The sequence below is a fragment of the Eulemur rufifrons genome, chromosome 30 (assembly GCF_041146395.1).
Source record: "Eulemur rufifrons isolate Redbay chromosome 30, OSU_ERuf_1, whole genome shotgun sequence".
In the NCBI taxonomy this organism is placed as follows: domain Eukaryota; kingdom Metazoa; phylum Chordata; class Mammalia; order Primates; family Lemuridae; genus Eulemur; species Eulemur rufifrons.
In genome coordinates this window covers 87,440,998-87,585,176 of record NC_091012.1, presented here as the reverse complement: position 1 = coordinate 87,585,176, position 144,179 = coordinate 87,440,998, and the positions used below count along the sequence as shown (strand labels likewise).

Here is a 144,179-nt window from a genome sequence, read left to right as displayed (position 1 = left end):
CAAACCTCTCTGCTAATGATAATCTGTATTTGCAGCCACCCACTATCTCAGCTCCATTTCATATCATCAGGTATTACATTCTCATAAGGAGCGTGATCCCTAGATCCTTCACGTGAGCAGTTTACAGTAGGGTTTGCACTCCTATGAGAATCTAATGCCACCACTGATCTGACAGGAGGTGGAGCTTATGTGGTGATGCAAGCAATGGGTAGCAGCTGTAAACACATATGAAGCTTTGCTTGCTCACCTCCTGCTGTGCAGCCCGATTCCTAACAGGCCACGGACCAGTACTAGTTTGCGGCCCAGGGATTGGGGACCACAACTCTAGTGCATGTCTTTTCATTAACTTTTGCATGCACTTCTGTTGGGTACCTAGGAACACAATTTCTGGATCACAGGTTATGCATATTTCTAGCTATTATCAAAGAGTTTCCAGAAGTGGTTATACCAATTTATACTCTCATAAGTAGAGAATGAGTGTTCTGGTTTCTTTGCATCTTAACGAACACTTGGTATTTTCTTTCTTTCATTATAACTATTTTAGTGGGTGGTATAGTATTGCATTTTCACTATCTTAATATTATCTTTCAATCAACAGCAGTTCTTTTTTTTAATTTCAAAATATTACAGAAGTTCAAATGTTTTGGTTTCATGGATTCCTTTTGCACTGCTTTAGTCAAAATTATAAATGTGCCCATCACCCAGATGGTGTACATTGTACCTGATAGGTATGATTTCACCCAACTCCCCTCCCCCTCCCACCTGCATGATTTCCATTGAGTTTTACTTCCATTTGTGCACATGAGTGCTCATCGGTTATTTCCAATTTAATAGGGAGTACATGTGGTGTTTGTTTTTCCATTCTTGAGTTACTTCACTTAGGAGGATGGACTCCAGTTCCATCCAGATTGTTGCAAAAGGTATTAATTCATTTTTTATGGCAGAGTAGTTCTCCATGGTGTACATATACCACATTTTATTAATCCCCTCATGAATTGATGGGCCCTTGAGTTGATTCCACATCTTTACAGTTGTGAATTGTGCTGCAATAAACATTCTAGTGCAAGTGTATTTTTGATAAAATGACTTTTGTTCCTTTGGGTAAATACCCAGTAGTGGGATTGCTGGATTAAATGGTAGGTCTACTTTGAGTTCTTTGAGGAATCTCCATACTATTTTCCATAGAGGTTGCACTAATTTGCAGTCCCACCAACAGTGTATAAGTGTTCCTTTCTTTCTGCATCCATGCCAGCATCTATTGTTTTGGGACTTTTTGATAAAAGTCATTCTCACTGGAGTTAGGTGATATATCATTGTGGTTTCGATTTGCATTTCTCTGATGATTAGTGACATTGGGTTTTTTTTGTATGTTTGTTAGCCATTAGTCTTATTTTGAGGAGCTTCTGTTCATGTCCTTTACCCACTTTTTAATGGAGTTGTTTGATTTTTTTCTTGCTGATTTCCTTGAGTTCTTAGTAGATTCTGGTTATTGGCCCTTTATCGGATGTATAGCATCCAAATATTTTCTCCAATTTTTTAGGTTGTCTATTTGCTCTGTTGATTGTTTCCTTGGTTGTTCAGAAGCTTTTTAATTTAATCAAGTCCCATTTATTTATTTTTGTTATTGCTATGATTGCTTTTGGGGTCTTTTTCATAAATTCTTTGCCTAGGCTGATATCTAGAAGAGTTTTTCCAAATTCTCTTCTAGAATTCTTAGGTTTCATGTCTTAAATTTAAGTCTGTTACCCATCTTGAATTAATTTTTGTGAGTGGTGAGAGATATGGATCCTGTTTCAATATTCTACATGTGGCTATCCAATTTTCCCAGCACCACTTATTGAATAGGGATTCTTTCCCCAGTGTATATTGCTGTCTACTTTGTCAAAGATTGGATGTCAACATGTGGATGGTTTTATATCTGGGTTGTAGGGGATTGGTACCCATATTGCAGAAATTATTTCATAACATTGAGAAGGAAGGAATCCTTCCTGATTCATTCTATGAAACCAGTATCACCTTGATACCAAAGCCAGAAAAGGACACAACAAAAAAAGAAAACTATAGACCAATGTCTGAATTCAGCAGCACATAAAAAAATCATCCACCATGACTAAGTGGGCTTCATCCCAGGGATGCAAGGGTGGTTCAACATACGTAAATCCACAAATGTGATTCACCACATAAACAGAAGCAAAAACAAAGATCATATGATCATCTCAACAGATGTAGAAAAAGCATTAGACAAAATCCAGCACCCTTTTATGATAAGAATGCTTAACAGAATAGGCCTATATGGAGGATACCTCAAAATTATAAAAGTCATATATGACAAACCCATAGACAACATCATACTGAGTGGGGAAAAGTTTAAATCATTCCCACTCAGAACTGGAACAATACAAGGATGCCCACTGTCACCACTTCTATTTCCCATTGTGCTGGAACTCCTAGCCAGTGCAATCGGGCAAGAGCAGGAATTCAAGGGTATCCAAATGGGGAAAGAGGAGGTCAGACTATTGCTCTTTGATGATGATATGATCTTATATCTAGAAAACCCCAAAGATTCTGCCAAGAAACTCCTGGCATTGATAAATAAATTCAGCAAAGTCTCAGGCTACAAAATCAATGTATACACATCAGTAGCATTCCTATACATTAATAACAGTCAAGCTGAGAGTCAAATCCAAGACTCAATACCATTCACAATGGCAACAAAGAAGATAAAATACCTAGGAAAATACTTAACCAAGGAGGTGAAAGATCTCTACAAAGAGAACTATGAATCGCTGAGGAAGGAAATTGCAGATGATGTAAACAAATGGAAAAACATATCATGTCCATGGCTTGGCATAATCAGCATTGTTAAAATGTCCATACTACCCAGCGTGATTTACAGATCCAATGCAATCCCCATCAAAATACCAACGTCATTTTTTGCAGCTCTAGGAATAATAATTCTATGCTTCATTTGGAACCAGAAAAGAGCCAAAATGCCAAAGCAAACTTAAGCAAAAGGAAAAAATCTGGGGGCATCACTTTACCAGACTTTAAGCTATACTACAAGGCTATAGTAACCAAAATAGCACGGTACTGGCACAAAAATAGAGACATAGACCAATGGAACAGAAGAGAAGTTCTATTCATCATATATATATCAATTAATTTTCTTTCTGACGTGCTTTTTGAGTCATGTTTAAGAAATCCTTGTGTCCACCAGGTGACAATGAAGTTTTTCTATGCTTGCTTCTAAAAATGTATATTGTTTTAGCTTTCATTTTGAGATCTAAAAATCATCTGGAACTCATTTTTGAGTATGATGTGAGATCAGAGGTCAAGATTTGTTTCTTTTTTACCATAGGGTAGACAGTAACGTGCCATATCATTTTCAATTGATCAGGCACCATTATTGAAAAAAGAAAAACCTTTCATCATGGTACTATCATATCACATTTGTCATAAATCAAGTGATCAAATATGTGTGGGTTTGTTTCTATATGCTCAATGTTGTTCCATTGGTTGGGTTGTTTATCCTTGTAATAAGACCACACTGTCATAATTGTTTTAATTTTATGATAGGTATTAATATATGGTAATTTTAGTCTTCCAGCTCTGTTCTTCAAGATTGCCTTGACTATTCATGCTCCATTGCATTTCTATATAAATTTTAGAATTCATTCCCAATGTTCACACAAAAGCCTTGGCATTTTGTCAGTTTTCAATTTGGGGAGAATGAATATCTTTAAAATATTGAATCTTCCCATCTATTAATATAGTATACAACTCCATTCATCTTTGTCTTCCCCAATCTTTGTCAATAATGCTTTTGAGTATAAATACCCTCTTGTCATGGCCCACTAAGAACATATCAGTAGTTGAACAAGTTGGGTTTATTACTCATTTCAGGGATAACACACATCATGGAAAGTCATCTTAGTAAGAGGATGTGAGAAAAACTTATAGGATTTGGGCTTCATTTGGAGGAGGATCAAAAGGATGTGGGTATTCACTCTAGATTCGATCCTATGAGAAAATGGGCATAATTCTGTCTTTGGGTATCTTAATAAATCTTATCTAGAAGGATGGAAGCCTAGAATGAGGCTAAGAATATACTTGGTAAAGAAGTGGCTTTCACTTATATTAGCCAGGATAGGGGCAAGTTTGGTAATTTGTGTGGCTTAGACAATCTTCATATTTTTTCAGTGTCCAGATCTGATTATGGAGTAGTCATGTTTTTGTCTTGATCAATCATAGTCACAGAGTGGTCTTATCTGAAGTTGATGATGTATGAAAATTTTCATGTTCAATAGAAGAGCACCAAGGCCTTCCTGATAGTATGCTAGGCCAGCTTGTGTATGTCAGGGGCTATTTTTCGCTTTTCCAGTGTCCCCTTTCAGCCAAGGGCAGACAAAGTAAGGCCACATGTGATGTCCAGGTTTTAATCATTGCTGAGATTTTGCTGATCAGAGGTTACTTAGAGAATACAGTTCGACAGTGGACTCAGGTCACTCTCTACTGCTCTATTTGTTTCAGGGATAGTTGAATCCTTTGATGTGACAGGAGCTGAGCAGTAGCATTTAAGTCTCTAGACAAGATCCATGGACCAACTGTAACACACACAAAAAAAGATTTGTTGATTGACTAGAAAAAAAAAAAGAAATGGTTTTTGGAAAAAAGAAATGGTTGGGACTTTTTTCCCTTGAATAAAAATAATATATAAGAATCTGGTAAAAAAAAAAAAAAAAAAAAGAAAACCCAAATAAAAATCTCTCCTCTGTTCTCAAAAAAAAAAAAAAAAAAAAAAAAAAAGAAATTTTCAAAAAAAATTGATTATTAGTCCTTAATTCTTGAAGTCAGGGATCTATATTATAAAATATAGGCAATGAACCCAGCTGGGTCTATTTAGAGAGCCAGGTAATCATGGGTTTATTTATTTATCTTATAGCATACAGGTGCAGCATGAAGTATTTGCATATTTGCATATATGTATACATATACATATTTCAGCAAGGTCAAGTGAAAGATGTCATATCCAGCAAACAGTTAAATTCAGAGTAGCTATGGTTTGGAAAAAATATACAGGAGAATTTTGTTTTTCTGTAAGTGACAGAAGGAGACTATATGGGGTCAAAGATAACAGGATGAAGATAAGGGAGAGTAAAATTAGTAGTAATGCAAAGATTCAGAAGAGTATTGAAAAATCAATCTTGTTGCATTATCTTGGGTGTAAGCTGCTCATTTTTGAAGGTAAAAGTTTATTCCATTGTCTTGGGTGGAAGCTGTCCACTTCTGTAGTAACAGGCTTCTGGAATATTCCTATGAATCCTCAGTGTAAGGTATTTTGATAGAATGGATATACCAGTAGTTAGGAGGAAGTGATGTATGTCTTTTAGGTTGAGAAACATGAATAAAAGTATCAACACCTTAGAGTTTTATTGTTATGCCACTTGGCAGCAGTACCTGAAAAACGTTGTCCAACTAGGTTCAAACTCAGTTTCTTCTGATATCTATTTAAGAAGACCAAATCTCCAGATTGTAGATTATGCAGAGTTTGTTTAGGTGGGTATTTTGTAAATGTACTTTGTTACCTGTTAATAAAGTTGGAAGTGTTGTATGAATATCTAATCATATAAGTCTGTAATAGGGTAGAATCTGTATTGGAAGTGAAATTTCCAAATGCATGAGACTATCTGCTATTAACTCAATAGGAGATAACCTGTGGGTCCTAGAGAGGTTTGAGCTTATTGTCACAAAGCTAGTAACAGTAGTTTGGGCCTTGGAAGTTTGTGGGTTTCTGACAGCTATGCTAATTTTAGTTTTAGAATTCCAATACTTCTATTTTTACTGAAGACCGTGGATGATAAAGATAGTGAAGTGTTTCACCAAAAGCTAGAACTTCAGAGAACTTGTTAATAACAATGACTGTAAAATAAGTGTTTCTGCTGTTAGAGGAGAAGAAATGGGAATTTCCCAGGCTGGAAACATGAAAACAAACCTTTTTCTTCCTTGCTAAATTTAATAAGGTTGTAGGCCTCCAGTAAGGAAAAGCAAATAATAAAAAGAATATATTCATAGCCCCTTGCAGGAGGTATTGGTGTAAAGTCCATTTGGAAGTATTCAGAACTTTTGGAAATTGTCCACCTTCACAGTTTTACCAGAATTCAGTTGTTGGCAGGTAGGACGTGTTTTGGAAGGGTCCTCAGCAATACCTCTAAAATTAACCCACCAGTGCTAGTTTAATATTGTGGCCAAATTATCTCTGCTATTGTGGGTACTATTATGAGGGTTTTTTTGTTTGTTTGTTTGGCTTTTTTTTTTTTTAACTCCAGTTTAAATATTATGGTGCTACCAGTCAGCCATCCTGAAAGCATACAATATTATCTTTTTTAAAATTTCAGCATATTACGGGGGTACAAATGTTTAGATTCCATATATTGCCTTTGCCCCACCCAAGTCAGAGCTTCAAGCGTGTCCATCCTTCAGATGGTGCGCACCGTACTCATTATGTATGTATATGCCCATCCCCTCCTCCCCCCTCCCCCCTCCCACCTGCCCGACACTCGATGAATGCAATTGCTATATGTGCACTTAAGTGTTGACCAGTTAAAACCAATTTGATGGTGAGTACATGTGGTGCTTGTTTTTCCATTCTTGGAATATTCACTTAGTAGAATGGGTTCCAGCTCTATCCAGGATAATACAAGAGGTGCTATATCACCATTGTTTTCTGTGGCTGAGTAGAACTCCATGGTATACATATATCACATTTTATTGATCCACTCATGTATTGATGGGCATTTGGGTTGTTTCCACATCTTTGCAATTGTGAATTGTGATCCTATAAACATTCTAGTGCAGATGTCTTTTTCATAGAATGTGTTTTGTTCTTTTGGGTAGATGCCCCGTAATGGGATTGCTGGATCAAATGGTAGTTCTACTTGTATCTCTTTGAGGTATCTTCATATTGCTTTTCACAGAGGTTGTACTAGTTTGCAGTCCCAGAGACTTCTTGTTTGACATATGTATTCTTTCAAAGTGTGCTTTTTAAGAAGATTTTTTTAGTACTATTTGTTTCTTTCCAGTTTAATTCGATTATGGTTGGAAAAAACTCTGTATGATTTTGATTATCTTAATTTTGTTGATTTGTTGTATGACCCAAGTTATGGTCTATCATGATGGATTTTACATGAACATTTTAAAAGAATTTGTATTCTGCAGTAAACACTCAAGTGCAGGTGTCTTTTTGATAAAATGACTTCTTTTCCTTTCAGTAAATACCCAGTGGTGGAATTGCTGGATCAAATTGTAGGTCTACTTTTAGTTCTTTAAGGAATCTCCATACTCTTTTCCATAGAGTTTGTACTAATTTTCAGTTCCACCAACAGTGTATAAGCATTCCTTTCTCTCTGCATCCATGCCAGAATCTATTGTTTTTGGACTTTTTAATAAAAGCCAATCTGTTTCTTAAATGTCTCTGCTTAATTTATGAATTGCTTTTCTGTGTTATTTGGGAGATCACTAAGTTTCCTTAAAACTTCTATTTTGCATTTTTATTAGAGAGTTCACATTTTGCTGTCTTCTTAGGATCAGTCACTGATTCCTTGTTTTGTTTGTTTGGGAGGTCATGGTTCCCTTTTTGCTGTTGTTTCTTATTGATGTACATCTATATCTTTCCATTGATGTATTATATATACCATGGAGTATTACTCAGCCATAAAACGGAATGAAATAATGTCTTTTGCAGCAACTCAGATGGAACTGGAGACCATTATCCTAAGTGATGTATCTCTGTAGTGGAAAAATAAACATCACATGTATTCACTAATAATTGGGAGCTAAATGATGAGCACACACAAGCACAAAGATATAAAGGACATTGGAAACCAAGAAGGGGGGTCAGGGATAAAACTTACCTGTCAGGCACAATGAACACTATTCTGGTGATAGGCACACTAAAAGCCTCAACTTAAGTATTATATAAGGTATCCATGTAGCAAAATATTTGTATCCCCTTAGTACTTTGAAATTTAAAAAAATCCTAAAAAAATTGAAAGCACTCCCACTTAGAACTGGAACCAGACAGGGCTGCCCACTGTCCCCATTACTTTTCAACATAGTATTGGAAGTCCTTGCGAGAGCTATCAGGCAAGAGAGCAAAATCAAGGGAGTCCAAATAGGGAAGGAAGAGATCAAACTCTCACTTTTTGCTGATGATATGATGTTATATCTGGAAAACCCCCAGGATTCAACCATGAGACTCCTGGAATTGATTAACGAATATAGCAAAGTCTCAGGCTACAAAATTAATACACACAAATCAGAGGCATTTATATATGCCAATAACAGTCAATCGGAAAACCAAATTAAAGACTCAATACCCTTCACTAAAGAGGTAAAAGACCTCTATAAGGAAAACTATGAAACACTGAGAAAAGAAATAGCAGAACTTGCAAATAGATGGAAAAATATACCATGCTTGTGGCTCGGAAGAATCAACATTGTTAAAATGTCTATACTACCCAAAGTGATCTACAGATTCAATGCAATCCCTATTAAATTACCAACATCATTCTTCACAGACGTAGAGAAAATAATTATACACTTTGTATGGAATCAGAGAAGACCCCGTATAGCAAAAGCAATTTTAAGCAACAAAAACAAAATGGGAGGTATTAATTTGCCAGACCTCAAACTATACTACAAGGCCGTGGTTCTTAAAACAGCCTGGTACTGGCACAAGTACAGGGACACAGACCAGTGGAACACAACAGAAAATCCAAATATAGAACCATCCTCATATAGTCACCTAATTTTTGACAAAGCAGGAAAGAATATACTCTGGGGACAAGAATCCCTATTCAATAAATGGTGCTGGGAGAATTGGTTAGCCACTTGTAGAAGACTGAAACAGGACCCACAGCTTTCACCTCTCACAAAAATCAAATCACGGTGGATAACAGACTTAAACCTTAGGCGTGATACAATCAGAATTCTAGAAGAAAATGTAGGAAAGACTCTTACAGACATTGGCCTAGGCAAAGAATTTATGAAGAAGACCCCCAAGGCAATCACAGCAGCAACAAAAATACATGAATGGGACATGATTAAATTAAAAAGCTTCTGCACAGCCAAAGAAACAGTCACGAGAATAAACAGACCACCTACAGAATGGGAAAAAATTTTTGCATACTACACATCAGATAAAGGACTGATAACAAGAATCTATTTAGAACTCAGGAAAATCAGCAAGAAAAAATCAAACAACCCTATCAAAAAGTGGGCAAATGACATGAATAGAAACTTCTCGAAAGAAGATATAAGAATGGCTAACAAACATATGAAAAAATGCTCAACATCCCTAATCATCAGAGAAATGCAAATCAAAACCACAATGAGATATCACTTAACCCCAGTGAGAATGGCCTTTATCAAAAAAACCCAAAACAACACATGTTGGCGTGGATGTGGAGAGACAGGAACACTAATACACTGCTGGTGGGACTGCAAACTAGTGCAACCCCTGTGGAAAGCATTATGGAGGTATCTTAAACAGATTCAAGTAGACCTGCCTTTTGATCCAGCAATCCCATTACTGGGCATATACCCAAAGGAAAAAAGGTCATTCTGTAACAAAGACACATGTACCCGAATGTTTATAGCAGCACAATTCACAATAGCAAAGATGTGGAAACAACCCAAATGCCCATCAATACATGATTGGATTAGTAAGCTGTGGTATATGTATGCCATGGAATACATATACCTGAGCTATAAGAAATAATGAAGATACGACATCTCTATGGTTCTCCTGGAGAGAGTTGGAACCCATTATATTAAGTGAAGTATCCCAAGAATGGAAAAACAAGCATCACATGTACTCACCAGAAAATTGGTTTCCCTGATCATCACCTAAATACACATCTGGGAACGACACCAATCGGATATCAGACTGAGGTGGGGGGTGGGGGAGGGGATGGGGGTATGCCTACACCATGAGTGCATTGCACCGTTTGGGGAATGATAACGCTTGAAGGTGCTGACTCAGGAAGGGGGGGTGGGGAAGGGAGGGATATATACCTACATGATGGGTGCAACGCGCACTATCTGGGGAACAGACACGCCTGGAGATCTGACTTGGGGGGAAAGGCGGTACATGGGCAACATATATAACCTGCAATTCTATATCCCCCATAACAATAAGATGAAATAAATAAAAAAAAATCCTAAAAAACAAATAAAATAATGATTCTTTAAAATACAATAAAATAAAATCCTTATTAGATCAGTTAGAACCCCCATATAGTGCTGGTGGGAATGTAAATTTGTGCAGCCACTGTAGGAAACATTTTGGAATTTATCAAAAAGTTAAATGTATAGTTACTATCTGATCCATCAATTCCACTTTGAGGTATATACTCAAAGGAAATTAAAGGACACATCCACACAGAAACTTTACACAACTGTTTATAGCACTATTATTTATAATAGCCAAATAGTGGAAATAACCCAAATGTTCATCTACTAATGAATGGACAGAAAAAGTGGTATATCTATACAATGGAATGTCATTATACCCTACAACATGGATGATGCTTGTAAACATTATGCTAAGTGGAAAAAGCTCGTTACAAAAGATGACATATTGTATGATTTCATATATATGAACTGCCCAAATTGGGCAAATTCGTAAAGACACAAGTAGGTTAGTGGTTTCCTAGGCCTGGTGGTTGGGTGAGTAGGTGATTGACTGCTCATAGATATAGATTTCTTTTGGGAGGTGATGAAGTGCTCTAAAATTAGATTGTGCTAATGGTTTCACAACACTATGAATATACTAAAAAACATTGATCTGCACATTTTAATGTGAGAATTTTACCTTATGTGAATTATATCTCAATACACTTGTTTCTAAAAAATCTGACAAGGATTTTTTAGATATAAATTTAATTCCAACATCTGATTCATGTTGCTATTGGCATCAGTTGATTGTCCTTTCTCATTGAAGATGTATATTAGTTTTTTAGGGCTACCATAATGAAGTACCACAAATTGGGTGTCTTAAACAATAGAAATGTATTGTCTCATAGCTCTGGTGGCTAGAAGTACAAGATGTTTGCAGGACTGGTTCCTTCAGGGGCTGTGAGAGATAATTTGTTCCATGACTCTCACGTAGCTTCTAGTAGTTTAATGTGTAGGTTCTGGATACTTTTGTGGGCTGTAGTTACAATGACAATTTAGTTTTCTGATCCCTTGAAATGCTATTATGGTCTGGTTTCATTCTGGTTCTTCTTGATCTCCTGCTTTACCTATGTTGGTGCCACCTGTGGGGATGGAAGATTCTTCCCAGGACTATTGGTGTTGTTAGGTGAGGAGTAGAAGATACCAGTCCCACTAGACAGAAAACATTTCCCCTGGCCTATTTTCCAACCACTAAATTCCAGTAGGCTCTCCACTCTATCTCTTACTAGTATCACCATATAAGGGAAGTACCTATCTGTATCATCTTCTTCAATTGACTGGAGGATCAAGAGTTGCAGGGTCTTGGTAGATGGAGATTCAAGAGACCATTGGCCTTATTCACCTTCTAATGCTGGGTAGAAGGCCAAGATTTGGTGGGCCTGGTTGCCTTCTGTCATTGGATATAGGTCCAGGAGACACCTTTCTTGGGTTTTCTGCCAATTTGTGGAAGGCCAGGAGTTGCTGGGTCTAAGTGGCTATCTGCTAATGGGTAGAGAGCTAGGAGACATTGGGCACCACTAGTGTTTACAGAGAGGCCTGCCTGCTGCTGGCAGGTTTGACATGTGGGTTATTTTTGCTTCCCTGTTGCCCTGTTGCTGCTGATTCAGGCAGATTGACTCACTGCTGCCAGTGGCCACAGGTAGGGAAAGGGCTGTGTTCTACTGTTTCAAATGCCATAGGTGTATTGCCTCACTGCTGCTAACTGAGGGATGGGTTGTACCCTTCCTTTCCTGTTCTGCTGGTAGCACTTCTGTTAACAGATTGGGGTTGATGGGTTGGCCCCCTGAGCTCTGCTAGTGCTAATGGTGTGGGAAGATCCAACTGTCTACATTGGTTTATATTTCAAGTCTAATATACATAAGGAACCCATTTATGAGACTTGTGCTTCTGGCTAAAATGGAGTACAAAGGACCAGATTTACCATTTTACCTGAAACAATCAAAAAGAACAAAATATATGAAGCAACAGTTTTAAAAAAAATTATGCAGTGAAGAACAGTGATAACTTGAGAATCATAAAGGAAAAAAAATGAGCCCTATAATTGCCTGACTTCACTTCCATGAGAGTTTCTAGACCTCAGTGTAGGTAAAGGAAATCCAGAAAGAGCCATAAAAAACTTCCCAGAGTTGAAGAAATGAAGTGGAGAGTTCAAGGAAACCAAGACAACTACAGTGTTCAAGAACGAGTAAAGGAGAAGAAAGCTAACCGTGCTGGTGAGGTATCAACAGTGGGTTCCACTTAGATATGCAGCAGATTACTGATCAATGCTTGAATGTGAAGAAAGTACCCAAATCAGGAGAAACAACCACATGAGAGAAGCTGAGAGAAGAGTTCCCAGCATTCACTCATAAATAGTGCCTCTTCCAACCATTTAGACTAGAAAACCACATAATTTGTGGGATAATGGTACTCAGAAGGGTCTGGTCTCTGTACTGGGGAATAATTATCCCTAGACTAAACACAACTCTAGTCCCCCCTAAAAACCATAATAAAAATGGAAGCTGAAAGGCTCAAACTATTTCTATGCAACTTAATAACATCACAGAATAAAGCTCAAGAATATTTATAGGAATACAAATATAGCTAGCATCTAAGACATCAACAGAATGGTATAATGAAAAACCTTGAACTCTCATTCACTTCATGGACATACCATTTCCACAGCAACACATGTGTCAATTCCCTTTTTAAGAAATCTAGAGGCCAGGCGTGGTGGCTCACGCCTGTAATCCTAGCTCTCTGGGAGGCCGAGGCGGGTGGATCGCTTGAGGTCAGGAGTTCGAGACCAGCCTGAGCAAGAGCGAGACCCCATCTCTACTAAAAATAGAAAGAAATTATATGGACAACTAAAAATCTATATAGAAAAAATTAGCCGGGCATAGTGGCGCATGCCTGTAGTCCCAGCTACTCGGGAGGCTGAGGCAGTAGGATCGCTTAAGCCGAGGAGTCTGAGGTTGCTGTGAGCTAAGCTGTCGCCACGGCACTCACTCTAGCCTGGGCAACAAAGTGAGACTTTGTCTCAACAAAAAAAAAAAAAAAAAAAAAGAAATCTAGAAACTAAGAGATTCCTGCATCGCAGGAGAGTGCAAAATAAGCAACATCAAAACTGGTAGGAAAAGGAGAGAGACCCTCTCATCAAAATCTCCACCCCCCGTTCGGGCGCGGTGGCTCACACCTGCAATCCTAGCACTCTGGGAGGCTGAGGCAGGAGGATCTCTTGTGGTCAGGAGTTTGAGACCAGCCTGAGCAAGAGCGAGACCCCGTCTCTACTAAAAATAGAAAGAAATGATCTGGACAGCTAAAAATATACACAGAAAAAATTAGCCGGGCATGGTGGCACATGCCTGTAGTCCCAGCTACTTGGGAGGCTGAGGCAGAAGGATCGCTTGAGCCCAGGAGTTTGAGGTTGCTGTGAGCTAGGCTGACGCCATGGCACTCTAGCCCGGGCAACAGAGTAAGACTATGCCAAAAAAAAAAAAAAAAAAAAAAAAAAACCTCCACCCCTGACACAGCACCATATGGTAAAGAGGGAACCCCAAGATTCAAACTTCTCTCTGAAGAGCAAAGGAGATAGACTGTACATCTAGTGTCCAAACTTCTCTGGGTGCTACCTGAAAGACTGGCTTCTATATTACCTGTCTCACAAGCTCATAGGGCCTGGCACACTATTGTCCCCTGGGGATTAAGGGAATAAAGAAGTTTGAACTAGCATTTAGGCACCCACCGCAGCTCCTTTCCCTAGCTCACTATAGAGCAAGTGGATGATAAACCTCAGCTCCCATTTTCTCCCTGAGGAGGAAAAGAGTTAGACTGTACCCTCAGAGTTCCAACTTCTCCAGGATCTACCTGAAGGATTGGCTTCTACCCCACCTTTCTTGGAGTGCTGATGGGACCTGGCATATTCTACATGCTTGGCGACCACTAACAAAGATGGTGCTTTGGACTAGTATTGAGGTTTGAGAGGTCCACATGCTATATGTTCAAAAAGTTAAGCAGAGCTAAAGAAAATTATAAAAGGACCCAATTCAAACTTCTAGAGATGAAAACTACAATGAACAAGATGAGAACTACACTATATGGTATTAAGACTAGAGCTGATATTTCAGAAGAAAAGATAAGTGAACTTGATGACATACTACTAGGAACTATCTGAAATAAAACAGAAAAAAAATTAAAGGAGAACAAAGTATCAGTAAGCTGAGGGACAACTTCCAGAGGCCTGATATGTAAGCAATAGAGGAGGAAAGGAAAAAAAAATATTTGAAGAATTATAGCCAAAATTTTTAAAAATTGATGAAAATAGATACAAGAAGTTCAACAAACCCTAAGTGCAGAAAACATGAAGAATAATAAACCAAAATATATCATAATTACATTGTTAAAAACAAGGGAAAAGAAAATCTTGAGGAAAAAATACAAGGATGACAGTACGTTTCTCATTGAAAACAGCATAAACAGGAAGATAGTGAATCAATATCTTTAAAGTATTGTGAGAGTTAATTTTATGTGTCAACTTGGCTGGGCCATGATGCCACGATATTTGGTCAAACATCATTCTGAATGTTTCTATGTGGGTATTTTTTGGAAGAGATTAGCATATAAATTGGTGGACTTTGAGTAAATCAGATTGCTTTCCATAATGTGGTGGATCTCATTCAATCAGTTGAAGGACTTTATAGAACAAAAACTTACCTCCCATAGGCAAGAAGGAATTCTGCCAGCAAACGTCCTTTGCACTTAAACTGCAACATTGGCCCTTCCTTTGGTCTCTAGCCTGATAAACTTCAGACTTAGATTGCAACATCAGATTTTCCCTGGGACTCCAGCCTGCTGGCCTACCCTGTAGATATTAGACTTGCTAGCCTCCCTTGTCATGTGAGACAATTTCTTAAAAATCTCTCTCTCTCTCTCTCTCTAAATATATATATATATATACACACACATACATATATATAAATAATACACACGCACACAACCTATTGGTTCTGTTTCCCTGAAAAACCCTAATACAAATACTGAAAGAGAAAAACTCTCAGCCTAGATTGTATACACAGCAAAATTATCTTTCCCCCAAATATGAAGATGAAATAAAGACTTTTACAGGCATCAGAAGGTAGAAGAATTCATCGTTAGTAGATGTGCATTACAAAAATGTTACGTGAAGTCCTTCAAGTAGAAGGAAAATGATACCAGGTGGAAATACAGATCTACACAAAGAAATGAAGGACTTCATAAATGATAGCTAATTGGGTAAACATATAAGGTAATTTTCAGTATTTTAATCTATTTTGAAGTTCATTAAAATAGTTTCTGATTTCTGCTGTAAGATATAGAAATATGGAAGAAGCATGACTCTGATCTGTATAAGAAAAATGCTAAGCAAAATGGAAATTAACAACTTGAACCTATCAGAGAAGTGATGTCAAAGGGCAAACAACTAACCTGAAACCTGGAGAGAAGTGCCTGTGGAGAAGAACAGGACTGGATCATTGTGTACACAAAATAGGTATCACTGAACACTATAGGTCTAGGAAGCTGTAGGAAGATTAAAGTGTGCTAGAAATAATTACCCAACTGCTAAAGGCTGATTGTGGGCTACTATAAGAGCATAAAGCCAGTTCTCAGGCTTAAGTGGATTCCCACTACTTTGTAAACTTTTCCTCCAGAAATCCCACAGGGAAGACTCAGGAAGAGCCTAAGAAAGTTCTCTCATTTCTGGCTGGAGGAAAAGAATAATAGACACTGCCAAAATCCACCTAGACCAACATACCTCCCACATCTGTGCTACAGAACAAGACTTTTTCTGCAATGGAATGCACTGGTGGAGTACCAAAGCATTGTGTAAGGGAAATGGAGACTATCACCAAAACTGCACCTATATTCATCTCCCTAAAAGCTTCTACATTTGGAGTTAGGGGTAGCAATACTTGTGAAGAATATACACCAAAACCCAAGTTAAAAATACTTGCCTAACACTGAGGTTTAAATAGAACATCAGAGAATGCCCACCTTTGCCCCTCCAATCAGGCTAACAAACCTCGAATAAATATTATAGTGGTGTACAACTGGAAGAATGGCAAGAGACTGATTCTCTATGGGGAGCAAAACAAAAGAAAAATCCAAAGCCAAGTGGAGAAACAAAAACAAGGTATCACTAGAGGATTTTGAAATGTCTGGTGCCCATGGCAACAACAAAATCCAACTCTGATAACCATAGCAACAAATTCCAACTCTGGTAACCATAGCAACTAAGCAAATTTCAAACCTTGTCCAACTCCTGACTAGATCAACAGAAACCCCCATACTAAAGGCTCATCAGAAGGAAAACAACATGATAATCTTCAAGTATAAAAAAAATAATCTCAATATTACTATCCTATCATCATCTTTTAAGAAAATAATTATGTGGCATGCCAAAAAGAAAAAAAAAAACCCACACATGTGAATGTACTTAATGCTACTAAACTATACCATTAAAAATCATTAAACTGGATAATTTTATGTTAAAAAAACCCACACATACACATTATATGAAGAGACAAAGAAATCATCCCAAGCAGACTCAGATGTCTGCTGTTGGAACTATCATAAACAGAATTTAAAACAACTGTGATTAACATGTTTAAGCACTGGTTCTCAAAAGCAGGCAATTTTGCCTACAGGGAACATTTGGAAACATCTGGAGGCATTTATCATTGTCTTAATGGGAAATGTGCTACTGGTATCTAGATGGTAGAATCCAGGATGGTCTAAGCATCCTACAATGCACAGGACAGCATTTTACAACAGAACTATCTGACTGAAAATGTCAATTATGCCAAGGCTGAGAACCCCTGTGTCAAAAATGCTAATGGAAAAAGTAGAAGACATGCAACATCACATCTGTACTTTCAGTGGGAAGATGAAAACTGTGAGAATAAAATGGATATGTTAATATAACTGTACCATCATTTCACAATGTGTATGTATATCAAAACATCATTTTTTTACACCTTAAATATACACAATAAAAAAGAAAGAATAGAGAGAGAGGGGGCAGAACAAAATGGCCAAATAGAAACCTCCAGTGATCGTCCCTCCACATAAACACCAAATTCGACAACTATCCATGCAAGGAAGCACCTCAGAAGAACCAAACATCAGGTAAGTGATTGCAATAGCTGGTTTTAACATTATATCAAGGAAAGAGCTATTAAAGAGGGCAGAAAAGACAGTCTTCCATGGTCTACACCACCCCTCTCCCACCCCCTGGCAGTGCCACTCCAGTGTGTCAAGTGGAGAGAGAATCTATGTGTCTAAAGGAGGGGGCGTGAAGTGATTGTGGGACTTTGCATTGGAACTCAGAGCCACTCTATCACTGCAGAACACAGTACAAGGCAGAATTCTGCTGGCACCCATGGAGGGGGCATTTAGAATAGCCTGGCCAGAAGGAAATTCTAAGCCCTGAAACCTGAGTTCCAACATGCCCTACCACCAGCTGACAAAAAGTGGCCTGGACCTGTAATAAATTGGTAAGGCAATCAGGCAAAAAAGACTGGGCAATTCTTGCAGCTGTGCTGGCTTGGAACCTGTGGACTTGGGGTGCACATGACCCAGTGAGACACCAATGGTGGCATCCAAGCCAGTGCCTGTGTCACTCTTCCTCCAACTCCAGGCAGTGCGGCTCAGGGAGAGTCTCCTTCCATTTGTGGAAAGGAAAGGAAGAGTTCAGAGGACCTTGTTTTGCAACTTGTGTACCAGCTCAACCATAGTAAAATAAAGTACCAGGAAGACTTCTGGAGCCCCTTATTCAAGGCCTTAGTACCTGAATAGCATTTCTAGATCCACCCTGGGCCAGAAGGAAACACACTGCCCTGAAGGGAAGAACCCAGTCCTGGAAGGATTCACCACCTACTGACTAAGGAGCCTTTGGGCTTTGAATAAACATCAGAGATAGCCAGGCAACAGTCACCATGGGCTTTGAGTGAGACTACAGTGGCTTCAGGTGTGACCTGGCACAGTCCTAGTTTTGGTGGCCATGAAGGAGTGCCCATGTCACCCCTCCCACAACTCCATCATCCTAGCACAGAGAGTGAGATAAGAGAATGAGAGACTTTGCCTTGTAATCCTTGGAATTCTCCCATATCTATACAAAGTCCACTAAGGCAATACCACCAGGAGTCTGTAAGAGTCACAGCATTACTGTGCTTGGGGCACCCCAGTGCTAATACAACCGTAGTGACCAAAGAATTGGATCACAACACTCAATTCCCTTTGAATATTTGGAAAGCCTTCTCAAGAAGGACAGGCTCAAACAAGCCCAGACTGTTAAGATTAAAATAAATACATAACTCTTCAATGCCCAGACATTGATGAACATCCACAAGTATCAAGAACATCCAGGAAAACCTGACCTCACTAAATGAACTAAATAAGTTACCAGTGACCAATCTTGGAGTGATGGAGATATGTGACCACTCAGAAAAACAATTGAAAATAGCTGTCCTGAAGAAGCTCAATGAACTTCAAGACAACACAAAGAAGGAATTTAGAAGCCTATCAGAGAAATTCGACAGAGATTGAACTAATAAAAAGCAGAAATTCTGAAACTGAAAAATTCAATTGACAAACAGAAATGCATTGGAGTTTCTAAACAGCAGAATTGACCAAGTAGAAGGAAGAATTAGTGAACTTGAAAAGAGTCTACTTGAAAATACAGAGTCAGAAGAGCAAAAAGTAAAAAGAAGAATGAAGCACACCTTACAAGATTGAGAAAATAGCCTCAAAAGGGCAAATCTAAGAGTGGCCTTAAAGAGGAGGTAGAGAGATTCAGGTAGAAAATTTATTCAAAGAAATAATAACTGAGATTTTCCAAACCTAGAGAAAGATATCAATATTCAGGTACAAGAAGGTCATAGAACACCAAGCAGATTTGACTCAAACAAGATTACCTCCAGGCATTTAATAATCAAGCTCACAAAGGTCTTGGATAAAGAAAAGGTCCTAAGAAAAGCAAGAAAAAAAGTAACATACAAAGGAGCTCCAATATATCTGGCAGCAGATTTCTCAGTGGAAACCTTACAGGCCAGAAGAGAATGGCATGCATGACATGTTCAAAGTGCTAAAGGAAAAAACCTGTAACCCTAGAATATTAATACTGCAAAAATATCCTCTAAACATGCAGGAGAAATAAAGACTCCCAGACAAACAAAGCTGAGGGGAGATTGGGGCCAAGATGGCAGACTAGAAGCAGCCTGTACATGCTGCTGTCTATGCAAGGATCAAAAACTGCAAGTAGATGCTCACCTGTGGATGGATTCTCTTGGAGAGAGCACTGTAAATCATCAGAGAACTGACAGGAGACATTCAGAATGAAGGGAATGGGGACAGGGAGTTCTGCTCACCAAGACTGGAATGTACCTGGGGGAGACCCCTACATGGGGGGAAGTGAGAAAGGAGAGAACCCAGGGTCTCATGCTACCCAGAAGGACATTGTGACTTGAGCTCTGAGGGGCCCCAAACCACCACCAAGGGTCTCCATATCAATCAGAGAACTGCTTGGAGACTATAGGAAAGCTGGATTGGAGAGCAGGCTCAGCAGGGACCCAATGACCTCGGTTCCTGAGTTGCTGCAGCTGACAACACTCTGAGCTCTTGGATCTGGAGCTCCAGGTCTACCCAGGGGATCAGCTTTTCTGCAGCTGCCCCAACACTGCCCCCTGCCAGGCTGAGGAGGGATCAGGGACAGCAGATGCTTTTACACACCCGTGACTGGGAGCAGGGCACTCCCGAACCAGGGAACATGAACACAGCTTGAGAGGTCCCACGGTAACAGCCTCAGTGTGACCTCTGTGAGGAGAGTCCTAGCCATACAACAGCCCAGCCCCTATGGGCCTGTGCACCAACCAGTGGAACAAGCCACCCAGCCCCATGTTCTGCTGCACCAAGGGCCATGCCCCCATGGACTCAGGTGCTGAGCAGAAGTCCACGCCCTTGCAGACCCACGTACTAACTGGCAGGCCACACCCTAATGGTCCTGCCTGCTGACAGGAGGAACAATCCCTCTGGCCCTGCAGACTGTACAGAGGTCCAAGCTCCTGTGGACCCAGGCATTGTGTGTAGGGCCACGCCCCCAGCCTAGTGGACCAATAGGTGGGCCACATCCCTGCAGAACTGCAAGCCCTGCGGTGGGACATGCCCTCTGGTTTTGTGCACTGGCTGGCAAGACATGCCCATGTTGCCCCAAACACTGACCAGTAAAACAAGTTTTCTGGTCCTATGTGCCAGCAGGTGGGCCATGCCCCCCACAACACTGTGTGATGCCATGCCTACAGTCAAGCTCTCCACAGTGGACCTGCTAGCCACAAGGCACCTGCTGCCACATACCACTATTATACCTACACCTAGATGGAGTGAATGCCTGCAGCCCTGACACATGTGACCACCACCTAGATTGCCTCACCAAAGTCACTGTGACCACCATGGGGATACCTGGACAGAGCAATATCCTGCAATGCCTGCCTCAGTGGAGATAGAGCTTTGAACAGCAGCCTAGGGACCAACCCACCACTCCACACGGAAATCTCCCAGCACTTGCCCAACTCCTGAAACCCACCTAGGCACTGGCCAAGGTCCTGTGACACATCCGTGCACCTGCCAAGGTCCTGCAATATACCCTGCCACCAGTTGCAGTCCTGTGATGCACGCAGGTGCCAAACAAAAACCCACAACCCACCCCACGACTGGCTGCAGTTCCATGACACATCTAAGCACCTGCCAAAGTCCTGCAACCTGGCCAGGCACTGGCCAAGGTCATGCCACCCTCTTCCATGGAAAGGGACTTGTGCAGCCCCCTACCCAAGCTTCCAGTAGTGGCCTGGGGATCAATCTACCTATAAAATGAATATCCCCCAGCATTGGCTTGGACTGTGACAAACATAGGGGGTGGAGACAATGCAGGAGAACAGCACAGCTGTGTAACAGGCTCTCAGTGCATCTGCCCCTCTTTTTCCAGGTCGGTCCTCAGAGTAGGACACAAAAGCATTATCTAGGCACTTCTCCTCTTTCTCACTAAGTGGCAGAGTTCCCAGAAAAGGAGAACAGGTGCACTGCAAAACTATCAGCCCTGATTTTACAGAAGAGGTTTCAGATGAGAAGAAACTAGCAAAAAAATATTTGGCAACATGAAAAAACAAGCTAGCGTAACACCTCCAAATAATAACAATAGATCCATGGCAATGGGCCTCGCCCAAAAGGATTGTCAAAATGTCAGAAATTGAATTTAGAATACGGATGGCAAACAAGATGAATAAAATTGAAGAGAAAGTTGAAAATCAATACAAAGAAGCCAAAAAAAGTTTCAGGACATAAATGAAAAACTCATTAAAGAGATAGACAAGATAAGAAAGGATGTAACAGAACATAAAGAAATGAAAGATCATTTAGGGAATTATAAAATACAGCAGAAAGCTTCAACAACAGGCTAGATCTGGCAAAAGAAAGAATCTCAGAGCTTGAAGGTGAGGTTTTTGAACTAACTTTTGAACAAACTAACTAGTAAAAGATGAAGAAATAAAAAAGAAGAATGAGGAATCATTCAGAGAAATATGAGTCTATGTGAAATTTGTACCCTATAAAACTAAGTCTCATAAATGATGGAGAAATAGACTTTTCCACACAAGCAAACACTAAGGGAATTGTCACTATTAGACTTGCTCTACAGGAAATGCTCAAAAGTGCATTATACATACAACATCACAATAGACACCTACAAACATAAAAAACCCAAAAGTTAAAGCTTGCAGCTCTTATAAAATAATAGTATAAGAAGGAAAACAAAACAATTAGGTGTCATCCAACATGATGATCAGAATGCCATCCCACATGTCAATACTAACATTCAACATGAACTGTCTGAATGCCCCACTGAAAAGACATAGACTGGCTGAATGGATTAAAAAAAAAATAGAACCCAAGTGTTTGCTATCTCCACAAAACACATCTAAACTACAAAGACTCCCACAGACTCTGTTAAGGGATGGGGAAAAAATTCCATGCAAATTGAAACCAAAACTGAGCAGGTGTAGCTATTCTCAAATCAGATAAAGTAGACTTTAAATCAACAATGGAAAAAAGACAAAGATGGTCACTATATAATGATAAAGGGAGCAATTCATCAAGAAGATATAATACTCCTAAATATATATGCACACAACACAGGAGCTCCCAGTTTCATAAAACAAATTCTACCATATCAAAAGCTAAAAGAGTCTCACTGGAGTTAAGTGATATCTCATTGTGATTTGATTTGCATTTCCCTGATGATTAGAGATGTTGAGCATTTTTTCAAATGTTTATTGGATTAATAAAATATGGTATATGTATACCATGGAGTAGTACTCAGTTCTAAAAAACAATTGTAATCTAGAACCTCGTGTATTATCCTGGATAGAGCTGGGGCCCATTCTACTAAGTGAAGTATCACAAGAATGGAAAAACAAGCACTACATGTACTCACCATCAAATTGGCATTAACTGATCAACACATATGTGCACATATAGTAATAACATTCATGGGGTGTTGGGCAGGTGGGAGAGAGCAGGAGGGGATGGGTATATTCACATGAGTGTGGTGTAGTGTGCAATATTTTGGGGATGGACATGCTTGTAGCTCTGACTCGGGTGGGGCAAGGCAATATATGTAACCTAAAAATTTGTACCCCTGTAATATTCTGAAATTAAAAAAAAAAAAGCTGAGGGATTTCATCAACACCAGACCTGTCCTACAAGAAATGCTAAAAGGAGTTATTCAATCTGAAAGAAAAGGATGTTAATGAACAATAAGAGATCATCTGAAGGTATATAACTCATTGGTAACAGTAAGTACACAAATATACACAAATATAGAATACACTATTATTGTAATAGGAGTATGTAAACCACTTATATCTTGAGTAGGAAGACTAAAAGACAAACCTATCAAAAATAATTACAACTCCAGTGAAAATGGCCTTTATCAAAAAGTCCCAAAACAACAAATGCTGGCGTGGATGTGGAGCAATTGGAACACTCTTACACTGCTGCTGGGACTGCAAATTAATACAACCCCTGTGGAAAGTAATTTGGAGATACCTCAAAGAGCTAAAAATAGAAATACCATTTGATCCAGCAATCCCACTACTAGGCATCTATCCAAAGGAAAAAAAGACATTCTATAATAAAGACATCTGCACTCGAAAGTTTATAGCAGGACAATTCATAATTGCAAAGATATGGAAACATCCCAAGTGCCCATCAATACATGAGTGGAAAATAAAATGTGGTATATGTATACCATGGGAATACTACTCAACTACAAAAAAACAATGGTGAACTAGCTAGCACCTCTTATATTATACTGGATAGAGACTGAGCCCATCCTTTGAAGTGAGGTATCACAAGGATGGAAAAACATGCACCACATGTACTTGCCATCAAATTGGTACTAACTGATCAACACTAAGGTGCTCACATGGTAGAAATACTCATTGGGTGCCAGTCAGGTGGGGCTGGGGGGATAAACCCACAACTAATGGAAGTGGAGCATACAATATGGGGGAAGGGCACACTTGTAGCCCTGGCTTGGGCGAAGCAAATGCATTACATGCAACCAAAATGTTTGTACCCCCATAATACCCTGAATTAAAAAATAAATAAAAAAAATAACTACAACAACTTTTGGAGAGATAGACAGTATAAAAAGATATAAATGGAAACAACAAAATGTTAAAGAGCAGGGAGGATGGAGTTAAATTGTAGAATATCTTTCATATTTCTCTTTGCATGTTTATTTGTTTGCAAGCAGAGTTAACTTGTCATATGTTTAAAATAATTGGTTACAAAATGCCTTTTTGCAAACCTTATGGTAACCTCAAATCAAAACACCTGCCACAGATCCACAAAAACTAAAAAGAAATTAAAATATGCTAATAGACAAAATCATTTTTAACAAAGGGATACAGAAGAAAGGACAAAAGAGAGGACCACAAAACAACTAGAAAGCAAATAACAACGTGACAGTAGTAAGTTCTTACCTATCAATAACAATACTGAATGTGAATGGACTAAACTCTCCAATCAAAAGACATAGAGTGGCTGAATGGATTAAAAAAACAAGACCCAATTATATGTTAAAAACAAGAAACCAATTTTACCTATAAATATACACATAGATTGAAAATAAAGGGATGGAAAAAAATTCCATGCAAATGGACACCAAAAAAGAGCAGGAATACCTATACTTCTATGAGATAAAATAGACGTTAAGACAAAAAACTGTAAAAAGAGACAGGGTCATTAAGTAATGATAAAGGGGTCAATTCAGCAAGATGATATAACAACTGTAAATATATATGCACCAAAAACTGGAGCACTGAGATATATGAAGCAAATATTATCATAGCCAAACAGCGAGATAGACCCCAATGCAGTAATCACAGGAGACTTCAACACTCCACTTTCAGCATTGGAGAGACCATTCAGACAGAAAACCAATGAAGAAACTTTGAACTTAACCTGTGCTGTAGACCAAATTGACCTAATACATATTTACAGAACAGTTCTTCCAGAATACACATTCTTCTCCTCAGCTCATGGATCAGTCTACACGATAGACCATATGTTAGGCATGAAAAGGTCTAAAAAATAAAGAATAAAGTTTAAAAAAGACCCAAATAAATAAAATCAGATGTTAAACAGGAGACATTACAACTGATACTATAGAAATGCAAAGGATAATTAGAGGCTACTGTTAGCAACTATATTCCCACAAATTGGGGAAAGTAGAATAAATGGATAAATTCCTAGACACATACAACCTCCCAAGATTAACCAGGAAGAAATCCAATACCCAAATAAACCAATAAAAAGTAACAAGATAGAAGCAGTAATAAAAAGTCTCCCATCAAAGAAAAGCCCAGGACTCAATGGCTTCAAGGCTGAATTCTACCAAGCATACAGAGAAGAACAAATATCAATCCTACTTAAACTATTCCAAAAAATTCAAGGAGGAGGAAATACTCCCAAACTCATACTAAAAAGCCTGTCTCACCCTGATACCAAAACCAGACAAAGATACAACAGCAACAAAAAGAAAACTACTGGCCAATATCTCTGATGAACATAGATACAACAATCCTCAAGAAAATACTAGCAAATTGAATTCAATAACACATTAAAGAGATGATTCATCATGTGAAAGTGGGATTCATCCCAGGAATGCAAGGATAGTTCACCTCATGCAAATCTATCAATGTGATTCCTCATGTCAACAGAACAAAGGACAAAAACTATAATATATGATCATTCCAATTGATGCAAAAAAAGCATTTGATCAAATTCCACACCTCTTCGTGATAAAAACTCTCAAAAAACTGAATATATAAGGAATTTATCTCAACGTGATAAAAGCCATATATGACAGACCCACAGCTGTACCCTGCTAAATGGGGAAAAACTGAAAGCCTTTCTTCTAAGATCTAGAACAAAACAAGGATGCCCACTTTCACAACTTTTATTCAACATAGTACTGGAAGTTCTTGCTAGAGAAATCAGACAAGACTGGGCACAGTGGCTCACGCCTGTATTCCTAGCACTCTGGGAGGCTGAGGTAGGAGGTTGCTTGAGTCCAGGAGTTTGAGACAAGCCTCAGCAAGAGTAAGACTCAATCTTTACAAAAAAGAGAAAAATTAGCCAGGCATGGTAGCATACACCTGTAGTCCCATCTACTCAAGAGGCTGAAGCAGGAAGATCACTTGAGGCCAGGAGTTTGAGGTTGCAGTGAACTATGATGACACCACTGCACTCTAGCCTGGGTGACAGAATGAGACTCTATCTGAAAAGAAAAAAAGAAAAGAAAAGAAAAGAAAAGAAGTCAGATAAAAGAGAAAGAAATAAAGGGAAAATGGCATTCAAATTGAAAAGGAAGAAGTCAAATTATCCTCGTTTTGAGACAATATGATCTTATATTGAGAGAAAATAAAGACTCCATTAAAAAAACTATTTGAACTGATAAACAAATTCAGTCAAGTTGCAGGATACAAAATCAACATACAATAATCAGTAGCATATCTATATGCTGGCAGTAAACAATCTTAAGAAGAAACCAAGGAAGTAACCCCATTAACAATAGCTACAAATAAAATAAAATACCTAGAAATAAACTTAACCAAAGAAGTAAAAGATCTCTATAATAGAAACTATAAAACACTGATGGAGGTAATTGAAGAGAACACACAGAATAAATGTAAAGATATTGAATGTTCATGGATTAGAAGAATTAATATTGTTAAAATGTCCATACTACCCAAAACAATCTACAGATTCAATGCAATCCACAACAAAATACCAATGACATTTCTCATAGAAATATTTAAAAAATCCTAAAATTTATATGAAACCACAAAAGACCCAGAATATCCAAAACCATTGTGAGCAAAAAGAACAAAACTGGAAGAATCACATTACCTTGCTTCAAATTATACTACAGAGCTGTAATAACCAAAACAATATGGTACTATCATAAAAGCAGACACATAGACCAATGTAACAGAATAGAAAACCCAGAAATAAATACATACATCTACAGTGAACTTATATTTGACAAAGTTGCCAAGAACATACATTGGGGAAAGGACAGTTTCTTCAATAAATGGTGCTGAGAAAACTGGATATCCATATGCAGAAGAATGAAACTAGACCATCATCTCTTGCCACATACAAAGATAGCCATATACACAATAATATGTATGAATCTTGAAACCATTTGTTGAATGAAAAAAAAACACAAAACAGGACATACTGCATTATACCATTTATATAAGGTTCTAGAAATAGCAAAGCTAATCTACAGAAACACAAAGCCGACCAGTATTTTCCTGTAAGGGATGAGAATAGAGATTAATTGGGAAGAGACATGAGGGAATGTTCTAGGGACATGGGGAGATGACAAAGTTCTCTATACTGATAAAGCTTGGATTCCCAGGTAATGCGATTACCTCAGTATGCGATTGTCAAAACTCAACAAAAGCTAAAGTATGGATTTGTGAATTTGCCAATATAAATTTTACCTCAAAAGGAAAAAAAGGAACCATGAATAAATATTAAATTCTAATTAATCTAGTGTATCATCTAGGGTTTGAATGTACTGTTGACTAGAGCATCCTTTAAATTGCATCTAAAATACAATTTAAATTATGGGCTAAAAAATGGATAGACACATACATATGTGTGTATACATATATAATATTATTATATATATACATGTACATACATATATGTGATGAAGGATAGAAAACTGTTAACACTGTACTCTCTAAGATGATTATATGAATGTTCACTACACAACCCAATCAACCGTTCTGAGTGTTTGACATGTTTCACAATAAAGTCAGAAAAAAATTTAATCATACTGAGCATAAAACTGTACCGTACATTATTCATTTTCAGTATAGCTTGAACATACCTCCTCATCATTTTCTACGCTGCTTCTATCTTCTCAATGGAGCCATATACTCACATTTTCAGGGGATTCTATAATTTCTGCCTTATAACATGTATTAATAATTTTGCAGAACATCATTGATAAACACTATGAGAGTAAAAATGTCATTTCTATGAAGGATTATTACCTTACAATAAATAAGATAATATCTTCAGAGTCAGAAGATACACAAAGTTTTAAGGTGGTAGCATACATTTTATAGAGCAACCTCAAAGTGATGCACATCAATTTGGACTTGTACCAACAGGATTTGAGAGGGCCAATTAGCAATCCAACAGCCAATGCAAAGGAATACAATGATTTATAATTTATTTCTTTGAGTATCTTATTCGTGGAACTCTTGGCTTATACAAATGTTAAATATTTTAAATATTTTTAAAAATGAAAACACTGGTAGAAAATATACCAGAAAGTGCATGTCAACATTAGAAGATGAAAAATAAATATTAACAGTATATACAATCACTATTAATAACTTTTTAAATATATATAATCCCTCTCTTTTCTCTAAGACTGAGGTGTAGAAAAGAATGAATATTGAAGAAAGACACACAGTGTCTGTCTTAGATGACCAAGTGGAAAAAAAGAACATGTAGGCCCTGTGGAGATGATGTAATAGCAGAAATTAGGAGGGCACATTAAGAAACACACACACACACACACACACAACTCTAATGGGAAATAATAAAGATAATACTATGGAAGATACTGCAAAGAACATCTGAGAAGATACTACAAAGATATGGATCTGAAGACGGGGGAATATTAAGTGATAATTTAGTTATTTATAACAATAAAGATAAAGCAAAAGTAGAAAGACACACCTAGAAACCAGAATAGTGATCACATGGAAGATCTATTTGAAAACACAGGGAAAATATACAAAGGAAACGTTGCTCTTGGATTAAGAATGAACTGGGCTCTGAGCCAAGGCCTTCAGGACAGTTGTCTAAAGCAGAGGCTGAGGTAGATTGGGTATCAGGTAGAGTATGGTAGGGAATGGACTTTGAATCTCAATGCCGTTTATAAAATAGGAGTTCTGAATGTGTGCTGTCCCTGGCTTGTGGGATCCGCACAGCACTGCACTGATCAGGAATGGGCCCAGAATGCTCCCTGACTTCTGATTCTTATGGGAGTCAGGGATGGAGGCTAGACTTGGCACTGGGCTATAAATTTCAAAGCACTCTACAAGTCAGGGAATGGAGGCAGCCTAGGTCCTAGGATTGGAAACCCTGCGGACTTGACTGATTAAGGAGTAAAGATGATAGGATTATGTGTTGGGGATTTTAAACCAGTGGGTGTAGCTGGACCGGACTCACGGCTTCAGATGTCAAAACAAGGATTGCAGGTAGACTGGGATCATGCGATCTCAAAGCACTTTGCTGGACAGTGACTGAGAATCAAAGCGTCCTTGGCTAAGGATATTGTCCTGAATATCAGGGTCCATTTTCCCAAAGCTTGGCCCTGATGGTGCCACGCCCCCTGACTTGATCTCTTTTCGAAAATACCCATATTTCCATTGGAAGGTACTGACAAGAAATGTGGGCAAGGGTGGAGAGAAACAGGTGATGAACTTTCTGATGTGATCTTCTCCTTCTAGGTGAATGGCGGCTACTCCCAATAGGCCCTGAGCAGACAGGCTCTTCAGTGCCCCAAGATGAAACTCCAAAATTCCCTAGAAAATTGGCGAAAAGCAAACACTTTCAGTGTAGTTCCACCTTGACAGTTGTTTAGAGGGAGCTGTAACACGATGGAGATCTGGAGGTCCTTTTGTTTGATGTAGTGAGAGCAGTGCTCCTGGCCACATTGCCACAGCAACTCAAGTACTTGAAATGGAAGGCCACAAAGGAATGTCTTTATGCATATACGGGGCTTCAGGACCATTCAACCTTGAGGACCTGCAAATAAAAATTGAAGGGGGAGGAATGGATTAAGATGGAATATTTCGGGCCCCTCCTTAGTGTACTGCTGCTTCTATTTTACTCTCAGAGCTCAGCATGACTATCAATATTATACCCCATCAGACCATCAGGAGGGCAAGGCCACAGGTGAGTCTGCTCACCAGCTCATCCCCAGACCTACAGTGCCTGCCATGTACAAAGTGCTCACCAGTTCATCCTCAGTCTCTTTCACAGTGCCTTCCATGTAGACAGTGCTCCACCAATTACATTTGAGCACATGAACAAATGAATGAAAGTCAAGGAACTGTGCGGTGTTGGACGGTACAGACCCTGCGCTGGTGTTTGAAGTGGGAAACAGTTTACTCATCAGGGATTAGGGACAGGACAGGCCACTGGTTCAAGTTCATAAGGCACTTTAAGATCACAGTGGGTCTGGGCTGAGTCTGGGACTCAAGATCTGAGAGCATTTTCCTACTTTAGGACTGAAAGAGAGGCCCATCTTGGGTTTTGCTAAGGCTCCTATACCCCATCCTGGATATTCCAAAGCCCTCGATGAGGCAGTGAGAATGGACTAGAGGGCTAGGACTCTGGAAGTAGCACTGGCCTTTAGTGATTATTGGTTGTGACTGGGAATAGGCCCTGGCCAGGGGGAGGGAAGCATCCAATGCTCATTTCTTGCAACTCCATGCATTTTTTTCTGATGAGGCCCTGGGGCTAAACAGGATCACAGGCCTGAGGTACTTTACCCATTGTGAATTATGGTTACTGTGGAACCTGACTTCGGGATTCAAACGCCATTACAGCTTAGAGAGTTGACGCAAATGGGTTCTTACCACCTGGATCTCAATTCAAATGTTTCAAATTTGTAATTCTTTGAAACTGTACTTTCTCCCCTCACCAATGTTGTTTTCAAAATTGGGACAACCAGGTATTTATTGTTTCTTTGTTTTTAATGCAGCAACAGAGAAGAAATTAAGAGAATAAAAGAAAATGTTATGCAAATGCATTTGAAAACCTAGATTAAAGAAATGATTATCTACGAAAATGTAAGTCACCAAATCGAACAGTGGATAGTTAAAAATTACTGATAGATAAATTTCTTGAGAAGAATTTGTGGGATTTATCAAAGATCTACCACCTCCTATCCACCAACCCAGTCCACCCCCTTCAGGGTTTTAGCACTTCCCAAACTGGACTCTGTTTCTCTGTCTTTCCCTCTGCCAGACACTGAGCTCCTCCAGGGAGAAGGAAGGAGAGTGAGTAGTGAGAGAATGGTCAGATGCAAATTCAAACCATTACCTTGCACACCTTTATTTTCCACACTGCTATAGTTGAGTCATGCAATGGTCTCACTGACCAGAGGCAGCTCTTGGGGTCTGCCCCAAGCAGAAAGCTGTTAGCCCAGGTCCTGATGCTCTCTTGCTCTGGTAAATTTCTTCAACTATCTATGGAAAGGCCCAAGTGGTTTCAGCTCTGACAGTGACAGTTCTGGGTTACTCAGCAGCTAACATTTTGGCTAGTATATTTTAAGAGAGCTGAAAGTCCAAAGCCCTCTGGGTTTGCCAGGGTTTTTCCCCTCAAGCAATGCTTTACTGGCTCAAAGAATGTTAGACCTGCATAAGACCTTTGGAGATTATACGGTCAAACACTATCTCCCCACAACCCTAGCTCTCTTATTTTGCAAGTGGAGGAACCAAGGCTTCAGGAAGGAAAGTGAAATGCCTGAGGTCAACGGGTATGGAAGTGGCAGCTTTAAGACTCAAATCCAGGATGCCTCATCCCCATTCTATTTTATTTTCCCAAGCCACAGCTTATGACTCTAAAAGCCCAGGTCTGCCGGTCAGTTCCAACTGTATAGTGAAAAGAAGAGGGGGGATTAGGACCCATGTATTGAAAAGAATGGGAAGGCCGGGTACGGTGGCTCACGCCTGTAATCCTAGCACTCTGGGAGGCCGAGGTGGGCGGATCGTTTGAGCTCAGGAGTTCGAGACCAGCCTGAGCAAGAGTGAGACCCCATCTCTTCTAAAAATAGAAAGAAATTACATGGACAGCTAAAAATATATATAGAAAAAATTAGCCGGGCATGGTGGTGCATGCCTGTAGTCCCAGCTACTCAGGAGGCTGAGACAGGAGGATCTCTTGAGCTCAGGAGTTTGAGGTTGCTGTGAGCTAGGCTGACGCCACGGCACTCACTCTAGCCTGGGCAACAGAGTGAGACTCTGTCTCAAAAAAAAAAAAAAAAAAAAAAAAAAAAAAAAAAAAAAAAAAGAAAAGAAAAGAGTGGGAAAAGGGAAGCTAAGAATATATAAGATCAGTTGTTTGGGCTGGCTGGAGCCTTTGCTGTAAAAATACTGTCATCTCTGGTCTGACTCCAGCCTCCTTTGCTTTCATAGGTGGTGGAAAACTCACAACATCATGGCATGACTTGTCTTAAAGATAGGTTTCATTTGTTCTATAAATAATGTTAAAGATTTTGAAAACGAATACCTGTGCAGTTGACTACAGTACTCACCACTAACTAATGTCTCATACCAGGCCAACTCAAAGTGCAAAGAGTGCAAGACCATGCTGGCATGGATCAGCTATATATGCGCTTGTGCTTCCATGTCTGCACATATAGGCCCTCACGTGTGTGCATAAAACCTGCCCTCCAACATCCTATTAGTCCCTGTCATCCACATGCAAGGGTATTGGAACAAAATGGGCCCCCACAAGCTTTCATGTGGTCTTAGGCGAAAACATGTCTCCCCACACACACAGAATCATGCAATCACCTGTGTGTGAGGATATGGGAAGGAAACATGTCTGCACACATATGTAAGTGTGTAGCTTATCTGCTGGCTTGGTTGTTGGGAGAGAATTGGCATGATTCCACGAAAGTTGTTCATACAAGTAACTGTTCAGGGTCGGACTCTCTAACACATGGCTGTCCCAGCCTCTGGAAGCCAGGCCCTTGGGCAGAGGGTCTCAAACAGTCTGATCCTTCCTCACCACATCACTCTCCTGTGGACCCTGGATGCGAGAGGCACTGTCCTGATTCCGAGTGTCAGTGGAGTACAGCTCCCAGCACTGGGGCTGTGTCATTCCTTTTTACTCCTCTGCTTGTTGTGTTCCAGGGACAGCAAGAATGCTGGTATGGCTGGAGTCTTGTGCAGGAGGGATGCCATAACAGGAGATGGGATTAAGGAGTTAAAAGGATAGTATAGTGTTTAGTAGGTCATAGGGTGTGCGCAACAGGAAGCCATTGGAAGGTTCTGAGCAGAGAAGTGGCATAAACTTGCATAAAAGGCCCAGTCTGGTGTGCCCATGAAAGACTGTAAGGGGGCAAGGCAATAATAGAGGGTCCAGTTGGAAGGCCATTGCAATAACAGAGGTGACAGAGGATGGTGTATTGTGCCAGAGTGATACATATGGAGGGGGATGAGAAGCGTGGGGATTTGGAGTCTCTTCTGAAGGTAGAAATGACAGTATCCATGAATACGGGATGAAAGGGATAGGAATCCAAAGATGCCTGGAAGGTTTCCGGCCTGAGCAAGAGGAAGGATGAAGCTGCCCTCCTAGGATGGGGAAAATGATGGCAGGAATAGGTTTGACAGAAAGGTAAACAGGAGCTCAATTCTGTGTATGATGAATTTGAATTTAAGATGAATATTAGAGATCCAAGTGATGATATTTAATAGGCAACTGGACATACAGGACTGGAGTCCCAGGAGAGGACTGGGCTTGAAATATTAATGTGTGATTCTTCTATCTGTGGGTAGGATCAAAGACATGGAACTGTGTTTGATTCTTAGAAAGTAGGCACAGGTAAAGAAAAGATGTCTGAGAGCCAAACCCTAGAGAACCCCAATGCAGAGAGGTCAATGAGGTGAGGAGTAACCAGCCATGACTCTGAAAAGTAGCAGACACTGAGACACAAGGAGTATCAAGGGATAGAAATGTCCTGTAAACCGAGTGAGGAAAGTATTGCAAGGAACAGGAAGTGATCAACAGTGTCAAATTCTACTTATCAGTCAAGTAGGCCCAGCACTGAGAAATGGCCACGAGGTTTAGCAACATGCAGGTTGTTTAGGGACCTTGAGAAGAGCTATTTCAACAGAGTGGTGGGGACAAAAGCTTGGTTGGGGTGGGTTCAAAGAAATGGGAGTAGAGGAAGGGGTGCAATCAAGAATACAAGAAATCAAGAATAAAACAATGATTTTTTTTGAGGAACTTTGGTGTACGTGGCAAATAGAGAGATGATGATGCAGTAGATGAAGTAGGTTCTATAGTTGAGGTACAGTGATTTGTTACTTTCTTGGTTTTTTGTTTTTTTAAGATGGGAGACTTTGCAGAAAGTTTGTGCACGATGGCAATCACCCAGTAAAGAAGGGTAAATTGGTGATGTGGGAAAGAGCACAGGGAGCATTGCTGGGGCCATGCGTTGAACAGTGAAGAAGGGATGGAATCTTGTGGCCAACTGTATGGCTGGGTTTTGATAGCAGTGGGGAGAGTTTCATCCATACTGACAAGAGGGAAGGCAGAACGTCTAGGCACAGATGCAGATAGGTGGAAAGTTTTGCAAGGCCTTTCCTTACTTCCATGATCTCAGTGTCATCAGCTGGCCCTGTGGATACTCCAGTAGTAAATGGAGTTTTGCAGAGAGAGGATACAGTGTGAACTGCAACACCTAAGATGGAGAGAGTAAACAGGAGAAGTGCATGCGGTCACTCCGAAAACACAGTATTTCTGACACTGTTCTGCACGTAGGAGATGCAGCCATGGGAATGCACATGTGCAACACTTATTCATTCCTGTGTGTTTGTTTGGTAAAATGGTGGGGCATGGAGGTACCTGGTGCCCTTGCCCGGCCTTGGGACAAAGGATACATATTTCTGGTCCAAACACAGGCCTTGGACCCCAGGGGAACAAAACCCACTCGGCCCACCCATCACCTGCAGGTACAGGGATGGAGGATGGGGTGGAGACTGTGTTGGAACACTGAAGGGCCTGGTGACCCACTTCTCTCCAGCTGAGTGTTAAGGTATTTTCTTCCCAAAAGGTAGTCTCTCTGCAACAGACAGTCCACTAAGCTTTGGTGTCAAATAATTGCCTCAGCCTCCTGCTCAGCCTGGCTTCTGGTTGCTATGGCAATATGGCCAGGAACACTGCTCTCTCACTGTAAATGAGTAGGAGTCTGTGAATGTAGAGGGGTACGTTGGAGGGAGGGGGAAATTCTAGAAGGTGAGAATAGCCTAATACATTTAGGTCCTTTGGTGATTAACACCTCCCACTCGCCCTCCCCCAGCAGTTACACCACTATTCCCAGGAGGCAGGCTAGTTAGAGTGTAAACAGGGAGCCTGAAAGCAGATAGCAGAGGCTTTTCATTAGAGTCATTTCCCAGAAGTATGCCGTGCATTAGGAAGTCTTCACTTGCTCACATTCCAAGGTGCTCTCGCTGCGCTCTCACTAGTAGTGTTCTTTCTTGTAGGACTGCTGGGCACCAAGCACTCCAAGGGTACCTGCTTAATGCCAGGTAACTTAATAGGAACTGGAGATGCCCAGGGGAAAGGGCATGCATGCAGGTTTGGGTTTGGGACCATGGCAGGAGTTACAGACTAAGGGCAAAAGTTCTGATGTCCAATTCAGACATTCATCCTTAATAGGGGACAGCCCTCCTCATTCCAGCTCTCTCCTTCTTTTGCACACAGGGGGCAAAGATGAAGTTAGAGGTGGGAGGTTTGGCTGAAGTTCTGAGGCACTTAGCTGCCCCTTCTCCCTAGCTAAGAGCCACTTTGTCTTAATTCTAGCAGTCTTGCTTAGCCATCCAAATTTCCAGAGTCATGATTAGCTTTGCATGTCAGTGTCCTGATCCACAATGGCCTAACCTGCCTGGTGACTGGTTGCTATGGCAATCCTGCCAGGAGCTTTCCTCACTAAATGAAATTTAAAGGGCGTAGGAAAGGGGTGGGGTGGGAAGGGTGGCTGGCCATGTGGAGGAATGGGGAGAATTGCAATTTGAATACCCTAATTACACTAATTGATAGACCTTTGTGAACACAAACACAGGCCCAGGCATCAGGGGGCTTGACTGGGAAAAGAGAGCTTCAAACAGTAGGAAAAGGCGTTTTTCATTAGAGAAACTCCTACAGAGTAAAATTCGGAAGATGAGGATTCAGAGTTAACTCAGTAGTTGACTCTGCCTGTTACTCTGCATTTTCTCTAAACATCCAGATCGAAATCCCTGGGCTTGGGGCATATTGGCAGGTAGATGTCTAGAGTTACTTCTCTGAGTGGAGAAGGGGCCTAGAAGCCCTTTCTCTGGACTGGTGGCTGAGAGCACATGCTGTGGTGTGGGCACCCAGGCCCGTGGCTCCCAAGGAGTCCAGGTCGGAATGGTTTGCAGCACTCAGCTACTCTGCTGCCTACTCCTCTGCAGCTGAGACATGCTTTGTTTTCCTTCTTTCAGCCTCCCTCCTTCAACCAATATTCTGGACTCTATAATCAGCTTAGGTGTCTAATGACTCAGTCAGGGCTTAATTGGCCCTAGCTGCTGGTTGCTATGGTGATGCAGCCAGGAGCTCTTTGCTGGCTAAGTTAAAATAAGAGGGAACCTGAGGTGGGAGGGGGATAGCAGAAGGACAGGGCCCAAACTGAAGATGAGAATACTCTAATTACACTAATTGATAGCCTTTGGTGATTAAAAACTGATAAATACAGGTCCCAGGCAAAGGCAGAGGGAGCTGGAGGCTTACCTGGGAAAATAAAGCATCGAACACAAGGAAAGTGCTTTTCAGTAGAGACATATCCAAGAAGTAATCCAGAGGGTAAGAAAAGGCTCTAGCGTGAAGCTCTGACTCGGGTGGGGCAAAGGCAATATATGTAACCTAAACATTTGTACCCCCACAATATGCTGAAATAAAAAAAATTAAAAATTAAAAAAAAAGAAATGGCACTACATGCTCAAGATCACAGGATATGCGTTTTATAAAGACACAGGCATGTTCGGGGATCAAGGTCCTCATTTGCAGGAGTCTAAGACTTCTCAATTGTCAGTCATGACCATTCAGATGGGAAACTGAGGCTCAGAAGTGGGAAAGGACTGGAACTAAATCGCATGCTAGGTTAGTAAGAGAGCTGTGACTGGAGTCCAGGGCTCTGGGTGACCATACCACAGCTCTATCTATGACCCCCATCTGCCTCCAGATAGAGCCTGGGGTGGTCAAACAACTCATTTTACAAAGAGATGAAGCCCAGAGAGGGGAAACCACCTGCCCAGGGCCACAGAGTCCCTTCCTTGAGCCATTTAGAGATTTTAGCCATTTAGCATTTAGAGATTTTTTTTTCCCTGAGGATATCGTGCTAGAGAACCTAGGGGATCATGATGCTAATTTGCAGGCCCCCATCAGTATGTAACTGGGAAAACTAGTATACCAGAGTGAGGAGTGACATCCCCAATATCAGACTCTGGGCTACTGTCAAAGCTGTGATCCCAGTCCTCATAACCACATTGCCAGTGCTCTGTCTAGCAGGAGTGCAGGCAGCAGGAATTGTACTCTCTAGGTGCCCAGCACTTCTCTGGAAATAAACCATGGGCAGAGCATGCTCACACCTGGGCGTCGGGGGACATGGTGGCAGGGAGGCATCCCCCATGCACTTTCCTGAAGTGACCTTGTGCCCCCCCTCTGGCCTATGGGCAAAAGATACATGGCTCCAACCAGGAAGATCTTGAAGTACAGTAGGAGAAAATGATGGCTGTGGTCAGCATTGACACAGAAGCAGTTAAAAGCAAAAGGTAATGAATAATCAGAGGCTCCCTGTGAAGCAGGGGTCCCCAACCTATGGTGAGTTGTGTAATTATTTCCTTATATAGTACAATGTAATAATAATAGAAATAAAGTACACAATAAATGTAATACACTTGAATCATCCTGAAACCATTCCCCCACTCCCTGCTCTGTGGAAAAATTGTCTTCCGTGAAGACGGTCCCTGGTGCCAAAAAGGTTGGAGACTGCTGCTGTAGAGGACTTGGCTGATGTGGGTCGAAAGGACTGGAAGGTTTTGCAAGGATTACTTTAGTAAAAATATTAAATATTAGGAATATTTGGGATTGGAGAAATCTTGGAAGCTGGGTCAGAGTTAGGAGACTTTTAGAGTCAGCTAGGGAAATGAGGACCCCAGGAAAGAGGCGGCACGATTCAGGAGGAACTCTGCAAGGCTTAGCTGAATATCTGGTATCTACAGGGGTGGACAGGGTAAAATGAGGCCCTAGGTACATAGCTGGAAGTGGGCTGGGGCTGCTAACAAAGAATGAAAAGAGCAAAGAAGGGAGGAAGGGAAGAAGGGGAGGGAGCGAGGGACAGAAAAGATAAAGACAAAGATGAAGATGAAGACGGAGGTGCAAAGAGAAAGAAAAAGAGCCATAAGATGAAAGAAGAGGAGGAAAAGTAGGGGGAGGTAGCGGCAAAGGAAAAGAGAAGAGACAGAACCTTGTCAATCATTGTGATATTTGCTTAGAAAATGCCAGACACACAGCACCCCCTGCATTGATCTGCAGTTTTATATGTGTGTGTATGCACGTGTGTACACACACCTCCCAACACACATATTTGTTAACCTCTCAGGTGGATGTAAAATACTGAGGACTTAGAGAGAAGTGGCTGACACCTTGGCTGTTACTTCTGCCCTTGAGAAAAGCCACCATCCCTCCCTCCCTTGAGCCCCTCTCCTGCTCTAGTTTTAGCCTCTTCCTAGTAGCCCTTCCAGGTTTCTGGCCTGTCCTCCTCCTGGTGGGCTGCACTCTTCCCTTCATCTTGAAAGAAAACAAGCCCCTCCTTTGTCACCTGGAGGGAACTTTGCAAACCAGTTTTACATCTATTCCTTTGCTGTGAAATTGCAATTGAAAAACAGCATCTGCTCTGGGTTACAAAGGCACCAGTAGGCATCATTACAGAGAAGCTGAGTGCATGAGTGGAGCTCAGAACCCCAGGACTATCTCTGTATAGGACATAAGGAGCAGTTTGTTAAAGAAAACTCTTGCAGCATCCTGTGACAGAGGAAAATGATAGTATATGAAGGAGAAATCCAGGAAAAGCAATTTCACGTGATTCAGAGACAGAGATAACCACAGAGAAGATTAATATGCAAGCAGCATTCAGTACATTTAGAGACACAGTGGACTATGTGGCTCCAAGGTAATCAAACCGTATCATCTTTCTTACATTAAGTTTTGGATACATTTGAGTTGGCCCTGCGTTTGATAAGAGATCCCCTACTCTCCAAGACAGTTGTTCCTGGTACACTCTTTGCCCTACAAAGAAAACAGATTCTTCACAAATATCCAATAATTTTAACTCACAAAGAAAAGTACAATGAATAAGAAAAAATGCAAAACACAGGTGCAGACCACATGCTGCAGTGAAATTAAATGACAAAACAATAGCTTGCAGCCTTTAAGAGCTTAGATACTATGGAAGCATTTAAAACTACAGTAGGTGTCCCTTCCATATAACATCACTGACAATGAAACCACTCTCTGTGACATATGTAATGAAGATGAAATGGGAATAAATCAATAAGGAAAAGGTGGATGTGCACACACACACACACACACACACATTCAAAGGGTATTTCCACACTAATGACCAAATAAAATTTTTCTGTCTCAGAAATTAAGGAGGTTAAATATAATAAACAGTGAGGTACCAATGTACAAATAACAATTATGTTTTCAAGAAATGTGTCATGATGTAGGGAATTGGAAATCTCTTGATTTTGTGTTGTCATGGGGTGAAGCAGTTTCAGGGAGTACTCACTTCATTGGGATCATGAAATACTTCATCTATAAATATATACTGAACTATCTATGGAAGATATTAAGAAACCTAGTGTCCTCTTCCTTGGAATATCTCACTGTGCTGGTGGAAATGTATCCATAGGCTCAGGGATGAGTAGACATGATGGAATCTAAGGGGACTTGTGCTAAATCATTATGACTAAATGGGGGAATTGTCATCAATCGAGAAGTACAGATATCAAAGGCACAGGGAGGGAAGATTTATGATATTACCATGCTGGAGCTCTCCCCCTTCAAGAAGCAAGAAACACAGCATGAAACCATAGGTCCTTATACAGGGCTGGAAACAATGACATGAATCTTTCCACTGTCCTAGAGATATCTGCCAAGGTCTGACCCTGTTCTTCAGGACCTCTTCCAGACAGCCCTGCATAAGCAGGGCGCAATAACCAGTACGAAAAGAGCTAATTATGAGGCATGCACAGCTTCTGCCTCAGGGGGACATGTAAACCTTGGAGCTTGCGGGATCAAGCTCTATTCCTGGACTGCCTGATGATGAAGTGGAGGGGATGAATGTGCCAGATTCCACATTGAACATCATTGTCAATAATCCAATCATAATCAATAATAAACAATAAGTAATAACTTTTCAAAAAGAAAAGCATTATGCCCAGATGGTTTCCCTGGTAATTTCTATCAAACATTTAAGGAAGAAATGATACCAGTTTTCCACAATAAATTCCATAAAGAGGAAGCTAATGAAATACTTCCTAACTCAGTATATGAAGCCAGTATTACCCTAATACAAAAACCAAATACAAGGCCTATATCACCCCTGATACCAGAACCAGATAAAGACACAGCAAATAAAAGAAACTATAGGTCAAGATCTCTGATCAACATAGATGCAAAAATCCTCAACAAAATACTAGCAAATGGAATTCAACAACACATTAAAAAGATTATTCATCATGATCAAGTGTGATTCATCCCAGGGATGTAAGGATAGTTCAGCATATGCAAATCAATCAACATGATACATCATATAAACAGACTGAAGGACAAAAACCATATGATCATTTCAATTGATGCTGAAAAAGCATTGGATAAAATTCAACATTCTTTCATGATAAAAACTGGATATAGAAGGAACTTACTTCAAAACAATAAAGGCCCTTTATGACAGAACCCACAGCTAACATCATTGTGATTGGGGAAAATCTGAAAGCCTTTCCTCTAAGATCTAGAAGAAGACAAGGATGCCCACTTTTACCACTGCTATTCAACATATTATAGTACTGGTAATTCTAGCTAGAGAAATCAGGCAAGAGAAAGAAATAAGGGCATCCAAAGTGAAAAGAAGTCAAATTATCCTTGTTTGCAGATAATGTGATCTTATATCTAGAGATACCTAAAGAGTCCACAAAAATCTATTAGAACCAATAAACAAATTCAGTCAAGTTGAGAACACAAAAATCATCATACAAAAATCAGTAGCATTTCTATATGCCAATAGCAAACAATCTGAAAAAGAAAGCAAGAATGTAATGCCATTTACAATAGCTACAAATAAAATAAAATACTTAGGAATAAACTTAACCAAAGAAGTGAAAGATCTTTACAATGAAAAGTATAAAACATTGATGAAAGAAATTGAATAGGACACAAAAAAAATGGAAAGATATTCTATGCTCATGGATTGGAAGAATCAATATTGCTAAAATGTCCCTACTACCCAAAAGAATCTACTGATTCAATGCAATACCCAACAAAGTACCAATGATATTCTTCACAGAAATAGAAAAAATAATCATAAAGTGTATATGGAACTGCAAAAGACCTAAAATAGCCAAAGCCATCATGAGTAAAATGGATAAAATTGGAGGAATCACATTACCTGACTTCAAATTATACTACAGAGGTATAGTAATCAGAAGAGCATGGCACTGTCATAAAAGCAGACACATAGACCAATGGAACAGAATAGAGAACCCAGAAATAAATTCACACATCTATAGTGAACTTATCTTCTAAAAAGTTGCCAAGAACGTATGCTGGGGAAAGGACAGTCTCTTCAATAAATGTTATTGGGCAAACTGGATATCCACATGCAGAAGAATGAAACTAAACCCTCATCTCTCACCATATAAAAAAATCAAATCAAAATGTATTTTTTTTTTTTTGAGACAGAGTCTCACTCTCTTGCCCAGGCTAGAGTGCTGTAGCATCAGCCTAGCTCACAGCAACCTCAAACTCCCGGGCTCAAGTGATCCTCCTGCCTCAGCCTCCCGAGGAGCTGGGACTACAGGCATGCACCACCATGCCCGGCTAATTTTTTCTATATATTTTTTAGTTGTCCAGCTAATTTCATTCTATTTTTAGTAGAGACGGGGGTCTCGCTCTTGCTCAGGCTGGTCTCGAACTCCTGACCTCGAGCGATCCTCCCGCCTCGGCCTCCCAGAGTGCTAGGATTACAGGCGTGAGCCACCGTGCCCAGCCTAAAATGTATTAAAGACTTAAATGTAAGACCTGAAACTATGAAACTCCTAAAAGAAAACATTGGGGAAATGCTTAAAGATATTAGTCTGGGCAAGGACTTCGAGTAGAACTGTGTTGATTTGTTTTCTCTCTTCAGCCATTGTGGTATCTGGCCTTTGACCTACAGTGTTCAGATGATTTTACATTCATGAGTGTTTATTGTGCTGATCCGTGTATAATACTGTTCTGCATACTTTCTGGAGGGCAGGTCTTGTCTTGGTGAATTCCCTCAGTCTTTGCTTGCCTGAGGTCTTTATTTCTCCTTTGTATAAAAACCTTAGTTTCGCAGGGTACAAGATTCTAGGGTGGGCACTATTCTGTCTGAGAAGAGTGAGAATGGGGCCCCAGTATCTTCTGAATTGTAAGGTCTCAGTTGAGAAGTCTGCAGTTAGTCTGATGGGTTTTCCTTTGTAGGTTACCTGCTTCTTTCGCCTTACAGTTTGTAGGAGGGCCTCTTTCATGTTTATTTTGGCCAGTCTCATGACTGCGTGTGGTGGTGTCTTTCTGTTTGCAATGAATCTCCCAGGAGTCCTTTGAGCTTCTTGTACTTGGATATCTAGATTTCTAGCAATGCCAGGGACATTTTCCTCCATTATATCCTCAAATAGTTTATCCAACCCTTCTGTATTTTCTTCTTCACTTTCAGGGATACCTATAAATTCTCATGTTAGGCCTCTTCACATAATCCCACATTTCTTGTAGGCTTTGCTCTTTTCTCCTATTTCTCTGCTCTATCTCTACGACTGACTTGTTTAATTGAAAGATGTTACCTTCAGTCTCTGAGATTCTTTCTTCTGTTTCATCTACCATATTTGTTAGGGTTTCTGCTGTGTTTTGTAATTCCTTGAATAAATTCTTCATTTCAAGAAGTTCTGTTTGATTTTCCTTTAATATTTCAATTTCTTTAGTGAATTTTTCTTCCAAGTCTTGGATTTTTTTTGTGTGTGTGTATGGTTTCTTTGTGTTAGGTATCCATTTTCTCTTGCATATATTGAGTTTTCTTACAATCCATGTTTGAAATTCTTCTGTCATTTCATTGTTCTGAATTTGGTTGATATCCATTGCTACAGAGCTGGTGCTCCCCTTTGGGGGTGTGCTTTCTGTTTGATTCTTCATACTTCCAGAGTCCTTTTGCTGATTCCTTCCCATCTGGAGGAGCTGTTGCTTCTTACCTTGGGATTTTCGTTTCGATAATGACACACCCAGTTTAGTCTCTGAGCCAGTAGGTGGTGCTTATGGGTGAGATTCAACCACACCCTGTTTGATGAGTCAGTAAATGTAGCAAAAGGGCATGCAAATTGACCTCCCTGTCAGTAGGTGGCACTTGCCTGGAGGAGCAAACTGCAGTGTTGTTTTTCGGTCCTGTGACCAGCTCTCATTCCTCTGGAGAGGCACTCTAGTGCCTCGGGTGGTGGGTGGGGCCCTGGGACTTCCAGGTGTGTCCTTATTCTCCACCTCAGTGTGGGCAGGTGAAACAACCCAAGTGCCCATCAATACATTAGTGGATTAATAAAATGTGGTATATGTATACCATGGAGTTCTACTCAGCCACAAAACCAATGGTGATCTAGTACCTCTTGTATTATCCTGGATAGAGCTAGAACCTATTCTACTAAGTGAAGTATCATAAGAATGGAAAACCAAGCACCTCATGTACTCACCATCAAATTGGTATTAACTGATCACTTATGTACACATATAATAGTAACATTATATGCACATATATGTGCACATATAGTGGCAACATTCATCAGGTGTTGGGAAGGTGGGGGGGAGGATGGGATGGGTATATTCACACCTAAGGGGTGTGGTGTACACCATGTGGGGGATGGACATGCTTGAAGCTCTGACTCAGGTGGAGCAAAGGCAATATATGTAATCTAAACATTTGTACCCATGTAATATGCTGAAAGAAAAAAAAAAGAAAAAAAAGGACTTCTTGAGTAATACCGCCAAAGCACAGGCAATCAAAACAAAATTGGACAAATGGGATTACATTAACCTAAAAATCTTCTACACAGCAAGGGAAACAATCAACAAAGTGAAGAAACAACCCAAAGAATGGGAGAACCTATTTGCAAACTAGCCAGCTCACAAGAGATTAATAACTAGCATATATAAGGAGCTCAAACAACTCAATAGGATAAAAAAAATCAAATGATCCTATTAAAAAATAGGCAAAGGATCTGAATAGACAGCACTCAAAAGAATACATACAAATGGCCAAGAGGTATATGAAAAATGGTCAACATCATTAGTCATAAGAGAAATGCAAATCAAAACTACAATGAGATATCATCTCACTCCAGTTAAAGTGGTTTTTATCAAAAAGACAGGCAATAACACATGTTGGTGAGGATGCCAAGAAAAAGTAACCCTCATACATTGTTGCTGGGAATGTCAATTAGCACAACCACCATGGAGAATGGTATGGAGGTTCCTCAAAAAACTAAAAATAGAACTATCATATGACCAAGCAATATCAGTGTTGGGCATAAAACCAAAGGAGGGGAATTCAGTATATTGAAAAGATATCTGCACTCTCATGTTTACTGCAGCACTATTCACAATAGCCAAGAGTTGGAATCAACCTAAGTGTCCATAAACAGATGAATGGATAAAGAAATTGTGGTATGTATATACAGCCACAAAAAGAAGAATGAAATCCTGCCATTTGCAACAACATGGATGGAACAGGAGAACGTCATGTTAAATGAAATAAGCCAAGAAAAGAAAGACAGGCCGGGAGCGGTGGCTCACGCCTGTGATCCTAGCACTCTGAGAGGCCGAGGCGGGTGGATTGTTTGAGCTCAGGAGTTCAAGACCAGCCTGAGCAAGAGCGAGACCCCGTCTCTACTAAAAATAGAAAGAAATTATCTGGACAACTAAAAATACATATAGAAAAAATTAGCCGGGCATGGTGGCGCATGCCTGTAGTCCCAGCTACCCGGGAGGCTGAGGCAGGAGGATTGCTTGAGCCCAGGAGTTTGAGGTTGCTGTGAGCTAGGCTGACGCCACAGCACTCTAGCCTGGGCAGCAGTGAGACTCTGTCAAAAAAAAAAAAAAAAAAAAAAAACAAAAAGAAAAAACAAAACAGAAAGACAAATATTTCATGTCCTGACTCATATATGGGTGCTAAATATGAAAAAACCATTGGTCTCATGGAGATAGAGAGTAGAATGATTGTTACTGGAGGTTAGAAAGGGTAGTGGGATAGAGGGAATAAAGAGGGGATTGTTAATGGATACAAAAATATAGTTAAGTAGTTAGACAGAATGAACAATATTTGATAGAAGAACAAAGTCAATATAATCTGCACTCTCATGTTTATTGCAGGACTATATAGCCTAGATTTGGACTCAATCTAAGTGTCCATCAGTAGATGAATGAATAAAGAAATTATGGTACATATACACAAGGGAATATTATAGCCATAAAAAACAACAAAATCCTGCCATTTGCATCAACGTGGATGGAATTGGAGAACATTATGCTAAATGAACAGAAGGACTAATCTCACATGTTCTCACTCATATGTGGCAGCTAAATATTGAAACAATTGATCTCATGGAGACAGAGAGTAGAATGATAGTTACCAGAAGTTGGGAAAGGTAGCAGGGGAGGGGGGGTACAGTGGGGATGATTAATAGTGTAAAAATATAGGCCGGGCGCGGTGGCTCACGCCTGTAATCCTAGCACTCTGGGAGGCCGAGGTGGGCGGATCGTTTGAGCTCAGGAGTTCGAGACCAGCCTGAGCAAGAGCGAGACCCCCATCTCTACTAAAAATAGAAAGAAATTATATGGACAGCTAAAAAAATATATATATAGAAAAAATTAGCCAGGCATGGTGGTGCATGCCTGTAGTCCCAGCTACTCGGGAGGCTGAGACAGTAGGATCTCTTGAGCTCAGGAGTTTGAGGTTGCTGTGAGCTAGGCTGACGCCACGGCACTCACTCTAGCCTGGGCAACAGAGTGAGACTCTGTCTCAAAAAAGAAAAAAAAAAAAAAAAAGATAATAGTGTAAAAATATAGTTAATTAGATAGAATGAACAATATTTGATAGCACAACAAAGTGACTATAATCAACAATAAGTTAGGGTCTACTTTATTATTTATTTATTTATTTATTTTTAGGATAGTCACTCCAACTTTTTAGTCTCCCTTTACACATTATATTAACATTCATATTGCAAGACAGTCCATTCACAAATATTATAGTTTGATACAAACTTCACACACATACCCGAAAAAGCCTATACTAGATTCAGTCACTTTACTAAATAATTAAATTAATAAAAGTAATGAAAATATTATAATTATTTTAAAGCAATAAGGTCTGAGGCACTCTGGGAAAGATGTTCTCTTACAAGTATAATGTCAGTGGTATCAAATTATATTATAAGAAAAGTCATCGGATTTAAGTAATCAAGTACACTGTAATGACAATGGCTTTATGATGTTTTCATCGGACATACTTCTATTTGTACAACTGTTGAAAGGAACACAGATATTGGGCATCTGATTTCTAATAAGGTTCCCAATTATGTAAAGGTGAGGCGTGTTTTCAGCACACCAAAGGACAGCTGTATCCCTACTGCAAGGTTACAGTACAAAGAAGTTCCTTTCTCATCACTATCAGGTTTACTACAGGTTGGAATCTAACAGCCCACTTGACATACTGTGCTTACAGCAGGACACACTGTAGAACTTTCCTCATCATCCTCTACAGTGCTACCTCCACCCTTCTCTAAGCATCTCTAACATATGTCCTTAAAATAAAATAGAGAAAGAAAGAGAGGGGGCTTTTTCCCTTCCATTTCAAAGGTCTGAAATAAATTCTCATGCCCTGCAACAGCCAGCCACTGCTTGGAGCATGGTTATTTTTTGCCAGAAACTAGACTTTAAAAAGCCTGATAACCTCCCAAAGAATGTAAATTTTATCACATTCATTCACTGACACACACACAGAGTGCACACTGGAGAAAGTCTCATTGAGTGACTGTTTCCCTACCCACAATTACAAGTGTAAATAATCAGCATGGGGGAGGGGGAAGCCAATTCCCAACCAGGAATTAAACCACTGTAAACTATGGGTCCACTTATGACAGCACATAACCCTATCAGAGCAGAACCAACACAAACCCCAGGTCACATCGTGTTTGGTAATTTTATGGAATTTAAAATGTATACATGTATCTCCATACATAAAATTTGAAAAATCTGGTGCAACATATATTGCTAAAGTTTCAAGGATTCTCATTTCCAGTGTTCACCTGAAAAGCAGCTGGGCTCTTGATGGCTGGTATGTGGCAGTGACAAAAGTAACTAGAAGCAGGTTTAAGTAAAAGTGCTCAAGGGGCAAATGAGAAAAGAGGTGTGCAGCAAGACAGAGGGAGATGTGGGGAGGGCAGGCACTGACAAGAGTTGAGCAATATTTCCTTTATTATTCTCAGCTTTTTCAGACCCAAGACAAATTCTTGAGGACACACATCAAATGCTGTAGTCCTTTCTTATCTATAGTGAAAACAAAACAAGTGATACAAAAGGTTCCTCTGCCTTTTTGTAGTCTCAATAAAATGCACAATATGGTATCACTGAGATGTGCCATCTTGGGAGAAATTAAAATTGGGACATGAAGTGAGGCTGTGCATTATCTAGTCACTGGGTTAAGATTTCACAGCCAGTATCCATGACCAGCAGTGTGGGCTCGAACTGAGCCAACTGCCTTCCATCTCTAGTCACCGCAGTCCAACCATCTGGCCAGGTTTCATCTTGCCATCGACCTTTACAAATCATTGGCTCAATTGTAAATACATAGCCCAACTTCATCACTCCAACTGCTTTATTTTTGGCATAGTGGAGTACATTGGGGGCTGTATGAAAAAGCTTGTGGATTCCATGCCCACAATAGCTTCAAACAACTAAAACTCCATTTGCTTGGGTATGCTTCTGAAAAATGTTTCCCAATTCTCTGTATCAAAGACCAGGTTTCACTGCTTCGATGGCTTGCACCAGGCACTCATATGTGGTCTGAACAAGTTTCCGTGCTCTCTCATCCACATCTCCAACAAAAAAATGTCTCATTCAGGTCTCCGTGATAACAATTGTGATAAAGAACGATGTTCACATTAACAATATCACCTTCTTGCAAGGGCCATCTGTCTGGAATTCCATGGTAGATGACTTCATTTACTGAGGTACAACAAGACTTTGGGAAATTATAATAATTCTGGGGAGAAGGATAGCAATTTCCTGCAATGCATGCTAAATGTACAGCATGATCTATTTCTTCAGTAGTTACACCTGGTTTAACCATCCCAGCATCAGTATCCAAAACTTCTTTAGCAAGCCTACATACAAGTCTCATCCCTTCTATATCTTTAGATGAGAGTAATTTAATTTGCAAAGTACCTTTAAGAGCCTGTTCAGATTCAGACATTCCTAAGGGATGATCAGCATAATCTGGACTTTGAATATAACTTGGCACTGGCCTTGTTGGCATCAGTGGATAATGTAGTCTGAGTTTACCAGTATACCGATAACCTGCCTATGGGTCAGTGTTAATATCATCTTCTACAGTCCAGGAAAACACTTCTCTCTTTGCCTTTTCATCTTTTGATTTCTCATGTAGTAACTTGTAAGTAGCTTAACTTCCATTAAAACATTCCTGTGAGCAGAAATACGAGCCCTGGATGCCTAGCTTGATGCAGGTGGGACACTAGAGCTTGGCCTCGGTGCTGCAGCTATCTGTTTTGCACATTCGCGTCTCCACGGCCACCATGCTGCCTGTTTACTGGAGTAAAAATAACTACAAGAGTGGAATTGGAATATTCCTAATACAAAGAAATGGTAAATGCCTGAGGTGATGGATACCCCAATTACCCTGATTTGATTAGTATACATCATATGCCTGTATCAAAACATCACATGTATCCTATAAATATATACAACTGTTATGTATTCATAATAATTAAAAATAAAAATAAATTATAAAAGGTATTACAATAAAAGGAAACTGTGGACCAACTCCTCTGATGAATATAGACGCAAAAATCCTCAGTAAAATATTAGCAAATCAAATATAACAATCTATAAAAAGAATTATATACCATGACCAAATCGGATTCATTTTAGTTATATAAGACTGATTCAACATTCAAAAAGCAATAAATGTAATTCAGCACATCAACAGACTAAAGATAAAAAATGAATGATCATATCAATTGAAGCAGAAAAAGCATTTGACAAAATCCAACACCCAATGCTCATTTGTGATAAAAACTGTCAAAAAAATAGGAATAGAAGGGAGCTCCCTCATCTGTGTAAAGAATGTCTACAGAAACCCTGCAGCTAACACCATACTTGTGATTTCCCTTATTGTCTTTTTAATGTCTATAGGGTCTGCACAGTTTACTCATGTTTTATAAATGATATTAGTTGTATTTCCTCTTTTTTCATCATCACTCTTGCTAGGAAATTGCCAACATTAATAATATTGCAAAAAATCCATCTATTGAGTTTGGTTTTGTCTTATTCATTTTTCAAAAATATTTTATTGTGGTAAGAACATGAAACATGAAATTCACCCTCTTAACAAATTTTTCAGTACACAATATGTTATTGTTGACTACAGGTACGATGTTGTACAGCAGATCTCCAGAGCCCTATGAAACCCCATAACCATTGATTTGTAACCTCCTTTTTACTCCCCCTCCATCCATTCCGCTCCATGATACCATGACCTTAACTATTTTAGATATCTCATACAAATGAATCATGAAGTATTTGTCTTTTTGTGACTGGCTTATTTCACTGGGCTTAATATTCTCAAGGTTCATGTATGTTTTCACATATTGTAGATTTTCCTTCTTTTTAAAGGTGGGATAGTATTCCATTTTTTTTTTTGTCTATACCACATTTTATTTATCCATTTTCTGCTGATGGATATTTATGTTGTTTCCACATGTTGGGTATTGTGAATAGTGCTGCAGTGAATATAGGAGTGCTGATATCTCTTCAACATCCTAATTTCAATTCTTTTGAATAAATACCCAGAAGTGGGATTGCTGAATCATGGTAGATCTATTTTTAAGGAGCATCCATATTGTATTCCATGGTGACTGCAGCATTTTGCATTCCCACTAATTGTGTACATGAGTTTCAATTTCTTCACATCCTCTCCCACACTTGTCTTTTGTTTTTTAGATGATAGTCATCCAGACAAATGTGAGTTGATATCTCATTGTAGCTTTGATTTGCATTACCTGGATGCATTTTTTCATATACCTGTTGGCTTTGTATATGTCTTCTTTGGAGAAATGTCTATTCAAGTTCTTAACCCAGCTTTTAATCAGTTTATTATTTTTTTCACTATTGAGTTGTGAGATTTTCTTATGTATTTTGGAGCTTAACCCCTTATCAGGTATATGGTTTCCAAATATTGTCTCTCACTCCAGAAGTTGCCTTTTCACTCTATTGATTGTTTCCTTTGCTGTGCAGAGATTTTGGTTTGATACAGTTCCACTTACTTATTTTTATTTTTTGTTGCCTGTGCTTTTGGTGTCATATCCATGAAATCATTGTCAAGATCAATGTCATGAAGCTTTTCCCCTGTTTATTAATACTTCTAGGAGTTTTACAGTTTTGGATCTTACATTTAAGCCTTTAATCCATTTTCAGTTGATTTTTGTGAATGGTGTAATACAATGGTCCAATTTCATTCTTTTACATGTAAATATCCAGTTTCCCAGGACTATTTATTTATCTTTTCCCCATTGTGTATTCTTGGTGTTCTGGTAAAAAACCAGTTCACAGTATATGTGTGAATTTATTTCTGTGCTCTTATTCTGTTGCATTGGTCTATATGTCTGTTTTTACATCAGTACCATACTGTTTTGCTTACTGTGTCTTTCTAATATATTTTGAGATCAGGAAGTGTGATGTCTCCAGCTTTATTCTTCTTTCTCAAGATTGACTGGGTTATTTGTGGTCTTTTGTGGTTCTGTATGAATTTTAAAATTGTTTTCTCTATTTCTATAAAAATTGCCATTGGAATTTTGATATGGATTTTATTATATTTGTAGAACACTTTGGGTAGTATGGACATTTTAACAACATTAGGTCTTAAAATCCACGAATACAGAATGTTTTTCCATTTGTTTGTATCTTGTTTAATTTCTTTCATCAATGTTTTGTAGTTTGCAGTATACAAGTCCTTCACCTTCTTGGTTAAGTTTATTCCTAAATATTTTTTCTTTTTGCTGCTATCATAAATAGAATTGTTTTCCTAATTTTCTTTTCAGAGGGTTCATTGTTAGTGTATAGAAATATAATTGATTTTTGTATGTTAATATTGTTACCTGCAACTTTAGTGAATTTATTAATTCTAACAGTTTTTTAAAATGGAATCTTTAGTGTTTTGTATATATAAGAACATGTTGTCTGCAAACAGGGACAGTTTTACTTCTCCCATTCCCATGTTCCTGAAATCACTTTGTATTATTTATTTTTAATTTAAGTGATTTTCATTCTTATTCTTTAAACTTTTCATTCTACTACTTTCAGCTAATTTGCTCTTTTTTCCAGATTCTTATAGTAGAGGCTTAGTTTATTAACTTTAAATACTTCTTCTTGGCCGGGCGCGGTGGCTCACGCCTGTAATCCTAGCACTCTGGGAGGCCGAGGTGGGCAGATCGTTTGAGCTCAGGAGTTCGAGACCAGCCTGAGCAAGGGCAAGACCCCATCTCTTCTAAAAATAGAAAGAAATTATATGGACAGCTAAAAATATATATAGAAAAAATTAGCCGGGCATGGTGGTGCATGCCTGTAGTCCCAGCTACTCGGGAGGCTGAGGCAGGAGGATCACTTGAGCCCAGGAGTTTGAGGTTGCTGTGAGCTAGGATGACGCCACGGCACTCACTCTAGCCTGGGCAACAGAGTGAGACTCTGTCTCAAAAAAAAAAAAAAAAAAAAATTTCTTCTTTCCTAATGTAGGCATGAAAGCCATAAATTTCCCTCCAAGAACCCTTACAGCAACATCTATCAAATTTTGATAGGTTGTGTTTTCATTATCATTTAATTTGAAATATTTTCTTATTTCCCTTATCAATTTCTTCCTTAACCCATTGTTATTTCAATGTGTTACTAAATTTCTAAGTATTGAGGAATTTTCTAGATATCTCACTGTTTTTAATCTCTAATTTAATTCCATTATTTTCTGAAAACAAACTCTGTATGACTTAAATACTTTAAAATATATATCATGTGTGTTCTACGCCCAGCATATGGTCTATATTGATGAGTGATCCCTATGCACTTGAAAATAAAGTATAACCTGCATTTTAGGATGGAGTGCTCTATAAATGTGGTTTAGGTCAAGTTTCTTGATAATTGTTTTAGAACATTCTGTATCCTAATCTTGGTCTCAAAATATTTGAAGCCTATGAGGAACAAAATTTAACCAATGCTCCAACAAAGCACAGTTTCAGCTAAAATACAGATCTTAATTTAGCACTTTATACTAGTAGCCCAGCAGAAGAGGAGATATGCCCCTTTCTAGAAGTATTATTTTATTTCCATCTCTACTTTTATTTTACATAAATGTCCAACATACATTTTAAAAATACTAGATGTATGGAAAAGCCAACAGATGTGACTCATGGTCAAGAAAGGAAACAGTTAATATACATAGACAAGAGATGATCCAGATGATAGAATTATAAGACCAATTTTAAAAATACTATGATTAATATGTTAAAGGATCTAGTGGAAAAGGCAGACAACATACATGAACAGATGGGAATTTCATCAGGATAAATACTTGGAAAACAACACAGAGATGCATTATAGTCATATTCCTGAAAACCAAAATAAAGTCTAAATAGCTACAAGAGGATACCTTATATAATATATAGTAGAACAATGGTAAGTTCACCACTAATTCTGCATCAGAAACCATAGAGTTGGAACACAATGGAATGATATCTTTAAACTGCTAGAAGCAAAATCTTATCAACCTAGATTTCCATTTGCGACAAAAATTCCTTCAAAGATAGGCAAAATAAAGATATATTCAGATATAGAAGATGAGATTTTTTTTTCTCTAGCAAGCCTGCCTAAAATAAATGCTTAAAGAAAATTTTCAGGATCGATGAAGAGAAAGATTCTTAGATGGAAGTCTATATATGCAGGAAAGAAAAAGAGCTTTACAAACGATAAATATATGAGTAAATGTTTAAGGGATTTTTAAGTATCTTTATTTCAGATAGAAATCTATTTTAAAATATTTTAAACACTATAGACATTTTAAATGAAAGATAAAACCACTGGATTGTAGAGATTATAGCATGTGTTGAAGTAAAATATCTGACAAGTATGCAAAGGATGGGGGCTGTTGTGTTCCTGTGTTGGACATTGTGTTTCGTCCATAAATATTAATCAGCCTCATCTCCTAAAATAGGCTTCTATTGAATCTCTTCCAGGGCAACAGAAGCAGAGCCTGGGAAATGTGATTGAGTTTTTAAGACTCCTAAACGATCTATGGGACTGTCCTATCCTGTCCTTATCTTTTCTTAAGATCACATGGGCAGTGTTCAGTTAGTAAACTGATGCTCCATAAAAAAAGACATAAAGAAACATTTTGATGTGTGATGTTTGCCAATTTCAATGGTGTAAATACTCCCAACATCACTGATTTCAAGTTACTTATAGTTAACACCCTGCTCACAATATTCTTGATTATTTAGTAATTGGCTCTTATGAGCAGAACTCGTCAGCTCCAATTCTACTGAGTCCAGGGTGAAATATATTATTTCTCCATTTCACTGTATATTGCAGTTGCTTCTGGGACTAGACTACCTGAATTAGAATCATGTCTCAATAACTTCCAATGTGGGTGACTTTAGTATGATACCTACCTTTTTTGTACCTTAAAATCTTTGACTATAAATTGGAGATAATGTTACTACATGACTCACAATTTTGTTGTGAGCCTTAAATACGACGATTCTCATTACATTCAGAACTGTGTGCTTGGCACATAGCTGGTGCTCAATAAATGACAGCTATCACCATCATCATCGGCTCTTCCTGGAATTGCTGCAAAACAATATGGGAACTAAAGGAGAGGGAATCCAAGAGGAGTGAGCCAGAAGAGACATCTGAGGAGTCTTTATTCCCTGACTCTGGTTTCAGAGAAGGCATCCAAAAAATTGTTCTGCAGACTCACCTAGTGGAGAGTCTGCTTCATCCGCAGCAAGAATGCAGCACAGTGAAGGTATTCTGACCTGCAGGGTATAGGCATGGATTTCACTTAGGGGCAGGAGCAAGGGGACCATCTTGAAAGAAACTAAATCTCACTGGGGTGAGTCATCACAGGTATACTGACTAAGTGGTGCTCATCACCCCAGAACAGAAGGCCTGAGCTATTCAATGTGCTCATGAAATGTCAATTGTTGATCCTTTGGATGGCCTCTCAACTGGGGTGGGGGTTCCTACAAGGAAAGACTGGGTCTTAGGGGAGAAATCACACAAGAATAAGGACCCTGTAACCAAGAAATTATAGACTGGGCAAAGAGTTTAGCAAGGAACTTCAGAGTATGCATTCCTTTTGAAGATAGCATTAAGCCATGTGTCCTCCTGTGAGACTGAATTCAGAGATAGAACAAGAGTGCTTAGAGCAAGCTTTAGAAATTGGGAGAAACAGTTGTACAGACTGAATGGTGTATGTGCTTCAGGCCCCTTCATAGAAAGAGAAGACAAGTCCAGAGGAAAGCAAAAACCACCCACTTCCAGAGTCCAGGGCACCTTGGGAGACCTCCTGGAATAACAAAGGAGATGAGTGCCAGTCATTGAAGTATATCCTTTGATTTCTGGCATTCACTAGACACTGCCATGGTCTGCAATATAGATTCCTAGGAGAAAAGTCATTGAGATCAGGTAGGGAATTAGAAATTCCATTCAGCACTTTGTACCTCCTTATGGCTGTGCTAGGCATTTCACTTGAGATATCTCATTTAATTATTTCTATAACCATGGTAGCTAGAAATTATCATCCACAACTAAAAAGGGTATAATTAATGTTTAGAGAGAAGTGACTTGACTAACATCACAAAGTAAGTGGCAGAGGAGGGATTAAAAACCATGTTTGACATCATATTCAGGATTTTCTTTATACCACACTGCCTCCCTATTCCTTTCCTCTAGCAGAGAGCAGCAAGAAGGGTGTAACTTTTGGGGACCAGGTTCAGGAGATACATATTAAGTATGTTCAAAGTGTGCATAGAATGTTATAAAGCCCAAGAACAGGTGCTTTATGTATGGCTTAGTAGAGGAATTCCCTCTTTTATTAGGGATACCATGAGTCATACCTCAAAACAGCTTAGATATCAGTCTCTGAAAAATAGGGAGATTCTTTGAGAAAACAAAACCTGGGGTTATAATCTGAGCCCTTGATTTAGTACCTTTTTAGTCATGGTACTGCCTGAGGTTGTCTGGGATGACTGGATTTGAAGTACAGGTGAATTCAGGTGGAGTGATTCAACTTAGCTACTGTCAAGTAGACAATAAGCCCTGAAACTATGAGGTCATAATCTATGATCCATAGGGAACATCATATACTGATAAGCCATGCAGGTCCCAGGTAACTAAAATTCAAACTGATAAGTTCAGTGTCCAGTACAAATAGAGGAAGGTATAACAATACAAGGGAGAGGGAGTAATTCCATGACTGCTAAATTTTTTCACAGAATGGTTCCTCTTAGGTGAGACATGAAAGATATATGACATAACCCTAACCCCAAGAGCCTGAAGGGGAAATAAAAGATACTTCTACCTAGAAAGATTCCTGAGAAGTGGAAGAAAGCATCGATCATATGAGAAATGATGTGTGTCTCAGAATGGCTGAATGCTGCACGAAGCTTGGTTGCCAGAGAAGAGGCTGGAGAGATAAGAAGCAACCAGGTCATCAAGAAAATGTATAGTTAAGGTATTAGAAATGTATCCAAAAGGTTTGCTTGAGCCCAGGAGTTTGAGGTTGCATTGAGCTATGATGATATCACTGCACTCTAGCCTGGGAAACAGAGGGAAACCCTGTCTCAAAAAAAAAAAAATGTATCCAAAAAGTATTTGTATTTAGTCCTTCCTGCCTCCATATATTGAGGTGATCTTAGGAAAACTTGCCTTGTCAGTAATAGGCCTGGTCATGCCTATCTGATCTCTACCTCCTCTAGCTATTTAGCTGGATGTATCAGTGATGATACAGCCTGCTCTCCTGACACATCTATCATCATTCCCTAAAAGGCCACCATGCCCATTCAGTTTTCTTTTCTTTCTATTTTTTTTTTTTTTTTTCTTGAGACAGAGTCTCACTCCATTGCCTGGGCTAGAGTGCCGTGGTATCAGCCTAGCTCACAGCAACCTCAAACTCCTGGGTTTAAGCAATCCTTCTGCCTCAGCCTCCCAAGTAGCTGGGACTACAGGCGTGCATCAACCATGCCCGGCTAATTTTTTCTATATATTTTTAGTTGTCCAGCTATTTCTTTCTATTTTCAGTAGAGACGGGGGTCTTGCTCTTGCTCAGGCTGGTCTTGAACTCCTGAGATCAAATGATCCTCCCGCCTCAGCCTCCCAGAGTGCTAGGATTACAGGCGTGAGCCACCACGCCTGGCTGTCAATCAGTTCTTTAAGTTCTTTCTCCCATGAGGCCAATCAGAGGGCTATATATCTCAAGAGTTATGTCTAAATTAGGCCTAAGTAAATGCTCCAATTCAGCTGATACCAGAGATTAGCACTGAAAAGCATACTCCTTTGCACTACCTCAGTTAATGACTGAAGACTATTTTGATTGTAATACGGTTATTCTTACCTGTGTGCAGAATTCACTTGAGACACTCCCAGAGGCAGAGGATAGTTTGGTAGGGGAGTATAATAGCATTTCTAGGTCATCACAACACCCAATCCCAGAAAAACCTCACTCTACCTCTCATGGATAGAGAGTGGTCAAATAATTTCAATAAGAAATGAGGAAGACAGAGATAGGGAATGAAATAATATGTTTCAAAGATACTGCTTGTTAAAGAAAGGAGAGATAGAGAATTAGCTATTCAAGGATATGGGATTCAGGAAATGTTATTTATTTCAAATTTCAAATGGGAGATCCTTGAGCAGTTTAATTGTAAATATCAAGGATTCTAGAGAGAGGGAAGGGAGGCAAGATGACTGACAAGAGACATCACTTGCCAGATTATCCCAGAGGGACAGCAGGGTTTCAGATAAAGGAGAGAGGGGAGAGGAGATGCAGCTCAGGTGTAGATCATAGAGAGAAGTGCCAGAGCCTGGTGTGGACCTCATGGAGGAAAACTGCAAAGCCAGAGAAGGAAGAAGATAAAGGAAAAAAGATATCAGCGAGGATCAAACCCAGAGAGGCTCAGAGCCAGTGAAGGGGTAAGAGGGGATCCCTTTCTCCCACCCACACTCCTTTGGTGACCAGCAGGCTACCAAATTTCTTGGAAGCTTTTCCACTCCCATGAGCCCAAGCACTGTGGCAAACACGGAATAGTAGGGAGAACTTGCGTGATCCCAAAGCTTGGACATTGTATGTGGGGTTCCCCTTCAAGGATAGTGACCCGAGAGGACGGTGAGTCAGCTTTCTTCAATTCAGATTCATTCCTCCCTGCCCCTTTCCCACCCACTGCAACTGGGAGAGCAGTTTGAGCCAAGAATTTGGGGAGTGTCTGCCTCTCCCCAGCTGGCATGTCCTGCAGTCTAAAGTTTCCACAGAGACTGGGGCCTACACCTTTCCCCTAGAGAACCTGCAGGGTACCCAGGGCACCCGATCTGGGAGCTCACTCCCCACCGGCATTTTGCAGAGATGCATGCCAGTGGGTCAGATGTGCAGGCTGGGTCCCATGCCCCCTGGACTCGAGCAGGATGCTGGGGGATAGAGGAGGAAGGTTTGGGAGCTGGACTTGAGTGGTGAGGGAGCCCACATGGACAGAACCGACAGGAGGATACTGTGGGGTTCCGAGACACAGTGATCTGGGAGAGTGCTCCTCTCCCCCCCACAGTGGAAAGCTGCACTGCTGGATTAGGGTATGTCCTCTGGCAGGGAAAATTCCAGGCCAGGGAGCCAAAGGAAACCAAGCATGGCACATTCAAGCATTCTGGCTGTTGGGGAACTGTGGCCTCTTCCCTACCCACTGTAACTGGGAGAGTAGTTTGAGCCAAGAATGTGGTGGTGAGTGGCCACCTCTCCCCAGCTGACACATACTCCAGGCTGAGGTTTCCACAGAGAGTGGGCCCCATCCCTGTCCCCTCGAGGACCTGCAGTGAATCTAGAGTGCCCATTCTGGGAACTCCCTGCCTGTCAGCATTTCATGGAGATGCATGCCAGTGGCTCAGACACGCAGGCTGGATCCGTGTCCCCTATACTGGAGCAGGTTGCTGGGGGACACAGGGGAGAGGTTTGCGAGCTGGACTCAAGTGGTAAGGGAGCCCATATGGACAGAACTGATGGGAGAATACCGTGGGGGGTCTGAGACATGGCAATCTAGGAGAATGTCCATCACCCCCCGACCCCTGCAGGAAAGCTGCACTGTTGGATTAGGCCAGATTCACCAGTGGGGAAGATCCTAGCCTGGGGCACCATAGCAACCAAGCATAGGGCCCTTACCCACAAGAGCCCTCCCAGTCTGGAGAGCCATCCTTGACATTCCTCCCGGCGGCTCCCCCTAGCAACCAAGAAAACCACCTCTGAGCCCTGCCAAGGCTTTGGAAAGCCTTTCAGGCTCCCTCAACCTAACCATACTCTGCCTTGCTCCTCCACCCAGCTCTGCAGTAGTGGAGATTAAGCAACCCCCTGGGAGACACAGGGCCCCTGTCCAAGCCTGGGGCATTCAAGTGCTCCTACTATCAGCACAAAAGAACATCTCAGTAGTAGGCTTTCTCCTGCAAGTATCAACCACTGACAGAGAGAACAACTCTATAGCTCATCGCGGCATCTACCAACTCAAACTTGTGAGTACCCCCACCATCTTGGAGAATAAACTGGGAGATCCAATACAATTCACACTGCTGGGAAGAGGTGAAGACAGCAGGATAGAGGCAACCCAAGGGGACACTTTATTATGAGAGAAACAAAAGTTACAGGCAGCTCAACAATGTGAGGGGTCTCCCCCTTCCACTGCAGACCTCTGGGCTGATCAGGGAGCTTCTTAGAGTCTGTGCACAGACATTCCACCAGAGAGCAGGGACAGCAGAGATCTGGTACCTACCAATCCCAGGCTTCTGCAACTGACAACATCCTGATTGCTCTGGTGCATGGAACCAGGTCCACTCAGGACCCAGCCGTCCAGCAGTAACCTTAGCATCATCCCTGCCAGGCTGGGGAGGGAAGAGGTGCTTTCCCATGTTGAGCCCTGTGACCAGGGGCTGGGCACAACTTGTCGCCAACATGGAAGCTGAACAGAGAGCATGCCTCAGATTCTACAGGCACCTCTAAGGAAGCCTTGTGTGACTGCCTCAGGGGGGTCCTAGGTGTGGGGGGAGAACCTTGACCAACCAGCAGCTCTGGCCCACTTACATGGAACCTGGGTCACCAAGAGCAACCCCTGCCTATGTGACTGAGCATCAGCAGTCCCCATGCTGGTGTGGCTCTGTACTTAAAATCCCCAGAGCAAACTCTGAAGCTCTCATTGTGCCTGAGGCCAAGGTTCTGCCCCTATAGCTCCACGGCTCCCTCCGGGCCTGCACCTTTACCCCTGAAACTCCAGAGTTGTCCCTGGACCCCAAGACCTTACACTATTGAATCCCCACCACTACCAATGGGCCAGCAGAACCTCCCTAAGGTTCAATACTTCACTCAGGACCCCTCCAGCCCTGAGCAGCCATCACCCCTGGACTTGGTTAGCAAGAGTCCAGGGTAAAGGAGAACAGGTTCCCTACATTCCTATTAACCCAGATCTGAGAGAAGAGAAACAAGATGAGAAGAAACCAGCAAAAGAATCCCGGCAACATGAAGAAACAAAATAGTTCAACACCCCCAAGGGAATACAACGGAGGTACAATAGTAAAGTCCATCCACAAGGAAATTGCTAAAATCACAGAAATGGAATTGAGAACATGGATGGCAAATAAAATGACTGGAATTGAAGAGAAAATTGAGAACTAACAAAAAGAAGCTAAAAAAATATTTCAGGAAATCAATGAAAAAAATCACTAGAGAGCTAGACAACATAAGAAAGGAAAGAATAGAATTTAAAGAAATGAAAGAGTCATTCAGGAAATTTCAAAATGCAGCTGAAAGCTTTAACAACAGGCTAAACCAAGGTGAAGAAAGAATCTCAGGGCTTGAACACAAGGCTTTTGAGATAATTCAGTCATTCAAAGAGGCAGAGAAGGGTATAAAAAAGTCTGAGCAATCATTGACAGAGATATTAGACTTTTTCAAGTGAACTAACATTCAAATTATAGGTATCCCTCAGAGTAAAGAAGAGTTAAAAGCATGGAAAACCTATTTGAGGAAATTATTGAGGAAAACTTCCCAGGTATTGCCAGGAATTCAGACATACAGATACAAGATGGACATCAAACACCAGGAAGATTCATAGCAAATAGATCATCTCCAAGACACATAGTAATCAACCTGGCCAAAAACAAAATGAAGGAGAAAATTCTACAAGCGGCAAGATAAAAACATCAAAAAAACCTACAAAGGAAAACTCATCAGGATAACTGCAGGCTTCTCAATGGAAACCTTATAAGCCAGAAGGGATTGGGGCCCCATCTTCAATTGACTTAAACTGAACAATTGCCAGCCTAGAATTTTGTATCCTGCAAAAATAAGTTTCACAATAGACTGAGAAATGAAGTCCTTTCCAGACAAGCAAACACTGAGGGAATTTGCCATGACCAGACCTGCTATGTATGAAATACTCAGAACATCATTACACACAAATCAGCACAACAAATACCCACCAGTGTAACTTCACCTAAAAAACCCACAAAACTCACAACTCCTGAAAAACCAATAGAACAAGAGGTAAAACAAAGCTATAAGGAACTAACGGAAACATCCCACATATCAATGCTATCAATGTGAATGGACTGAATGCTCCTCTAAAAAGACACAGGCTGGCTGAATGGATGAAAAAACACAACCCAGCTATCTGCTGTCTCCAGGAAACACATCTCAACCACAAAGACACACAAAATTCACATAAATGGAAATCAAGAGAGCAGCAGTAGCCATTCTCATATCAGATAAAATTGACTATACCCCAACAAAGGTAAAAAAAAGACAAAGATAGTCATTAAATAATGGTAAAGGGAGCAATTCAACAAGAAGACATGACAATCCTAAATATATATGTGCCCAACACAGGAGCTCCCAGATCCATAAAGCAAATCTTACTAAAGCTAAACAAAGAAATAAATAGTACCATTGTAATTGCTGGTGACCTCAATAATAGTTAGAGCTCAATAAATCATCAAAGCAGAAAATAAATAAAAAAATAATGGACTTAAACCAAACTCCCATCCAAGTACTAACCAGGTCTGACACTACTTAGCTTCTAACATCAGATGAGATCGGGCACATTCAGGATGGTATGCCTGTATACAGACTTAAACCAAACTCTAAATCAAATGGACCTAACAGACATTTATAGAACATTGTGCCCCAAAATGACAGAATACACATTCTTCTCAGCAGCACATGGGACATTCTCCAAGACTGATCATATCTTAGGCCACAAAATGGGTCTTAACAAACTTTTAATGTATCAGAATCATACCATGTATGTTACAAGATCACAGTGGAATAAAACTAGATATCAATCATAAGAGAAACACTCAGACCTACACAGAGTCTTGGAAAATAAACAACCTGTGGGTGAACAATTATTACATCAAGAAAGAAATTAAGGTGGAAATCAAAAAATTCTTTGAGCTAAAAGAAAAAAGGGACACAAGCTATCAAAATCATTGGGTCATAGCAAAAACATTTCTTAGGGGAAAATTCGTAGCCTTAAATGCCTACATCAAAAAGAAAAATCACAAATTAACAACCTAACATAACACCTCAAGGAATTAGAGAAGGAGGAACAAACCAAACCTGAAGCCAGCAGAAGAAAAGAAATAAGGAACTAAATGAACTGGAGAATGATAAAACAATACAAAGGATTAACAAAACAAAAAGTTGGTTCCTTGAAAAGTTAAACAAAATCAACAAACCTCTTGCTAGATTAACCAAAAACAGAAGAGAAAGGACCCAAATATGCTCAATCAGAAATGAAAAAGGTGACAATATAACTGATACCGACACATGGTTTCTTATTGGGGTGATAAAAATGTTCTATAGTTGATTGCTACAATGGTTACATAACTCCATGAATATACTCAAAACCATTTAATTGTATATTTCAACCAGGTGAAGTGTTTGATATATGAATTATATTTCTTACTGACCTATGAAGGAGTTACATGAGACTTGCTACACATAGAAGACTTCATCCTTCATCTGCATTCCAATTAACCCTATGTTCATAAAGTCCTATTTCCTTAGTCTCCTGGTTTCACTATGTGGGCATCTCTTAATTATTCACCCTAAGTTGCATCATCTAATTAGGGCCCTGCTTTTTGGTCAGCATGTGGATTTTGGCAAAGTACAAAGGATTGTGAAAGGACAGGAGTGCCATGCAGTAGAAAGAGCACTTACTATGTGCCTGACACTGCTCTAGGCACCGGGCATACAGCTCTGGAAATAAACCATGGGGAAAGTATGCTCACAGCTGGATGTGAGGGGATATGCTGGGAGAGAGATATCCCCTATGCACTTTCTGGAAGGGGCCTGGTGCCCTTCTCTGGTTTCATGTTTGAGGGCACATGTCATGGCGTTAAGACCCAGGCTCATGGCTCCCATGGAGCTGAGGTAGAAAATGGTTTGCAGCACTCAGTCTCTGAGTTGCCCACTTCTCTCCAGCTAATACCTACCTTATTTTCATTTCTGTTAGTTTCTCTCCCACATCCAATATTCTGGGCTCTATAATCAACTTAAGTATCTAATTACACAGTTATAACTTAATTGGCCCTAGCCATTGGTTGCTATGGTGATGCAGCCAGGAGCTCTGCTCACCAAGATAAGAGGGAACCTGATGTGGGAGGGAACAATATGGGGAGTAGAGTGAGTCTGAAATAAGAATATTTTAATAATCCTCTTGGTGATTCAAAGTCCATTTTAAAATCTTGTTCCCCACCCTGTCTCTGTGAAATTAGTCTTAATCAGGATAAAGGCCTTTCAACAAAGACATTTCCAAAGTAAAGATAAGGCTTCCTTTACATAGAACCCATAGTGGTCTCAGGGAGTGGCTTTGGAAAAAGACACAGGGAGGGGTGAAGAACAAGATCCTTATTTTATAAGGGTCTTACTTTTAGGCAATGTCAGTTTAGGCTTCAACGGCACCTTCCAAGGTATTTTTAAATAGCCTTTCATTTTCTCATTTTTTTAAAATAAACTTTATCTGTAGACCAGTTTTGTTTTGTTTCGTTTGAGACAGAGTCTAGCTCTGTTATTGAGGCCGGAGTGCAGTGGCACGATCACAGCTTATTGGAACCTCAAACTCCTGGGCTCAAGTGATCCTCCTACCTCAGCCTCCTGAATAGCTTGGACTACAGGTAAGTGCCATGACGCCTAGCTAATTTTTTATTCTTTGTAGAGATGGGGTCTTGCTATGTTGCCCAGGCTGGTCTCAAACTCCTGACCTCAAGCCATCCTCTACCACTGGCCTCCCAAAGAGCTGGGATTACAGTCATGAGCCACTTTGCCCAGCCTATAGACCTGTTTTGGATCTATGGAAAAATTGTAGATGGTACACAGAAGCCCCATATACCCCTCACTGCTTTTCCCCTATTATAAAATATATTCCATTAGTATAATATGTATTTTTACAATTAATGAACAAATATTGACACATTATTAAAGTTCATATTTTATTGAGTAGTATATTGTTATTAACTGTAGTCACCATGATATACAATAGATATCTTGAACTTATTCCTCCTGTCTAACTGAAATTCTGTGTCCTCTGACCAACTATAGAGTCAACCTAAGTGTCCATTAATGGATGAATGTATAAACAATATTTGGTATATACACACAATAGAATATTATTCAGCCTCATCAAAGAAGGAAATCCTGTCATTTTTAACAACATGGATGAACTCAATGTCTTTTTTTTTCTGTCCTATGATCTCATCCAGTATACCTATTACATTTAGTCATCATGTCTCCTTGGCTATGACAACTTCTCTGACCTTTCTTGTTTTTGGTGACCTTGACAGTTTTGAAGATTTTGTGATCAAGTGTTTTATAGAGTGTCCCTCAATTGAGATTTTGCTCATGTTTTTCTCATAAGTATATTAGGATTATGGGTTTGGAAAAGAAAGACCACAGAGGAAAAGTTCCATTTTCATGACATCATATCAAGGGACTTAATATGACTTATCACTCTTGCCAACTTCGGTCACCTGGCTGAGGTAGTGTCTGTCAGGTTTCTCTGTTCTAAAGTTACTCTTTTCCTCCTTTCTATACTGTACTCTTCGGAAGGAAGTCACTATGTGCAGCCCACAGTTAAGGATTGGGGAGTTATGCTCTTCTACGTAAGGGAGACTTATCTCTTCTATTTTATTTATTTATTCAATAATTTATTTATACCAATATGGACTCAAAGATATTTATTTTGTATTTTAGCTTATAATCCAATAATACTTATTTTCTTGCTCAAATCGTTCTAGCTTTGGCCACTGGGGACTCTTTAAGTTGGCTGTTGTGTCCCTTTGACATATCTCATCATTACAGGGTTTTTTTGTTAGGACTGGGTTGGATTAGGTTAAATTTTTTTTAGCACGTCCTTACTTTTTTACACTATAAGATACTTCACATTCATCTTATATATTTCCTGTCCCAGTAGTAGAATCAGCCATTTCTTCAAGGGGCTCTGGTTCCTTTAAGTGGAGAATGTTATTAGAAACAAATATCTGATCACTAAATGTGCTGATTGCCACTGGGATATTGTGCTTTTAGGCCCTCTCAGGTGACCGAGCAAGGAAATATACGTCTGCATATTAACCCATCTATATACAAATATATAAAAATATTTCTATGTATAACCATCTCTATCTATATTAAGCTAACCATGAGTTCAAACTGATGTCTTCAAATCTAATACATGGTCACATGCATATCTGCCTCCTTCCTTTGCTTATCTGTAAACTCCCATGACAACAGTAAGAAACCTGGTTCCCACCAGCTGACATCCATTTACTTAACTGTTCAATTCTAGCATACATACATAGCAGTATCAGAATTGTCAGCCCATACCCTTGTGGAAAACAACTTTATCAACTAGAGGGCAGTGTTTATTATGTACAGTGTCTTTTGCCTTTAGTCCTACAAACTCTACTTATTTCCAAAGTTACTTAGATCAGCAATTCCTCCCCCTCCTCATCAGTGAGCTTGATTTATACATTTTAATACACATAGTTTCTTATGTCATATTCTGCATTCCATTGTGAGATCACCTGACTTCCTAAATAACTTTCAAAATTTACATATATTTAAGGTGCATCTTTATGCTATAAAGTTCTGTGAGTTTTGACAAATGCATACTGTCATGTATCCATCATTATAGTACAATACAGAATAGTTTCACTGACCCCTCAAATCTCCTGTACTTTACCTATTCAGGCACTTATCTATTTACCATCTGTATAATTTTTGCCTTTTTCATATTGACATATAATTAGAATCATACAATATGTAGTGTTTTTAGACTGCTTTTTTTTTTCACTTAACAATATGCATTTAAGATTAATTCTTGTCTTTGTGTGGTTTAATCATTTGTTTTCATCACCGGATAGCATTCCATTGTATGGAAGTATCACAGTTTGTGACTTTAGCCATTCATTAGAATGGCTAAATACTATTAAGTTAATTAATGGCTTAATACTATTAAGTTGTGTGGTTTCATATTGTTATTTTTATTTGCAATTCCCTAATGACAAAATATGTTGAGTATCCTTTCACATGCTAATTTTCCATCTATATTAGTCTCCTCAGGCTACCACAACAAAATGCCAAAGACTGAGTGGCTCAAACAACATAAATTTATATTTTCTATAGTTCTGGAGGCTGGAAGTGCATGATCAAATTTCAGGTTGATTCAGGTTCTGATGAGGGCTCTCTTCCTGGATTGCAGATGTCCACCTTCTCGCTGAGTCCTCACATGGCTTTCCCTCAGTGTGTGCACATGGAGAAAGAAAGAGCAAGCTCTTTTGTGTCTCTTCTTATAAAGTCACCAGACCTTATTGGATCAGGGACCCACTCCTATGACCTCATTCAACCCTAACCACCTCTGTACAGGCCCTATCTCTATATATAGCCACATTGGGTGGTCAGGACTTTAACATATGAATTTAGGGAGGACATAATTCAGTCTATAGCACTATCAGTATATCTTCTTTTCTGAAAAGTCTGTTAAGATCTTTTCTTCATTTTTATTGGCTTATTTGGTTTCTTATTGTTGAGTTTTAAGGGTTCTTTGTATATTTGGGACACAAGTCCTTTATCAAATATATGTTTTGCAAATATGTTCTCCTAGTCTGTGGCTTGTCTTTTGATTTGCTTAGTGATATATTTTACAGAGCATAAGGTTTTAATTTTAATGAAGTCCAACTTATCACTTTTTTCTTCATGGGTCAGCTTTTGGTGTTGTATCAAAAAACTAATTGCCAAAGCCAAGGTCACCAAGATGTTTCCTATGTTATCTTCTAGAAGTTTTATAGTTTTGTGTTTTTAGGTATATGGTCCATTTTGTATAATTTTTGTGAAAAGTCTAAAGTCTGTGTCTAGGTTCATTTTTTTGCATATGTACATTCAATATTTCAGCACCATGTATTGAAAGAACTATCCTTTCTCCATTGAATTACCTTTACTTCTTTGTCAAAGATCAGTTTTTGAAATTATTATTTTTATATGTTTTATTTCTATATTTATTTATTTATTATATTTTATATTTATATTTTATTTGTATAAGTCTATTTCTGGGCCCTCTATGTTGTTCCATTTATCTATGTGCCTATTCTTTTGGCAACACTATATTGTCTTGATTACTGTAACTTTAAAGAAATTCTTAAAATTGAAGAGGGTTAGTCCTTCAACTTTCTTCTTCTTCTTCAGTATTGTGTTGGTTTTTCAAGATCTTTGCCTATTCCATATAAACTCTAGAAATAGTTTGTTGACATCTACAAAATAAACTGTTGGGATTTTGATTGAGACTGCATTGGATCTATAAGTCAAGTTGGTAAAAATTGACATCTTAAAAATATTGAGGCCGGGCGCGGTGGCTCACGCCTGTAATCCTAGCTCTCTGGGAGGCCGAGGCGGGTGGATCGCTCGAGGTCAGGAGTTCGAGACCAGCCTGAGCAAGAGTGAGACCCCATCTCTACTAAAAATAGAAAGAAATTATATGGACAACTAAAATATATATATACAAAAAAAAAAAAAAAATTAGCCGGGCATGGAGGTGCATGCCTGTAGTCCCAGCTACTCGGGAGGCTGAGGCAGTAGGATCGCTTAAGCCCAGGAGTTTGAGGTTGCTGTGAGCTAGGCTGATGCCACGGCACTCACTCTAGCCCGGGCAACAGAGCGACACTCTGTCTCAAAAAAAAAAAAAAAAAAAAAAAAAAAAAAAAAAAAAAAAAAAAAAAAAAAAAAAAAAAATATTGAGACAGAGAATCAAGATGGCTGCTTAGGCAAAGGTAGCATGTGCCTCCTCCACCAGGAGGAACCAGAATAATAAGCAGATTCTCACATTTCAAACAGATCATCTAGGAGAGAACACTAGGATTCACCAGGGAAGTGACTGGAAGCACCAAAAGTGGGTAAGGAGAGGGTTCAGGGCAACTTGCACAGCCAGGGGCTGGCTAACAGCCAAGAGAAGCTCCTAGATATGGTAAAACAGTAAGAGCAAAGCCCCCAGAGCTCCACTCAAAAAGACAAGCTTTTACCATCTTGGCTACAAGAGAATCTCCCAACCCACACCAGTCTCAGGTTTAATGTAGGGAGCTGCTTGGAGATTACACAGAGACATTGTTCCAGAAACGGAACTCATGGAATACCACAGGCATCCAAGCCTAGAGCATCTTGAACCAGGCACCATTCTGATAGCCTAGACACCAGAGAATCACAAGCATGCCTGAAGTCACTATGTGGCTCTGAAGAGGGATAGAGTAGCCCAGGCACTCCCATGCACTCCTGGGAAGGTTTTCACTACCCTGCTGTGGGCTGCATTTGAGACTGAGATGTGAGCGGACAGGATTTTCCACGGTTTCTTGAACACACTGCCTGCCTGGCTGGGGTCCCAGCCTTTCCTGTCACAGGCCCAAGCCACCACTTTGTGAGTTAAACACTGGGTGGAGTTTGGGCTTGATGTGGCTGCAGCCCCTGCCTATCTGAGGAGGGGCAGGGAAACTACCCTTTCTAGCACGCATCTGGGACAGTGCCCACTATCCTACAACTGGCAGCTGTGGGATCAAACCTCGAGTAAACTGCACTTCCCACAGTTTCTTACCAGCATTGCCTGCCTGAGAAAGGTCACACCCTCTCTGGCCACAGGCCCAGGGCACCATTTTGAAAGTTGAGGCCAGGCAGCACCCCACCCTCAGGCTGAATTTGGGCTGATGCAGCCCCGCCTAGCTGAAGAGAGACAAAGAGGAGCCCAGGCTCTCCTATGTACACCTAGGACAATTCCCAATACCCTTCTATGAGCTGCAGTGAGACCAAGATGCAAGCGGATGACACTTCCCCCAGTATCTTGCCCACGATATTTGCCTGGAAGGGGCCTCACCATCTCTGGTCACAGGCCCAAGGTACCATTTTGGGAATTTGAAGCTGGATAGTGCCCTGCCCTTGGCCTAAGATCAGGCTGTTACAACTGCAGCCCCACCCAGCTGAGGAGGGATAGGGGAGCCCAAGTTTTCCTACCTACTCCTAGGACAATTCCCACCACCCTGCTACAAGCTGCAGTATGACTGAGACATGAGAAGACAGGACTCCAGCCAGCATCTTGCCTACATAGTTTGCCTGGAAGAGGCCCCACCCTTTCTGGTTACTGGCCCAAGGCACCATTTTGGGAGTTTAAAGCTGGGCAGCCCTGAAAGGGACATGGAGATGGAGGCCTCCCTTCCTCCAACCACCCAATCCTGCAGACATAGCTGCCTCTGCTCCCAAGCATGAGCTTTTGGTGCAGGTGAGCTGTGGGAAAACCAGTTCTAGGCTAGCACAGGGGGTATATCCCAGTAGTACTCTGTTCACTGTGCCCGGGTTCTGCATGGAGGATGCAGCTCATTTCCCTCCCTTCATGGACAGGAAGTGTTTTTGCAGCTGTTCCAACCCAGGAATCTCAGCCCCTAGGTCTCTACATCACTGGATCCACAGCCAATGCTCCTTAGCACCCACTCAGATCACAGCAGCTTTAGGGGATCAGTGGATCCCAGGTGAACTGTGGGTATCCCAGAGCTTGGGCATTCAGGGCAGGCTGTTTCCAGCTGAGAGGAGAGTGTAGCACATAAGAAGGTCCCTGAGGATAAATGGGACCAGGGTACCAACTCCCCACCATTCAGGGCCTTCTCCTCCTCCCCTCCCCTGTCTGTTGCTGCCAAGACAGCTGTGGCTGTTTCCACTAGATACCAGTGAGGGTTCCACAGGGGAAGATAAAGCCAGGGAACTTGGCTGCCCTGCCTCTGACAGAGCACCTGTCACATCCAGGATTCCAGGGAGCTTGGGGCCCACTCCCTTCCCTATAAAAAGCCATAGCAAGCTCTTTTGTGTTCCCCAAGGACTAAAGCTACGGCCATCCAAGGCGGGGCTAGCAGCCCTCTCCCCAAGCTGCCTATCTTTTACGGGAGGACACTATCCACCCTGGAGGCAAGTCCCTGGCAAAACTACACCACCCCGGTTAGAGCATTTAAGCCACGGTCCACAGCCAATCTGTTAATAGTAACCTTACACACAGCAGATTGAATTGTTCCCACCATCTCTGCTGCAGCTGTGTCAAGGTAGAAGCTGTGAATCTGAGAACAGACACCACTACCACTGCCATAAGAGGGAGGCATGAGCAGCATGTGCATCCCATAGCTGCTTGCTTTTGCTAATCACATCAAAAGGGGCCCACCGTCCTGTTTCTGGCTCATAGTGCATGCATCCACCATTCTCCTGCCTGAGCATTCTTTTGGAGCAGAGGATCACACCACCCCTCACTGTCACAGCCAGTACCTGAACTCAGGGAGGTTTGAAGACAAGTTTGCCAGTCTAGTCTCGGTTTGGTCCCCCAGGACTCAAGCATGACATCCAGGGGCCTGGGATATGGGGCTTTACCTAACCTAGTCTACCACTACTGGCACTGGAACACTCTCCCAGGGGTCCGAGGTCCAGCTGACCCAAATTGGATTGGTAGAATCAATAATAAAATGTCCATACTGCCCAAAGTTATGCACAAATTTGATGAAATTCCTATCAAAATACCAATGTCATTTTTCACAGGATTAGAAAAAAAAAATCCTAAAATTCATATAGGACCAAAAAAAAAAAAAAAAAAAAAGAGAGAGAGAGAGAGAGAGAGAGCACGGATAGCCAAAGCAATCTTAAGCAAAAATAAAAAATCTGGAGGCATTACATTACCTGACTTCAAATCATACTACAAGACAACAGTAGCCAAAATAGCATGGTACTGGTATAAAAGTAGACACATAGACCAATGGAACAGAATAAGGAACCCAGAAATAAAGCCAAATACCTACAACCAACTGATTTTCAACAAAGCAGAGAACAGCATACATTGGGGAAAAGACCCTCTATTTAATAAATGTTCTGGAAACACTGGATAGCCTCATGGAGAAGAATGAAACTGAATTCCTATCTCTCCCCATGTACAAAAATTTACTCAAGATGAATTAAATACTGAAATGTAAGACCTGAATCCATAAAAATTCTAGAAGAAAACCTAGGAAAAACTATCCTCAACATTGGCTTGGGTAAGGAATTTATGATTAAGACACCAAAAGCAAATATAACAAAAATAAAAATAAAGAGGACTTAATTAAATTAAAAAGCTTCTGCACAGCAAAATATACAAGCAACAGAATAAATACATAACCTATGGAATGGGAAAATATTCACAAGCAATACAACTGACAAAGAAACTTGAAGAAACCCAAACAAATCAAGAAGAATAAAACGAAATAACCCCATTAAAAAGTGGGCAAAAGACATTTTCAAAAGAAGATAGACAAGTGGCCAAAAAACATAAAAAAATGCTCAACATCACTAATCATTAGGGAAATGCAAATTAAAACAAGAAGATACTACCTTACCCATGTCAGAATGGCCATTATTAAAAAGTCAAAAAACAACTGGCATGGATGCAGTGAAGATGGAGTGCTTACACACTGTTGGTGGGAATGTAAATTTGTACAACCTCTATAGAAAACAGTATGGAGATTTCTCAAAGAACTAAAAGTAGATCTACTATTCAATCCAACAATCCCACTACTGGGACCTACTCAATGGAAAAGAAGTCCTTTTATAAAAAAGACACCTACACTCGTACGTTTATTGCAGTACAAATCACAATTGCAAAGATATGAAACCAATCTAAGTGCCCACCAACCAAAGACTAGATAAAGAAAATGTGGTGTGTGTGTATGTGTGTGTGTTTCTTTCACAGAATACAATTCAGCCACCAAAAAGAATGAAATAATGTCTTTTGCAGCAACTTGAATGGAACTGGAGGCCATTATTCTAAGTGAAGTAATCCAGGAAGAAAGAACCAAACACCACATGTTCTCACTTATAAGTGGTTGCTAAGCAATGGGTATGCATGGTCATACAGAGTGACTTTATGGACATTAGAGACTCAGAACAGGGAGGGGGGAGGGAGCTATGGGATGAAAAATTACCTACTGGGTACAATGTACACTCTTCAGGTGATGGGTATATTAAAAACCTTGACTTCTCCACTATGCAATTCAGCCATGTAACAAAAAAACCACTAAAACCCCTAAATCTATTTAAATTAAAAAAAAAAGAAAATGGAAAAAACCAATGTTGATTATTACATTCCATGAACTCAAAATATATCTCCATTTATTTGGATTTTCTTTGATTTCTTTCATCAAAGTTTTGTAGTTTTCCAAGCATAAACAACATACGTATTTTAGATCTTCTTGGATTTCATTCATCTAAGTTTTACAGTTTTCCAAATATAGATCTTGTACATACTTAGGTAGATTTATATCTAAGTATTTTCTCCTTCCCCTTTTTCCTCCTTCTCTTCTTCTTTTTCTTTGCTGCTATTATAATGAACTTTTTTTCAAAGTTTCAAATCCTAATTGTTCATTGCTGGTATATAGGAAAAATGGCTTTGGTATATTAACCTTGTATTCTGTAGCCTTGCTAATATCAATATATGCATTTAATAAGTTTCTAAGCACTTCTTTCATCTAAGCATCCCACAAATTTTTGTTTGTTTTAATTTTTATTTATTTTAAAATATTTTAAAATTTCTCTTGAGATTTCTTCTTTAAGCCAATATTATTTAAAATGGTGGTTTAAATAATGGTGTTCTTTAATCTCTAGATATTTGAGGATTTTCCAGCTATCTTTCTGTTAATGATTTCTAGTTTAGTTCTATTGTAGTCTGAGATCAGAATTTGTATTATTTCAATTCTTGTAAATTTGTTAAAAGGTGTTTTATGCCCTAGAATGTGGTCTATCTTGCAGAATGCTCCATGTGAGCATGAGAAGAATGTATTTTCTTTGTTGTTCAATGGACTATTCTATAAACATCAATTAGGTCAAGTTGACTGATAAGCCAACTACATTATTACCAATTTTCTGCCTGTTTGATATCTTATTATTGGAAGAGGGGTGTTGAAGTCACCAACTATAATAGTGAATTTGTCTACTTCTCCTTACTATTCTATCAGTTTTGGTCTCATGTACTTTGATACTCTATTGTTAAATGTATATACATTTAGGATAGTTATGTCTTCTTGGAGATTTGACTCATTTATCATTATATAATGCCCTTATTTATGTGTAGTATTTTTCCTTTTTCTGAAGTCTTCTTTGCTAACATGACTAATCCATTTATTAGTGTTAGCATGGTATAGCTCTCTTTATCCCTTTGCATTAACTTCCTTCTGGTATCTCAATTATGTGTACGTTACACCTTTTGAAATTATCCTGCAGTTTCTAAATGTTCTCTTCTGGGTGGGATTTTTTGTTCATTTTTCCCCCCTTCTTTTCATCTTAGTTTATTAAATTTCCATTGACCTAGCTGAAAGCTCACTGATTTCTTTGTCAGCCATGTCCAATCTACTAATGAACCCATTAAAACCCATTTTAACAAAACAATAAGTTATTTTTTATTTCTAGCATTACTTTTAATTTGTTACATTTCCATCTCTCTGCTTAATTACCCCATCTGTTCTTACATGTTGCCTACTTTTTCAATAGATCCCTTAAGATATTAATTATAGGCATTTTAACTTTCCTGTCTGATAATTCCAAAATGTGTATCATATCAGAATCTGATTCTGATGCTTGCTTTGTCTTATCAGACTTTGCTTTGCCTTTTAGGATGCCTTGTAATTTTTTTGTCAAAAGTTTGATATGGTGTATCAGGTAATAGGAAGTATTATAAATGGGCCTTTAGAATAAAGTTTTATGTTAATCTGACTAGGAGCTGGACTGTGTTTAATGTTTGTGGTACAGCAGTCTCCCTGGTATAGTTTAGCTATTTATCCCCTTTAAACCTCATGCTAAAATTCAATACCAATGTTAGAGGTGGGGTCTAATGGGAAGTGTTTGGGTCATGGGGACAGAGTGAGTGAGTTCTCACTCTATTAGTTCCCACAAGAGCTGGTTGTTAAAAAGAGCCTGGCACTTCTCCCCTTGCTCTCTCATGGATCCTCTGTCACCAGGTGGTCTCTGCACATGCAGGTTCCCCTTCACCTTCTGCCATGAGTAAATGCAGCCTGAGTCCCTCACCAGAAGCCAAGGAAATGCCAACGCCATGTTTCTTGTACAGCCTGCGGAACCACGAGCCAAATAAACCTCTTTTTCAAATAAATTGCCAAGCCTCAGGTATTCCTTTATAGCAACACAAAACAAACTAAGAAACCTCCCCTTGTCTGCAGGGGATACATTCCAAGGGCTCCAGTGGATGCCTGAAACTGCAGATAGTAAGGAACCCTATGCTTTTTTATCAGCAGACAAAGCTTCTCAAGTAAGTTTTATATTTTTCAGTCCAACTCTATTTCTGAATCTTTGTAACCTAACCATCCCTTACTTGCAGTAAATGGCTTGATGTCACTTGTTTCAGAGAATCCCTTGCTGAAGTCCTTCTGGTGCAACATGTTGATGTCAATTGGAAGACATTTTCTGTTCATGTCTTCTACCTACAAATTTAATGCTCTTTCCATCTTAACTAAGTACTTACCACATACCGTGGCTGTAACTTTTGCAATTTGAGGTGCTACAGCAAAACTAGCATGAATTTCTTTTCCCTTTCTCACAATTTCGTGGATAGAAGTTTCATTCTTACCATAGATCTTAGCAACCTCAGTATATGATTTTATTTTTTATTATTAAGTCAAGAATTTTCACCTTTTCACTTAAAGGAACACTTTATGGCTTCTCTTTAGCATACTCAAATTGCCAGCATCACTACTCATGTATGTTGGTGCCATTATTAAGTAAAATAAGGGTTACTTGAACACAAGCACAGCAATACTGCAATAGTCGATCTTGATAACCAAAATGGCTACTAAGTGACTAAGGGAGTGGATAGCAATATATAGTATGGATACCACTCTGGACCAAAGGGATGATTTGTGCTCAGGAATGAATAAAGCAGGACAGTGTAAGATTTCACCGCACTATTCAAAACAATGTGCAATTTAAAACTTATGAATCATTTATTTCTGGAATTTTTCATTTAATATTTTCAGGCCTCAGTTGACCATAGGTAACTGAAATTGCAGAAAGTCAAACTGCGGATAAGGGGGTACTACTGTAGCCGTTAAGTGCTAGAAGTTTCAAATTCCTCTACTGTCTTTGTTTTTGTCTCTGATGTTGTTTTAGTGTTTTTCTAAGTTTTTTTTTTTTTTTTTTTTTTGTAACAGAGAGGGTCTCTGTCACCCAGGCTGGAGTGCAGTAGTATGATCACAGTTCACTTCAACCTTGAACTCCTAGGCTCAAGCAATCCTCCTATCTCAGCCTCCCAAGTAGCTGGGACTACAGGTGTGTACCACCACAGCCAAGTACTTTTTAAATTTTTTGTAGATACAGTGTCCTACTATGTTGCCTATGCTGGTCTGGAACTCCTGGCCTCAAGGCATACTCCCGCTTCAGCCCCCCAAAGTTCTGGGATTATAGGTCTGAGCCACCAACCCTGGCTAGGAATTCTTTCTTAACTAGTCTATGACATGCACCAATTTCAGCTGTAATTCAATGCTTTTATAATGGGATCCTGTTGAAGTGGTGGAAAGGTGTGGGGTGAGAAAGCGTTCTATTAACTTGGGGTTCAATCTCAATATTTTAGTGGGCCTGTGTCTCTGTGCTATGACCTTAAGTGTTTCTTAAATTTTTCCTCCCTGAGGTGAGACAAAAAAGCTAGAAGTGGCTGGATTCACAGATAGTGTCCTTCCTCTTAGGTAGGATAAGGCTCTGGTAAAGTATTTTCCCCTGGAGAGTAAGCCCTTTCTTTGGAGAATGCTTTGAGTATATCTGACAATGTTTACTCTTCCCTTCTTTCTGCAAGAGAATTTGGTGGGGATACTGAAGGTAAAACACACACAAGTGTGTGTGCCCCACTAAGAATGTGGCCACCAGGAGTTTCTTACACTTATACTACTCCACACTCAGCCTCCAGTAATTGGTCAAAATTATCATTTATGAGTTTCTGCAAGTTTATGGCTCCAGTGGCCTCTGCTCCAGGTAAACAGTATATCTGTGACTGTCTGGATTGACCTGTCTCTCCAGATTTTGGGGTTTGGTTTGCTCTGTGACCTCAATTCTGTAATGGGTCTAAGAAAAGTTGATTTTCGGCCGGGCGCGGTGGCTCACGCCTGTAATCCTAGCACTCTGGGAGGCCGAGGCGGGTGGATCGCTCAAGGTCAGGAGTTCGAGACCAGCCTGAGCAATGAGCGAGACCTCGTCCCTACTAAAAATAGAAAGAAATTATCTGGCCAACTAAAATATATATAGAAAAAAAAATTAGCCGGGCATGATGGCACATGCCTGTAGTCCCAGCTACTCAGGAGGCTGAGGCAGTAGGATCACTTAAGCCCAGGAGTTTGAGGTTGCTGTGAGCTAGGCTGACGCCACGGCACTCACTCTAGCCTGGGCAACAAAGCGAGACTCTGTCTCAAAAAAAAAAAAAAATAAAATAAATACATAAATAAGTAAATGGGACTTAATTAAATTAAAATGCTTCTGCACAGTAAAGGAGATAGTCAATAGAATAGAGAACCTATAGAATGGGAGAAAGTATGCGCAAACTATACATTCAACAAAGGACTAATTTCCAGAATCTACAAAGAACTCAAACAAATCAGCAGGGGGGGAAAAAACATCAAAAGGTGGGCAAAAGACATGAACAGAAGTTTTTCAAAAGAAGATAGACAAATCACCAACGAACTTACGAGAAAATGCTCAATACCACTAATCATCAGGAAAATGCAAATTAAAACTACAGTGAGATACCACCTTACCCCTATCAGAATGGCCATTAAAAAGTCAAAAAACAATAGACGCTGGTGTGGATGCAGAGAGAAAGGAACGCTTATACACTGTTGGTGGGACTGCAAATTAGTACAACCTCTATGGAGAGCAGTATGGAGATTCCTTAAAAAAAAAAAAAAAATGTAGACCTACCATTCAATCCAGCAATCCCACTCCTGAATATGTTCCCAAAGAAAATGAAGTCATTTTATCAAAAAGACACCTTCACTCGAATGTTTATCACAGCACAATTTACAATTGCAAAGATGTGGAATCAACTTAAGTGCCTGTCGATTCATGAGTGAATAAAGAAAATGTGGTATATAATATACACCATGGAATACTACTCAGCCATAAGAAGGAATGAAATAGTGTCATTTGTAGCAACTTGGATGGAACTGGAGACCATGTATCCTAAGTGAAGTATCTCAGGAATGGAAAACCAAACACCGTATGTTCTCACTGATAAGTAGGAGCTAAACGATGGGCACACACAGGCACAAAGCAATATAAAAGACATGAGAAACCCCAAAAGGGGGAGGTTGGGAGGGAGGTATAAGATAAAAACTAACCTACTGGGTACAATGAACACTATTCTGGTGATGGACACACAAAGAGACCTGACTTAGGTATTATGCAAGTTATCCATGTAATAGAAACACTTGTACCCCCTTAATATTTTGAAATAAAAAAAAAACCAAAAAAGGCCGGGCGCGGTGGCTCACGCCTGTAATCCTAGCACTCTGGGAGGCCGAGGTGGGCGGATCGTTTGAGCTCAGGAGTTCGAGACCAGCCTGAGCAAGAGCGAGACCCCATCTCTACTAAAAATAGAAAGAAATTATATGGACAGCTAAAAAAATATATATAGAAAAAATTAGCCGGGCATGGTGGCGCATGCCTGTAGTCCCAGCTACTCGGGAGGCTGAGACAGGAGGATCCCTTGAGCTCAGGAGTTTGAGGTTGCTGTGAGCTAGGCTGACGCCACGGCACTCACTCTAGCCTGGGCAACAGAGTGAGACTCTGTCTCAAAAAAAAAAAAAAAAAAAAAAAAAAAAACCAAAAAAAAAAAAAAACAATTAAAAAAATCCAAGGTAACAAAGCAGCATGCATAACATGATTTAATTTTTAAGAATATGTATGTGTGTATATATATATATATACATATATATCTTATATGAAAAAGTTTATTGTTAGCATGACTTTAGTAGTGTTGTGACCATAAAGCCAAACTAACACCAATATGATATACACAATTTAGTTGGATGTCTTATAAATATCTATGAGAGTTTTGTCCTGGCTAGTCAGAAAAAAATTGAAAATAATAAAGAATTCCATCTACCTAAATCATATTATAAAGTTGATAGAGGTTAAAAATTAGATAAGGATGTGAAGGATATAACACTGAGATATTAGAGCCAGATAGGAAGACATTAAAATGCTTTGAAAGAAGCAAAAAAATCAAAACAAACAGTGAATAAAAGAAAATTAGCTCATTCTTATTAGGAATTACAGACATCTTTGAGTAGAATGGATGAAAAAAAATATATATATATACATTTAAATAGATAATGGTCTCTTGAGCTCCAGAATAACCAACCTTTTGTACATGGAGTCCCTATTGTTTTCTAGATTATAAAGAATGGCAGAAGTTGTCTTTCAAAGTCAACGGAAAAATCAAATGAGCCTGGTTAAAACTTCTAGTTGACAAAGCAACCCTAATCCCCTGAAATGGAAACCTCAAATGTGTTTCTTTCCCTAGAAACAACTAGGAAAATATAAAATTAAGTATTAAAAATGAAGTAAATTAAGCCCATAATAACATGTTTGTATATACTTGGTATTTAAAATATTTGTATTTTTTGAGAATTTGGCATATTGAAGAATCCAACAAAATAGCCTTATGATTCTGATATAGAATGAGTGATTTCAAAGTTAAAAGTATGACAATTACTAAGTTTGTTACATACTAAAGTGTTTAAGATAATATTTATAATCCACATGCTTAATTTCAATAAAATAGAATTATTTAGATATGTGGGAAGAATTTCTTGCAGAAAATGTGTTTGAAAGGCTTGCAGAGAAAATAAAATGCATTCAATTTATGTTTATCATATATATTTAATGTGTACAACATGATGCTTTGATACACATATACATAGTGCAATGATTACTACAGTAAATGAAGCTTAAAATATGCATGGGAGTTTGGGTCACTAGATTTATGAATAAAATCATAAGCTTTATCAGTTGAACTTAAAATCTAAGTTTCAAATTTTCCAATTAAGCAAATAACTGCAAATAGTCTCATCTATGCCCTGAAAGATACTTTCAAGGACATCTACATCTCATACTGACAGTTTGGAAGGAAATGAACTAAAATGTTGTCAGTAGTTACAGTTGGAGCACTTTCTTTTTCTTCGTCTCTTTATCTGTATTTCATAATTTATCTAAAAATACATTACTTTTATAATAATTGTATAACAAAAATTATAGCAATAATTATCATGTGTCCAAATAAAGCATTCCTAGTCCTTCTAATAATAAGGTAACTGAACGAACTTCAGATCAGGGAAAAATCTTAACATAATATAAGGATTAAGGTAAGGGTTCATTCACAGAGAAACAAACTCACTCTTCTCACAGTCTTCTACTGACATAGCCCAGCTCAAGTCAAAAGTATAGGCCTAAGAAGTACTGTATTTCTACCTCATATGGTTGTGAGAATTAAAATATATGATGGATATAAAGCACATAAATTGTAATTTGCACACAGTAAGGGTAAATAAAGTGTTAGTTACCATCATTATTATTATACTATGGACCTATGATTTAGTAGTTTATACACCTGTTGCTTAATTCTAATGTACATTAAAAAATAAAAAAATTTTTTAAATTCTAGTCAAAATTTATAAATATTCCAAGAAAAACACCACTTGTGAACCTATTAGTTCTACAAGCTCCACTTAATATGATAGTGAGTAAGCTCTGGGGTCTCCTAGAGAGAATAAAAATGCATGCTGATAAGCCTCATCATGAATAATTAGATGAAAGTAGCTTCTTTACTTCTTGAATGTTTCATGTTTATTACAAGAACCTTCCACAACAGGTTTCAGTAGAGATCTGCATACAGTCACATGAATGAAAATCAGACTTATCTATTACTTCCATTATCATGTAGCCTGGCACCAGATCCCACAGGAAGCAAAAGGTTAGAGTTTGCCTGAAGTACAATTATCAAAATTTCATAGGAAACCATTCAGTACTAAGTAAAATATCTGCTAGTTTTGAATATTTAAGTTGCTTCTCAGTTTTCAAGGAACATAATGAGATCTAGAACTTTTTAGTTTCTAAAAATAGTCCTAAATTCTCAAAAGGGAAATTACTGGGTCAACAGATGTGAATAATTTTATAAGTCTTCATTTGTGAATAAATTATTTTTGTCATGATTTTGCCAAGTTTTGCTGCCACTATCCACAGGTAAATGTATTAATACTGTTTATACTAAATCATCCCCCCCAAAAAGAAGAACATTTTCCTCCTTTTTTGTTAGGAGAAAATTGTATCTCATTGTTTTAATTGTCCCCTGGACCACTGCACATGAAAAGATTCTGGATGACTTAATTGCTGTATCTGAAAATATGCAAATCTGGCTAAACCATCTCTCTAAGTAACAGATGTACCTGATACAACAAACTCAGGGCTTAGTGGCAAAGATTAGGTAGAAGTTCCTTCAAAACTGATAACAAAGATCAAAACACTGTTAAATATTGAGAACGTAGAAATCCCCACAGCAATAATACTTATTAGCCTGTGAAATAATCCTCTAATAGAGGGTTCTGTTAAAGTAATTAAATGGTATATAATTAAATGAGATTCTCCTTATAAGGAGGCCGTAAGAGGGAGAAGTCATCCATTGATGAAGCTATAAAGAAGAAACAAATTTGACTTTAAGAGTACACTATGAGCACATTCAGGAATAACACTGGACACGTTTGAAGCTCTGACGGGGGGTGGGGGCAAAGGCAATATACATAATCTAAACTTTTGTACCCCTACAATATGCTGAAATAATAATAAAAAAAGAGTACACTATTAATTTTCAGGCACTGGGAGGAAAGAAATAAATAGGAAATCACAAAAGTGAATGAAGACTTAGTTACTGCACCAGCACAAAGAAAATCAGATACTAAAGGAATACTAGGGACTTAAGACAAGGGAAATATTAGGTGTAAGCACCTGTTGGGAAGCTGACAGGATAGCATAAACTCTCACTCTCAGACTTAGTGAGATCAGATAGCAATAGTTATTAGGACTTTTCATAAATATTCTGGTCCTCTCTCTCCTTCTGGGCACATAGAAGGATTGCATCTATCCATCCCCCTTTGAAATTATATGTGGTCAGGTAACTTCCTTTGGCCAAAGAAATTTGAGCAAAAATAACATTTATCAGCTCCCAGCAGAAGCTTCAAGAGTAAGTACATGCCTCACCATTTTTTACTTCTTCTCCCACAACTGGCAAGGCTCCAGAATGAGGCTTCTCCATCAGCCTGGATTCTGGAATGAGGAAGACACAGAGCAGACCCTCCAGCCAAACCTCAGTGGACATACAGTGTGAATGATAAATAAGTAGTTTTTTTATTTAAGCCCCTAGGATATGGGAATGGGTTGGTTACTGCAAGAAAACCTAGCCTACCCACAGAAAACATAAAAAATGCAGAGAGAAGATGAGATGTGCTCTTTTGTAAAATGATCATCTGCAAAAAAAAAAAAAAAAAAAAAAGAATTTAAGATGACAGCAAAGGTATAAGCATGAGGTACTACTTGATAAAGTATACTTATGTATGAAGAGATTTATGCAACAAAAATAATAGATGAAAGGAACTTTGTAACAGTGTAGGAGCCCTTAAAAGACAAATATATAACATCAAAAATGAAAAATTCAATAGAAAATTTGAAAGATAAAGTTGAGGAAATTTCCCATTAAATAGAGCAAAATGAAAAAGAGATAAAACCGATGGGAGAGAAAATATCTTTCTAAATTGGATCCAAGAGATACAATATCTCAATAATATGAGTTCCAGGAAAAAAAAAAATAGAAAATGAAGGGGAATAAATGACCAATGAAATAACTCAAGAAAATTTCCCAGAAGTGAAGGACATTAGTTTCCAGATGAAAAACGTTCATTGAGTGGCCAAAACAATGAATAAAATGGGCCCGCTTTTGGAGAAAGGAGAGTGAGCAAAAGTGCCAGTAATAAGACATGAAATTTTAAAAAACAGTAACAAGGGGTCTTATAGCCCACTGTAAGGATTTTGGTTTTACTCTGAGTAAAATGGGAAGGTATTGCAGGCTTTAAAGCATAAGTGACATTATCTGACTTTTCTTTTAAGAGCATCACTTGAGATGGTGTATAGAAAATAGGCAGGTGTGGTAGACTCAGGGAGTCCAGTTAGACATATTGCAATAATCTAGTCAAAAAATGATAGTGGTTTAGACTAGGATAGTACTAGGGAAGTTGGTGAGAAGTGGTCACCAACAAACAATAGTAAACACCTCTTAGAATGGTTAAAATTCAGAACACTGACAACACCATGTGCTGGCAAGGATATGGAACAACAGGAACTCTCATTTATTACTGGTGGGGGCCGGGCGCGGTGGCTCATGCCTGTAATCCTAGCACTCTGGGAGGCCAAGGCGGGAGGACTGCTTGAGGTCAGGAGTTCGAGACCAGCCTGAGCAAGAGCGAGACCCTGTCTCTACTAAAAATAGAAAGAAATTATCTGGACAACTAAAAATATATATAGAAAAAATTAGCCAGGTATGGTGGCACATGCCTGTAATCCCAGCTACTCGGGAGGCTGAGGCAGAAGGATTGCTTGAGCCCAGGAGTTTGAGGTTGCTGTGAGCTAGGCTGACACCATGGCACTCTAGCCTGGGCAACAGAGCGAGGCTCTGTCTCAAAAAAAAAAAAGTTACTGATACTCTATTACTGGTGGGAATTCAAAATGGTACAGCCACTTGGGAAGGCAGTTTGGTAACTTGTAAAACTAAACATAATCTTATTTGATCAGTAATCACCCTCCTTGGTATTTATCCAATGAGTTGAAAACTCATGTCCACACAAAAATCTGCACATATATTGTTTATAGTAGCTTGATTTATAAATGTCAAAACTTGGAAGTAACCAGATGTCCCTCAAAAGGTGAATGGATAAGCAAACTGTATATACATCCACATGATGGGTGTTTGTTGTTGTAGCCATTATTGTTTTAATTTGGAAATCTCCAATGGCATATGATATTGAGCATCATCTTCATATGCTTATTTGCTATCTGTATATTTTCTTTGCTGAGATGTCTGTTTAGACCTTTTACCGATTTTTAAATTAGGATATTTGTTTTTTTACTGACTGTTTTTTAAGCCTCAAGAAGTCTAGATATTAAAATAGACTTAAGAAAGATATCAACCAATACCAAGGTTTAGACATTATTTGGATCCCGACTTTTAAATTTTAGCATTGACTAGATATTTTATGAAATATTACTTAATAGTGCATGTTTGACAATAATATCATGATCATGTTTTCGTAAGAGTCCTTATCTTTTATAGACACGACACATAATCAATATTTATAGAAAAAAAAGATATGGTACTTGGAATTTGCTTTAAAATAATCTAGGATGAGGGCAAGTGGAATTGGGTAGAAATATAGATGAAATGACATTGGTTATTCCTTGCTAATTATTGAAATTGGGTTGGTAACCAGTATTAAGATGATCATTATAACATTTTCTCTATCTTTGTGTATGTCTAAAATTTGCAATAATAAAAACTCTAATAAAAAAGAATTAGGGAAAATGTATTAAAATGACACCAATAAAAACTGAGAAAAGGGGTAGAAAAATTGACCAGTGGAACACAGACAGCCTAGAAGCAGAAATGTGCACAGATGGAACTGTTATATATAACATAGGAAGTACTGAAGAACACTAGGGAAATGAGGGGTTGCTCAGCAAATGGAGCTGGAAAAATTGGTTGTCCATATTTTACACTTGATTTTAGCCAAAGGCTGAGAAGCAATGGTTGTCCATGTTTTAAAAATGAAAATCCACTCCAGGCAGATTAAGAACTTAGATGTAAAAGCAAACTTTTAAAACTTTTAGGAGAAAATATGATCAAATATCTTTCTATCCTTGGGGTACAGAAAGATTTCTCAAAAGCCTTCAAAAAGTTTTAACCATAAGAAAATAAAAAGTTAACATAAATTGCATTAAAATCAAGAATTTCCATCTATGAAAAAGCAAATTAAAGAAAATGAAGACAAGCAATCAAGCTGGAAGGTGATATCTGCCATACATTCAATCAATAAAACATTAGCATCAAGAATACATGAAGAACTCCTACAATTCAATAAGAAAAAACCAAATAACCGAATAGAAAAATGGAGGGAAAAAACCAAACAAGTATTTCACAGATGAGAAAACATGTAAGTCCAATATCTGAAATGAGATCGCTTCTTAGTAATCAGAGACAAGCAAATCATGATTAAAATGATATACTATTTTACATACATTTGATTAACAAAATTAATATGATAATTCAAGTGTGAGAGAGGATTAGGTCAGTGGATTTCTTATACATTGCTGGTAGGATCGTAAATTTATACAACCCCTGTGGAAAATAATTTGACAGTATTTTCCAGAGTTGAACATTCACATATATGTGAACCAACAATTCCTCTCCTAGGTATACAATCAAAAGAAACTGTTGTATATGTAGAAGAAAGTCAACAATAAATTCTGTATCATCACTATACGTAAAAGCAAAAACACTCAAAAGAACAAAAACTATTCATCACAAGAGAATGGGTAAACAAAATATAATAAATTCACACAATGGAATATTATACAGCAATGTAAAGGAATGAACTAGAACTACATGTAGCAACATAGACTGATCATAGTAAAATAATGTTATGTGAGAAAACGAAGACCTGGAAAAATACATTTGGCAGAATACTCTTTTTATTTACTGGAATATTAAGTTCAAAAACATGCAAAATTATACAATATGAATTTTAAGCTTACATATGAGATTTTAAAAAAGAAAAAGCAAGGTTAAAATAATTAGAAAATTCAGGACAGCAGCTAGCTTTCGGTATGAGGCAAGGGGATAGAATGGAGGGGTGAACACATAATAGATGTTAATGTTATTGTTAATATTCTAGCACTTGGATTGAGTGGTCAGTTCATTATATTATTTCTTAAAAACTTGAGAAAGAAAAAAGTAGCCTCTGCTAGTCAAGAACTCATTGGACACTTGTTAGAAGCTTGCCTGGCACTCACAACAAGGCCTTGTTATTCTCTTGTTAGAAATAAACAACCTAATAAAACACCAAAATCAGCAAAGTTCATTCTGAGACTATGAGAAAGACAAAACAAGACTACTCTGTAAATTTATCTAAGCACAAAGTCGTTTTCTAAAAATAAGGTCATTATGCAATCCACAAAATATCAAATTTCTTCCTGTCTCAGCTAAAATAAGTGACTCCTACCTCTTTAGCAATTACAGCTTGTGCTAGTCAGCACTCCCTACAGGTAAGATTTATTGAGATACCCAATCATAGAATAACCTCCACTTCCTAATAGCATTCAATCCAGAGCCCTGCTTCCTTAGACCCTCCACCAGTCCGTATTTTTTAACTATATATATTTTTAGACATAATGCCAATGTATACTTAATAGACTACAGCATAAACCTAACTTTTTTACTTTCTATTTTTAATTTATATACAGTTGTACATATTTATGGGACACAGGTGATATTTTGATACATGCACACAATGTACAGTGATCAAATAAGGGTAATTAGGCCATCCATCACCTAAGATATTTATCATTTCTTTGTGTTGGGAACATTCAAAATCTCTTCTTCCAGCTCTTTGAAAATACACAATAAATTGTTAACTATACTCACCCTACAGTGCTATAGAACACCAGAACTCATTCCTCCTATCTAGCTGTAATTCTGTGTCCTTTAACCCTGCGGTCCCCAACCCATGGTCCACAGCCTGTTAGGGACTGGGCTGAAGAGCTCTGCCCCCTCCACCTTGCCCACCCCACGTCAGTGGAAAAACTGTCTTCTAAGAAAGTTAGGAAAACAACAGGAGTGGGGGGGGGGTGTGCTGCACAGCAGGAAGTGAGGGGCGGGGCGGGCCAGTGAAGCTTCATCTGTATTTACAGCTTCTCCCCATTGCTTGCATTGCCGCTTGAGCTCTCCCACACCACGCCACTCTATCTGTGGAAAAATTGTCTTCCATGAAACTGGTCCCTGGTGCCAAAAAGGTTGGGGATGGCGGCTAACCTTTCCCTATCTCCCTCCCCTCTTCTCCCCCTCCCAGCCTCTAGTAACCCCTATTCTACTCTCTACTTCTGTGAGATCAACTATTTTAGCTTTCACATGAGTCAGAACATGCACCAATCACATCTTATTAATGTGCAGGAATTATCAGAAAATAGACTATTTTCTGGGTATCAGTGATTTTCAAAGGGAGGGATGTGGTCCTCTGGATATGAAGCACTTCACTTAACTCCATGAAACTAGCATATGTACCAAAAAAGATGAAAAAGCTCAAGAAAACGGCAACTTACAATGTTTCATCCCTTCCATTAATAAACTGTGTAACCTTAGGTAAATCTTTTAATTAATCCAAGTCTACATTTCCATATCTGTAAAATAAGGCTATTGGAATGGTACATATTAGTGAGTGTGTGTATTTATGTATATTATAAATGCATATTTACAGATGTCAAGTCAGCTACAGTCATGCCTGGTATATCTGATAACAAAAACATTAAAGTACTTTTTAAAAAAGCATGTAACATTATAAAGAGAATCTCAGCAGTGGCTGTAAAAATAACCTGATGACTCACAGAGAGGCTTAAAAGCCCAACCCCACATTCCTGTTCCTTCTCACAAGTAACCCACCACACTTGAGCACAGGTATAAAAAATCCACAGTATTTGCTGGGAGTGGTGGGGAGAAGCCCTGTTCTCCTGTCTTCCTTTCTCTGGGTTGTTTTGTATGGCTAATACTCTGTGAAGGAAGAGAAGTGATACGTTGGGGATCAGGTAGACAGAAGAACCAAAGTGAAAGAAAGAATAGCATCAATTGTCAGTAAAAGTATTCTCATGATTCACAGAAAGGTTTTAGGTGTCGGCATTAGGTTTTAGGTGTCATGACTTGCAGGAGCCAAGACAGCTATTTAAATGACCAACCCCACACTCCGGCTCTCCCATGCAAATCCCTCTACTCCAGCAATTACACATGAGTATGCTGAGAAAAAACACAATGTTATGATATTGGGTGGGGATGCAGTTAGGAAGAAGGGGGCTGTGATAAACTATATTATTTTTCCTCTTCTGTTTTCAGGATTGCTTTTTAAGGTTAATAGTGTGTGCCAGATAAAAAATAGAAAACTGTTTTCTGACAGAAACAGTAGCAGAAAAAAAATATTTTTAAAATAACCCCTTGTGGAGGAGGGGCAAGATGGCAGACGAGAAAAAACACCAGCCAGAGTGTCTCTGCAAGAAAGACAGATTTTAGAAGAAAGTGAAAAAAAAATAAAAAGGCAGACAAACATAGATCAGACGAGGGTCAGAAAGAACAGTGCCTGAAACTACAGGAGACTCTACAGGAAGAAGTTGCGGAGGAGAACTGGAAGGAGAAAGGCCCCCAAGAGGCTTGGAGACCAGCAACAAGGGTAAGTGGAGCAGCTACATTTCCCCTCCCTTGCGTTTTAGACTGTGGGTGGGCTCCTGAACAGAGAGACCTCCCCACACCAGCCCAGAGACAGCCACCGCGAGTGAGCCATGAGTCTCTTGCGGACAGGGCACCAGGTTCCCAGCTACCTTGGGGCACCTCCCAGAACGCAGACCAAAGCTGATTGGTAGGCGCCATATTGCTTCATTCTCCCCTCCCGTCTCCCTACTGGCCGCTGCCTAGAGAGACAATTTAACCACCGCCCGGAGGCATCTGCAGGGAACGGGACCTTTCCTTTTTGGGACCTACAGCAGACTGAGGGGTACTCAGATTGTGAGCTCCCTGCCCGCCAGCCCTCCCAGGTGCTGCTTGCCTGGTGACTCCAGGAGAGCGGGGCAAATCCCGATACGGAGAGACATCGATCCAGCTTGGGCACCCCTTGGGAGACTTGAGACCAGGACTCCTCTCCCTGGAAGCGTCAGGAATTGATCTCCAGGGCACAGGGGACAGGCCCACAGACCAGATCCCACACACCCAGGTCTCGATTGCATTGCCCTGGGGCACAGAAGGGATATTTGTGAACGACCCTATTGAGTGCATGTGCCTTCAGGGGCAGATCAGCGTGCCTGAGGGGCAATGCTCCTATCTCATAGGAAGGCCATGAGCCCAGCCCAGGCTGTGATCCTGGGCAGGGAACCTCCTGGCCTGCATGACAGCCAAGGTAGAACCACTGGCTTGAGGTCCTGCCGGCTAGCAGAGGCCCGGGAAAAACTGTGGAATAGGGGAGGGTGGAAAGGAGCAAGGCCTGCTCTAGACAATAGGTCTCAGACAGCCCCACTCCCACACGCAGACTTTTCTGCTGAGTGTGGCCATTCCAGCCCCTCCTTGGCAGCTTTGTCCAGAGGCAAAGAACAGAACTTTGACCCCTGCTAACAGCATTTGTGGAGCTTGATGGCAGGCTCACACAACCCAGCTCTGCCCAGACTCACTCCCCGACCTGCCCCCAATGAGGTGCAGAATAAGGGAATAAGGACACACCTGGAAGTCCCAGGGCCCCACCCACCACGTGAAGCAATAGAGTGCCTCTAAATGACAGGAGAAGAATTTCAAACATGGATCCTAAGAAAACTCAACGCTATGCAAGAAAAAATGAATAAACAACACAAAGAAACCACAAAAAAAATCCAGGACTTGGAAGAAAAATTCACTAAAGAAATCCAAAGATTAAAGAAAAATCTAACCGAACTCCTGGAAATGAAGAATTTACTCAGGGAACTACAAAACACGGTAGAATGCCTCAAGAGCAGGGTAGATCAAACAGAAGAAAGACTCTCAGAGATCGAAGATAACATCTTCCAGTTAAATAAGTCAGTCACAGAGATAGAGCAAAAAAATAAGAGAAAAGACCAAAGTCTGCAAGAAATGTAGGATTATGTGAAGAAGCCTAACGTGAGAGTTAGGGGCATTGCTGAGGGTGAAGAAGATAATATGAAGGGTTGGATAAGCTATTTGAAGATATAATTGAGGAAAATTTCCCAGGCCTTGCTGAAACTCTAGATATACAGGTACAAGAGGCCCAAAGGACCCCTGGGAGATTCATTACAAATAGGAAGACACCATGTCATGCAGTCATCAGACTGAACAAAATATCCACTAAAGAGGCCCTTCTTCAAGCTGTAAGGTGAAAGAAACAAGTAACATACAAAGGAAAGCCCATCCGAATAACGCGAGATTTCTCAACTGAAACCTTACAAGCAAGAAGTGACTGGGGCCCCATTTCCACTCTTCTGAAACAGAGTAATGCCCAGCCTAGAATCTTGTACCCAGCAAAGCTAAGTTTTGTATACGAAGGAGAAATTAAGACATTCTCAGATAAGCAAAGACTGACGGAATTCACCAAGACAAGACCAGCCCTTCAAGAAGTACTCAAAACAAAGTTGCACACGGATTAACACAATAAACACTCACAAATGTAAAAGTACTCAAAAGCTAAAGATCAAAGGCCAGATACCACAATGGCTCAAGAAAGACAACAAATCAATGAAGTTCTACCCAACAGGATGAACAGAAAGTGGCCCCACCTATCAGTTGTCTGAATAAATGTGAATGGCTTGAACACCCCACTCAAGAGACATAGGCTGGCCGAATGGATAAAAAAATACAAGCCAAGTATCTGCTGTCTCCACCAAACTCATCTAACCTGCAAAGATGCATTCAGACTGAAATTAAAGGGGTAGAAATCGATACTTCAAGGAAATGGAAGCCAAAAGAAGGCTGGTGTGGTGGTTTTGATTTCAGATAACTTAGTTTTTAAATCAACAAAAGTAATGAAAGACAAAGATGGTCACTATATAATATTGAAGGGTACACTTCAACAAGAAGACATAACAATACTAAGTATGTATACACCCAACTTACGTGCACCCAGATTTATAAAGCAAACCCTACTTGACCTAAACCAAATGATAAACAGCAACACCATAATAGATGGAGACTTCAACACCCTGCTGACAGCACAGATCCTCCAAACAGAAAATAAACAGAGAAATAACGGACTTAAACAAAATGCTAGAACAAATGGGACTGACATTTACAGGAAATTCTATCCAAAATCCACTGAATATACGTTATTGTCATCAGCTCATGGGACATTCTCTAAGATTGACCATATCCTAGGACACAAAGCATTTCTTAAAAAATTTTTAAAACTAGAAATTATACCATGCATCTTCTCAGATCACAGTGGAATAAAAGTAGAAATCAACTCTAACAGAAATTCTCATTTCTACTCAAAGTAGTGGAAGCTAACCAACCTTCTCCTGAATGATTATTTCATAAGTGAGGAAATCAAGATGGCAATCGAAAGATTCTTTGAATTAAATGACAAAGGAGACACAAGTTATCAAAATCTGTGGGACACTGCTAAAGCAGTCCTGAGAGGAAAGTTTATTTCCATAAATGCCTATATCCAAAAGACAGAAAATTTACAAATAGACAACCTAATGAATAGACTCAAAGAGTTGGAGAAAGAAGAACAGACCGACCCCAAACCCAGCAGAAGGAGTGAAATTAATAAGATCAAATCAGAACTATATGAAGTGAACAACAGGAAAACTATACAGGAGATTAATAAAATAAAAAGTTGATTATTTGAAAAGATAAACAAAATTGACACGCCTTTGGCTAGACTAAGAGCAGAAAAGAAAAATATCTAATAAGCTCCATCAGGAGCATGAAAAGAGAATTACAGCTGATACCATGGAGATACAAGATATCATCCACGAATTCTACAGAAAGCTTTATGCACACAACCTGGAAAAGGTGGAGGAAATGGACAAATTTTTAGAAACACACAGCCTCCCTGGGCTCAACCAGGAAGAAAGAGAATTCCTGAACAGACCAACATCAAGAACCGAAATCAAAACAGCAATAAAAACCCTTCCCAAAAAGAATAGCCCCGGACCAGATGGTTTCACACCCGAATTTTCCCACACCTACAAAGAAGAACTGGTGCCTACCCTGTAAAACTTATTCTGCAACATTTAGATGGACGGAATTCTCTCCAACACATTTTATGAAGCCAACATAACCCTGATACCAAACCAGGAAAGGATGCAACATAAAAAGAAAACTACAGACCAATATCCCTTATGAATATAGATACAAAAATTCTCAATAAAATCCTAGCAAATCAAATCCAGGTGCTTATCAAGAAACTAATCTATCACAACCAAGTGGGCTTCATCCCAGAGATACAGGGATGGTTCAACATACGCAAATCTATAAATGTAATTCACCACATAGATAGAAGCAAAAACAAAGACCATATGATCCTCCCAATAGACCCAGAAAAAGCATTTGACAAAATTCAACACCCTTTTATAATAAGAACACTTAACAAAATAGGCACAGACAGGGCCTACCTAAAAATAATACAAGCCATATATGACAAACCCACAGCCAGCATCATACTGAATGGGGAAAAACTGAAAGCATTCCAACTTAGAACTGGAACCAGATAAGGTTGCCCACTGTCCCCACTGCTATTCAACATAGTGCTGGAAGTCCTTGCGAGAGCAATCAGGCAAGAGAGCAGAATCAAGGGTGTCCAAATGGGGATAGAAGAGATCAAACTCTCACTCTTTGCTGATGATATGATATTATATCTAGAAAACCCCAAGGATTCAACCAAGGAGACTCCTGGAATTGATAAATGAATTCAGTAAAATCTCAGGATATAAAATCAGTACACACAAATCAGAGGCATTCATATATGCCAATAACAGTCAAACTGAGAACCAAATCAAAGACTCAATGCTCTTCGCTATAGCAACAAAGAAAATAAAGTACCTAGAAGTATATTTAACTAAGGAGGAAAAAGACCTCTATAGGCAGAACTATGAAACATTGAGGAAAGAGATAGCAGAGCACATAAACAGGTGGAAAACCATACCATGCTTGTGGATCGGAAGAATCAACATTGTTAAAATGTCTATACTACCCAAAGTGATCTACAGATTCAAAACAATCCCTATTAAATTACCAACATCATTTTTCACAGATATAGAAAAAATAATTTTACGCTTTGTATGGAACCAGAGAAGACCCCGTTTAGCAAAAGCAATTTTAGGCAATAAGAACAAAATGGGAGGTATTAATTTACCAGACTTCAAACTATACTACAAGGCTGTGGTTATTAAATCAGCTTGGTATTGGCACAAGAACAGGGACACAGACCAGTAGAACAGAACTGAGAATCCAGATATAAAATCATCCTTATATAGCCATCTAATCTTTGACAAAGCAGACAAAAACATACACTGGGGAAGATTCCTTATTCAATAAATGGTACTGGGAAAACTGGGTAGCCACATTTAGAAGACTGAAACAAGATCCACACCTTTCACCTCTCACAAAATCAAATCATGGTGGATAACAGACTTAAACCTAAGGTGTGAAACTATTAGAATTCTAGAAGAAAATGTGGGAAAAACTCTTATAGAAATTGGCCTAGGCAAAGACTTTATGAAGAAGACCCCAAAGGCAATCACAGCAACAACAAAAGTAAATAAATGGGACCTGATTAAATTAAAAAGCTTCTGCACAGCCAAAGAAACTGTCACAAGAGCAAACAGACAACCTACAGAATGGCAAAAAATTTTCACATGCTACACATCCAATAAAGGACTGATAACTAGAACCTATTCAGAACTCAGGAAAATCAACAAGAAAAAATCAAACAACCCTATCAAAAAGTGGGCAAAGGACATGAATAGAAATTTTACAAAAGAATACAGAAGAATGGCCAACAAACATATGAAAAAATGCTCAACATCTCTAATCATTAGGGAAATACAAATCAAAACCACAATGAGATATCACTTAACTCCAGTGATAATGGCCTTTATCAAAAAGTCCAATAACAATAAATGTTGGCGTGGATGCAGAGAGATAGGAACACTCATACACTGCTGGTGGGACTGCAAACTAGTCATCCTCTTTGGAAAGCAATATGGAGATACCTTAAACAGATACAAGTAGACCTACCATTTGATCCAGCAATCCCATTGTTGGGCATCTAACCAAAAGAACAAAAGACATTCTATAAAAAAGACACCTGCACTTGAATGTTTATAGCGGCACAATTCACAATTGCAAAGATGTGGAAACAACCCAAGTGCCCACCAATACATGAGTGGATTAATAAAATGTAGCACATGTATTCCATGGAGTACTACTCAGCTATAAGAAACAATGGTGATATAGCACCTCTTGTATTTTCCTGGATAGAGCTGGAACCCATACTGCTAAGTGAAGTATAAGAATGGAAAAATAAGCACCACATGTACTCACCATCAAATTGGTTTCACTGATCATCACCTAAGAGCACATTTAGGAATAATATTAATTGGGTGTCAGGAAGATGTGGGGGGGGAAGGGATGGGTGTATATATACATAATGAGTGCGATGCGCACCGTCTAGGGGATGGACACGGTTGAAGCTCTGATTCAGGGAGGGAGGGGGGCAAGGGCAATATATGTAACATAAACATTTGTACTCCCATAATATGCTGAAAAAAAAAAAACAACCCTTGCATCAGAAAGGGACTCCAGGTTTAGGAAACGCCTGCCTAAGCTGCTAGCAGTTTAAATCAGAGACTCACACCCCTACTATCCTAGGCCAGGATTTTTCTAACTTTTCAAAAATGAAATCTACTTAATGAGTCAAGAACAGAAGTTTTTAAAAAGGAAATAGTGTAGAATAGAATAGAATACAAAATATCAGAGCGTATGCAGGTAGAGAGGTAAGAATGGTTTCACAAACCATTCTTTCAGTTATACGTGTATCACACAGATAAAAAAAAAAAATGTAACTTCTAACTCCAGGTCATGGTTAGCACACTCCCCAAATTGCAGGATAACAGACTCTGCCTAGGAGAAGTCCTCTGCTGGGGCTGGGTTTCCTGAGGGGCAAGACCCTGTCGGTGTGTCCATTCTCCTTTTACTCCACCAGCAGGCCCTTCACGTTAAGAATGGCTACTGGGACAGTTTTCTCTTTTGTCTCATCATTCCTTCTGTCATATTCCTTAGCAAAAACTCAACAAAAGACACTGGTCCAGAAATAACCTCGAAGCCTGTAAATAATAGCAGACCTTGGTGTTCTTGCCAGCTTTAATCAGCAGACAGGTCTGTAACCATGTGAACCCCTCACATTGTCACATGGTCTCAATATTCCTTGGCATCTTGTAGGCCAGGGCAGAGAGCACTGGGGAGGTGATGGAGGTGGGGAGATAGGCATTCAGTAGATTCTAAAAGTGACACAGCTGGAAACTGTGAAGGTACCAAAAATAACAATATGGAGACCAATAAGGGAAGAGTCGAGGAATTCCTAGATCCCTCTCCATTTCCAAGTGTTAAGGGTATTTTGGGGATGGCTATTTAGTTTAGATTTGCTGAGGGCCTTAAGCAGGACACATGAAGGACAATGAGGAAAATGTTAGTTTGGGTACCCATTCTAAAAGTGGTTCTGGCCTCCCCCTGGAGGCACAGGCAGAAAGAGGATTTTTTTCTCAGGAATTCCAGTTCCAGTAATTTGATATACTTTCTAAGAATGTTCAATTATCACCTACCTGGGATCAGGGATGTGGGGTGGTTATCTAGGGGATCAGGGGGATATCTCTAGCAATAAATCTAATCCAGTTGGCAGGACAGCACTCATGTTGCAACCTGAAGACCTCTTCTTCCACTCCTCTCATTTTGAACAAAAATAAAATCCAAATTTCTTCTATGCATGCTTGAGAACAATTCCTAAGGGGTAAAAGTTCAGGACTATGGGTATGAAACATGCCACTGCTATGACCAGGGCAGGCTGACATTTACTAAACCTGAAACTCTCTTACAGAAGTACCCCCTCCCAAAACTTACATCAGCTTGTTTATTCTCAAGTGCAATTCCTGGAGGGATTGAGGATGGTGCTTGCCAAGGAGAGAGGCAAATAGGTTGTGCATTAAAGCCATCTATGTGGCTGGCAGGTGTTTGTTATATGAAACTCATCTGTAAGTAAAGAGGTCATTTTACTTACATTTTGGCCACTGTTGTGCCTTTTATCATTGGTTCTTTATCCTTTGTTCTTCCATTGGAACCAAGTGCCTTCTGATTTATAATTAAATCTGATTGTCAGACTGTCACCACCCCCACAAACCATCCTAAAAAACAAAAAAGACAAGAAGAAAAGGTTTTACTCTGGCCCCCACTCCATCCCCAGCAAATGCAGCAGCTTTCTTATAAGCAGACCAAAGTAAAATTCCTGTGGGTGAGGGTAATTGGATACGAAACCAGAAAATGAACTGAGCATTAAAACATCTGTTTGGGTACCTCCTACACTTCATTAAACCTGTTAAGTTTAAAAAAAGAAATCTGGATTTAGGTAAGAAAAGACTTTATTCCAAAGGATTATGGCAAGAGCAGGGAAAGGGACTACTGCAATAGGGAAAAACTGACCATGAAATCCTCAAGTGTCTCAAAGTTCAGACAGCAAAGGACTTTCCTTTTACAGGAAGCAATGAGCAAGACTAGAAAGAACAGGGCATGTGGAAGTGGGATGAAAGGATATCAAGATTGGATGGTTGATCTTAAAATGTTTTTTCCTTGAAAAAAGTGGGTCATTAAGGAGGGATTGTATGCTGGCTCAGGCCAAGGGTGGGTCAAAGTTAAAGGGCCTATGAGAAGGAGAGAAGCCTAATTAAAATTTGGTCATGTCAAGATTTCAGATATATTGCCCAGATGGGTCAGTGAGTACAAACAGTTCAGCCAATCATATATGAGGCAAAGAATGCCAATTTGGAGGGTCTGCGTCTGGCCTTGTTATAGGTAAACAAGGATGGGTAGTGATATCCATGAGTTTTATCTAAGTCATATGGGGAAAGGTGGTTCTTTACAATAAGCCATTTCCTGGAACACAAAAAGGTAGAAGAATTTCTTAACTGGCCCAGTTTTCCAGGATCACAGGCCTTGGTAACATTCAACATTGTCAGTCCCCACTTTTGTTCAAAATGAATATTTGTCACTGAGCATTTCAGAGCCAATTGCAAACCTCCTCAGTGGTGAGAAGCAGGGTCTCCAAGCATTTCACCAGACTTCCAGAGTGATCCAGGGAGGAATCAGACAGCGGATGTCCAGGGAGAAATCAAGCCCATGTGCATGGATGATTTCTGCTGCAGTGATGAGTCCTTCCAGGTAAGGTATATCAAGTCACTGGTAAGACGATAGACTGAAGGAACAAGAGAGATTTGATACAAAGAGATTGAGTAAAGAGCCTGTTTTTAATAATATGGAAGGAAATAATAACAGGTGACATTTACTTAGCACTTACTTTGTACCAGGCACCACCATCAAATACTACACCCTATTCCTCTAATCATACTAAAAGTATAACTTCTGGGGTATTTGTGAGAGAAAGCAGGAATGTGGGATTAATCATTAAAGCAGCTGCCTAGAACCCTGAATGTCTTTCCAATACCTAAAGCCCCTCTGTGAGTTAGGAGGTTATATTCACGGACAGTTGGTATTCCTGGTGCTGCTGCTGCTCTCACCATCGAACCGTTCCTTCTTTCACTTTCTTCTTAAACACTCCCGAATCTTCTTTTAATTTTTTTTCTTAGATATGCTTGCTTGCTTATTTTTAACATCTTTATTGAGATATAATTTAAATACCATAAAATTCTCCCACTTTAAATGTATAATTCAATAATTTTTTTAGTAAACTCACGGAGTTGTGCAACCATCACCACTATCCGGTTTTAGAACATTTCCATTGCCCCAGAAAGATCCTAGTGCTCAGTTTCATCTGCTCCATATGCCCAATGCCAGCCCCAGGCAACCAATTTGTTTTTCTACTGTCTCTATAGATTTTCCTTTTCTGGACATTTGTAAATGTAATAATATAATATGTGGACTTTTGTGTCTCATTTCTCAGATGGCTTTTTGCTTTGGACCTGGATGTCTCCCATGACTCACCATCAGCACCTCAGTCTTTTTCCAGTTACTTAGTACACATTATAAACCCCATAAACCAGTCCTCAAATAGAATGTAAAAGAGACAGGGACTTCATTCAACTTGTATTTGTTTCTATGTGTTTTTTCCAACATATATTATATGAATTCCCAAATATATACATATGTATATGTTTAACCTCTCCCTTTTTTAAATATTAAATGAACAGTAGAAAACAAGTATCTATTCCTTTTTCACTTAAAATGTATTTTCTCATATATTATAAAAATTCTGCAATGAATAATCTTGGACATATGTCATTTTGAATATGCACACGTATCTATAGAATAAATCCCCATGAGTGGAAATGCTGGCCAAAGGATAAGTACATTTGTTATTTTGAAAGAAAGTGATGTTTTCTCCCACACCCACATCAAACTTTTAGATCTTTGCTAATTTAATTCATTAAAAAAAATGGTTATCAGTGGTTTTTGAATTCAGTGTGCACATTGCTTGGCATGTTGCAGGTGCTCAATAAATGTTCATTGTACTAGTTTGCAGTCCGACCAACAGTGCGTAAGTGTTCCTATCTCTCCGCATCCACGCCAGCATTTGTTGTTTTGGGATTTTTTGATAAAAGCCATTCTCACTGGAGTTAGGTAATATCTCATTGTGGTTTTGATTTGCATTTCCCTGATGATTAGAGACCTTGAACATTTTTTCATATGTGGAAGGTAGTATGGAGATACCTTAAAGAACTAAAAGTAGACCTACCATTTGATCCAGCAATTCCACTACTGGGTATTTACTCAAAGGATAAAAGAACATTTTATAAAAAAGACACCCGCACCTGAATGTTTATAACAGCACAATTCACAATTGCAAAGCTATGGAAACAACCTAAGTGCCCATCAATACATGAGTGGATTAATAAAATGTGGTATATGTACACCATGGAGTACTACTCAGCCATAAAAAATGGTGAACTAATACCTGTTGCATTAACCTGGATGGAGCTAGAGACCCTTCTTCTTTCTAAGTGAAGTGTCACAAGAATGGAAAAACAAATACCACATGTACTCACTATGAAATTGGAACTAATCGAACAACACTTATATGCACACATGGAAATAAAACTCATCGGAAATCAAGCAGGTAGGAGGGGCGAGGAGGGGATGAGTAAATTCACACCCACCTAATGGGTACAATGCACACTATCTGGGTGATGGACACACTTATAACTCTGACTCAAACCGTACAAAAGCAATTTATATAACTAAAACATTTGTACCCCCATAATACTCTCAAATACAATAATTAAAAAAAAATGTTAGTTGAATGAACTTTTTTGTTTTTGAAACCTTGCCATATATTAGCATTGAGAGATTTTGTTCCAATTTATACTCCATTCACAAATATATGACTATCCATTTTCCCCCAGTGTCACAAACAGTAGTTATTTTTTAATTTTAAAAAGTATTTTTCATTTGAATTGTAATTATTTTAGTATTTTAATTTTAACTAATAATTATTTTCACTCAGGAAACAAATGACCTGAACAGTAAAGGTAAGGTTTGTTGTTGAATTCCCTACTCCCTTTTCTAATCATTTTTGACCCACATACCATTACATCCATTCTTCCCTTCTCCACGAGATGCCTAAGTTCCTATATACTATTATATTTCCTGGCAGAAAGAAGCAAATATCTTGATAAGAATAATTTTCCCTAAAATGTGACAGACCTAAGGTTTTCCCTACTCTCAGAATCATATCTGTACAGTTCAGTCCCTGGGATCTCTTTGCAGCTCCAGCTATGCCCCAGTTTTCCATTTATAAAACGTAGATAATACTAGTACACACTTCACAGACTTCTTATGAGGATTAAATGAGTTAATTTATGTCAAACCCTGATTTCAGTGCCTGACATATAGTTAAGAATTCAATGAATTCAATCAATGTTTGCTATTCTTATTATTACTACCAGCACTGGGAGGTTCTTTGATGGTTATAGCTGATGTGATTATTAGTGGCAAAATTCTGGGGGCAGGGTACCACATATGGATCTTTGCTGGAGCATATCTGCTTCAGGGAAGAAGGCTTAACTTTCCACATTCCAAAAGGCATTATCTCAAGTTCCTGACCTAGACCATAACAAACTTAATTCCTACCTCCAAGAATTAGACCAGGATTTCTATTTCCAATGTTTCTCTCTCTCTCTCCCTCTCTCTCTCTCTCTCTCTCTCTCTCATTCTCAACAATGGAAGGAAATAAATATTAACACTAGTTACCTACAAATAGTGAAGTTGCTGTTGATTTTCATTGTCTTCATTAAACACTTATGTATTTTTAATATTTAAAAAAATAATCATTAATAACCTTTATAATCAGCCAAAATGAGAAAAAAAAACCTCAATATAATTTAAAAGAATTTCATTATAAAGCAATCTGGCAGGAAACTTATCTCTAATTAAAGCTCAAAATGTATAAAATGATACAAGAAAACAAAAAGTTTTGAATTAAAAGAACTATTAGACATAATAAACAGGCAAAGGATGTAAAAAATTAATTCACAGAAGAAATCAGGTTCTTAATAATCTTGAAATATATCCATTAATAATTTTTAATTAAAATTAATACAATATCAAGGCACCATTTTTTCACCCTCAATATGTAAACAGTAAGAATGAAACTATTCAATGTTACCTAGGATGCAGGAAAAGTACCATTTACATAAATTTAAACTGCTATGGTATTTTTTAAATGGTCATAACATTTTACTCAGTAATTCCACCTCTGGGACTCTTTAATAAGATAAGGATCAGAAAAGCAGAAGACATTTGTACTAAAGAATTTATTATACCATATTTTCTAATAGTGAAATAGTAGGAGAAATTTTAATATTTAATAGTAATGGATTATTAAGGTGATTAAGCAACTAGCTTATATAACTAATAAAATAACATTTTAAAAAGTTTTAATGACATGTATAATGTAAAATGAAATAATATATACATGTAAAGCTACATATTACTATATGATACCAACGAACTAAAAATGTATAATACTTGCATAGAAAAATGGTTGGGAAAATATACCAAAAGTTTAATAATAGTTTTCTCTTGGTTGAGGGATCATATATTGTTTTTCTTATTAAATTTTTCTATATTTACTAAGCTTTCAAAAGTGCCCATGAATTGCCTTTTAAATCATAAACAAAAGCTATTTTTAAAAATACGCACAAGAATTATTCATGGCATAGGAAAATATCACTATAACGTTATGTGAAAAAAGCAGAATATAGAACAACATTATATTAAATGTGAAAAGTGTAAATAACTAAATTGAGAAAAGCTAGTAAAAATGTATCTAAACATTAAAATTGTTGTCCCTGGTAGTGTGTATGTGGGTATTTTAAAATTTCTTCTATGTTTAGTTGAATCTCTATAGTGCATACATATTATTTTTATAATGAGAAAAAGTAAAGGCTATAAAATTAAATCCCAATGTAAATACAGGGTAAAGGATATGAAAATCATTCAAAGAAGAAAAAGAAATGCTATGAAACATACAAAAAGATGCGTAGCCTTTTAATTATCAAAGAAATGCAAATTAAAACAATGCTGAGATGCAAGTTTTTACCTATCACATTGAGAAACAATTATTTTAAAAATCATAATCAATAGAGGCAAGGATGCAGAAAAGAATTTTATACCTACTCTGCTTAGAAACATGTTTTCTTCCAAATTTGTAAGGGATAGGAAGTGTGGATACCTCTACTTCATAGAGCACTGCTGCCATCTTCAGGAAGCTAATGAAATGATAGTCAGGTGTTACTTAATGACAGGAATACATTCTAATAAATGTGTCATTAGGTGATTTCATTGTGCAAACATCATAGAGTGTACTTACACAAACCTAGATAGTATAGCCTACTAAGGCTATATGGTATAGCCTATTGCTCCTAGGCTACAAACCTGTACAGCATGTTACTGTACTGAATACTGTAGGCAATTGTAACACTATGGTTAAATATTTGTGTATCTAAATATATCTAAACATATAGGGCATTCATTACCATGAATGGAGCTCGCAGGATTAGAAGTTGCTCTGGGGGAGTCAGTGAATGAGTGCGGTGTGAATGTGAAGGCCTAGGACATTACTGTTCACTACTGTAGACTTTAAAAACACTGGACACTTAGGCCACACTAAATTTATAAAAAATTTTCCTTTCTTCAATAATGAATTCATCTTATTTTACTGTAACTTTTTTACTTATAAACTTTTAAATTTTTTAAACTTTTTTTGACTCTTCTAAACACTTAGCTTAGAACACATTGTAGAGCTGAACAAAAATATTTTCATTATATCCTTATTCCATAAGCTTTTTTCTATTTATTTTTCTTTTTACTTTTAAAATTGTTAAAAACTAAGACACAAACACATCCATTAGCCTAGGCCCACACAGGGTCAGCATCATCAATATCTCTGTCTTTCATCTCCACATCTTGTCCCATTGGAAGGTCTTCAGGGCAATAACATACATGGAGCTGTCATCTCCTATGATAACAATGCCTTCTTCTGGAATATCTCCTAAAGGACCTGCCTGAGGATGTTTTACAGTTAACTCTTTTTTTCAATAAGTAGAAGGAGTACATTCTAAAATAATGATAAAAAATATAGCATAGTAAATACATAAACCAGTGGCATAGTCCTTTATTATCATTACTAATTATTATGTACTATACATAATTATACATGCTATACTTTTATAATCGTTTACATCACCATCATCACAAACATGTGAATAATGTGTTGTGCTACGACATGACAGCTACAATGTCATTAAGTGATAGGAATTTTTCAGCTCCATTATAATCTTATGGGACCACCATCATATATGTGGTCCATTGTTGACCAAAATGTCATTATGCAGTGCATGACTGTAATAATACACAGTTTTTTTCAGTTGACTTTACCCATAGATGTGAAGACCTTTGTGAAGGCTTTTTAACCTGGTGACTGAAAGAGCTATATTCAAATAGGTGATGGATCCTTGGGGAAGAGCTAAATTTTTAAGTCAAGGAGATGGAGAGGGAGCATGGTATGAAGAAAGTTGAAGATGGAGAAGAGTTTGTTTCTAACGCAGTGAGGGTCAATCTGCTGCATTTGCTGACACTGTAACTTTCTTTTCCTCAGATTCCACCAACATACCTTTCTCCCTCCTCTGCAAAAGTTGGTATTTCTAGGGATTCTATTGTAGGTCCTCTGCTCCTCTGCCAATCTGAGGGTGATAGCAAGACAATGACTGATGTGAAAGACCTTATAATTAGTAGTGGCTAGAGAAGCAAAGAAAAATAGGAGTTGCACTAATGGAAGAAGAATCCAGAGAGTAGACCTTTTACATGCATTCTAATAGTAGAGGTATTGAATATATTGGCAAAATGTTGGACTAGGAAGCTCCAACCTCTCTTCACTCACAGAAACATAAAGAACAAAACAAAAAAACCAAACAGGAACTGTCTGAACCAACTTTGCCAGAGTCTGGAAAACAGTCAAAGGCTCACAGCCACCAAGCAAATACCCAATCAAAAACCAAAGCCATCTTCACAATGATGATAAAGTTTTGTGGTGTTTTACTCACCCTTGCCCCACATCCTCCCCAGTGAGGTGGTGGTTTTGGTTTTAAAGAGGCAGCACCAGTTCTCAGTTCCCTCCCTAGAATGGGAAGAAGCAGGGCACACCTTATTTGCAAATTATTGTGTACATCTGTTTTATCTTGTTTGGGGGAATAGCTGAATGACTAATGCAAGTCATTCATTTCTGCCTAACCTGGAACTAAGCTGGGAAAAGCAGTAGGTACTGTACATAAAAGCTGCAAGGAAAACTACAGAACCACAGACCTTTGGGCAAGGGCAAGAGATTATGGGTGTATACATACAAAAGATCACCTAAGACATGTAAGAGAAGCTGGGGTAAGACTGTTTGAGAAAATAGGACATTCAAAAGCTACCATGTATATGTGGGAACTTAGAAAGTCACAGGCAGGATGAGGAAAGACACATCTCAGAAAAGACCTTAAGCTTTCACCTTGGACTATCTCTAGGCTCAAAGGAAGCCTAGCTAAGTCTTGAAGGGGTGCCCCAACACAGAGCCCAATCTGCAAAGACTTGGAGAACTCCTGATATTCAAGGAAATCTCTGTCAAAACATCAGGTGAACACAAGCTAAAGCAACAAAAATATCAGTGAGCACATGTGACAAGGAATAGTTTTTGTAAAAATAGTTTGAAAAAGTCTTAAAACAAACATACTACAGCCTTAAACAATAACAAAATAAAAACCTACGGGAGGAGATTCTGATTTGCATAGTTACCACAGTATAGTAGTCAACAAGAAAACTACAAGGCATACAGAGAAACAGGAAAACATGGCCCATTAAAAGGGGCAAAATAAATGGACAAAAATCATCCTGAGGAAACCCAGATATAGAACTTTCTATACAAAAACTTTTAAATAACTGTATTAAATATGCTTAAAAGCTAAAGAAAAACACATGTACAAAGAACTAAAGGAAATCAGGAAAACAATGTGAGAACAAAATTAGAATATCCTGACTCGGGGGGTTGGGGGGACAAGGGCAATATACGTAACCTAAACTTTTGTACCCCCACAATATGCTGAAATAATAAAATTAAAAAATAAAAAAAAATTAAAAAATTAAAAAAATTTAAAAGGAACCAAACAAATTCTGGAGCTGAAAAGTACAATAATTAAAATGAAAAATTTACTGGATGCCTTCAGTAGCAGATTTGAGTAGGCAGAAGAACCTGAAGTTCACTTTAGTGAACCTGAAGATAGGATAATTGAAATTATCAACTCTGAGCAACAGATAGAAAAAAGAATTAAGAAAAGTAAACCGAGTCTAAGGGATCTATTTTAAGGAATTGGCTTGTGCAGTTATGGAGGCTGGCAAGTCTAAAGTCTGCACACATACAAGAAACACTCTAGCTGGTAGGCTGGAGACCCAGGGATAAATTGATATTACAGTTCAAGTCTGAAGGCTGTCAGGCTGGAGTCCCAGGAGAGAGAGATCCAATGTTGCAGCTCAGGTAGAAAGGTTGTCTGCTGCAGAACTCACTCTTGCTCGAGGAAGGTCAGTCTTTTGTTCTATTCAGGCTTTCAACTGATTGGATGAGGTCCATCCACATTACGGAAGGCAATTATCCTACTGATTTAAATGTTAACTTCATCCAAGAACACTCTCATAAAAACATCCAGAATAATGTTTCACCACATATCTGGACACCATGGCCCAGCCAAGGTGACATAAATGATGAATTTTATGTTATGTATGTTTTACCAATTTTTTTTTTAATTAGGAAAAGAAGGAAAATAACCAGTCTTGGTGAGGATATGGAGAAATTGGAACACTTGTGCCTCACTAGTGGGTATGTAAAAACGGTGCAGCTGCTCTGGAAAATAGTTTGGCAGTTCCTTTAAAAGTGAAAAATAGAATTACCATATGATCATTCCACTCCTAGGTATATACCAAAAATAACTGAAAGCAGGAACAAGGATTCTTGTATACCAATATTCATAGAGGTTACAGGCATTATTCACAATAGCCAAAAGGTGGAAACAACTCAAATGTCCAACTGATGAATGAGTAAACAAAATGTGATATACACAGACAATGGAATATTATTCAGCCTTGAAAAGGAATGAAATTCTGATACATCACAACAAGAACAAACCTTGAAAATATTAAATAAGCCAGACAAAAAGAATAAATACTGTATAATTTCACTTATATGAAGTACCTAGGATAGGCAAATTCATAGAGACAGAAAGTAGAATAGGGTTTATCAGCAGTTGAGGGGAGGAGAAAATTAGGAGTTTAACTGGCACAGAATTTCTGTTTGGTGTGATGAAAAAGTTCTGAAAATGGACAGTAGTGATGGTTGAAATGGCTGATGCTAGAACTGGGGCAGGAAATATACAAGATGATCCTGGAACATCTTTTAGTACCAGAAAGTAAGGAAGGACAAAAAAAAAAAAAAAAAAAAAATCCCACCTTGATAGGGATGTGTCAAAGGAACATAGGAGCCAACTTAAAGAGCTCACAATAACCAAATTTGGAATAATTTGAGTAACAAAATAGTAAAGTGGTACTGGATTATAATACAAAGTATAAAAAAAATCTGAGTCAATACTCCTTACAAATAAATGATTGAATAAATAAATAGAGAAGAAGAGACAAATCTCCTATACAAAAGAATTCCAACTAATTTTTATAGGTCTCTGCCCTCAAGGAGAAAGAGTATAATCCCTACTCCTTAAGTATAGGCTGTGCATACTGACTTCCTTCCAAAGAATTCAGTATGCATTTGGGGGAGTACTTGCGTGGGATAAATGTGGCAAACATTACCTCAGTAAAATGACCAAAGTTAACATCATCAGTCATAAGTCATATTGATAGCATGTGCACTTAATATGACATAAGGAGAATGGCAATTTCCTTATGTGAACAACTTCCTGCGAACCCATAACCTCCTGTTTAATAACAAGAATGACAGCAGATAAATCCCAATAGAGAGTATTCTACAAAATTCCTTACCAGTATTCCTCAAATCTGTCAAGGTCATCAAAAACAAGGAAAATCTGAGAAACTGTCACAGTCAAATGGAACCTAAGGAGACATGACAACTAAATGTAATGTGGTAATCTGGATCTCAAATAGAAAATATAACATTAAGTGAAAACTGGAGAAATCTAAATAAAGTATGGATTTTATTTAAAATAATGTATCAATATTGGCTCATTAATTGTAACAAATGTAGCATACTAATATGTTAATAATAGGAGAAATTTGTATGTAGGGTATATGGGAACTCTGTACTATCTTTGCAATTTTTCTGTAAAACTATAACTATTTTAAAATAAAAAGTTTATTTAAATTATTAACAGTGGTATAGCTGCTTAAGTTTCAAGTATGACATAAATTCCACAATAGGTGGGAAAAAAAGTCCTAGAAACTGTTCTGAAGACAAGCTCTAGGTCTCGGAACCTCATCACAGAAACTGTGTCATTAAATGAAAATGGAGGTCTATAGCTCCTGTAGGGGGCAGTGACAGACCCTGGCAGACTATTCTTCCTACCTTCCACTTTGTTGATAGAGTTATAACCTTTTATGGCACAAGACCTAAAACTAAGGCTCAATATTATGTGCTTCTTTGACATCTAGTGAAATAGGGGGACCTCAAATGGCATAACCACAAGTTCCCTTTCTTATTCAGTTCAAATGGATGAGGTCCCCTAGCTAAACAAATCTCCTTATTAAGAGGACCAAGGGCAGTTCTTTCTTATCCCCGAGTAGCAGCTTTCAGTTGCTGCCAGATCATGCAATTATTCAAGCAAACCAATCACATCCTCCCACAGGAACCAGGGGTCACCCCCACTCTCTTAACATTGCAAAACACACCTCCTACAGCCCCTGGTTGTGCACTCTATTCCTGAGTGCATTTCTCATGTGGCTCTGCACAGTATGTGTCCTCCACCTGGGCTGTGAGTATATGTGATTGTTAAACTGCTGTCGATCTCATCTGTTCAGTGTTGGATGTTGTGTGTTCAACCATTACCATAACCATTGAGTGACAACCCCTTCCTCAACAATGGGATAAATAGGAGGTGATTAAAACACCTCAATAACATGTACTAGGAAAAAAGAGAATGAAACTATTGTACTTGTGAAACAAGGAGGGCTAATCCCAAACAAAAGACATCTGGGCCAGGGGTGGTGGCTCATGCCTGTAATCCTAGCACTCTGGGAGGCCGAGGCGGGCGGATCGCTCAAGGTCAGGAGTTCGAGACCAGCCTGAGCAAGAGTGAAACCCCCTCTCTACTAAAAATAGAAAGAAATTAACTGGATAACTAAAAATATATAGAAAAAATTAGCCGGGCATGGTGGCACATGCCTGTAGTCCCAGCTACTCGGGAGGCTGAGGCAGAAGGATTGCTTGAGCCCAGGAGTTTAAGGTTGCTGTGAGCTAGGCTGACGCCATGGCACTCTAGCCCGGGCAACAATGCGAGACTCTGTCTCAAAAAAAAAAAAAAAAAGACATCTGGATTTAAAAAGCTGAAGATTAAAAAAGAGAAAAACAACTCAAAATGATAGTGTTACCCAAAGCTCAGCATTTGTCACTGAGGCTGCATCAGAAGAATGAGGACAAGTGGTTTGAAGAGAAGGAAAGAGAAGTTTATTAATTTGCCAGCCAATAAGGTTGGCAGACTCCCGTCTTAAAGTACCAATGTCCTGCCTCTGAGTAGGAATACAGAGCTTTCAAAGAGGAGGTTTTCAGCTTCAGGTTATTACTGTTCAACTATGGTTGATGGTTCCAATTCATCCCATCTTTGGCTAAAGCAATCTTGTGACCTCCACTGGGACGATTTCCTTGAGCCATCTCCTGTGGTACAAAGAACAAAAGACACTCTCCTTCCCCTCCTGACCACTGGCCTGGGGTAGGGATGCAGGTTTTAATTTCCAAAAGGATACTCCCTGCCCCTCCTGACCACTGGCCTGGGGCAGGAATACAGGTTTTCATTCTCAAAGGACACTCCCCTGCCCTTCATGACCACTGCCCTGAGGCAGGGATGCAGGTTTTAGTTCCCAAAAGGAGTGGAGGAGGTTTTGGAAACACTGGCCCTTTTTCAGGCCATTCCCCCTGTTATAATAGCAATAATAGCACATATCATTTGTGAAATAAGCCTAGGTCCCAGAAAAATAAGTCAAACCTCAGAGCACCTTTGATGCCTGTAGTCACATGCTCTCCACCTACCCCCCCGCCCCCACTTCCTCCCAACACACACACACACACACACACACACACACGAAATATTGTAGAGTATACTATAGTTGGTATAGCCCACATCACTGCTATAGTCACAGACTGCTAAATATTAGGGGTACTGTTTATCTGGACATTACTCTGGTAGTTGTAGACATTCCTGGAAACCACTGTGGACTTTGGGTGATAATAGTCTGTATCAATGTAGGTTTTCTGATTGTAAAAAAATGTACTGCTGTGTCGATAGTGGGGGTGGTTCTGCACGTGTGGGGCGGGGGATATATGGGACTTCCTGTACTTTCTGCTTGATTTTGCTGTGAACCTAAAACTGCTCTAACAAATAAAGTATATTATGAAAAAACCCACTAGAGAGATTCAACAATAAATTTTGAAAGGCAGAAGAAAGAATATGTGAACTTGAAGACAGGTCATTTGAGATTAGTCTGAAGAACGGGGGAAAAAAGGAAGAAAAATGAACAATGCCTAAGAAATCTGTGGACACCATCAAGCATACCTACATAAATGTAATTGAAATCCTAGAATGAGAGGAGAAAGAGAAAGGGGCAGAAAGAATATTTGAAGAAACAATAACCAAAAATGTCCCAAATTTGATGAAATGTGTGAATCTACACATCCAAGAAACTCAATGAACCCCAAGGAGGATAAACTCAGAGACCCACTTCAACACATATTATAATCAAATTGTCAAAAGCTAAAGATAACAAAAACATGGAAGCCAGACGGCTGTGGATGACAAATTTAAAGAGCTAAAAGAAAAAGAAATTTTCAATCAAGAATTCTATATACAGCAAAGCTATCTTTCAAAAAAGGAGAAATTAAGACATTCCTTGGTAAACAAAAGCTGAAGGGACTGTCACTAGTAGACCTGCCCCACTAGAATGGTACAAAGAGAGAGCAAAAGAGAGAGCAAGAGGCGGTGAACCCACTCCCATGATAATGGCATTAGTTCATTCAGGAGGGTGGAGTCCTCATGACCCAAACATCTCTTAAAGGTCCCACCTCTTAGTACTGTTACAATGGCAATTAAATTTCAATATGAGGTTGGGGGGATGACAAATTTCAAACCATGGAATTCTGCTGCTGGTCCCCCAAAACTCATATCTTTTTCACATACAAAATACATTCATTCCATCCCAATGGCCCCCAAAGTCTTAACTCATTCCAGCATCAACTCAAAAGTCCAAGTCCAGACTCTCACCTAAATCAGATATGGATGAGATTCAAGGCACAATTCATCCTGAGGCAAATTCCCCTCTCCCTGTGAGCCTGGGAAATCAAAATAAGTTATCTACTTCCAAAATACAATGGTGGGACAGGCATAGGATAGAGATCCTCATTTCAATGGGAAAAAATAGGTAGTAAGGAAGGAGTAACTGGTCCTATCTAAGTTTAAAACCCAACAGGGGAAAAAAAAAAAAACATTGAATCTTAGGGTTCTAGGATAATCCTACTTGACTTCATGTCCTATCTTCTGGACACACTGGGGTGGGGGTTGAGACCACAAGTCCTCAGGCAGCCCTACCCCTATGGCTTTGTTGAGCTCAGCCCACACAGCAGCTGTTACGGTTGGAGTCTCATGCCTGTAGCCCTCTCAGGCTGGCATTGCATACTGGTAGCTCTATAGTTCTGGAGTTCCAGAGACAGCTGAATCCCTGTGGCTCCACTAGCCACTGCCCTAGTGTGGACTCTCTGTAGCAGCTCTGTCCCTGCAACAGGTTTCTCCCTGGGCCCCCAAGCTGTCTGATATATACTTTGAAATCTAGGTGAAGGTAGCCATGCCTCTATAGCTTGTGTGCTCTGTGAACCTGCAGAATTAGCAACATGAGGACATTGCCAAGGATTACAGCTTGCACCCTCCAGAGTGGCAGCCAGAATGGCGGCCAGAGCCACACCTGGGCCCACTTGAGTCATGGTTGGGGAGTCTGAGGAGTGCTGCACTGGAATGCAGGGAGCAAAGACTTGAGGTTGTGCAGGACAGCAAGTACTGATTTCCTAAAGGCACCCTGCGTGGCTTTCTTGGGGCTGCCTCGAAGATCTCCAAAAAGCCTTCAGAGTCATGCTCCCATTGTCTTGATGAATAGCATCTAGCTTCCTTCTATCCATGCTAATCTCATTATCAAAGGATCTTTTGGCCATGCCCTTACACCCTTTTTTAGTTCTTTATATAGCTAGGCTGTGAATTTTCCAAATCTTTGTTCTGCTTCCTTTTTAATTATAAATTCCAACTTTAAATCATGTCTCTCCTCTTGCATTTTACTATATGCAGTTAGAGGAAGTCATGCAGCTCCTTCAAAGTTTTGCTTAGAAATTGCTTCCAACAGGTATCATAGTTCATCGCTTTTAAGTTCTGTCCTCCATAAAGACCTCAGGCATGAACACAATTCAGCCAAGTTCTTTGCCACTTTATAACAAGGATAGCCTTTACTCCAGTTTCCAATACCTCATTCCTCATTTCTGTCTGAGATCTCATCAGAATTGCCTTTACCATTCATATTGCTACCAGCATTCTGATAATAACCACTTAGATTCTTAGATAATTTCTAAGAACTTTCAGACTTTCCCTATTGCTCTCCTTTTCTTCTGAGCCCTTACTAGAATCGCCCTTAATGTCCCATTTACAGCAATCTAGGCTTTTTCTAGCTGCCGCCTTCAAATTCTTCCAGCCTCTACTCATTATCCAAATTCCAAAGCTGCTTCCACATTTTTAGGTATTTGTTATAGAAACACTTCACTTCTCTGGTACAAATTTTCTATCTTAGTCCATTTTGTGTTGGCATAACAGACTACCACAGATTGGGTAATTCATAATGCATAGAAATTTATTGGCTCACAGTTCTAGAGGTTGGGAAATCCAAGATCAAGGTGCCAGCATCTAACCAGGGCTTTCTTGCTGCATCATAACATGGTAGAAAGCATCACATAGTGGAAGGGCAAAGAGAGAGCAAGAAGGAACCCACTCCCACAATAACAAACCCAGTCCTGTGACATGGCATCAGTACATTCATGAAGGCATTTGTTCTCTGAAGTTCGGATTTGGTAGAGGGGCCGCACTTGGGGATCTGGAGGACCACATGTGGCCTTGAGGCTGCAGGTTCCCCACCATGACCTAAGCACTAAAAGGTCCAACTTTTTAATGCCGTTACAATGGCAATTAAAGTTCAACATAAAATTTAAAGGGCACAAACATTCAAACCATAGCAAATATCTCTCAGTATGTATCACAAACCAAGATGTCTCTATAAAATCTATACTCATGGCAAGTGCTATGTTCCTCAAAACCTTTATCAAAAATGGGCAGTTTTTTTCAGTGCCATCTGTACAGAAAAGAATATTGAACAAAGTATTTCATATCTTAATCCAGAATTGACTACTTTTGGTTTTCCTTCATAATATGAAGAATCCAAAGGTAAAAAGACAAAAAAGAGAATTAAATATAGTTGATCTTTTAAATTGTATAAACAAGCTACTTGTACTTCAACAGAAGAACCTTCTAGCTCAGGAAAATGTGGAAGAACAGAATTTGAAACTGAGAAGTGATATAGACCATTTATAGAACTGCTATGTAAAACTTAAGGAAAAATGGGAAACTTCCAAGAGGAAAAAGACTGGGCTTCAGGAAAGAGATATACAATGCAGGAACAGGAATTTGTATCAGCTACTGAAAAATGAGAAAGATTAGGTACAAAAATTACAAAATATCATTGCAAGTTGAGCTACTCAATATAAACATGATATAAAGAGCAAAGAGCATCAATATAATAAACTAAAGGAGTATCTACATCAACTTGTTATAAATAAGGATAAAACATAGCTATAGACATTTTAAATTATGTGGGAGAACTGATGAAAAAAGAGGTTCCTTGAGGACTGGGAAAATTGAAGCCAGGAATGAAGACGAAATACATAAAATTCTTTTGAATGAATATCAATATCAGAAGAAACAAATTCTAATGGAAAATGCTGAATTTAAGGAAATTCTTCAACAAATGAGAAAGGAAATGATTCATCTTCTTTCTCCCTGAAAGAAACCTAGAGAAAGGGCAGATAACAGTACAAGAACTGTTATCTCTGATGTTGAAAAAGATGCCCGGGAACTGAGTATGTAGGGCCTTTTCTGTGAAACTGTGAGACAACAGCTTACAAACAGGACCAGAAAACAGTGAAGAATTTTGAAAAGTCATGTAGAAAAACTTGATAACCAAGTTTTAAAGGTATAGTTAGAAGGTGAACAAAAAACTGAAAAACTAGAGTTAGAAATTCAGCAATGTAAAGAAATGATTAATACTCAGCAGCAACTTTTACAGCAACAGCTTGCTACTGCATGTGAGGATGATACCACTTTGCTATTATGAGACTGTTATTTGTTGGAAGAAAAGGAACGCCTCAAAGAACAATGGTCCCTATTTAAAGAGCAAAAAAATTTTTGACAGGGGAAGATGAAGCTTTATGGAAGCCACTATTCACCTAGGATTGGAAAGGCATTTGAAGAAGAAAGAGCCAGTTGTTTAAAGCAACAATTTTTAAATATGACAATCTTTGATGACCAGAACTCAGAAATTATGAAACTTTTCAGTGCCTTCTTAGGAAGTTCTGCTCAGGACAATCTTAAAGTACACCTGAGGCCATGGCAAAGAAAACCCCTCACAGTGTATCTAATGGGTCTCAAGTATGCACATCTAAACTTACTCTGCTTCTACTCTACTTCTACTCTGCTTCTATTTCTCTTCCTGCTTCTATTAATATTTCTACTTCAGATTTTTGCCAGACATGTTTCTGTGTATCTGAACATAGTTCAATCCATGCACTGAATATAACTCCTGAAGAAACTAAACAAAATTAGGTTGAAAGAGAATGTACAAATCAGAAATGGAGTATGGCATTAAGAAATGATCATAGAAAATTTGCTATAATGAATGCTCCTTTTTTTTTTTTTTTTTTTTTTTTTTTTTTGAGACAGAGTCTCACACTCTGTTGCCCAGGCTAGAATGAGTGCCGTGGCATCAGCCTAGCTCACAGCAACCTCAAACTCCTGGGCTCAAGCGATCCTTCTGCCTCAGCCTCCCAAGTAGCTGGGACTACAGGCATGTGCCACCATGCCCGGCTAATTTTTTCTATATATATTTTTAGCTGTCCATATAATTTCTTTCTATTTTTAGTAGAGATGGGGTCTCGCTCTTGCTCAGGCTGGTCTCGAACTCCTGAGCTCAAACGATCCGCCCGCCTCGGCCTCCCAGAGTGCTAGGATTACAGGCATGAGCCACCGCGCCCGGCCAATGAATGCTCCTTGACCTACACAAATTCTCAGCATGTTTTAGTTTTGAGACAGGGTTTCACTCTGTGGCCTGGGCTAGAGTGCAGTGGCATGGATTAAACCTCAAACCACTGGGCTCAAGAGATCCTCCTGGCTCAGTTTCCCGAACAGCTAGGGCTACAGGCTCTTGCCACTATGCCCAGCTAATTTTTTTATTTTTGGTAGAGACAGGGGTCTTGCTATATTGCCCAGGCAGGTCTCAAACTCCTGTCCTCAAGGGATCCTCCCAAAGTGCCAGGATTAACGGCTTGAGCCACTGTGCCTGGCCTAAATTTCCGTTAATTATAAATTACCCAGTTGGTGGCATTCTGTTGTAGCATTATAAAACAGATCATATGACCCAATAATCCACTCCTAAGTTTTAGACCCAAAAGAATTGAAATCAAGTGTTCAAACATAAACTTGTACACAAATGTTCACAGCAGCACTATTCACAATAGCCAAAAGGTGGCAATAACCCAAATGTTCATAAATGGATGAATGGACAAAATGTAGCATATTCATACAGTGGAATATTATTCAGCCATAAAGAGGAATGAAGTACATGTTACAAAGTGAATGAGCCTTAAAAACACTATGCTAAGTGAAAGAAGCCAGACACAAAAGGTCACATATTGTATGATTTCATTTATATGAAACATCTAGAATAGGTGACTCCATAGAGACCAAGAGCAGATTAGTGGTTGCCAGGGGCTGGGGAGAATGGGGAGTGACTACTTAATGGGTATTGGGTCTTCTTTGGGATGATTAAAAGTTTTTGGAACCAGACAGAGGTGATAAATGCACAACATTGTAAATGTACTAAATTTCACTGAACTGTATACTTTAAAATGGTGAATTTTATGTTAAGTAAATTTTACCACAATTTTTAAAAAAATCACTCATAAAGCCCTCACCCAGACCCAAGCAACGCAATAATTGGAAGGCAGTGGCATGGCTGGTTAGGTCAGGTCTGACTCCCAGACTCAGATCCTGATTTCAGCCCTTAATGCACACCTGTATGTGACCTTGGGAATATTGCCTGACCCCTCTGCCTCAGTTTCCTTATTGTAAAATGGGTACAGGCATACTTCAGAGATATTGCAGGTTCAGTTCTAGACCATCATAATAAAGTAAATATCACAATAAAGTGAGTCACACAAGTTTTTTGGTTTGCCAGTGCATTTAACAGTTATGTTTACACTAGGCTGTAGTCTATTAAGTATGCAATAGCATTATCTAAAAAATACATACCTTGATTAAAAAATGCTTTATTGCTAAAAATTGCTGACACACAGACACAAGGTGAGCACGTGCTGTTGGAAAAATAGTGCTGATGGACTTACTCAATGCAAGGTTGTCACAAACCTTCTATTTGTAAAAGACACAATTATCTCAAAGTGCAATAAAGCAAAGACCAATAAAATGAGGTATCCCTGTATATTGACAGTATCAACCTCCTAGGGTTGTTGTGAGGATTAAATGAAATAACCAATGTAAAAGCTTCCTTTAGCACAATACCTAGCACAGTGAAAATATGCAATAAGTGGTTATGTATTACTATTACTCCTGCTCCTTTCAGTAATATCCAATGTCAATTCTCTAGCTTCACCTTATTCAGTGTTTGACAGAGCTCATTTCTTTTTTTGGCTTCCATGACTCTATACATTTTTCTAATTTTCCTGGTACTTCACTTTGCATTGCTGGCTCTATTCCTTTGCTAATCCTCTAAATGTTGGAGTATCCAAGAGCTCTGTTTTCAGCCTTATTCTTAATCTACAATAATTCATCTCATCTAGTCATTTCATCTAGTCCTACCATCTGTATGCTAATGGCATCCAAACTTATACTCCAGACTTCATCTCTTTCTTGAGTCCCAGACTGACCACTGACATTTCAATTTGGATGTCAGGAACCCCAAAACTGACCTTACATCCTAAACATGCTCCTCCTCCAGTTTTACCCATGTCAGGCAATTGTACCACCCTGCACCTAGCCATTCAATCAAAATGCCTGAGAATTATTCTAGATTCTATATTTCTCCTATCCTAAACATTTAAACTATTAATACCAGAAAGTCCAGTCAGCTTTACTGCCAAAATATATTCTGAAGCCATTCACTTCTCACCATCTCTGCTGCTACCAACATAATAGTCTAAGGCACTACCAGCCCATCAGAAAGAGCCTCCTAACTGAGAGCTCCATGTTCCCACTTTTGTCACTCCCCTGCTCTTTCCATTCTCCATATTACAGCCAGAGCAATCTTTTAAAACATACAAATTAGATCATGACACTCTTCAACTTAAAATACATCAAGTGCTTTAAAATAAACATTTAACCATTTGTTTGGATTACCTATCTTGGATCCTGGCCACATGTTTGCCTTCACCTCCTGCTACTTAGTCTTTGGATCAATATGCTTTGGATACTGTGAACTAAAATAAAATCTTAGGGCTCAAACCACCCCCCCCACCGGCTGACTGAATGGACCCCCTCTTGGCCAAAGGAATATCCCTAAAACTAAATTGACTGCCAGAAGGGAGGTAAGACATGCCTCATCATGCCCCACCCCTTCTTGGGGACATCCTTTGTAACCCATTAACAGGCCTAAGGGTATACAGGACAAACCTGCAGGTCTTCAATTGACACAACAAATATATATCCAGTGGCTTACCTCTGATAAACAGCTCTTTATGTTAAAACATTCCAAGCCTTTGGACAAAGTTTCAGGTCTTTAACCAATTACAAGCCAAAGAATCTTTAAACCCATCTATAACCTGTAAGCCCCCGCCAACCCCTTCCAGATGGCCCACCTTTTGGGGCCAAACCAATGTATGCCTCCCACGTATTGATTTATGATTTTACCTGTAAGCCCTGTCTCCCCGAGACACCAGGCACCAGGTACTGGTACCGGTATGGCTACCTTTTGGGCCACTCCCAGCTTCTCCTTTGGCAGAAATGCTAAGTCCTCCTGGGCAGATCCCCCGTATTTGGTTCATGGGCTTGGTTTACTCTGAGCTTGTTGTTTTCCTAGGAATTGTTTGGGATCCTAACTTAGATTTGGAGGTGCATTCGAAAGGGTCTTCTGCATTGTCTTTTTATCCTAAAATTAATCTCAATTGGCTTTTCTGTGCATTTTTGAAAGAGGAAACTGAACTGTCTTGTTTGTAGATAAATGAGAGACTGAGTTCCTCGGCTCCGAAGAGAAGGGGCACTTAATCTCCTCCCAGCCTTGGCAGCCCTGGGTGACCAGGGTCCTGAGTAGGAGTTGCCTGAGGTGATTCCCCTAGGTGCCAGTGGCTTTATAAGGAACCCACCAACAAATTAATTAAAAGAAGGCACCTCTAAGAAATGAATATAACAGCCGATCACTGGGGCGTTTTGAGCCCTCTTGGAGGTACTAGACCCCCAAGAGAGAAATTGAGACACATAAGAGGGTGGGACCCACTCAGTGGTGAAACACTGAGGAACCCCACCCACAATCAGCACACTCTGATCCATAACACCAAACCCCATATTACAGTTCGGTTGCTTCTTTTAAAGAAAAATGGGCAATCCTTTAAAAATGAGGAAAGACAAGGAGAATGACCCTCGTTGGCCACCCCGGTTGCTTTGTGACACCTCTACTTGAAAGTATTTTTGCAAATGAAAAGATTCAAACACATGTCAGGTTTTTCTAGGGCTCCAGCTGGTTATAGCTAATTCTTGTGCACAAGTTTTTGCTAAAGGGCAAATTATATCAAGGAAAATTCAGAGCTCAAACGGTCAGACCTACCACTGCAGAGTTAAAATGCCTCAAGCTATTTCTCTCACTTCTTTTCTGGCTACTCTGAAACCTGCTAACTTTTTCTATTGATGTTAAGATGACTCATTATTTATTGTATTTGCAATTGAAAGGCTACCTGGAGATCCTGCAGCCAGTTCTAGCTAAAATGCAAACATTGAAAACTCATTTTAAACTGAAGAAAAAAAACGGGGGCGGAGCATAGATATTTTTAAAAAATCAAACTGCCATGGAAACTGCTTTACCTAAAAACTTTGATCCACAGGCCTAATTAGGTTACCCATCAGGGCAACTAAAGTTTGCCATGTGAACAAGTTCCAGTTTCGTCAGAAGAAATTTGGATCCAGCTGTCTTTTACAGACTGGTAAGTTTGTGTTAACATCTCATGGGTAGAGTTCTAGGGTAAAATCTATTAGAACTTTGTGTGTGTGTGTGTGTGTGTGTGTGTGTGTGTATGTGAGTGTATATGTTTAGGTATGTTTTGTGTCTGTCCATGTATTACATGTTTGTGCTTACATGGTTCTGGACTGGCTTAAAAATAAGGTAGGGCTCATAAATTAAACAAACCCAAATGGCTCATGTGAATTTAGTAATCTTTGGTAAATAAGCTGGGTTATTATTAAAAAATAAAAACGTGTTATTAGTAAAGTAATAGTAAAAGTGTTTTCAAATTGTCAACATACATTTGTTTTTGCCTGGGTTTTACTGGACATTTTAATGTTCTTGAGGTGTCAAGATTTAACATAAAGGTGATGAAAATATAAACTCAGCCAAAGACAAAATAATTGTGATTTTTGATAAGTAAATTTAATATTTGGTCTAATGATAATCACTAAATCTGAATTACCAACCAAAAAAAAACCTATGTGTTTAGCTTTAAGGTCAAAATGCAAATGTGCCTAAGTGTCAGCAAATAAGAATAAATAAAACACCAAGTAGAGCACAAAAAAACAAACTTATGGCAAAGGTTTATGAAAATATTTTGGTTTTGGTCTTTCAATCCTAACTGCAGATATATATAGTTTACTTCTACCAATTCAATGTCTGTAGAGAGGTACACAACACATGTTTCAAACTCACTATCATCTAATATTAACAGTACTGTTAGGGATTCAAAGTTGTTGTAGAAGTTGTAGTTAGAAGAGCTTAAATTGGAAGCTTTAGTTTTCCCTTGGTTTTGTCCATTTCTGTCCTACTCTTCACAAGCTAGTCAATTATGTGTACATCATGTTGCTGTAACAAAGTTTTAGCCTAGGAAAAAAATTTCTAAATTATTAATTTTTGTGTAGTAATTTATGTTAAGATAAAAAGTGAATGATGGTTAAAATATAAAAGAGAATCTCAAAACAGTCTTACTCTCTATAAATATTGCATGTACTCAAGTTTACACTCAAGAAAAAAATTGTTTTGAGACTACTTACATTGCTTTTAAAACAGCTTAATCTTGATGTTCATGTAAAAAGCATGTCACCACATTGTATCATTGTTTGAGGTGCTAAGGATTGGTGCTGAAGTTTTTTTTTTTTTCCTCAGTCTACAGTCAGGTGATCTTATGTTGATGGGATTCAGAAAACTAACTTAAAACGAAGGCTTCAGAAGCAAAAATTTTCTGATCTTGCCTTGTCTGCCTCCCTCTTGTACCAATTCTTCCCTGAAGCTAGCCATAAAAATCAGAATCCCTCTACCCAAGGCAGGTGATAAAGGCCAAAACCTCTTTTTCTGAAAGCTAGCCATAAAACCTAAAACTATTCTATGTAAAATGACCTTAAAGTAATTATCTGACCTAGTTTGTTTTTACTTTGTTTTACTGTAAAACCTCATACCAGAAAGGGCCTTGCCCTGCACACAGAAGGAAGGAATGCACACTCAGAGAGGCCAAATAGAATCTAAATATAAAAGCCATGCAGGATTCTGCCACTCAACCTGTTAGAATTAGCTGACACCCTTTTTCTCTAATTATATTTCTACAGGGCTGTCCATACTTTAAACACAAAAACGGACAATTTCCCCTGCATCTTTTGAGCATTCATTCTGAAGGCGTCCATGTATAAGTTTTAATTCTTTTATTAATCTTCATGTCCATAAATTTTCAGCAGGTCTTTATGGGAACAGTGGTCTTTGCTCCCAAACCTCGGGGCCAGGGACACTTTGATCCCTATGATGTCAAAATACTTATGTGCTTTTCTTGGTAAGATTTATGAGTTTAAAAGAAAAAAAATTAATACTATATTTTGATCCCTGTTCTGTATTACATATCTAATTTGCAGGGTATAAAAATGGTTAACAGAAAAGTAACTTAAACTGATAGCTGGAATCTAAGTGAACTGCTAAGATAAACAAATAAGATAAAGCAGGTAAATATAAATGAAATTTTCATATAATTTAAAATCTTAAAGTCATTAAGTTAAAAAAGATAATCATAAAATGTCTGGGTTATTTATAAGGTGAAATACTAGAACATTAGTTCCTAAACATAAGTTTAAACTTATAACTTGATATCTTATTTTTATATTTAGGAATGCTAATAAAATTGGTGACTAACAAACAGTTCAAAGTTACTTTAACTTCCTAGGTTTTTCTAAGAGTTGACATTATCATCTGTATATGTAATTGAACTTCCAGATGAAAGGGAAACAATTCTATAGAAAAAATTTTTAATAATGTTATAAGACATAAGTATTAGTTTTATTAAAAGATAATTTTGTCTAGTTTATTGGCTTTTGAAACTACTTTAAAATTCAATATGTAAATCATTAAAGTTGTTTATATAAAAGTTAAAGGTTATAAAAGGTTTATAAAAGTCTTAACTTACAGTCAAATTGGTTAAAATTAGATGGATTTATAAGATTTTATTAAAATTTAATTTTTCACCAATACAATGAAATTTGGTTTTCTCTTTTGAACTAGATTTTCATATGATATTAATAGGAATAACAAAAGATTTTTTATTCACATTTTAATAAACTGCAAAAAAGGAAGGGAAGGAAAGAAAGACACAGATTCAGCCTCCTTATTAACTTGCACTTCAGTCTGTCTATTAGGTCTTATACTTGTTTGAGAAACTGAGTCTCCTTTTTCAAAGAATAGGATTTTTGCATTTTAAAAAAATATTTGAATTATCAGTTTGGTTATAATTTTATAGTAACCTGCAATCTTGCTTCATGACAACAAGTGTCTTATAATGAACAATTCATGACTTCTTCCTCTTTAAGCTCTCATTAAAATTTAAAGTTATTTTTAGTAACTTTAAATTTTAATGAGAGCTTAAAGAGGAAGAAGTCATGAGTTCTACTCAATGCATGTAATTCTATATATAAGGTGTACCAAAGAATAAGATATGTTTTTAATAAGAAAAATTATAAAGAAACAGAATGTGTTCTTATTAAAATATATATAACTTTGTCTAATTTAGAGATTATTTAAAGGTAGAATGAAAATAAATTTAGAAAGAAAATAAAAACAAAATTCCACTTGTGAGTAAGAGAAAGATGTAAAAAGGCAATGAAGGCCGGGCTCGGTGGCTCACGCCTGTAATCCTAGCACTCTGGGAGGCTGAGGTGAGAGGATTGCTTGAGCTTAGGAGTTTGAAACCAGCCTGAGCAAAAGCGAGACCCTGTCTCTACTAAAAATAGAAAGAAATTAGCTGGACAACTAAAAATATATATAGAAAAAATGAGCCAGGCATGGTGGTGCATGCCTGTAGTCCCAGCTACTTGGGAGGCTGAGGCAGAAGGATCGCTTGAGCCCAGGAGTTTGAGGTTGCTGTGAGCTAGGCTGACACCACAGCACTCTAGCTGGGGCAACAGAGTAAGACTCTGTCAAAAAAAAAAAAAAAAAGCAAGCAATGAATGTAGAAATATATTTTTTGGTAAGAAAGGTTAAACAGAAAGAATAATGTAAAGAAAGGATCTTGCATAGAATATTTTTGTCCTAAAATGACTGGTTATTTAGGAAAAGGGAATGTTAAGACAAACCAGAAAGTTTTTAGACATGCTTTGTAGACAGTGTATGGTATGTGCAGATTGGGATAAAGTTTATAAAAGGGAATTTGTTAAGGAATTTTGTATGTGGTCCAATTGGCTATAATTAAAAAAAAATTTTTTGGCTAAAATAAAGATTTCTGTAGATATTAATTTACTCTTGATGAAATGACCTGATGTACTCATTTTGATTCTATAACATGTTTCCTTTTTTATTAAAAAATATCACACCACAGAAGGTTTTTCTTTAATTTTGGTAACTGACCTAAAAGAAGCAAAGATTTTATGCTTTACCAGATAATCCCTGTACTCTCTTTATTAGGTTTTGACTAACTAAAAAAAGTAAACGTTAAAAGGGTTAAGGTTTACACCCAGTAACATTATCACCTTTAGAATCTTTTGATGACTATCTCTCTTGGTTAAATAAACGACCCTTATTTTATAGTAGTTTGTGATTATATTCGAACAAATGTTTTAAGCCTTTGATATCTGACAAACTTTCCAAACTTAAATTCTCAATGCAGCCTTTTGACCTTAAACTAGCTTTTTATACATTAGGGTCACTGAAAGTCTAAGACAGACATTAGATTTATTTGGTGTATCAAAATCATCCAAGGAACGTTGTCAAATATGAAATGGCGTTTAACTTTCTTTGGGCTATACTTGTATGAGTATGTTATAAATATATGTTGTAGTATTGTAAAATATTGACATGTCTTGGTGTGCGTTGATAATAATTATGGTTATTATGTAAATTGCTGTATGCCATAAAAATAACCAATTTGGTTTGTCGATTACCTCTAACCATGGCTAGTCCAAGTTTTATCATCTTTAGAAAATTATTATTTTACTCTGATTCATCTCAGAAAGTTGTTCTTTCTGGCTAAGTCCAAAGTTGGCTTCTTCAAGTAAAGTCATGGAAAGGACTGACAAATGCACTTGAATACTGGTTTCAGATACCTCTGGAGATTATATACCATTGGACTAACATAAAACAAACTTCCAGGACTTTAATTAGAAAATTGATATGACCCTGAGTATAGCTAACTCAACCTCATGAGACAGAACTAAATTTTCACAAAAAGACTCTTTATTTAAAACATTACTAATTCTTTTGTTTTCCAGAGTTCTGACAAATTTTAATAAATAGCAAGTTTACCAATCTCTGGGACCTAGAACCATGGAATCTGCCAAAGCCCTGTGGAAATATCCTCTCTCTAGGCCCAGGGACTACTGCAGAAGAGGGGGCGTGTGAGATTGTAAGGAATGATTCCAAAGGATGGAATTAGTTTAGACCTTCCAGATCAAGGAGGGGTACACAGAAGCCTAAAGGAATACTAACTGAAATGCTTTGTCGTTTCAGGCCACATGCTGCAGATATCCATCCCAATCATAAAATTATTTTTCCTGCTTCCTACAGACTTAGAACTTCCTGAATATAATTTTTCTCCTTTATAGGTTTATACAAAAGGAGATATAATGATTAATTTATCAGCCACCTTAGTATAAATTACTAAAGAGACTAAAATATTGTGATACAATAAATGTCTCTAAAATTCCCTTAGCTGAAATGTTAATGATGCTTATATTTGCTACAAGTCTACCACTAAACCCAAGAATATAGTAGCTCAACACTTAGATAAATTAGTTTTATAGCCTTGCTTTTGATATTTTGGATTTTACTCTTATGTCACCTAGAAGGTTTTAAAGTGTTGGTATCTGCCAACCTCCAGTCCTGTTTGGCCTAAAATATTTGATTGGCTGTAAGCCCTCTTTTGGCTCTTCAGTCCTCTTGGCCACAAGGGTCCCACTGAGGGACTGGATGGACCCAGGGCAGGTAGCCACACCACCCTGGCAACGGATGGGACAAAATAAGAGTTTGGCCATAGATGCTGCCTCTGACAGATTGGCCAAAAGCGGGAAATTGTGAACGAAAATAAAATCTTAAGGCTCACCCTACCACAGGCTGACTGAATGGACCCTTTCTTGGCCAAAGGAATATCCTAAAACTAAATTGCCTGCCAGGAGGAGGGAGGTCAGACATGCCTCATCAAGCCCCCCTCCCTTCTTGGGGACATCCTTTGTTTTGTTTAATTTTTTTTTTTGGAGACAGAGTCTCGCTCTTTTGCCCTGGCTAGAGTGCCGTGGTGTCAGCCTAGCTCACAGCAACCTCGAACTCCTGGGCTTAAGGAATCCTTCTGCCTCAGCCTCCCGAGTAGCTGGGACTACAGGCATGCGACACCATGCCCGGCTAATTTTTTCTATATATTTTTAGTTGTCCAGATAATTTCTACTTTTTAACAGAAACGGGGTCTCGCTCTTGCTCAGGCTGGTCTGGAACTCCTGACCTCGACCGATCCTCCCGCCTCGGCCTCCCAGAGTGCTAGGATTACAGGCGTGAGCCACCGTGCCCGGCCCTGGGGACATCCTTTGTAACCCATTAACAGGCCTAAGGGTATGCAAGACAAACCTGCAGGTCCTCAATTGACACAACAAATATATGTCCAGTGGCTTATGTCTGATAAATAGCTCCTTATGTTAAACATTCCAAGTCTTTAGGCAAAGCTTCAGGTCTTTAACCAATTACAAGTCAAAGAATATTTAAACCCACCTATAATCTGTGAGCCCCTCCCACTTTGACATGGCCCACCTTTTTGGGCCAAACCAATGTATGCCTCCCACATATTGATTTATCACTTTACCTATAACCCCTGTCTCCCTGAAATGTATAAAACGAACCTGTAACTCAGCCACAGTGAGTCCACTTGCTCAAGGCTTCTTGAGCATGGCTCTGGGTTATGATCCTCAAATTTGGCTCAGAGTAAATCTCTTTAAAATTATTTTACAGAGTTTGGCTTTTTTTCCGTTAACAAACCTATGAGTTTCTTTCTGTTTCTCAGGTGTATGTCACGCTTGCTCCCATTGCAGAACCTTTGTAATTGCTGTACCCTCTGACTGAAACCCTTTGCCCTATGATCTTTGCAAAGTTTTCTTCTTCTTGTCATTCAGGTCTCGGTTTAAATATCACCCTCCTCAGTGAAGCCCATGTAACTTGACATATCACCTTGTTTTCTTTTTTTGAGCACTTATCATTGAACTTATCTTTTTTTTATGTCCTGCATTTCCAATAGAATGCAAGTACTGTGAAACTTTCACCTTGTCTATCGTGTTGACTATTGAGTTTCCTGCACCTAGAACAATGCCTGGAACATAATATGTGTTAAAGTATTACTAGTTGAATGAATGCCTTGTATGCATTACTCTGGAGTTCCAGAGAGTCTGGGAAAATCAATAGAATGAGTACACGATCACAGTTTTCCTCCCTTTCATTCATCCTGCTTAGGTTCCTTAGCATATGTTTCCATGGCCCAAAGGTACAAAATCATCTTGAAGACACTGTCTTTTTAGATTTGACCTACTTCTTGCCAGAGTAGCCAATTAGGAGCAAGAATTATTCCATGGAAGTGCTACAATTTGCTTTTCCCCTGCCCTTTGTGCTTGAAAAAAAACTTAATTTAGCACAAGTTGAGAAAAAGTCCTATTCTGTAGTGGCTCTGGAATTGAGAGCCACCTTCCTTTTAATGTTTCTTTTTAAATCCTTTGCCAATCATTTTGGTAGCATGGAAATTTCAACAACAATAAACTTTCCAATCCATGAATATGGGGTATCCTTTCATTTGTGTCTTTAATTTTACTCTGCAATGTTTTGTAATTTTCAATGGTAAGTCTTTCACCCCTTTTATTAAGTTTATTCCTAAATATTTTATTCTTTTGATGCTATTTTAAATGACATTATTTTCTTAATTTCCTTTTCAGATTGTTCCTTGTTAATTTATAAAAATGCAACTAGTTTTTATATGTTAATTTTTCCATCCTGCAATATTACTGAATTCATTTATTAGTTTTAATGGGTTTTTTTGTGTGTGGAATCTTTAGGTTTTCCACATATAGGATCATGTTGTTATCTGCCAACAGGGATAATTTTACTTCTTCCTACCTGGTTTTGATGCCTTTTTTGTTCTCTTCTTTCTTTGCCTATTTGCTCTGGCTAGGATTTCCAGTAACATGTTGAATAGAAGTGGCTAGAGTGGGCATACTTCCCTTGCTCCTGATCTTAGAGAAAATATTTTAGCTTTTCACCATTAAGTATGATGTTAGCTGTGGCCCTTTTCTTATGGCCTTTATGATGTTGAGGTAATATCCTTCTACTTTTAATTTGTTGAGTGTTTTTATCAATAAAAGGTATTGAATTTTGTCAAATCCCTATCAAAGTCCCAAAGGCATTTTTTACAAAAATATTTTTAAAACCTTAAAATTCATGTGGAACCACAAAGGACACCTAATAGCCAAAATGGTCTTGAGAAAGAACAACAAACCTGAAAGATTCACAATTCCTGATTTCAAAACGTATTATAAAGCTACAGTAATCAAAATAGTGTGGTACTGGCATAAAAACAGACACAGAGACCAATGGAATAAATAGAAAGCCTGGAAACAAACCCGTGCATATGTGGTCAATTGATCTTTGACAAGTGTGCCAAGAATACACAATTAGGAAAAAGATAGTCTTTTCAACAAATGGTGCCAGGAAAAATGGATATCCACATGCAAAAAAATGAAATTGGACCCTTATCCTATACCATACACGAAAATCAACTCAAAATGGATTAAACACTTAAACATAAGACCCCAAACTGTAAAACTCCTAGAAGAAAACATATGGGGAAAGCTTTATGGCATTGGTCTTGGCAACGATTTCAAGGATGTGATACCAAAATCACAGGCAGCAAAAGCAAAAATAGACACATATGACTACATCAAAGTAAAAAGCTTCCATACAGCAAAGGAAACAAACAACATGATGAAATGGCAACCTATACATGGGAGAAAATAATTTGCAAACCACGTATCTGAAAAGGGGCTGATCTTCAAGATATATAAGGAACTCCTACAACCCAATATCTCTATATATACATACATATACACACACACACACACACACACATATATATATATATAAAATAACCTGATTTAAAAATGAGCAAAGATCTTGAATGGACATTCCTCCAAAGAAGACATACAAATGGTCAAAGGCATATGAAAAGATGCTTAATATCACTAATTATCAGGGAAATGCAAGTCAAAACCACAATGAGATATTGCCTCGTACCTATCTGGAGGTCCATTATCGAGAAAACCAAAAAATAACAAGTCTTGGTGAAGATGTGGAGAAAAGGAAACCCTTATGTACTGTTGGTACAACCATTATGGAAAACAGTATGGAGGTTTTTCAAAAAATTAAAAATAGAACTACCATATGATCCAGCAATTCCACTTCTGTGTATTTATCCAAAAGAATTGAAATCAGTATCCTGAAGAGATATTTGCACTTCCATGTTCATTGCAGCATTATTCACAGTAGCCAAGAGGTGGAACAGCCTAAGTGTATATCAACAGATGAATGAATAAGGAAAATGTGGAACGTACACAGAAAGGAATATTGTATGGCTTTCAAAAAGAAGAAAATTCTGTAATTTGTGACAACAGGGATAAACCTGGAGGACGTTATGCTAAGTGAAATCACTCAGGCACAGAAAGACAAATACTGCATGATTCCACTTATCTACAGTACCTAAAGTAGTCAAAGTCATAGAAGCAGAAAGTAGAATGGTGTTAGTCAGGGGCTGAGAGCAGGGGAAAATGGGGGTTTGCTATTCAAGGGGTATAAAGTTTCAGTCATGCAAGATAAAAAAAAGTCTAGAAATCGGCCATACAACATTGTGCATATAGTTAAAAATACTGTACTGAACACTTGGAAGTTTAAGAAAGAAGACCTCATGTTATGTGTTTTTGTTTTTACCACAATTTTAAAAAATCCTTTGCCAAGCCTAGTGTAGAAAAGTGACATACACTTTTAAAATGTGTATTTTTTAATTGCTGCTGAGGCAGAACATTTTTTCACAGTTTCTTTAGATACTTCTCTGAAATGTATTTTTATTTCATATGTCCTTGTTTGTAGTGGGGGTGGGATTTATTTGATTATTTTTATTGTCAATATAATACTAATATATGCTAATTTTTTAAAATTTGGAAACTGGACAACTATAGAGGAAATAAAATCACTCTAATACTTTATCCTTAAATGGGTCTACATTGTATTCTTAATACCTGTCATTATATCCCTAATCTTAGGTATTCAATAAATACTTTGTTTAATTCTCAATATAGTATATGTTTTTCAGGATTTTTTTCAAATCTGCCCATATATTTTCATAGAATTATGATCATAGTAGATAACAGTTTGCTGTATGTTTTTTAAATGTAGTACCCTATAAGTATTCTTATAATTCATTATAAATATTTTTCTTAAATAGCTTGATTTTTTGTGATTTGTAAAGTAATTCATGAGAATGGTTAAAAATCTGGCAAACCTAGACTACTATAAGTAATAAGAAAAAAATCTATAATTCCTCAACATACAGATAACTATTATGAACTATTTGATCTATTTTCTCTAAATGTTATCTATGCAAATATTTTATACTAATATATACAAACATAAACATATATTTAGTGTAATTAGAACTATACTATATATATGGTTTTGTATATGGATTTTGAATATTATCCCTGTACAACTACAAACATTATTTGAGTAGTCTGATCCTTTATTTTATCATTCTCTGGCTGTCAGACATTTAGCTTTATTCTGTCACTATTATTGAAATTACTATTAAATTTTAGTGTAAAAATATTTTACTGGATTGAGGATTCCACTTACAGGATGATGGCATTAAAAGCTTCAAATAGGCCGGGCGCGGTGGCTCACGCCTGTAATCCTAGCACTCTGGGAGGCCGAGGTGGGCGGATCGTTTGAGCTCAGGAGTTCGAGACCAGCCTGAGCAAGAGCGAGACCCCATCTCTACTAAAAATAGAAAGAAATTATATGGACAGCTAAAAATATATATATATAAAAAAAAAATTAGCCGGGCATGGTGGTGCATGCCTGTAGTCCCAGCTACTCGGGAGGCTGAGACAGGAGGATCGCTTGAGCTCAGGAGTTTGAGGTTGCTGTGAGCTAGGCTGATGCCACGGCACTCACTCTAGCCTAGGCAACAGAGTGAGACTCTGTCTCAAAAAAAAAAAAAAAAAAGCTTCAAATACCCTTCATAGCAAAACAATTATAAGTAGTGAAAATTACACACAAACACACACAAAAAACCCCTATAGTTGATTGTAGTGACGGTTGCACAACTCTGTGAATATACTAAAAACTACTGAGTTGTACACTTTAATGGGTAAATTATTTGGTATCTGAATTATATCTCAATAACACTGTTACCCAAAACAATTTATCCATGAATGCTCATGGTAGCTTGTTCATAATGGCCAAAAGTGGAACAGCCCAACTGATGAATAGATAAATAATATATAGTGTATCTGTAATATATAATGGAATATTATTCAGCCATAAAAAGGAATGAAGTTCTGATATGTGTTGTAAAATGGATGAACCTCAGAAATATGTTTAGCTTAAGAAGTCAGACACAAAAGATCACATATTGTATGATTCCATTGATATAAAATGTCCCGTAAAGGCAAATCTATAGAAACAGAAAATAGATTAATGATTGCCTTGGGATTAGCCTAGGGACATGGATTAAATGTAAATGGGATGCAGGTACCTTACTGGGAATATAAAAATATTCTATGATGGGATTATGGTGATGGTTTTATAACTCTGTAACTTTGCTAAAAATTATTATCCAAAAAATATAAAGAACATACAAATATTATTACAACTCCAGAAAGAGACTAATAACCAATTTAAAAATCAGCAAAGGTTCTAAATAGATATTCTCAAAAGAAGATATACAAATGGATAACAGGAACATGAGACGAGGCCCAATATTATTAGTTATTAGGTAAGCACAAATAAAAACCACCAAAAGATATTACTACTTCATACCCACTAGGATAACTAATATCCAAAGACTGACAATAACAAACACTGGTGTGGATGCAGTGAAATTGGAACTCTCATTCATTACTAGTGCTGGTGCAGCCAATTTGAAACAGTCTCAGTCCCTTTTCAAAAATGTTAAACTCAGCAATTCCACTCCTAGGTATGCACCCAAGAGATATGAAAACATATGTCAGACTAAAATTTACACATGAATGTTCATAGAAACATTATGTATAATAGCTGAAGGGTGGAAACAACTCAAATTTCCATTAATCAGTGAATGCATAAACAACTTGTAGTATATTCATACTATGGAATAAGAAATGAAGAGATGATCCATGCTAAAACATGGATGAAATTAAAAAACATCATGCTAAGTGAAAGAAGCCAGGCACAAAAGTCTACATACTGTGTGATTCCATTAATAAGAAATTCTAGAAAAGGTAAAGCTACAGAGACAGAGAGCCTATCATTGGGTGTCACTAGGTATTGGTGGAGACAAGAATTAACTGCAAAAAGACAGAAGGGAACTTTTAGGAGGATGGAAATGTTCTAAATCTGGATATGGTGGTGGTTGCACAACTGTATATATTCACCAAACTCGGTAATACATACTAAAATTAGTGGATTTTATTGTTTGTAAATTATGCCTCAATAAAGTTGTAAAATAAAAATCTGTGGTCAGGATACCATATCATTAATATAGTGTTATGATACAGGATTCATAACTTAAAAGGGTTAGGAACTTTTCCAGATTAAAGTACACTAAAAAGATACGACAAGTAGTTAAAATGCATGATCATAGACTATATGAGGAAACTGTTATCAATGTTATTATTGGGCCAATTAAAAATAAATGAAATATGGTTGGTAAATGAAAAGTACTACGTGAGTATTAAATTTCCTAAAGTTTAAAACTGGACTGTGCTTATATAATTAAATGTCCTTGTTCTTTGGAAATAATCAAATTATTTGGGAGTAAAGGGGTATGAAGTCTACCAATTACTCTCAAATGGTTCAGCAAACATAGATAGAGATATATAAATAGAGAATTATTAAAAAAGTGGTAAAACTCTTAAATACTTGGTCAGCCTGAGCAAAGGGAATATGGGAGTTCTTTGTACTATTCTGGCATCTTTTCAAAAAGCTTTAAATTGTTTCAAAATAATAATAAATAAAAGGTGTATGAAAGTGGAAATGTGTATTAGGGCTTTAAAGAGGCTACAACTACATCGGGATCAGGACACACCACAACAGTTATGTCTACCTTTACTTTAATAACCTTTACTCCACCAAAAATTCTTCATGGAATCTCAAACTCATTATAATATAATTAAAGTATTAATAAGTCTCATTCAAATGATAAAAGTCTAATACAGTGAAAATCTTATAGTTGGAGAGGTTCAGAAGTTGGTCACAGAAAACATGAAAATTATAGGTTAACAAAACAAACAAAAAAGTAAGGAAAATTAGCACCAATAAATGAATGCCAAAAATACCATGTCCAAAGACGACAAATTGGCAAAGGACTTTGTATAGAGAATTTATAATGAGAAAGTAGAAATTACTAAAAACACATAGAAATCGCTCAATCTCACTGATAGATATGCAAATTAAAATAAGGAATATGAATTTATTCCTACCAAGTAGCACAGATTTGAAAAAATAATCGTTAATATCAGCAAGGATAAAATGAGCACATTCATATACCAATGGTGGAAGTAAATAGTTAATTGCTGCTGGATATACATTCCATAAAGATGGGGACTTTTGTTTGTTTTGTCCATTTCTCTATCTCTAGAGGATAGAACAGTGTCTAGCATGTGGTAGGCACTCCATAAATATTTGTTGAATGAATCAATAGTTTTCTCACAAATCAAAAGATCAAGTAAAAAAAATAATAGTAAGGATAAGAAACATGAGTAACATAATTAACAATCTTGGTTTAATGGCTATATAGAGAATTTAATATTAAATGAACACAAAATGCACATTCTTTCCATAAAAACATTAAACAGTCACAAAAAATAGCTATGAATTAGTCAATACAGAAAATGTGCACGTGTATGAATGTATAGGAAAACATAAGGATATACACTGAATTACTGAAATATCAACACTACTTGCTGGGGTGGGGGCATGGAAAAGTGAGTTTGGGGAAAGAGAAACTTTCTTTCACTTTTTATTCCCTATATTTATACTTTTCTATACTGTTTGCATTTTTTAGAAGGAGCATGTTTCCACGTAAAATTGTGCAATTATGAAGAAAAACATGGAAATAGATGTAAGAAGGACAAGGAGGAAATATACCAATAGTTGATATTGATGAGTTTTGAGATTATGGATGACTTTTCTCTTCATTTTGCTTTTCTGAATTACCCAATGTTTCAACAATTAGCATGTATTACTTAAAAACATTTCAATAAAGTGTGTACTGGATTATAACATTAAGACATGTTAATCATTCCATCATATAATGAAGTTAATAGGCCTTCATTTTCCCCACTCATTGTCAAACCACTTTCTAGACTATGAAGAAAACAGAAAATACCAGGAATGTGTTTAAAAAGAAATATTCTGCAATTATATGGAATAGGTGACAAAACTTTACTGGAGAAGATAAAGGGGGTAAATCAATAAAGGGATAAGCTATATTCTTGAATGGGAAAACTAATTATTTTAAAGATATTACTTCTTCCTAAATTAATATATAGCTCGCAAGCAACACGAGTTTTAAAAGCCCTAAATGGGGGAAGGATTGCCAAAGTTATTCAAAGTTTAATCTGGAGGAATAAATATAAAAATTATCAATAATTCACAAAAAGATTAGAGTGCATTATTTTAAATTTTTTAATTGAGTTAAAGGATGTACAGAAAAATGTTTACCGAGATAGAGGGTCACAGTATGAATTTAATTTAAAAATTAGGAAGCAAAACTGGACAAGAAAATCCCACCAAAACCCCAGTATCAGAATGGGCAAAGTGTATCAAAATGTTAATAGTGGTACCCTGTGAATGTTGATTTCTCCTTTACAACATCTCTGAAATTTTTAATTTTTTAAACAATGAGACATATTATTTTTGTAATGATAAAAAGGCGAAAGCAGTAAATTATCCTTTAAAACTCCCAACAGGAAAATGAACAATAGAAAGGAAAAGATAAATTAGAGGGATAAAACAGCCAATAAAAACATGCAAAAGTATATTCAACCTGACAATTTTAAAAGGCCACTTTAAAAAATATTAATCTTTTTCATCTCTCAGTTGGTAAAGACATTTTAAAAGGATATTTTTCAAGGGAGGATCCCAGCATTCAAGGCAGCAGAAATACAACCACTTCTGCTTTTTTCTTTCTTTCTTTCTTTTTTTTTAAACACAAAGGGTGGAGGAAGATGCGTTGGTTCTCTTTTTGTGATGCTCTGCTGCCACCTATAGAAAACTATGTTAAAAGCAACTAAGAAATTATTCCCTTGACCTGAGTGGCAGACGTGCCCCAAATAAATAAGAAACTTAATATTCCTCTTGAGACCTTAGCTTCTCTGTGGCTATAGAAGTAAAATGGAGATTATCAGGTGGGAAGTCTTAGACCTATGTTGCAAATGTTCAGTTCTCAAATTAATGTAGGGAGGGGATTGAGAAAAGTAGGAACAGGAGCACAGGGAATACAGAACATCTCTCAGGCCATAAGACAAACTTCAGCAATTTTAAAATAATCGAAATCCTAGAGTAAATTGTCTAATCAGAATGGAATCAAACTACAAAACAACAGAAAGACAAGAAAATCTCTAAATACTTAGAAAACAGACAACTTACATATAAACAATGGATCAAATTTGAAATCTAAAAAGAAATTAAAAACAGTAGAACTGAATGACAATATAAATGCAACCTATCAGAAATATGTGGGATGCAGCTAAAGTAGTACTGAAAGGAAGTTTATAGCACTAAATGCTTATATTAGAAAAGAAGATCTCAAATCCATAATCTAAGTTTCTACCTCCAGAAACTAGAAAATCAAGAGCAAAATAAGCACAAAGAAAGAAGCAAATAAAGAACAGAAATTAATGACATTGAAAACAGATTCAGCCATAAAAAAGAAAGAAATCCTGTCATTTGCAGCAACATGCATGAAACCAGAGGTCATTATGTTACATAAAAAAAGCCAAGCACAGAAAGACGAACATTGCATGTTCTCACTCATATGTGGGAGCTAAAAAAGTGGATCTCTTGCAGGTAGAGAGTAGAATGGTAGGTAGTTACCAGAGGCTGAGAAGGAAAGGGGTAGGGGAAGATGAAGAGACATTGGTTAAAGAGTACAAAAATACAGTTAAATAGAAGGAATAAGTTTTGGTGTTCAACAGTATAGTAGGGAAATTATAGTTAATAATTTATTGTACATTTCAAAATAGCTAGAAGAATTGTAATGTTTCCAACATAAATAAAAGATCAATCTTTGAGGTGATGGATATCCCAATTACCCTGATTTGATCACTATACGTTGTATACAAGTTTCAAAATATCACATGTACCCCCAAAATAATGTACATCTATTATATATCAATAAGAAAAAAAACAGGAAAAATAGAGAAAATCCATTTTTAAAGGCCAGTTCTTAAAAAAGATAATTAATATTTATAAACTTGTAGCAAGTCTGACAAAAATAACAAGAGAAGACATAAATTACCTTAGGCATAATACAGGGGGATACCACTACAGATACTACAACCATTAAAAAGATAATAAGGGAATACTATGAATAATTTTATTAAAATTTCATAATTTAAAAAAATGGACTAATTATTCAAAAACCACAAACTATTAAATTCCATAAAGATGAAAGACAATATGTTCATTATCTTTATTTTGTATTTATTAGCTTTATAAATTGACTGAGAAACAATTTGAATAGTCCAAAGTGCTAAAAGTAACCATTTCTAAAGGACTAATGGAAAGTATGAGAACCATGTCTCATTAAATAGAGAATGTCAATAAAGAGATAGAAATTATAAACAAGAACCAAAAAGAAATTAAATTTAAAAGAACAGTAACTGAAATGAAAAAGACACTAATAGGGACTCAATAGCAGATTTAACCTGCTACAACATGGATTAACCTTGAAACTCTTATGCTAAGTGAAAGAAACAAGACATAACAAGTCACATATTATAAGACTTCATTTTTATGAGATATCCAGAATAGGCAAGTCCATAGAGGCAGAAAGCAGAGTAGTGGTTGGCCAGGAGCTAGGAGATGGGAGAATGTAGAGTGACTGCTAATAGGTATTGGGTATCTTTTTGTAGTGATGAAAATGTTCTGGAATTAGATAGTGGTAATGGAAACATACCCTTGTGAATGTACTAAAAACTACTGAATTGTACACATTAAAATGGTGAATTTTATAGTATGTGAACAATATTTTAATAAAAAAAGATTTATCACTATTAGAATAGCTAACATAAAAAATAGGCCGGGCGTGGTGGCTCACGCCTGTAATCCTAGCACTCTGGGAGGCCGAGGTGGGAGGATCGCTTGAGGTCAAGAGTTCGAGACCAGCCTGAGCAAGAGCGAGACCCTGTCTCTACTAAAAATAGAAAGAAATTATCTGGCCAACTAAAATATATATAGAAAAAAAAATTTGCCGGGCATGGTGGCGCATGCCTGTAGTCCCAGCTACCCGGGAGGCTGAGGCAGTAGGATCGCTTAAGCCCAGGAGTTTGAGGTTGCTGTGAGCTAGGCTGACGCCACGGCACTCTAGCCTGGGCAACAAAGCGAGACTCTGTCTCAAAAAAAAAAAAAAAAATAGTGATAACACCAAATGTTGATGAAGATGTGAAGAACTGGATCACTCATACATTACTGGTGGGAGTGTAAAATGGTCCAGTAATTCTGGAAAATTACTTGGCAATTTCTTATAAATCCAAATGTGCTAACTATATGATCCAGAAATTGCACTCCTAGGTATTTATTCCAGAGTTAAGAAAACTTATGCCCACATCATAAAAACCTGCACACAAATGTTCATAGCAGCTCTATTCCTAAGAGCCCCAAAGTAGAACCCACCCAGATTGCTTCAATGGGTGAATGGTTTAAAAAACTGGGGTATATCCATACCATGAAATACTACTCGGCAATAAAAAGAAATGAACTATTGATATATCCAACTTGGATAAATCTCAAGGGTATTATGCTGAGTGAAAAAACTCAATTTTTCAGGGTTACATACTGTATGCTTCCAATTATGCAACATGTTTGAAATGACAAAATTATACAGATGGAGAAGAAATTTGCGGCTCTCAGATGTTAGGGACAGGGGTGGGAGGCAGCAGGAGTGGAAGTGGGTAAGGTTACAAAAGGGCAACACTTGAGGAATCTTTGTGGTGATGGAACTGTTCTGTATCTTGATTGTGGTGGTGGATTCACAAACCTACATATGTGATAAAATTGCATAGAACTAAATACACACATTCATAAATGAGTACTGTATATGCATAACTAGGGAAATTTGAATTAGATTGGTAGATTACATTAATGTCAATTTTCTGGTTTTGATATTAAACCATAATTTTAGAAGATGTTATCAATAAGGAAAACTGGATAAAGGATACATATGCTCGTGTACGAGTGCATATGAGTCTACAATTATCTCAAAGTTTTAAAATTTTCATTAAAACTTTGGAAAAAATGTAACTTAAGGGTTGAGACTCTTCAAGTGACGAATCTAGAATTCATTAGAGAAAAAAGATACATTCACCTACATAAAATTAATAATTTTAGATGGTAAAATATAATAGTCAAAAGTAATTAGTTAATAAAAACATACATAAAATCTATAATACAAAAGATGCTAATTTGTATAACAGAATTCTTAAAGTTGATTTTTTCAGAAAGCCAACCCAATTTTAAAAATGTACAAAGGGTATGAATAATCCATTCACAGATTAACAAAATTAAAATGCCCAGGAAGCATATAAGAAGGTGCTCATTTGCATTAATAGAAAAATACAAATTAAAGCTAAACTCAGATCTCCTTTCTTATACTCTTATGATTGGCACAAAGTGTCAAGTATGATCATATTTAGCTCTGAAGTGGATGTGGGGCTTGGTGAAAACAAGTATCATTATATGTGTGTGTGTATAAAATAATCTGGTAAAGTTATACTCTGAAACTTTAGAGACTCTTCTACCCAGCAACCTATGACTGGGAATTTATCCAAAAGAAGTAAGAATGTTTATTGTAATGTTGTGAGTAGTGGTAAAAAAAAAAAACAAAGAAGAAACAAAGTAAATGTTAATAAGTAGGGAAATCACTGAATTAAACTGAGGTATAGCAATACCACGGGATATTTTGTGGCTATTAAAAACTGTGAGCACTTTACCTGGCTCTTGTGGAAAAAAAATAAAAAAGAGTGTGCACTTTATCAGTTGACTTGGAGGAATTGCCACCAGAGCAAAGCAAGTTGCAGATACAACTGAGGTTATAACAATAGCTACCTGGGATTTCCTAAAGACAGGAACAGCTGTAGCAAAACATTTGTAATCTCTTGGTTTACAGACCAGATGAGAAGCTTCAAGTATAGGAAATGTCTGGCTTGCAATGGTTGGTTTAGCAGCATATACTCATATTTCTACTCTTCTAGAAAATGATTCTCACCCCTAGATAATTATACGGCATAACTGAGCATATTTATGAGACATGCCACTCTGCTGGTGTTGGACTTCCTGTGGCAGACCTGGGGAAATCCACTTACTAGCTGTGTGACCCTGGGCTAGATACATATGTAACCTCTCCCTCATGTATAAAATAGGGACAACAGCAGTGCCTATCTCATAGGGTTGTTCTGAGGATTCAATGGGTTAATTCGTGTAACATGCTTAGAATTATGCCTGTAAGTGCATGTGAACAGTATACTTACAGAATAGAATTATGCATGTGTACAGTAAGTACTAAATAAATGTTGATATGTTTTATTATTTCCATCCAGACTATTAAAATAGGCTCTTTACTCCATCTCCTTGTATCAATCTCTCCTTCTTTCAGTCTATTGTCATACCTGGTAGGGTCTATGTAATGACGATGATATCATCAAGGGAAAAGAGAGCAGCAGCTACAGACTCCAGGGGAGACCCTGGATCCCTACGGCAAAGCCCTGCTTTGTCTGATTGTCTATTTAACCGATACCCTTTCCTTTCTATTTCCTATTTTTGAGGACTGTTTTATGGGGTTTATAATGTATACAGTATAATAAAAGAAAGGGCCCTGAGGGTGAAGCATTAAGGGAAAGGGTATAGCTCCAATTCAATAAACATGGACTGATAAGAAGAAAGACAGTACAAATGATCCATAACATAAGCTCCTGAAGTGGGAATTGGGGGTTTAGGAAAGCCCAACAGAAGTGAGGTCTGCAGCTTTAAAACTTTTCCCCATGCTCCTGATCTCCTAGGCAACCATGACCCCCACCCTCTGGGAGGTATTATGAGATTAGCATGGTGGTTTTGGGGATGGAACTGGGAAAGGTTCTTGTGTTGCATGTCTGACTCTTCCTGGGTTTATGTGGGCAGATTTGCTCTTTGAATGTACACAGGAACAAAAATTTCTCCTTTCCCCTATTCACCTTAGTTTTGGCCCTTACCAATGTCCTGACAGTCAAGGGACCCACAGTATGACAGACAGAAAACCAGTATCTTGGCCTTTAAAAGCTAAAGAAAAGGCCATACATGGTGGCTCATGCCTGTAATCCTAGCACTCTGGGAGTCCAAGGCAGGAGGATCACTTGAGGTCAGCAGTTGGAGATCAGCCTGAGTAAGAGCAAGATCCCACCTCTACTAAAAATAGAAAAAATTAGCCAGGTGTGGGCACGCACTCCTGTAGTCCCAGCTACTCTGGAGGCTGAGGCAGGAAAATTGCTTACACCCAGGAATTGGAGGCTGCAGTCAGCTATGATGGTGATGCCACTGCACTCTAGCCAGAGCAACACAGCAAGACTCTGTCTCAAAAAAAAAAAAAAAAAAAAAATCTGTTTTTTGCAGATAGCTGAAGTGCTTAGGGAGGAAGGCCCTATTCTTCATCCTGGCCAGTGCTGACTATTGCATTTGTTAAAATTTTTTGTAATTCCATAAATAATAAAGTATTATCATGCCACTGTTTGTCTTTTTAAAAATTACTTCTGAAATTAAACATTTTCACCAACTTTTTAAATATTTGGCTTTTTCACTGAAATGTCTATTTGTGTCCTTTATTTTTCTACTGGAGTTTTATGCTCTAAATAACTTTATTATTGTCTCTTCTTCATCAAACTAATATGTCATCATTGTTGAGAATTTGAAAAACTCACAAATGCATGAGCTATGGGAAAAAATAACTCACGATCACTCACTATTATTTTGTTGGATTTTTATGGTGTTTCTCCAATAGTTTCTCTATCTACAGGTAGTTCAGATAATTATACATACATGGACCCACACACATAATTAAGTAGTGGTCATATTTTATAGATTTCTAAGTAATGTTTTGAATTAATGAACATTTTTTCATGTTATCAAAAATTCTTCCAGAACAATATTTCTAATGGTTGTCAAATAATTCACCTACCAAAGATCCATATACTATCTTTTATTTACTCACTCTCTTATTACACATTTAGCTCTTTATATTTCCCTATTATTAATAAAGTACAATGACTATCTTTGTGTATAATTCTTTGGGCATGTACTTTAATTTGTAAACTTAGCTATACAATAAGGATATTAACTATCATGTATATTGCAAACATTTTTCAACTTTATCGTTGTTTTCTTAAAATAAAATTTACTGAAAAGGTAATATGTTACATATATCAAAAACCAAAAATGAAGGTATAAAGTGAAAAGTATCCCTCCCAACTTAATCTCCCATATGCCCAGTTCCCACCCACCACCCTCACACACACAGTTAACTACTGTTACTCATTTCTTCTGTTAACTTTAAGTGTGTATATTCAAATAAGGAGATAACCTCTCCCCCCATTTTCCATATAATATGTACTACACAATATGCACTTTTCTTAACATTTTTCAAGTCATTTAACAATAGATCTTTACAGTTCATGCGATAGACTGAAAAAGAAAAAAAAACAGTATCTCTTGTACTTGGTCTATGTCAGTATATAAAACACACACACACACACACACACACACGCACACACACGCTTTCACGCTCTTCACCCTCGCCACTCTTCACAATAATCCTGTATGGGGTTTTACAAGCTGTATTTGACAAGAGAAGAAACTTTGGCTCAGAAAGCTTAAGTGACTTACTTGCCTAAGGCCATATAATAAGAGGCTCAAACACAGGCCTGCCAGACTCCAAACTGGAACTCTTTTCAACATCCCACATGCTTTATCGCTTTTTCACTTTGACTCCTGGTTCAGGAACAGAAGAATTATACCAATCAGAAAATTTGCCATCTCCCTCAAACTTTATGAGTACTGACTTCTAAGGTAGTTCAAAGTGGTTTTTCTTCTATTCCTTCCCACCTATAGTATCTTCCTTTCTATATCCATGGAGAAACTAGAAGGTGGAAACTCAAAAGTGTATGTGCAAGATGGCAGGTGGGATGGAGAAGTGACAATAAGGATACAGCTGGAGGCCCATTGCACCTTGCTGGTGGAGATGACACAATAAAATAACAATGGTTAAAATTCATTGAGCTTTTACAGTGGTCAATGACTTGGCTAAATGTTTTCCAGGCATTAGTTCATTGCAACAGCTTGATGAAGTAAGTACTGTCATCCCCTCATTATAGATGAGGAAACTGAGGCTTGAAGAGATTAAATTACTTGCTTAGATCAGCCAAAAATTAGGTGAAGCTGGGGTGTTTTGTACAAAGATCTTTGTTCTGGGAATCAAGAAGTTTCTGTGACACTGCTGCTAGTTTACTTTACAGTGTAATACAAGTGGCTGCCCCTTTTCCTGCTTCAGTGTCCAATCTGCAAACTGTTTCCTTCTGTGACTTCTGAGACTCTGAGGTCTCTGGGGGTGGAATTTGGAATTTGGAGGGGAGGTAAAGCATGGATAGGATTGGAAGACAACACAAAATTTATTTGCTCAAGACACTGGCCTCAGCTGCACCTCCATATGTATGCCTTTGCCCTGCTTCACCCCTTCCCACTTATTCTCCTGTTCACAGAACCAATACTCTTGCTCTCTCCAGTTGCAGATCTAAGTTAAGTGCCCTAGGAACTTGACAGACTCAGAAAATGAAGGAAAACCCAAGGGAATGCTACTTTTGGGACCACTACCTGCGCTTTTCTTGGCTTCTGCCATCTGTCACTATTTAAGAGTCAGTCAGAGAGAGCCACCCATAACAGCTAGAGGCTACGTCAAGGAAGCAATATTCTGGTAAGGCTCTATGTTTACCATGAGGGTTTGGTTATTTCCTCTGGTGTCTAGTTGGACTTTCCCAAGAATTAGTTACCATGGTTCTTGGGCCTGGCATCAGCCTCCAGAGCATGGAGCCAATCAAATACCATGTATCCTGTAGAGTTTTCTATTTACTATTATTCAGGATATTATGGGGGTACAAACATTTTGGTTACATGAAATGCATTTGCCTTGCTCAAGCCAGGGCCAAAGGCATGTCCTTCCTCCACATAGTACACCCCGCCTCCATTAGCTGTGGGTTTACTCACCCCACCCGCTCTAGCCCTCACTCCCCCATATCCCCACCTGACTGGCACCCAGTGAGTATTACTACCATGTGAGCACCTTAGTGTTGATCAATTAGTACCAGTTTGATGGTGAGTACATGTGGTGCATGTTTTTCCATCCTTGTGGTATCTCACTTCAAAGGATGGGCTCAATATCTATCCATGATAATATAAGAGGTGCTAGATCATCACTGCTTTTTGTAGTTGAGTAGTATTCCATGGTATACATATACCATATTTTATTAATCCACTCATGGATTGATGGGCATTTGGGTTGTCCTGTAGAGTTTTAAGTTTACTGGTGGCAGCATTTCTGGCTCGGGCTTGTTTCCCTGGGGCTCCTTAAGCCTTTTATTAATGCACCCTGAGACTCTCCCATGTTTTGGCTCCTCAGGAAGCCTGGCAGTAGTGTGCAAGGTATGGGATCAGTAGAGAAATATTTGGCAGCTTTGGGGATCTGTGTTTTCACTGGTGACATATGGCTTAAAAGAGCTGTGTAAGAGTTCCCTGAGGCTGACCTCTCTGAAGCCCTAAGGAGCTCTGGCCTGGGCTTCAGGGAATCTGAGCCATAGACTATGCTCAGCCACTAACTCCCTGTGTGACCGTGGGCAGATAACTTCGCCTCCCTGAGCCTCTCAGTTTCCTGAAACCTCTTCCAGCTCAAACATTCTGTAATTCATGAAAGCTGAATAGTATCGGAAATTGTTCTGCTCAGGGTATTAATGGTTTGAGCAGAAATGAATAGGTTGGATAAAGTGCGACCTTTCCAGGGGACATAAAATGTCTTTCCAGTTAAATGCGCATTTCCTAAACCAGCTCCCAGTTAGTAGCGCCAATATGAGTCAGCCCTGTGATACGGCCACATTCTCACCTGCCATAGCAAAGCAGGAGCACAGTGCTCAGAACTGAGTGTCACACTTTAGAGGAGGACACACTAAGGCTGGAGCTATTTCAGAGCCATGACCAGGATGATGAGGGAACGGTGAACTATGCCACATAAGGAAGAGAAGGACCTGGGGAAGAATAACCAAAAGAAGACTTCCAGGAAGGTCTGGGCCCATTTTTTCGACTCCTGTGGGGAAGAGGACATATTAGTCATTTTCTGTTGCCTAGAAGAGAATACCAGAAACTGGGTAATTTATAAAGAAAAGGAAGTTATTTCTTAGTTACAGAGACTGAGAAGTCCAAGGTCGAGGGGCTGCATCTGGTGAGAGCCTTCTAGATGTGGGGGGCTCTGCAAAGTCCCAATGCAGAGCACGGCATCACATGGTGAGACCTGCTTGCTCAGGTCCCTCTTCCTTTTCTCATAAAGCTACCAGTTCTCCCATCATAACCCATTAATTCATTAACTCATTAATCCATGAATGGATTAACCCATTCACGAGGACAGACACCTCATGAGCCAATAACCTCTTAAAGGCTCTATCTTTTAATACTGTCACATTGGGTATTAAGTTTCCAACCACAGCAGAGGGGTCTTGTGGGGAAAAGGGGTGACTTCACACCTGATTCAACAGCTATATTGCCATTCAATAGATAGACACTACCAAGGGACAGATTTCACAGTAAAAGTTCAGGAAAAATTTCGAAGTGAAACCTAAGTCTTTTGTAGAATGAGCAGATTACAGAACGGTAAACCAGAACACAAGGATCTGCATTCCACCTGGAGGAAGGTTTGGAGAAAAGCCTGGATCTGTCTAAGGGCATGGTCCTGCACTGATGTTTGACTTCTAGGGAGAAATACAACTGAATTTCTGTAAATGTTTGGTGCACTAGGCAGCAATTGAGAGTGTTGTAACAGAGTAAGTTACTTAAGTATATATGGGGTCCCTGATGAGACTTCAATAAATACTTCTGAAACTTTGGGAAGATAGAGCTGGAGATCCTAAAATATTGCATGGGAATGAAATAAGAGAGATATTACATTTTCAGGAACCTCTCCAAAATTCCAATAATCTAAACTTCCATGTTTAACTTACGGGTTTAATCTCCACATCTCAAATATCATTAATTCTTGAATAGAGCAAGGTACGCTACTTCACCGTTAGTACTAAAGTGCTCAAAACATATCAAAGAGAAAATCCTGAATAATTGTCTCAGTGGTATCCAGCATTGGAATGAAATATAATAATCTCCTTTCACCAGAAGCAGGTATCACAGTATGTCCTTGTTCTTATTTAGGGTGGCTGCCATTAGTTTTATGTCCAACACATAAAATTTATGTGTGGCCTTTCCAGCCTAGATAGACCACTGTTCCATACTGTAGATCTGCTTGACTTCTATACAAGGCCTTCCTGGGAGACCCTAGAGATTTTAGTTGAGCTGTTCCACATGGGGGTCTATATTTTGCCCATGTTCACATCAATTTAGCTCTAAGGACAGAATGATCACAGAGTTCCATAAAGAGAATATCCTGGGAAAGGACCACATCTTGTAGGTTCTAGGACTCAGGATGCTGAGATAGCTTCGTCACTCAGATGCCTAGAACATAGGACATGGCAAAGGCAGAGAAAAGGCAGTCTACTTGGCTTGGTATGACTTCATTCTGGAACTGTTGAAACTGCTTTAGGCTGCAGTAACCAAATGTACTGTCACTGAATTTCAGGCCTGTATTAGGCAGTGCAGGCTGCTATAACAAATCAGACTAGGTGGCTTATAAAAAACATAAATTTATTTCTCATAGTTTTGGAGGCTGGAAGTCAAAGATCAGGATGCCAACATGGTCAGGTTCTGGCGGGGACCCCTTTCCAGGACACAAACTGCCAACTTCTTGTTGTATACTCACATGGTAGAAAGAGAGAGATAGCTTTTAATAGCTCTCCGGCCGTTTCTTATAAGGGTAATAATCCCATGCATGAGGGTACCACCCTTATGATCTAATTAGCTGCCAAAGACCCTATCTCCAAATACCATCACAATTGGGATTACGTTTCAACACGAAGTATGGGGGAATACATTCAATCCATAACAAAGCCTCACTGAAGTATTGCTGCTGAGTCACTTAGAAAATCTTTGTCTGATTTCACTTTTTTTGAGAACTGGGTAGTTATTTGGAATGTTATGGTGAGATATATATTAGCTCTTGCCCAGAGCTGTGGTGTGCGATGGATAACCCTATGAAAAAGGAGAACTTAGAATGGAAGCCAGATGCCCCAAAACTCCAAGTCCATGAGCTACATATTTCTGAAGATAAGAAACAGCCCAAAAGATGAAACGGTCATTCCAACACAGAGTCAAAGTGAAATTCACACTATATCTATGACTCAGGAGACAAGCAGCTAAGTCCTACAATTAATAGGAGGGTAGGCCAGAGATAAGCTAACCCTAGCTTGGCACTGGGTGAATACTCAGCCTTGTTCCAAACAGCAGAGGCTCAAGGATACAAAATGGAAAGAAAACACAACTGAAGTAATTCAAAGCCAGTGAGTAATGTAAAACTATTTATATTCACTTTCCACTAAACTGAGTAGGGGACATTTCCCAGGTAGTTCAAGGAAAAGTAGAGAAGAAAGCATTTTTAAGAGAAATGACCTCTGTGCTTCTAAT

At 38.5% G+C, this 144,179-nt stretch overlaps 1 long non-coding RNA gene and 2 pseudogenes across 1 annotated transcript; 1 reads left to right on the top strand and 2 right to left on the bottom strand.

Annotated features, from left to right (window-relative positions):
• Positions 1-28,577: 28,577 nt before the first annotated feature.
• LOC138378451 (uncharacterized) lies at positions 28,578-96,273 on the bottom strand. Its single transcript, XR_011231948.1, has 3 exons — positions 96,166-96,273; positions 95,155-95,278; positions 28,578-29,652 (listed from the first exon to the last, which is right to left on the bottom strand). It is a non-coding gene; the product is annotated as an uncharacterized lncRNA (long non-coding RNA).
• LOC138378663 (methionine aminopeptidase 1-like) lies at positions 47,590-48,751 on the bottom strand (annotated as a pseudogene).
• Positions 96,274-111,158: 14,885 nt separating the features above from the next.
• Positions 111,159-122,912, top strand: LOC138378956 (afadin- and alpha-actinin-binding protein pseudogene; annotated as a pseudogene).
• The last annotated feature ends 21,267 nt before the right edge of the window (positions 122,913-144,179 follow it).